This window comes from Eriocheir sinensis, chromosome 44 (assembly GCF_024679095.1).
Source record: "Eriocheir sinensis breed Jianghai 21 chromosome 44, ASM2467909v1, whole genome shotgun sequence".
Lineage (NCBI taxonomy): Eukaryota > Metazoa > Arthropoda > Malacostraca > Decapoda > Varunidae > Eriocheir > Eriocheir sinensis.
In genome coordinates, this window is record NC_066552.1 from 4267274 (window position 1) to 4411452 (window position 144179).

General features: G+C 42.0%; 5 protein-coding genes and 1 long non-coding RNA gene across 16 annotated transcripts; 2 read left to right on the forward strand and 4 right to left on the reverse strand.

The window, feature by feature from the left end:
• Positions 1-15171: 15171 nt before the first annotated feature.
• LOC126980306 (transmembrane 9 superfamily member 2-like) lies at positions 15172-25933 on the reverse strand. The gene is made up of 14 exons (XM_050830043.1): positions 25643-25933; positions 24681-24748; positions 23225-23321; positions 22975-23110; positions 22713-22834; positions 22443-22566; positions 22003-22142; positions 21519-21698; positions 20886-21030; positions 20421-20598; positions 19933-20092; positions 19295-19558; positions 18746-18917; positions 15172-18588 (listed from the first exon to the last, which is right to left on the reverse strand). Exons 1-14 carry the CDS (start codon positions 25763-25765, stop codon positions 18521-18523), a joined length of 1977 nt encoding a protein of 658 aa, XP_050686000.1. The 5' UTR covers positions 25766-25933; the 3' UTR covers positions 15172-18520.
• Positions 25934-28068: 2135 nt separating this feature from the next.
• LOC126980307 (phenylalanine--tRNA ligase beta subunit-like) lies at positions 28069-37261 on the reverse strand. Its single transcript, XM_050830044.1, has 10 exons — positions 37100-37261; positions 32291-32538; positions 31907-32036; positions 31645-31811; positions 31078-31296; positions 30589-30785; positions 29971-30172; positions 29540-29707; positions 28976-29183; positions 28069-28834 (listed from the first exon to the last, which is right to left on the reverse strand). Exons 1-10 carry the CDS (start codon positions 37155-37157, stop codon positions 28662-28664), a joined length of 1770 nt encoding a protein of 589 aa, XP_050686001.1. The 5' UTR covers positions 37158-37261; the 3' UTR covers positions 28069-28661.
• A 441-nt stretch (positions 37262-37702) lies between these two features.
• Positions 37703-41059, reverse strand: LOC126980308 (uncharacterized). 4 transcript variants are annotated; one of them, XR_007733065.1, is made up of 4 exons: positions 40895-41059; positions 40121-40282; positions 38666-39803; positions 37703-38565 (listed from the first exon to the last, which is right to left on the reverse strand). It is a non-coding gene; the product is annotated as an uncharacterized LOC126980308 (long non-coding RNA). The 4 variants fall into 4 exon arrangements; XR_007733063.1 differs by having other exon boundaries at positions 37703-38569; positions 38604-39803; XR_007733064.1 differs by having other exon boundaries at positions 37704-38469; positions 38604-39803.
• A 4810-nt stretch (positions 41060-45869) lies between these two features.
• LOC126980309 (guanine nucleotide-binding protein subunit alpha-14-like) lies at positions 45870-49136 on the forward strand. Its single transcript, XM_050830046.1, has 2 exons — positions 45870-46719; positions 46888-49136. The coding sequence occupies exon 2, from the start codon at positions 46955-46957 to the stop codon at positions 48071-48073; it is 1119 nt and encodes a 372-aa protein (XP_050686003.1). The 5' UTR covers positions 45870-46719; positions 46888-46954; the 3' UTR covers positions 48074-49136.
• Positions 49137-50469: 1333 nt separating this feature from the next.
• LOC126980310 (serine/threonine-protein kinase tousled-like 2) lies at positions 50470-109823 on the reverse strand. 8 transcript variants are annotated; one of them, XM_050830047.1, is made up of 18 exons: positions 109441-109823; positions 95357-95439; positions 68975-69084; positions 68608-68725; positions 67330-67622; positions 65910-66086; positions 65323-65570; positions 64912-65131; positions 64307-64428; positions 60547-60672; positions 58090-58131; positions 56848-56929; positions 56434-56525; positions 56157-56304; positions 55846-55957; positions 55444-55582; positions 55003-55222; positions 50470-53642 (listed from the first exon to the last, which is right to left on the reverse strand). In XM_050830047.1, the coding sequence occupies exons 1-18, from the start codon at positions 109497-109499 to the stop codon at positions 53400-53402; spliced, it is 2634 nt and encodes an 877-aa protein (XP_050686004.1). In that variant the 5' UTR covers positions 109500-109823; the 3' UTR covers positions 50470-53399. The 8 variants fall into 8 exon arrangements, with proteins under 8 accessions (XP_050686004.1, XP_050686005.1, XP_050686008.1 ...); XM_050830048.1 differs by lacking the exon at positions 109441-109823 and adding an exon at positions 106219-106511; XM_050830051.1 differs by lacking the exon at positions 95357-95439 and having other exon boundaries at positions 109441-109822.
• A 13869-nt stretch (positions 109824-123692) lies between these two features.
• On the forward strand, positions 123693-125734 carry LOC126980311 (capping protein inhibiting regulator of actin dynamics-like). The gene is made up of 2 exons (XM_050830056.1): positions 123693-124890; positions 124999-125734. Exons 1-2 carry the CDS (start codon positions 124121-124123, stop codon positions 125216-125218), a joined length of 990 nt encoding a protein of 329 aa, XP_050686013.1. The 5' UTR covers positions 123693-124120; the 3' UTR covers positions 125219-125734.
• The last annotated feature ends 18445 nt before the right edge of the window (positions 125735-144179 follow it).

The following is a 144179-nucleotide window of genomic DNA, read 5'->3' on the forward strand; positions in this document are numbered from 1 at the left end:
ATGCCTCAATATTTTCTTATTGTACATTTTTAAGCACAAAACATCAACTCCTAATGTATTTTCTTTGTTTTATACCAACAGTGGAAGACATGACGAAAACGCCAATGTTACCTAAAACAAAATATTAGAATATCATAAAACTCACAAATAACATTTAACCACAAAGGTAAAAAGATAAAAGTACTTTCTCTAGCTGTTGGATGATCTCTTATGGGCCCTAGTGTTTGATATTCTTTTTGAAATTATGTCTTGCAGGTTAATACAATGCTTGGTACATTTGTAGCAGAGGGATCAGGGGTAATAAGTGACCTCCATTAGCTGAAAATACAGCATAAATTAAATGGTATATGATTACCGAGCTTCATTTTTAGTAGTAATAGTAATATAGTAAGAGGAGCATCACTTGCCTCATAGGAAGTAAGGAAGACTGACCCTAGTGCGTCCTACCGTCCTGTGCAGGCGCTACAGGGCTACAGACTTAAAGCTTCACGCACGACTGCTAGGTAGACACTAATACAGACAGGGGTACTATGCCACTACATGAGTCCAATCCTTGGTAGCCACAATAAATTATAAATTGATATACATACATGACAGGTATAAATTCAACCAAATCCTCCCACTCTGTATGTCATGTGAAAACAAGGCTCAAGTTTACAGAGAAGGGAAAATGTAAAAAATAATGATAGTTACAAATAATCTAACACAGTGATCTGAATTGACAGTCAGAATCTACTGGTGCAGCTGCATGGCACCTGTTCATAAATATCAATGAATAAACAAATACAATTTTGCTGGGTTACAATCAGCTGTCTAGAATTTTAAATTTCAGATTCCCTGCTTGAAATCACTTGTGTTATAAGTACAGTAGTTGAAATTGTAAATCAAACATGGATTCATAAAAAGTGAGTTGTTAGTAAATGATAAAAGATTCACAAATACCTTACCATTGACTCAAGAGCCACATCCCTAGACTCGGCCACTGCCAGCCCTGCCAACAGGCCTGGCTGGGAAGCAATGAGAGGAGGGTAGGGACAGGGACGATCGGGGCCGCTTCCAGGGCATCCCGGGACTCCAGAGCAGTGTCGGTTCTAGCCTTCCAGGGCCTTAGCCAGGATTGTTATGAGGCTCCTAATTTATACCTCCTGTATTTTTTTACACATAGTAATTAGATATTAATTAATTATCTAAAATATTAGTAGATAATATTGGGGTGAATTTCAGGTGCCAACATACCGTTATCCAAAGCAATCACATGTATTGCTTGTGACCTAAAACCGACTCTGCTCCCGAGAAACATACAGGGACTCCCACAGGTGTGAAGTGGGTCCTTGAGGCACCACCGCCAGGGAAAGAAGCTCCTAAAGCAGCGGGCGGAGTCCAGAGAGCGCGGGAAATGGCAACATCCATAACATCAACATTCATTCGCCCCCAGCCTCGCCGTCTGCCGGAGTTCCCCAGATGCTGCTCCGCCTCCCTTGATGCCAGCTCCTCCCCTTCCCCCGTGCTGAGGCGTCCTGAGGTGTGGGCTTGGAAGAAGCTGAGGACCGTGGATGTGCGTCATGGGTAGCTGGCTTGTGGAGGGGCGGAGACAAGGAGGTGTGGTGTCCTGCAGCGGGATGTGGTGGAGGTGGTGACAGCATAGATGGGCGCCTCCTCCGGGGTGCGACTGCAGGGAGAACACACACACACACACACACACACACAGGTCAACTTTAATACAGGCACTGCAGGAGGAGAGGGAATGGAAGAGGGGGGAGGGAGGAATGAAGAGATAGAAAGCTAAAGGAGGATATGGATTAATATTTCACAGTATCACGGTCAGATCGAGAGAGAGAGAGAGAGAGAGAGAGAGAGAGAGAGAGAGAGAGAGGCTTCTGGGATACATAACATAATACATAATATCCTTTTAGACCCAAGAACATTGAATTCAAGGACGGCTTTTAAAACAGACCGACCAGACCCAAGGTACAAACTCAAGCCTTCAGGGTCAGACTACTTGTACTAGCCGTGACCTTCTTATCCTTGCTTGACTCCACGGCGAAGATGAGTCAGAAAGCAAAGGAATGGGTGTTGGAGTTGGCACCCACCCAAATAGTCTCTCTCTCTCTCTCTCTCTCTCTCTCTCTCTCTCTCTGTCGATCGATTGTTTAAAGTCGGTCAACGCTGGTGACTGGCGGAAGCAGAGAGTGGGAAGTGAGAGGGGAAAGGGGGGCAGGAATGTTAGTATGGAATTCCTTTACATCTATATTCCTGTCATAAGCAAAAGGAAAGAGAGAAACATCTGGATATGCTTACACAAGACACTCCGCTATCAAAGAACATAAACAAGAGTACTGTGGAAACAATGACTGATAGAGATATGTCCCTTAGCTTTACAAATGATAGGAAAGAAGCTATACATGGGTGATGCGTTGGTAACAGTGATTTACAGCAGTCAGTAAGGAAAGCAAGATACAGATGGAAAGAGTAAGGTTAGAAGAAAGGGAAAGGGAGAAAGGTTAGCAATATACATACGAATACACTCAATCAGAAAGGGAAAGATAAAGGTTAGCAATATAAACAGGAATAGCCTCAGAGCAATATTATTCTACAAGGAAAGGCAGAGAAGTCTAATATTGCCCACGTCGAAGGAATGGAAGGCGAGGATCTCATTGCAATTATAAAGACTGAAGAGGTTTTGGAGCGGCTGGATTGAAAGGATCTGCTGAAAGACTTGGCTTTGAAGAGTCTCAGGAAATGGAGTTTCAGATAAAAGAGATTGTTACACATTCGTTTGAAGGTGGAGAGTTAGGTGTGGAGTGTACACAAACTGAAGAAAATTATTGAATGGCGCCAGATTACAGAGAAAGGAAGAAAAAAAAGAATTATAACATCTATGAACGACGCAACTATTACACACACACACACACACACACACACACACACACACACACACACTACTACTACTACTACCACCACTACTGCTACTACTACTAATACTAATACTAATAATAATAATAATAATGACTACTAGGGAACAAGCGTTTATCATGACATGGCGCCCGGGTGAAGACCGCGGCACAGCGTTGTCATGGCGACCTCACCAAGCCGTGGGATGGGATGGCTGGTGATGATCTCTCTCTCTCTCTCTCTCTCTCTCTCTCTCTCTCTCTCTCTCGTTTCCCACTTCGCAGCGTCCACCACACAATTTCTTGATTAACCACATATATCCTATCTCTATCTATCCATATCTGTATCTATCTATATATATGAACAAGGCCAGTCCAAGAAAATAAACAAGTAATAGATACCAGAAACCAATCAAATCACACGAAACAAAGAGTCGAACGAAACCGAAACAATGATGGAGGTGAAAGATGAGGAGTCGGAGAAGGGAAAAAAAGTATAAACGAGGGAAAACTGGCGAAACACAGAATGGTTTGACGGCACGCGAGAAAGGAGGAGGAGAAAGCGGGTTGAGAAAGAAGGAAAGAAAGGAATCAGGGTAGGCGAGAGAGAATGGGTAGGTGGTGTGGAGAAGGGAGGGCAGTGTAGGAGGGAGATAATAATGCAGGGGAGATGAAGGAAAGAAGGGAGGGAAGGAGAGGAACGTGAAGACCACAAGAAGGCAGGAATGGAGGGAGAGGTGAAGGAAGGTAAGAGGAATGGGAGGGGGAAGACCCCCCCCCCCCCGTACCACAGGGGACGAATGGAGGGCGGGAGGAGGGAAACAACGGGCATGATTGGTCGTCCCGCGGGAAATTAAGACACGGTTTTCGAGCTCAAGTTATCCTCCCCTGGCAACAGTGGTAGTGGTAGTAGTAGTAAAATGAGTGAAGGAAAGATGATCAAGAACACACACAAACACACACACACACACACAGAAGGAAGAAATGAACAAAGAAACGAAAGACGAAAGGAACGAAGGAAATTTTAACAATGTGACGGACGAAGGAGCGAAACAACAAAGGAAGGAAGAAGGGAAGAAGCGAAAACAATAACAAAGGAAGATAGGGAGAAGAGAACAAAGGGAGGTAAAAGGAGTAAAAATAAAGTTAAACCACAAACACGTAAAAATAAAAGCCTCAACATGCACGCGAACAAAATTACCAAACAAAAGAAAGACACAATAAAGATATCTCGAGGAGGAAGAAGAGAAAGAGGACAAAAGGACTAGACACACTCGATGATGTCTTTCTCTCCACTTGAAGAAGAAAGAAGAGGATGAAGAGAGAGAGAGAGAGAGAGAGAGAGAGAGAGATATTACGCTGCATAATTATAGCCTGGTAAAAAGTAGCCTACCAGTGTCGAAAAGAAATTGAGGAAGTGGAAACAAATTGAACCAGGAGAAAGAGAAAAGCCAATTAAGTGACTTCAGAATGAAGGGTAAAGACAACGATGAAAAGGAAAATAACGTATGCAGAAAAACAAGAAAAAAGGGAGATAATAAGTAATTTTGATCGGATTAATTTGTATCAGTAAACATGACGCCGTGACAACCATCCAAGGCCACAACACTCCAGAAAAGAAAGAAAAGAACTATATTGGATGTTAAAATTCTTGAGAACCTGTGTGGCATTTATTTTGTCCATTCTATTCACACTAACTTAGCAGATAGGCCACTCCCCCTCCCCATAAAGTGGCTATCATTGATTACTCTACACGCAAGCCCCGCCCACCCTCCAACTCAAGACTGCATGTGACTGGGGGATGCTGGAAGGGGTGAGATCACATGGGTTGGGATGGGCGGGGCTTATCTGCCAAACAAACGTGAATATGATAACGGAAAATATAAAGTACTACAAAACCTTACCTGTATTTGAAAACCTTAACTTAGATTTGGTATTTTGAGAGGAAAAATAGCACAAGAAAAATGTACGTGTATTTGAAAACCATAACTTAGATTTGAGATTCTGAGAGAAGAAACACAGCACTGAACAAAACTTTACGTGAATTAAAAAAACTAACTTAGATTATAGAAAAAAGAAAAATAGCACAACAAAACTTAATCTATTGGAAAAAAAAAACTTAGATCAGAGACTTGGAGAGAAGAAAAACAGCACAGCAAAAATTTACGTGTATGAATTAAAAACTTGAGTGAGATTTTAGAGAGAAAGAAAAACTGTATAATGTTCGTGATGACAATGACGATGTTGAGTGTGAAGGATATAAGGATACAAGGAACCAAGGAAAACACAGCCTACCCTTTAGTGTGGGCATGGCGGGCGGGGCGGGGCGGGGCGGGGCATCGGGGCAGCTTAGGGCGAGGTGGCGGTGAAGGAGAGGTCAGAGTGGAGGGAGGTGACACTGCTCTTGGCCGGCAGCTTCTCCGCCTCACACAAGGTCTCCCGTTCGATGTCCCCGCGCTCAGCCCTCATGGACCGCCTACGGGAGAGTGGCGTTAGTGTGCGTTGGCGGGTGTGTATGTGTGTGTATTTAAGGGAGGGAAGGAGAGTATGCGAGGATGGGAGAGGGGAGGAGGAACGGGTGAGGTGCGCTAGCGTGCGAAAGCGTATGCGTGTGTGATAAAAGAAGACAGAGAGGATAAGTATGTGGAGATGGAAGGAGGAAGAAAGGGCAAGAAAAGGAGGGAGGAGGAAAGGGCAAGGAAAGGAAGGAGGAGGGAAGAAGAGGAAGCGTAAGGAAAAGGACAGGAAAGGAAAGAAAGGGGAGAAAAGGAATGGAGGGAAAAAATGAAAATAAAATAGAAGGAAAGGAAAAGAGAAGGAAAGGGAAAGGAAAGACAAGGGAAGGCAAGAAAGGAAAGGAAGGGAACGGAAAGGAAGGAAAGTAAAAAAGAGGAAAAGAAAGAAAGGGCAGAATGGAGGATGGAAATGAAACTGTAACGAAAAATGGGAAGAAAAGTACGTAGATTAAATGAGCGTTGAAAAAAAAAGGCATAGAAAGTGCATATTAGGAGGGAGTAAAGTGCGTGTGTGTGTGTGTGTGTGTGTGTGTGTGTGTGTGTGTGTGTGTGTGTGTGTGTGTGTGTCGAGTTTTAAAGAGGCATGTCCAGAGGGCGGCCTCTCGAAGTTAGCGAATTCCAAGCCCTGCTGTGTGTGCATGAAATTCCTCCCAGCACCGGGTCTGCCTGGGCACGAGACCCCAACCCTTATTTCCTGGACACGCGACTGAGGAACTCCCAGGAAAATAGGTAAGAGAAGAATCCAATAATAATAATAATAATAATAATAATAATAATAATAATAATAATAATAATAATAATAATAATAATAAAAGGGGATGCTGATCAGTCATTACATGCAAGATAATTCAACAAAGTATCCTAAGTTAGCATCAAAATCAAAGCAAGCATATAATAATTCAAAATAGTCATCCTTGAAAATGGAATAAAAACGTCCACTCTCATACTGCCTTTAAAATTAACCAATGAAAGAATACAGTATCCGTCAGGAGGAAGCAAAATCAGTTAATCTTCTCTTGATAAACCAACGAGGAACCTCAACATACAGGTAAAGGTTAAAAAAAAAAAAACTTACCTTTAGCGTGTAGTTCAGGTTTTATTAGCAAAGAGCGAGTGAATAACTAGCGTAAGAAAATTAGGATGAAAGGTAAAAAATGCGCAATAAATCAAAGGATAAACGATATAATATATTTCAGGCACTTCAATTAGAACAGCTGAAGGAGGTGGACATTTGTAAATTAGGAGATGAACCCAGGCACCTTAAATTCCACACTTGGAGGAAGTGAAAAGACGTAATGGAACTCCCCCCTCCATACACACCCACACACCCACATGCACACGCACACACACACACACACACACTCTCCCCTTCCGCCTCCCCCTCACACACACTTTCAATTCACTTTCTGCATGATACGTGGCTTATCAAAACTGCTGACAGGGAGGAAGTCATGAAGCACAGATAACACGTGAAAAATAAAACGTGAAAAAGAAAAAAAACCCGAGACCCGGAAGAGGAGACAGCCAGTTAATCAACACGCCCCGGCGAGCGACATCAGATTAAAAAAAAAAGCGAAAGGAAAAATCAAAAGCAAAGTCAATTAGAAGCTTGAAACTAGGCAGGTTAATTTAGTTTCCCTTTTTGTTAACGTGAATGTAGTTTGTATGAAGTTTATCTAGTGGCGTTATGTGTAAGGGGAGGAGGAAAGGGAAAGGGAATGGAAGGAAAGGAAGCGTGGGGGAAACAGGACAGAAAAAGAAAGTAAGAAAGGAAAGGAAAGGAAGGGAAAGGCAGGCTAAGGAAAGGATAAACAGGGAAAGAAAGGAAAGGAGAGGAAGGGTCAGGAAAGAAAGGGAAGAGAAAGAAAGGAGAGGAGAGAAAAGAAAAAGGAATGGGAATGAAAGGAAAGAAAATTAATGGAAAGTGAGGGAAAGGAAGGGAAGGGAAAGGAAAGGAAGGAACGGGAAAGTAAATTAATGAAAGAGAAATAAAGGAAAGGAAAGGAAAGGAAAAGAACGAAAAGGGTTGAGATGAAGTGGAGAGAGAGAGAGAGAGAGAGAGAGAGAGAGAGAGAGAGAGAGAGAGAGAGAGAGAGAGAGAGAGAGAGAGAGAGAGAGAATCCTGGAAATACAAAATGTCAAAAGTTGAATTCCTCCCTAACATGAAAAAAAAATAAAGTTCAAATGAAAAATAAAAAAAACGAATAAAAAAACATGAGTGACAAGTCTTATTTTGACGGACGATAAAAAGGGAATGACATTTTTATAACATTTTTTAACATTTATTTCATATTTGACCTTTTTAGAAGACCTTGTTTATCCGAGGTGAGTATTAACACGTATCATTATTGGATATCTGTTTTTTTACCCTCAATTACGAAACTCGGGTAAAAATAATGATCACTATACTATCACTTAATCTCTCTCTCTCTCTCTCTCTCTCTCTCTCTCTCTCTCTCTCGTTATGTAAATGAGGAGGTATATGAAGGCTGAAGCTGCTTCCTCGTGTCAAAAGCAAACAAGAAAGGCCGAGAAATTTGAATAATGCAGTGATGAGAGGTGACGAAGACAATGGCCGTGATGAAAGATGGACAGAGGAAAGGAAAAGGGGGGAGGGAGGTTAAGAGAGGGAAAGATGGGGAAGGGAGGGATGATGGAGAGAGGAAAGAAAACGGAGAGATGGAGGTTAAGAGAAGGAACGCGGAGGGTAAGGAAAGGAAAATGGGAAAAAGGCAAAATCAATGGGAGGGATGGAAGTTTAGAGGGAAAGAGGAATTGAAGGGAAGAAAATGGGAAGAAGAAAGGAAAAGGAAGGAGAGAGGACAGTAAAGGGAGACGGGGAGAGAAAGATAAAGGTAGGAAAGAAGACAAAGGGATAGAAGAGGGATGGAGGTTTAGAGGGAAAGCGAAATTGAAGGGAAGGAAATGGGAAGAGGAAAGCAAAAGAAGGCAGGGAGGTTAAGAGAGGAAAAGAGAAAAGGAAGAAGAGAGGACAGTAAAGGGAGACGGGGAGAGAAAGGTAAAGGCAGGAAAAAGGACAAAGGGATAGCGGAAACTTAAGCAAGAGAAAAAAGGGAGGCTAAGAGGGGAGAGAGGATTAAGGAGGGGGAACGTTATAAGGGAGAAGAAGGACGATTAATGAAAGAAAAAATGGAAACTAAGGGAGACTAAGAGAAGGAAAGCTATAGTTCAATATTTAAGGGAAGGATAAAGGAAGGGAAGCTCAGGGAAAGATCGAGAGTGAAGATAGTAAAAGGAGTGAAGTTAATGAAGGAAGGGAAGGAGCTAAATGGAGAGAGAGAGAGAGAGGGAGGTAAAGGAAAGGAAAGAGAGAGAAAGGCAAATGTGGAGCGCTGGACACGGAGAAAAAAGAAAGAAAAGAAAACATATGACTAATGAACACGTACGTCCCACGCCACCGGACAGAAAGAAAAAAGAAAGCTACAATTTACAACGCAGCTAGACAGAGAGGAAAATTTAATAAAAATTTGTGTGGGGAGGAAAAACACGAGAAAAACTGCACGGAAAACCACGGTAAAATATAACACAAAATCATACACAGGGATTACAAAGCGAAAGGTTGGAAGGTGACGCAGAAAGAGAGAAGAGAAACGGAAAGAGACGATGGAAAAGATGCAGATGGAAGAAAAAGGGCGAAAGAGTAACAAGGTGAAGAGAAAATACGGGGATAATAGAAAATTGTAAAGAATATGGGAATAGGAGCAAGAGGGACACATATATGGGGCGAGGGCAGAAGGGAGAGTGGAATATGGAGTTGGAAAAGAAAACGAGGAGAGGAAGTGAGGAGGACAGGAAGTTGTAAAGTATGAGAGGAGGAAGGAATGGGAAGAGAAAATATAAGAAAAAAACTGAAGGAGGAGGAAAAGGAGGAGGCGGAGGCTGGGAGGGGGTGATTGGTGATGCTGCAAATAAAAGGGATGGGAAAACGGAGGGAAGATAGAGTGACAGCTTGGTGGTGTAAACAAACGAAAGGAAAAGGAAGAAAACAGAGTGAGAAAGTGAGAGAGAACGAGTCTGTTAGTATGAAGATAAGGAAAACAAAGGAAAATACAGATTGAGGAGGTAATTAGGGAATGGGAAAGAATAGTGTAAGTGTGACAGCTTGATGGAATAAAAAAAAAACGAAAGGAAAATGAAGGAAACAAACGGAGTGCAGGAGTGAATTTGTTAGTATGAAGAAGAGGCACAGAAATTAAACAAAGGAAAATGACAGACTGAGGAGGTATGGGAATGGGTAAGTGTGAGGTTGTCAACTTACCACATGAGGTAGACGGAGATGAGGACGAAGACGAGGAAGGCCGAACCGATGGCCACAATGGCGTACATCCATATATTGGTCTCCTCTGCAAGAGGGGAGGAAAGAGGAGTGCGTGAGTCAGACTGGCAGGTTAGCTTGATTCTCTCTCTCTCTCTCTCTCTCTCTCTCTCTCTCTCTCTCTCTCTCATCATATTTATCTTTTGATCCATCTAAAGATCACATGCTGTCCTGAAGACCACCCATCAACCCGGACTTTAGAAGAAACCGTCCAAGTGAATCAAGGAGTTCCGGGGGGCAGCATGAGCCAAGAGAAGATGGTGCCACTATAAACACTTGCCTGCGCCATGACGGGCTGGGGCCGACTACCATCCAGGACCTCAAGAGAGCCTACCGGCACTATAGGCGTTCACTCACTCACACTCTCTCTCTCTCTCTCTCTCTCTCTCTCTCTCTCTCTCTCTCTCTCTCTCTCATACACTCTCACTCTCACTCTCACTCTCTCACATTCTCACATTCTCACACTTTCACACTCTCACACTCATATTCTCACACTCATATTCTCACACTCTCACATTCATTCTCACACTCTCACGTTCTCACACTCACATTCTCACATTCTCACACTCTCACACTCTCACATTCTCTCTCTCTCTCTCTCTCTCTCTCTCTCTCTCTCTCTCTCTCTCTCACTCACCGGGGAGGTACTGGATGTCCCGCAGACCGATGGGCTCCGGCATCGCCATGGTGGTGGAGGTGGAGGTGGTGGTGGATGCTGTTGCTGGAAGGAAAGAAACAGTAATTCGTAAAGGAAAGCATTTAGGTGACGTTTTTATACCGTAGAGGAATGCACACGATTTTTCCCTCATTAAACTGGAAAGAATAAAGATTGTTTTCAATATAAAACTAAAAATAAACTGTTGGTTCATTTATTCATTACGAAATGTATTTAGCTGAAGTGCTTATTTCTTACTGGAATGCACGCAAACCTGCCATTATTAAGCTCAGGGAATTTACCATTTTCCCTTTTATTAAACAAAAATGCATTGTGTCAGGAAATCCTGCAATTCGCAAAGGAATGCAGTAAGCTTAAGTTTTTGTCGTAATGAAATGCGCCAACTTTCCTTTATTAAACGGTAAAAGAATTTACTTTTCCTTCCTAATTGTAACGCACTGCAGCATGTTGCTGTCTTGGCTGGAAAAGTTAATGCACTTATTTACTGTAGGGAGATCATAAATTATATATATATATATATATATATATATATATATATATATATATATATATATATATATATATATATATATATATATATCAAAGTAACACAGACTATACGGTAAATAAATTAGTTAAATCATTAAATTACCAAAGAATGAATATGGTTGACATATATTATAATAATGCACTGATTTCCCAAACAATATAAGTATTTTTTCACATTAAAGTGGAAAGGAATGAACTTGGTTGACATTTTACATGTTTGGGTAATGCACGGGTTCCTATTACCAAATTCAAAAGAAAGGAAACTATCAAAACGAAAACATGTATATATAATTTCAGTGGCCCAATCTTTAAATAAAATGCATTCCTTTTAAAAAAAAATAATATAAAGAATTTTGATTATTTCCACTAACCTTTTAAAATAATTAGCATGCCACAGCACACTGTTTAAAAACAAACGGGTGCCGCTCAAACATATGTAAAAACTACAAAAAGTCACATTCGCGCGCCGGTGTGGATGGACTCATTTCGCAGCCACCCGCACGGACCCTTCTTTCTAATAACACGCCGAGAGGTTCATATCTGCCACTCTTTTCCTAGTGAAGGAGGACGAGGAGGAGAATGATGGTGGCTCTATATTAAACTTCAATGACGTGTGTGTGTGTGTGTGTGTGTGTGTGTGTGTGTGTGAGAGAGAGAGAGAGAGAGAGAGAGAGAGAGAGAGAGAGAGAGAGAGAGAGAGAGAGAGAGAGAGAGAGAGAGAGAGAGAGAGAGAGAGAGAGAGAGAGAGAGAGAGAGAGAGAGAGAGAGAGAGAGAGAGAGAGAGAGAGAGAGAGAGAGAGAGAATGGTTCGATACTTCTACTCTTTCTCTATAGGCTAATCCCCTCTCGACGACAATGGCTGTTCCAGAGTTTACTAACGAATGTGGTGAAAGAATTAGGATGCTGGTTCACTCTTGCATAAGGAAGTTAGACAGTATCATTGCAATACCTGCTTTTACCCCACAATTTCCCTGGTCTTCATAACCCTCCCACTACCAGGTGTTTTAAGTTTGTTGGAGAGGAGAGGAATAATATCTTGTCATATCACTTGTAGACTTGTAGACTTATTTCAATCACTCCCGTTCCCAGCCTCCTATGCCGTGGTCCCGTGGTAGAGTCTCGGCCTTGCGCTTCGGCGGGTTGCTAGGGCGTGGGTTCGAGACCTATCCCGTGCCATGGGGGTGGAAAGGTGGGCTCTTTCCGACACCCTCAGCCCCGTTGTTGGGCCTCCTCCTTGATTGATTGATTGATAGTTTATTGTTGCAAGTAAAACAACAAAGGAGAAGGGAGGAGCATGCCATCCCAGGCCTTGAAAGAATTGGGTATACTCTACCAGCCGTCTGGTTGCGCGGCATGCACCGCCTTCCTCCATTGGGGTATATCCCCGACGAAATAAAAAAATTAAAAAAAAAAGGCAACTATATAAAAATGGCAGTCGCATATTGAAAAATTGATGTAGAGAAAAACCTGGAAATCGCTGAAAAATAACTTAGGAAATTATTTTATGAGGGTGACGATATAGAAGTGTAGATGGTAGCGATGTGGTGAAAATGGTAAATCGTTCCCTCCTCGTCCCTTCCGCCACAAAGAAAGCACATCGTCAGCGCACTCGAGAACCACACAAAGGGCCTCTCCTTATCCTCCTCCTCCTCTTCTTCCTACGGCTCCTAAGTGGTTATCAATTCCTTAATGATGACTGTGGAGCAGGATAGCAAGGAGTAGGTGGAAGAGAAGGATGAAGACGTGGATGGATGGAAGGGCGAAAAAAAAAGATGCTGGATGGCTGGAATAATTTATGGCCTCTCCTTCCTCCTATTCTTCCTACGGCTCCCAAGTGGTTATCAAAGGCTTAATGATGATTGTGGAGCAGGATAGCAAGGAGTAGGTGGAAGAGAAGGATGAAAACGTGGATGGATGGAAGGGAGAAAAAAAATGCTGGATGGCTGGAATAATTTATGGCCTCTCCTTATTCTCCTCCTCATTCTTTTCTTTCTATGGCTCCAGAGTGGTCTTTATTAGGATTGTAAAGCAGGATAGCGAGGAGTAGGTGCTAGAATAGGAAGGAAACGTGGATAAATGGAGGATTAAAGGGAAGGAGAGCGGAGGAAATAGATGCTGGATGGATGGCATGATTTAAAGAGGGGAGAGGAGGCAAAAGAAAGACGTAGTGGATATTTAAACCATTACCCACGTGTTTTATCCGCACATTCAGACCTTTCAGAGCAGTAGGCATGATTCACGAACAAATACCATGTAAAAACACCAAAATACTTCAATAAAACCCAAAGCATAAGGCAAGCAAGGGAAAGAAAGATATCTCACCTTTTATGTCACCTTTCCGGGGCTGGAACGTCGAAACTCAACCTTCTGGCCGGCACGGAGCGGCTATTTCATGGGGTGAGTTTCGTCTTGCACCTCGTCTATAGCACAGGGTATCTCAACACAGTAAATCGTGAATGCCAGAAGGAAAATCAGTATATGTTCCTCCTTCAAGCTGAGCGGCGTGAGTGGAGAAACGCGAGATGGCAGTGGTGGTGGAGGTGCAATGTTACCAGCTCTCACTAGACAACCAAAAAACCCTTTCCTGCAACTATAACTGCATTTCTACACCCCATTATTGACTCACGGAGACAACTAATCTCACTCTATAACCCTGTAATATTAGATACGGCTCATAACCCTCAGATTTATTTTAAGAGAAGTGAATCAGTTTTAAGTTATCATCGACCCCTCGGATGCTTCGGGCACTAAGCTCATACACACAGTCACACACACGCACACGGGTACACACATACAAGCGCACACACCTTCAGAAATCGTTAGGGCTAGGCAGCGTATCACTCAGGTTTCATTAGCATTACGGCCCTCTCGATAAATTATGTTCATCACGTTTGCATCTTCAAGCGAGACCTGGAAGATGGTTGCTTGGTCTGCGCGCGCCGAGGAGGAGAGGATGATGAAGGGGAGGAGGAGGAGCTGTTATTTGCTATTTACTGAGCCATGCGAAGACGTCTTAAAGTTGCTTTGTTACTCCAAGTGATTACGATGTTTTAGTCCAGCTGTAATTTCTAATGCGTGGAAAATAGACCGAGCATGTATAAGAAAGGTTCAGAGAGAGGGGAGGAAGGGAGAGATCAGTTAGGATATTGAGGGAAGGTGGAAGGAGGGGAAGAATGAGAAGAGATTTAATAAGGGATGGGAGAGGAGGGAAAGGGTATAGAAGGAAGGAGAATGATAAGAAAGGGTGCAAAAGGAAAGACGAGATATGGAGCAAAAGAGGAGAGGTATGGAAGGAGGGTGGAAGGGAGAGGAATAAGAATGAACAAGAGTACGGAGGAACGATAGGGGGAGGGAGGAGGAAGATTAAAGTAGTAGTTGGAAGCTAAACTAATTACTTTATGCCGCTATCTCGTGTAATTAGTGCTCGTGAGCGGCGCGTTACACATCTGCCCACAATGGATGGCCCCCGGGCGCGGCGTGCAAGAGACCTGTTATACCTGCCGCTGTGATTACCCTCTGCTGCAATAGGAACAAGGGAGGGGGAGAGAGGGAGAGGAGGGATGGAAGGAGGGAGTAGGTACAGGCCGATTATGGTACTTCGACAGATCCCACGGAGCAATTCAAGACCATTACTTTAAACTTGAATGGAAGGTTGGCATGTTTATATATTTTCCACGTCTCCTAGATCATCATATCAAAATAATCCTTCAGAACAATGACAAGGAGGAAATGAGAGGGACAGAGAGGGGGTAGTACAGGCAGTTTATGGTACTTCGATAGTTCCCCTGGCGTAATTAATGGGAGAATTACTATGCACTTCATGACGTGAATGGAGTTTTGTCATGTTCATATATTCCCGAAGTTTTGCGCAACGTCTCCTTTAGAGTCCTTAATAACATCGTCACCCCTTGCTCAGCCCCCTCCAAGCAGCTGACAATAAAAAAAGCTTCAATAAATACAACAGCTTAAATTCGGTCACGTCATTTCTTTGGGCTTTGCTATGAGACGTTCTTGGGATACATTTTCGCCAAAAGATATAATTAATAATACCAGTTTCATCAATATGTTATAACCGATTGATAATAACCTAAAAACAACAAAACTGCCCACTTCATCTTTGCAGGTTAGAGATAAAAGCAGCAGTTGCATAACAAGATTGCCATCACTTCCACACCTCAATCTGATGGCCTCGAACTTTGCAGATTGCGTGGGATGAAACAACAATAACATAGAACCAGTAATATATTCAGTATCACTTGTTACAAAAATATTCGGAGAGTGGCCTCGTCAATCACACAAAATGCCAATAATGAGAAAAATTTGATCCACCTCTGGATAACTACTGACTAACCTGTCTAGATAATGCCCAAGCAATTACTCCTCAATATACACTGAAGTTCCAATACCGTGGGAACTCAAAAGTCTCAGCATCTAAAACAGAAACTCATAATCTGCCTAACCCAAGAAGATTTCAACATTCTGTAATCCAGCAGCAAACATAACAAAAAACTTTTTAATTATTGCCCCCAACACTTTTTTCAACCTATTTAAACAACACAAAGAGAACAATAAATTGCGCTGTATAAATGCAGTTAATAAGTAATTGCCATCCTCACATTACATATGAACAAGAACATTAGGTGCCAGTGAGCAATTGACTCATCCAGACACTCCACACATTTATCAGGACCTGCTCCACTGCTTTTTAATGAACATAAGAAACTAGTGAAAAATTATTATTATTATTACTGCAGAACTAAAGTTTAAAACTATCTTCTTGGACAGATAACTCTGACACTTTGAGAAACTCCTCCAAACTCAAATATAATCAATACATTAATTACCTTTGTTCCCTATTAGAATATTAACATGGGATGAAAATGTGTATGTTAGAAATTTAAGCATTGCACAAAAACACAATGCTAATTGACCCAAAACTTATGAAACTGATCTTTTGGATTAAATGGTACAAAAGAAATCAAGCATCTCCATATATGGATAACATAAGGCATGTTAAACATGTTACAATAGCTTTTGAAATGCCAAAACCTTGATATTTATGTGTATGCAATTTATTACAGCATAAGGCATAATCTGGCTACTAAACAATTTAATGTGATACTGTTATTACCTGAAGACTTTCTAGAAAGACCATAAAGTACAAAGAAAGGTGATCAAGTCTATGTTATTCATAGGGGAAAAAGTGCAAGAGCACACACACACCCAGACACACACACATGCACACACAAACACACACACTATCTTCAGCATCTCAAGACACCTGACACAATCATGGCCCAACACCCACCTGTAGCAACTGATCTGAACTGTGTTAGCATCAAAGGTTCAAATGAAGGTTCATGGCTGTCTGGCAATGCAGCAAGGTACTGAAGAGTCTCATTAAGAACCAAGGCCTGTGGGACTTATCTGTAAAATGTGCTCTGAATGTGAACATCCAAGAAAACTGATGAAAAAAAGAAAATGCAGTAGAAATCAGCAAACCACTCTTTAGAACTGGATTAAATAAATTACACCAATAGCCCTTATGCTAGCAAAATATCAAACTAGTCATATTAAACATACACCTCATGCTATCATATGATGAAAACTATGTACATAATCACACTGAAAACTAGACCAAACTGAATGTCACACTAGCTTAGGTAATGCAGTGGTCACAGCAACACGTCACACTTTAGCAAAAATCATTTACACACAGTGCTAACAGCAATGTACTGAATAACCCTTTTTCACTTTAATGCCATATCAATAAAACTTCATTAGGAAGAAAAGCTCAGTAATGTCATCTTATTTTGTGCACACTGAGCATCACATACACTTCTTACACTACCCCAAACTTTCATAGGATAGATTTTTTTAGGTATTATTAACACCTAAAAACTTTTCTGAACAAAACCAACAAAAGCTGGTTCTTTGTATTTACTTATGAGGTTAATATAAATATCTGCTCTTATGTCACACCAAACTGTTCCCAATGATTTTAAAAATAAATTAAAAGTGATAGCTAAAAGGTTTGAAATAAACATAGTTTTCTACAAAGGAGAATGAGTTAAAAATATTGTTTTCTGAATCACACTGCTAAAGAAAAATCAACCAGTTTCATATTAATAGCTGAGCAGTTACATTGCTGAATAGAAAATACCACGGAACAGTGGATTCAGTTGGTCTAATGATTAGAGATGTTTAAGAAAACATCATACATTTATATATTCTGGTGTACATTATCAATGCCAACTTCATATATATTTATAACTCTTACTTCACTATAAAACCTATTACTGTAATTTTATTTAATATTTACAGCAAAGATTCCTCATTTATATGCAATTTAACTGCTGCAGCAAATACCATCTCTAGTCCATGTGGAACATTTCCTTGCTTTCTTTAAACATTATTGTAATATTATGATCTGGGTAGAAAACATCACTGAAGGACTTCAAATCTGAACAAAGAAAAATAAATTGTTGATACTAAAAAACTATGTATTAAATTTAAATAACATTTCTGATAACGTAAATCTATTAAATATATAATTCCCTTCATATTATGACTGACACATAAATACTCTGTGTTAGCTGCAGGTAAATTTCTACTAGTTTTCAAAAGTAAACTATGTCTGCCAAAATGGCCCCAGGGCACCAGTGATGACAAAAATGGGCAGCATGCCTTACTAGTCTCCAAGTCCTTTTAGACATAGTTTAAATAGTACAATGTAAAAAAAATGCACTACAATCATATTCTATTTATTATCATTATCTATTTCTGCAAAAACTTCCACTGAGCCATGACTCTTGTTCACTTATGTACAAACAAGTATGATGAATGATGGGATGCAAAAACATGAAATATACATGGTAGGGGTTGGGCACTTTTGAGAATACTATGTGGAAGGGCAGGATTTCCAACACTCAAAAAGCCCCAGGAAGGATCTGACATAGGATCATAAGCAGAAAATGAATGTGATTACTTTCAAATGACTACTGCATGTGGATAATTAATCTATCTATGCACAATGTAGTTCATCTTTATGGAGAGAGATATATAAAAAGGTAGATAGACAAAGATAGATAGAAAGAGAGAGAAAATAATGATACTACTTTACTAACTTATAAAGCGGGATATAAAATTAATATCTGAATACTATCTAACCAATATATCAACCCAAAAAAGAATAAAACAAAACATAAGGAAATATTAATAACTATTAAAGACTATACCCTCCAAACTTTAAGTATGTTGATTTTGAATTATCTGCAAAGTATAATATAAAACAGCTACCAATGATATCTATAAAGTAACTTGATGTATGATGAAATCTTACTGTGTAGTTTTAACAAAATGCATATGTTAACACCAATATTCCAAGCCCTGCCAGTGCTTGCCTGCCAGGTTGCCACTATCCTTCAAAATGTGTGCTTCAGGGAGCTACTACTGTATTTAAGTGAGATAACCTCTGGGATGAATGTTCATTGCTGTATAAACCACTGTGGATTCCTTACCCAAGCCAGAGCAGGCTGGGACCTTGCATAACAACTTGAGTTTTTACAGGATGCTAATCCACCTTCACAACACTGTAGATCTTACGAACAAACCAGAAGCAAGCGATGAACCCAATGGTACCTGTGAGTGGGGGTTGTGGACTGTTAACCTCTCATTTAAATAATCAATAAAAATATCAACAAAGGATTGTAATTTAAGGCTAACTTACATACACAAAATATAATAATAGAAAATATTATATTTTGTCATAATTGCATCACACGAGCCAAATTCCTACCTGTGAGGACGAAGAAGAGGAAGACCATGATGAGGGTGTACCCAAAGTACAGCATAGTGGACACAACACCATGTATGCTCAACTTGCTGAAGAAGTAGTGGATGCAGTAGATGAACAGGTAGAAAGCTGTGCAGCCAGATGTGAGGAAGCTGCGCCACCACCAGTGGTAATCCTGAAGTTAAAAGTCTTATCATTCATGTGCACTCATTACAGCATTTTGAATATCTCTCAGACTTGATGCCTACTCTGCACTGTAAGGGTGCTACAACTACAAAGGATTGTTTCCATTCTATGGAGGAAAAATCTAAACTGAACTTTGTGCCATAATTCACTTGGAAATATGCTGAAATAAACAGAGCATTTATATAAAAATCACATTTATCTATCCATCTACATCACTCCTACTTCCCAAATTATTTATTAATTTATATATTATTATTATTATTATTATTTATTTATTTATTTATTTATTTTTTTTCAGAAAGCACAATCTGCTATTTTGCTGATGTCTTCCTACCAAATTCTTCATCAACTTTCATGTGTCATTACCTCAGCACACAGGTGGAAGTAACAGAGGAGCACAGTGGTCTCAGAGCAGGTGACCACCAAGATGAGGAACACCAGGAACAGGAAGCCAAACATGTAGTATGTCTGCGATGACCAGATGGAGTTGAGGATGAAGAACAGCTGGATGAAGATGCAGCCGAAGGGCAGCACCCCGCCCATGATGATGCCCGGCAGAGGTCGGGTGTACATACTCTGCTCAGGGATCTGCCTTGGGATCTGGTTTGTCCGCACTGGGTTCTCCAGACACTGAACCAGGTAAGGAAGAATGTGGTTAATATTTCTATCTAATCCTTAACCACTGTCATGAGACAAAGCAATTACACATGTGCAATAGGATATTAATAATACCCCAATAATCATATCTGCCTTACAGTAAGCTTCAATAATAATTTGACTCCTAATTGTTAAAAAAAAAAAAAAAAAAAAACGAAAAAAACTTTCATAGTAATAGTATTTTCATCTTCACAAATCAATTTGGACTGATACATAAGATACAAAAAGTGATCATGAGCTAAATGAGTGATATTTTACTAAAACATGAAACAAAAATAGAATTATACTTTTTTTTCTTCATTTGAATGAGTAAAGTACAGCACAATGCAGCCCCTCCTATCACCTACCCTCTTTCTGTATCCAAAGAAGGAGCCAACAAAGGTGAGTGGCACAGACACCAAGAACCAGAGGGACAGGAGGGCCAGCAGGGTGGTGAAGGGGATGGCAGCACTGGACCCTTTGTACCACAGCATCAGGTTCATGATGAAGAACAGGCCAAACACAACACTGAAACCAAAGCATCACCATAAAAAGCAGCAGAACACATTATTTTAAAAGAAGCAGCATTTCTTTAACGCATAATATACTGTTTTATTAGTTATGAAAAAAGTTCATTTATTATTATTACATCCCCATCAACAGTTCCTCCAACCTGACTGATATTGAGAAGTTTAATGTGTCCTATATGTGGTTTACCTGCTTCAATTTTCCATCTCTTTCTACATCAGAATTTCCTTTGTGTCTAATATATTTCGAGATACAACTTCATTCAGTACTAACTCTCTCAGCAATACCCCATCTCCCTAACTTGTCAGGAACACAGGTTGTCGCATACCCTGGGCAGAGCATTGATGTCAGCAGAACATTTGTCTTCCACTTTTCACCGCCAAAGCTCTTGTAGAGGCGGGCGGCAACATAGCCAGCCGGGAAGCCAAGACAGACGTACAGCACCATTGCACAGGTCATTAGGGCTCCACGGTTAGCCGGTGAGAGGAATCCAAGGCAGGCAAAGACTGTAAAGTGACTCCTTGTAAGAACATTTGCTCTCAGATGTGGATCACTCAGTTAATAAGCTGTGTCTTGTGGAAGGTGAAAGTAAAGGAATAGGAAAAAAAATCAGAAGTAAGATTGAAATACAGATGCACAAAATAACAATATCACTGTAAGCATTACCAATCATTCCATTGGATAACTATTGAACAAAAGCAGCATACACTTTTAGGAATTATTCAACAAAAATGAAAGTTCAAATTTAAACTCCCTATACTAAATAGGTGAGACTGCAGGCCGAGGCACCTACACAGTGTGATGAGCGTCATGATGAACACCTGGGTCCCGGAGCCCACCAGGACGGACAGCAGCATGCCTCGGCGTGGCGGCCTGAACACATCACCATGGACAAGCTTCCACCCGTACTCCTCATGAGCATCCTCCCCAGCGTCAATCTGTGGAACAAACACGTTACTGATATGTAGGTGCCAAGCAACAGACACAGGCTTAGTCTTGGCACAACAGACCCTGGACAGATACAGATTTACAGTTGTACATATAAACATGGGCACATGAGCATGTACTCAGACATACATGCACACATTTACAAATTTATAAATTAGAGCAAAATGGAAAAAGTAGATAATGAGGAGTTACTACTAAAAGAAGGAATAAACACCAGGAGCACAAGAGGACACAGTAAAAAATTGAGGAAAGGAAGATACCAGAGAGACATAAAGAAATATAGCTTCCCACAAAGATATATAGAGGTTTGGAACAGACTAAGTGAGGATGTAGTATCGGCGAAGAGTGTGCAAAACTTTAAGGAAAAGGTTGGACAAATACAGATACGGAGACAGGACCACACGAGCATAGGCCCAAGCCCTGTAAAACTACAACTAGGTAAATACAAAAGGGGGAATAAAAAAAAGGGATTTATCACCTGGTTGTATCGGGCAATATCCTTATGCAGTGTGCGAAGCATGATCATTGCCACCATTCCGGAGAGGAAGAGCACAATGACCAGTGAGTTGAGGATGCTGAACCACTGGATGTTGGTGTGAGGCATGGAGTCCAGGATGTAGTCCCAGCGAGAAGACCAGCGGATGTCAGTATTACTTTTCTGTGTGGAAGACAGGTGTTGCTACGTATTCAATAGCTCTCTCTTTCTCCCTCTTTCTCTCTCTCAACATTTTTAGCATTAATGAAGACATGAAAGCATTACAAATTTTACTAAAGAGGTAGTTTGTTTTGGCTTCTCCATAAATTTCCAATGCATCAATGAGTTTACAGCAATGCATAAAAATGACCCATGGGTTGAAGAATAATTACAACTTTGAATCTATATTAACAAATACCAACATCAGTAGAAAATATAAAACATGCACTGGGCAATGGGAGAAATTATGGCTAACTAGAAAACTTACAGAAAACATAACACTGTATGTGTATGTGACAGTAACGTCTTCTTTGAAATCACTGGGAATGCCCATGACCTCTTGGCTCTCGCAGGCCTCCTTGCCACCACCCTGGTTGTGCTTGATGCTCCTCAGGGTGACACGCACAGCTGCAAGGCAAGGAAGGAACTGAAGAATGTGAGGCAATAACTGAATTTTTCTGGAAATATTAACAACAATCAAAACAAACCTTCAAGACAGAAATGAAAATTAAGTCCTTGCTTTAGAAATAGGAAACATCAACCAGAGGGATAAGATCAGCTTTTGGAACCAACGTCATAGAAATTCACATATTTTTTAACCCTCTGAAGATTTGGGATAACTTTTAATGCAACAAGTCAACAGTGGAAATTTCCACCTCAGATATATAAGGCTATGTGTAGTGAAACAAGAAAGGACATTCTACTCACACAGAATACGTCCTCCGGCACCGCTGAAGGCATTGCCCCAATTCTCATTATCCCCACTGTGGTAGGTGATGTTCAGGTCCACGTGATTGAAGAGGTAGTATGTATTCCTCTCCTTGTATCGAGCCTGTGCAGTCGCCACGGAGAAATGATTGAAGAGTAATTAAAAGACAAGACAAAAGTAAAAATAGAAACCCTTTAATATTGACAAACCATCAAGTCAATTTTTATGATATGCATGCAAGAGATGGAAAAGGAAACTAGAATACACACATCCATGACACAAGCATCCTTGCGTCGGTAACCAGCGTCGACAAAACAGCCGACGGGATGACCAGTGGCACAGAAAACATTGCCGCCATCCACTTGGTAGCACCAAGTGACCGGCATGTTGTCTGGAAGTGAAGATCAAAAATGGTATAAGAGATACAACATGGTACTACTAACAGACCACAAAACTACCCAATCACTAAACCCCACAAAGACATCCATACCTCAGCCCACAAACACACCATAAAGTTGTTCTGTTACTGACCCACAATCCAGTGGTGATAGTAGTTGAGGTTCATTGCACGCTTCAGATCATTCAGCTTCTTCTTGTCCTCTTTGTCACTTGTTTTGTATGACTTGGAGCAAACTTTGACGCAGTTTTGATTTTTCATGAATTCAATCTGAAATGTGAAATGAAACAATGAGGGTGAAAAAAATCATAGGCAGTATTACCATTACATAGTTAGCAGGGCAGTTCACACTGTATCAAAACCACAATTATGATGGCAACTCACCGAGTACGGGGATGGCTGAATGCGCTCTCCAAAGACCACCTGGCCCAGGTTCTCCACTATTGTATCAGGTTTTTCAGTTGCTTGACAGAAATCAAAGCTGTTGGGGTAAAATGGTATTGCAGTGTATTGCTCATCGATCATAAAGAGATACTGCAACCCTGTAATGTAAAGGAATCTTACTCTGTTTCTCTTAAGTAATGTAAATATGTAAATAACACCATCAATACAGGTAACTCTCGATTTACGCGAGTTTGGTTTACGCGTTTTTGAAATAACGCGGGGTCCAAAATCCAAATAAATGTTTAATTTACACGTTTTTTTCTCTTATACGCGATATTTTATGGATTGGCCACCAGATGTCTCACGCAACTGGACTCACACGGCGCCGCGGCCACACAACTGAGCTTAGTTCTTTCCGCGCGCCACTTGAACAGCAATACAGTCCCCATGCTGCCATGCTACTCAACAATAGGGATGGGCAGGTACCAGTACCAGTACCAATACTAGCCAGTCACTCATGGTGTCCCTCATTTCTTCCTCACACGAGTGAGGCTGAGATTGAGTGCCTGAGTGGATATCTCGGTGATATGGATATTCTCTCTCTCTCTCTCTCTCTCTCTCTCTCTCTCTCTCTCTCTCTCTCTCTCTCTCTCTCTCTCTCCACTGAATGAAGTGAATATTTATTTTTCGATAAAAACCTACCTCTTGTTTGATTTACATTGTTTTTGATTTACGCAACCTCTTCAAGGAAACAATATTCGCGTAAATTGAGAGTTACCTGTATTATCATACCCTCTGGCATCTTTTTTTTATTATCAGCTAATATAAAAGAAAACTGATCACAATAAAATAAATTTATCACAAATGAGAGGTAAGGCAACACAAATTTTGGAAACAAAGATATAAGAAAAGCAGTGACCTGATAAGATAAACACAGTTCTAACGGAGTGTATTATCTTGGATCAGCACCTGCAATGTGAGAGCAACAAACAATGAACTAGAATAATAATCTTTGGGAGGCCAAAATTATTGATTTAAAGCATGAAAGTTGACGAGACAACACAGCAATAATGGATGCCAACATTGCCTTCAGACACAATGTAAACAAAATTTATAGTTATAGAAATTATAATTAATCAACAATGCATCAAATAAAAAATGCTTGAAACAAAATTAGAATGACTGGAAGAGAATGCAATTGAATAAGAGATGGAGAATCAGTGTCAATATATATATATATATATATATATATATATATATATATATATATATATATATATATATATATATATATATATATATATATAATTATTCTTACAGCACTATTCATTGGTATATTTATAAAATCATACATTTAAGGATAATGATTATGTGCCTCCTCTGGGGAGTTCCTGAAGGGAACATGGCATCAGAGTCACTGATCAATAATGCCAGTAACTGTCCCTGAGATACTCACTGGGCATACTCATAAGGGATGATAGACTCCTCGGAGTTCAGCCGATTCACGTAGAGTGGCACTGACGACTGTGAAAAGAAAACAGATTAACATTCCTTTATCTGAATTGACACATGAATTGTATAATTTAAACTCAGCTTTTTAAAGCTACATAATGACCACAATGTAGCTAATTTAGTTATTAATTTACTTTTGGCAACAAAATTCCTGGACAAGCATCCTGTGTCCCTACATGTTGAACGAGAACACTTAACGGTAAATATGGAGATTCACTATGCGCCTCCAATATTGCCCCCACGAGAATAATAACCTTTCCAAGGCCTCAGATACTGTTGTACTTCTCTAGTTTAACTGGCACATCATACATGTGGGGGGGGGGTCTAGGAGAGGGCTTGAGGGGGGCAAAACCCCTTATGTAAACTTCGGTTGGAGTAGTTTAAATATGCTCCCCCAACCAAAAAAAACGATTTCCCACAGGTCCCCCCGAGCTCATTAGGGGAAGGGGATTAAGCCTTTTTCTTTACTTTTGCCTTCATATTATGGTTGAGACATGTATTTCGTCCCTTAACTATAATAAAGAGGTGTAACATCGTATTTTAGAGGCGCGGAGTCAATCTCCACAATTACCCACTTAACTTGAAGCTGATACTATCCAAACCTTACAACTGCCCCAGCTATTGACTCCAAGGATTACATGACTGGCCTGACATTTATTCTTCTGTCCACCAAATTCATGCATGGAACACTTCACTCTAAAGGTGATACATTCTTGCAACGGTGGCTGCCCAAGCCGGTGCCCCCAAGGATGACATGACTGACCTGACACTTATGCTTGTCCACGCCTTTGAGACAGGTGACGTGGGAAGGGTGGAAGGCCCCTAAGCTACACCAAATTCCTGGACAAGCGCTCTAAGCTGATACCCCCAAGCAATTATTACTGCCCCAAGGAAGACATGACTGACCTGACACTTATTCTCGTCCATCACGCCTTTGAGACAGTAGTTGACGGGGGCCAGACCGGGGAGGTAGAAGGCCTGTGCAGCCCCTACCGCCAGGACGGCCGCCACCAACGCCACACGGTTCATGGCCTCAGCTTCCTGTAGGACACACGCGACTCAGGGCACCTCAGCAGGGCATTAATGGCTGGGGAAGGACTATTTGGCTGGCGTGTTGTCCTGGAGCGGCGGCGGCCAATGCCTGTGTTATCGGTGACACGTCTACGGGCGGCCGCTGGAGGGATGCACTGTTGCCACCACCCCGACACCTGCACACCCCTCGCACCTTTTTTTATCCTTTTTTTACGTTATACTCTTAAATCACGATATAATACCTGACTTTATGCGTCTTGTAGCTTATTCTAAATTTGTCTGGGTATGATAGGAATGTGAGGATAAGCGTGTATCGATGGGGTACCGTGATAACTGTATTGCACGTCAGCAAGCACATTTTTTCCCCCTATTTTGACGTAATAAACTTAAACCGCGATATAATACCTGACTTTATGCATCTTTTAGCTTATTTTAAATGTGTCTGGGTATGATAGGACTGTGAGGATAAGTGGGTTTTAATGGGGCACTGTTATATTTGTATTGCACACCAGGCACATCATTTTTTTCCCTATTTTGACGTAATAAACTTAAGCCGCGATATAATACCTAACTTTATGCATCTTTTAGCTTATTTTAAATGTGCCTGGGTATGATAGGACTGTGAGGATAAGTGGGTTTCAATGGGGTACTGTTATATTTGTATTGCACACCAGGCACATCGTTTTTCCCCTATTTTGACGTAATAAACTTAAACCGCGATACAATACTCGACTTTATGCCTCTTGTAGCTTGTTTTAGTTGTAATAAATTTGAAAGAACTATGAGAATAAGCGTGTATCAATGGGGTATAGTGTAATATTGGTGTCTTGAAGAAACTTAAACCGTAATATGATTCGTAACTTTATGGATTCTTAGCTTATCATATATTTGTCTGGGTATGAGAGGAATTTGAGGATAAGCGTGCGTTAATGAGGTTAAGTGGAATATTGCATGATTTAGCTCAATAATAACACTATGCAACGTGGGAGTTTTTTGTCCGATTCCCTTCATCCTTTATGCAGCAGCGACTATGTTTGTCATTTTCGTGCTTAAATCATTGAAGAACTTTAAATATCCCAACCAAAAGCAGTGTATTATGTTAATAAGTCTCGGCTCTATTACTCTCATAGCTCAGAAACGAATATCAGAGGTTGGTTATAACATGTGGAGTAATGTTTCGGAGGCCGCCCCACACGTCAACAAAATCTCGCACCTCTCGTGGTCCAGCAGGTGTGCCTCGTCAAATTACTCACACTTACTCACTAAAGACCTCCTTGACTACCCACGCACTACTATGATTATCGGCATATTCTATAATAAAACATGGTGCGATTATTCTTTCGTTGTAAGGGAGCGGAAACAGTTGTCCATATGATTATTCGCGACTTTTTCCTCACTGATTTCCACGTCTACTATGTTTTTTTTTTTATTAAGTTCATTTTAGTTGAGGCAAGGGCATTTCTAACCACTCTCAGCTTCCATTCTCTATTGCTAATTATGCCTAATCTGTTTTACCTTGCAAATGTTAAGTCCTTAAAATATTCTAACCATATGATCCCATCTAATAGCAGAAATGATAATGATAATAATAATGATAATAATAATAATATTAGGTAATGCTCCAAAGTGCCAATTCTTCCACAAAATCAATATTATGCCATTACTGTGAGGTCAATGACAGTGGCATAAACTTAACTCTCTTATCATCTATTGATTGATTGCTTATTGTTGCAGGTAAACAACAAGGGAGAAGGGAGGAACATGCCATCCCAACCCCCAGGCAGGACAGAGTGTGATTATACAACTATTAATACATGTGTAGGTAGCACCAGGAAACTAAAAAGATACAATGGTAGGGAGGAAAGCACAACACCCCTCTCAAGATCATATCGAAGAAAGTAAAGTTTGAAGTTTCCTTTCGAGTCATTCTACAGATTTCAGGTGTTCCATGGACAGTGGCATAAAGTTTGTTATACAGCCATGGATCCAAATCAGAACGTGACCTATCTGACAAATATGAATGCTGGGCTGTACCTGGCTCATTAAGAAGACACAGGTCATCCTCATAATGCATCATACCAGTGGATGATCTACCAGTTCAGCAAGATACCTTGGCTTGTCAAATTTGATAACCTTGAAAGTCATGAGACACAACTTCTATTTTTACCTCCACTGGCAGACCATGCAGTTCATCGTGATATGAAGTATACTTGGGTTCTTACTGAAATTTATGAAATAACGAAACAAACTCCTGCAGAATAAATCTTAATTATTTTCAAAGGCTTATAAAAATTACTTACTTTCATAAATACTTTATATATAAAACTTTCACACATTCAAGATTAAATAAATCTTACTTGCACATCATATACCCCAAAATAACTACATATAAATAACAATTATAAAATTTCTTTGGAAAATACTGAAATCAATTGTATAACACAATGTATATTAACACAAGCTATTACCAACAAATTACCTACTATATGTTCATGGCAAGTGATGACAAGGAAATCTTTTTCATGTTTTTCCCAATCTTGTGTAAATCAATGAAATATATCACCACTTCAGCTCCATTAAACTTCCATATCTTTTGGTCATTGAAATTTGGTCACCCTTCAAAGGTGTGATGGGGCTCTAATTGATTGAAATTAACCACTGAAATCTGATTTCTAGATTATTTACTAAACAGCTTTAATCACTGGAGAAACTTTCAAGATAAAATTTCAAGAAATAAGAAACTAAATTTTAATTATTCTGTTACTCAACTTTAATTTCAAGTTTTGAAATACTAACATAATGATAAGTAACAATTTTTCATTAAACGCCTATCACTCCATGATAGATAAGACTCAGGGAATGGAGATCAAGATTGCATCTAGTCCTCTCAATGTTAGTGGCCAAATTCCGTCAGTTCCATAACTTTTTGAAGGTCAATTTCCAGCACAGCAGCAGGGTTGTTGAGGTTGAAGTTGGTGATGACCTCTGGGTGGATAAGCCCCACACAACCCACATGCGTCCCATTCACCACCACCGCCCCACTGAAGCCAGGGAAGAAGCTGGGGTCTGCAATAGGTTAGGAACATCTTGTACTGTTTGTAAATGGCAATGTGCTGTGCCAAAACTATTCTCTTTCAAAGGATGCTGAATGAGGCAAGACATCAAAATAAACATAGACCAACTTCAAAGTAAAAGATATACACTCACAGTCTTTTCCTTCCAAGTAATACCCTTGGAGTGACCCCTCCTCTGTGAAAGGCACTTTGAGGGCTATCATGATGTTGTCCAGCAGTCCCTGAACCACCTCCATTCCAGCCCTCACGTTGTAGTTGATGGCACACAGATGGCGCTTGTTGCGTGCCCCGGTGCCCTGAGTGGCAATGGGGCAGCTGTCCTTTACTACCACATCAGCAACCTGCAAGTAACCTTCCTTAGTGACTCAGGGGTAAGCTATTAACAGATTTATGGGGATCAATGGTGCCTAATTGACTGGGTGATCATCCCTTTTCAGACCGAAATGTTCTTGCACTCCTTCTTGCTTGACATTTTCAACCTGCGCTATTAACAGATTTATGGGGATCAATGGTGCCTAATTGACTGGGTGATCATCCCTTTTCAGACCGAAATGTTCTTGCACTCCTTCTTGCTTGACATTTTCAACTTGCTTTTGACAAAGGCCATTTTGACTTGCCAACCCAACTATAGAAAATAGGGGCAAGATGATGATGATGATGAGGAGGAGGAGGAGGAGGATACAAATTTGCCAGTTACCTCAAACATGCGCAAGGGCAGCGAGATGTGCTTGTTGGCCGCCACCGTCTTCAGGATCCCCGGGAGAAGGCTGGTGCGCAGGGCTTCACACTCCATAGTTTTAGGGTTGCCGATTCTTACAAACTGCTCCTTTTCCAAATTGATTTTCATTTTCTCTCCCATGTCTGACTATAAATACATGAAAAAACAATGGATTTCAGTGTTACATTGAACTGCACTGAGATGTAGAGATTTGATATACAATGTCTATATGCCTGACATAATGATGACCTAAAAGAAAGTAAAGGCTGAAAACCACCTACCCAGAAACAAATTTATCCACCTACTCATGCAAGGTCTCACTTCCTCACTACCTCACATTTTTTTCTGGGTAACCAGTTCACCAGAAAATGTAGGCAATTGCATGGTAATGGTGCTATAACAAGTCTTACCTTGGAACACAAAGAAAATGTAGCAACCTCGATGTAATTATTCTGAGACAGCAATAACCTCATTTTATCACTGTGATAATTCAGCTCAAACTCTTGGCCAACAGTGTTGGTGGAGGGCATATGCATGTCATCCCTGAGGCGGTCGAACCCATAAGCCACAGCAAAATCCTCAGCTACATCGCAGGCGTGTAAAATGTCGTACCTGGGGAAAGAAGGCATGGATTTCAGATATATATAATCATGGAAATCAACATTAAGCATAGCTTTGAAAATTTGCTCTACAGTTAAGCATATGTGGTAAAAGTGTGGCAATAGTCCAAGGCAAGTACTGAATACTGAATATTGCCTGTTTGGTTAATGTCCTGGAACAGGTTGTGGCACCCGAACAGTAGCAATTCCTTCCTGGACTTTTGTGGTTCCCAGACTTGTGCTCCCACCCTACTAGTCTGGGAAACTGAGGGCCAAGTGTACTTTGTAATTGCTTATTTTAGATGATTTCCACTTAAATATGAAAAAAAAGCCCCCTTAAAAAAAATTTAAAAAATAAAAGTGGGTTGGGCTAAAAAAAAGTAAATAAATAAATAAAATAAATAAATAAATAAATGAGGGTTACCCCACCTTGTGGGAGGCACTTCAACCATGAGTGTGTCTGGTCCCGCTGGCTTGGCTGAGAGGCTCATGGACTTGAGGAGAGCAACCATGCTCTCTGCACTCTCCTCCACTCCTGTCAGTATATTGCAATAGGAAACTGAAGTCTCTTGTTGGCGGTACTGCAGGGTGGGGTACTGTATCTTCTCTCCATCAGGATATTCAACCTAAAACATTCATTGTATTAGACATTAAAGTCACTCACCTACAGTCTTCAAAGAAATTACCTTACTTCTATTGATGATGGCTCCTAGAGGCCCTATCAAGAGGATAACAGGCATAATTATATGGCATAGAATATATGAAACACAGATACATCACTTTTATGTACATCACTTGTAACATAATGTCTGCTTGAGTGTATAAATAATAGGGGATAGGCCTGTCAACTCCTGACACTGCTAATAAGGATTAAATAATTTTGAAAAACTTAGGCCTGTTAAAAGTATTAGAACATACCTGTACAGGTTCTGCTGTGAAGGGTTTCTCACAATAACCTGAGAACATGCAAATTAAGGTGTCCAACACAATCTGAGCCTTGTGGCGATCAGTAGCAGTGCATTCAATGAACACGTTGCGGGTGTTAAGGGTGATCTTGGAGTGGTTGCCGTTGATGATAGGAGGCAGCGAGAGGACAACACCTTTCTGGTCCAGGATCACCGGGTACACTGGCTTGTCCTGCACAGAAAAAAAAAAAAAAAAAAAAAAAAAAACATCAGTATAAATGCTCTTTACTTGTGCAGCTTCATGCATCCTCAAAAAAAGTGAGTTAAGTATGAGGAAGCCATACCTAAGTGTTATCATTACAAGTCTGTCAAGGTTTGTAAATACAGTAACTTGACAAACAGCATGGGGAAAAGTAAGATCATGACAGTACAAAAGAAATAACAGGTAAACTATAACTTTCAGAAGCCCCTGAAGTGACTGTATAATACATTTGTTATGTAAAAAAAAAAAAATTACTAATAGATTTTTTACATACTTTTTGGTTACAAAGAACATTCAGCCTTCTGGATGACACCCTACCTTAATGATGGGCACAAAATCCCTGAGGTGGAGGTCGTGTGAATACTTCTCCAGCAGAACATCAGACCGGAACACTTCAGTCTGATTCAGAGGCACAAAAGAGATGTCCTTGGGTGGCTGTGCATCATAAATGAATGGTCCAGTGATGGTGTCCAGGTCATGAGTGCCTACAGGAAAGGAAGGCAAAATGAACCATTACCTGAATGACTCTATATAAATAATGAAAATTACTTTGGGACCATATCTAAATTATGTAACTCACCAATAGCCACAAGAGTACGTTTCCGAGCTATGTTATGGTGTAGCTTGTCCTGGAGGTCGATGAAGGAATCATACACAGCTTGGGTGAACCTGATGTTGCGTAGGACAGCACCAACAACATACGGACGAACCTGAGAGTGTAGAGTATGCTGGTAATTACTACTTACCCATTTATTTTTGCTGACAAATGATAAGAATACATAAATAAAGAAACAGAAAATAGTAGCCCAGTCATTATTTTTTTCTATAATATCTTAATAAATAAATCTACAGCAAGCTCTGCAAATTACTAGTCAAAGCAGTAAAAATAAATATTCACGCATTTTCAACATGTAAAAATAATTATATTCAGAGTGATCTAGAAACAAATGCAAACAGTTTTAACCTGAGCAACTGCAGGCTTCACGATGAGCTTGTACTTCTCTGGTTCCTTGGCTGGCAACAACTGGTACCTCGGGGGAGACTCGAGGCCCAGATAAATGCGCAGACTGCGAGCGATTCCTTCAATACAGAGCAAGTCATAGCGATTGGCACCAACCTCTATCTTGAAGGACACCCCCGTCTCAGTGTCGTCCACTACATCATCAATCTCCAGGCCAAACTTGAAGCATAACTCATCGAACTCTTCATCAGCTGTGGAAAAAAAGGTGTATGTAAGGGTTGTATATTAAAACATTTCGTCGCCCAAGTTCACATATTTGACAAGGCTTTCGTAGGAGTTTCAGGCATTTCCAGGAGTGGTTTTATGACCCTGGTGATAATTTGACCCTTCCTCTGTACCATGAACCTAAAGAAACACTCATTAGAACCTGATTAACCCCCTCTTTGACCTTTAGAAATAGTTGATGTGAGAACTGAAAGTGTCTTATAATACCGACCTAAATATAATAACTTCTCTTCAGGCTTAATCTAAAAACTTCAATTGTGTTCAGCTAGATTTGGAGTATAAGGGGAAGGGGTTGCAGGCCCCACCCTAACCAATCCAAATCAAGTACTGGGCTTCCTGTGGGCCATGGGAAGGGACACAGAACCTTTCACATCAAAATATATCAGAAAAAAAAATTCATGTCCATCGTGTAGGCCATGGGGAGGGACACAGAACCCTTCACATCAAAATATATCAGAAAAAAAAAAAAAAGTTCATTGTGTAGGCCATAAGGAGAGACACAGAACCCTTCACATCAAATATATATATATATATATATATATATATATATATATATATATATATATATATATATATATATATATATATATATATATATATATATATATATATATATATATTATATATATTTATTATTATTTTTTTTTTTACAACAAAGGAGGCAGCTCAAGGGCACAAAAAAAGGGAACAATAATTAAAAAAAAGCCCGCTACTCGCTGCTCCTAAAAAAGAATCAAAAGAGGTGGCTGAAAGAGAGGTCAATTTCGGGAGGAGAGGTGTCCTGATACCCTTCTCTTGAAAGCATTCAAGTCGTAGGCTGGAGGAAATACAGATGAAGGAAGATTGTTCCAGAGTTTACCAGCATGAGGGATGAAAGAGTGAAGATGCTGGTTAACTCTTGCATAAGGGGTTTGGACAGTATAGGGATGAGCATGAGTAGAAAGTCGTGTGCAGCGGGGCCACGGGAGGGGGGGAGGCATGCAGTTAGCAAGTTCAGAAGAGCAGTCAGCGTGGAAATATCGATAGAAGATAGAAAGTGAGGCAACATCGTGACGGAATTTAAGAGGTAGAAGACTATCAGTAGGAGGAGAGCTGATGAGACGAAGAGCCTTAGACTCCACTCTGTCTAGAAGAGCTGTGTGAGTGGAGCCCCCCCACACGTGAGATGCATACTCCATACGAGGGCGGACAAGGCCCCTGTATATGGATAGCAAATGTGCGGGGGAGAAGAACTGGCGGAGACGATACAGAAAGCCCAACCTCAAGTAAGCTGATTTAGCAAGAGAGGAGATGTGAAGTTTCCAGTTGAGATTTTGAGTAAAGGATAGACCGAGGATGTTTAGCGTTGAAGATGGTGATAGCCGAGTGTTGTCGAAGAATAGGGGATAGGTGTTTGGAAGATTGTGTTGAGTGGATAGGTGGAGAAATTGAGTTTTTGAGGCATTGAAGGACACAAGGTTCCTTCTCCCTCAATCAGAAATGATAGCAAGGTCTGAGGTTAAGCGTTCTGCAGCCTCCAGTCTGGAGTCATGTACTTCCTGTTGAGAGGGTCTTCTACTGAAAGAAGTTGAATAATGCAGAGTGGAGTCGTCGGCATATGAGTGGACAGGACAGTTTGTTATGGAAGGATCATTGATAAATAACAGGAAGAGAGTGGATGATAGGACAGAGCCTTGTGGAACACCACTGTTGATAGGTTTAGGGGAAGAACAGTGACCGTCTACCACCGCAGAGATAGAACGGCCGGAAAGGAAACTGGAGATAAAGGAACAGAGAGAGGGATAGAATCTGGAAAGAGGCAGTTTAGAAGAAGACTTCAGCCAGACTCCTCTATTTTTTCTTTATATGTCTAGCGCACAAGAGAAAAGTTTCACAAACGGTTAAGAGAGGATGACCAAGAGTCAGTTAAGAGCAAGAGACGCCGCCAGTAACGCGCCTTGCGGAACCCAAAAGCTTCTTTCACTGAAAGGTAGGACTGAAAAAAAACCTTGATAGACAGGAAAAAGTAAAGCTAGGGCAGTAGTTTGGGAAGTTGGAACGGTCACCCTTCTTAGGCACAGGCTGTACAAAGGCATACTTCCAGCAGGAAGGAAAGGTAGATGTTGATAGGCAGAGACGAAAGAATTTGACCATGGCAGGGTGACAGCACGGAAGCACAGTTTCTAAGGACATTAGGAGGGACTCCATCAGGTCCATAAGCCTTCTCCGTGCTGAGGCCAGAGAGGGTATAGAAAACATCATTTGGAAGAATCTTACTAACAGGCATAAAGGCGTTAGAAGGGGGATGAGTAGGAGGAATATGCCCAGAATCATCCAAGGTGGAGTTCTTACAGAAAGTTTGAGCGAAAGTTAAGCCTTAGAGACAGATGAGACAGTGCTGCGTCAGGAGTTAAGGAGAGGAGGAGGGAAAGAGGAAGAAGGTGGAGAGAGATATTTGGCTAGATGCCAGAAGTCAGTGTTGACATTTTCTATTGATAAAAGAAGTATTGGTAAGATGGAGAATAGATTTGTACGATTCGGGCTGAAATGTAAAGGTCATAATTAGCGGGAAAGGCTGCTCTGGAACCTTTTTTTGCCTCCTCTCTATCTTTAATATAACAAACAAGCATATGATTAACCAAGTCTTTTTTGCATGAGAGAGAAAGAAGATGGGATGTATGCCTCCATTCCAGAGACAATCACCTCTGAGATGCACTGGGCACACACAGAGGGTCTCTCCTGGAAGCAGTAATCATTCCAAAAAAGGAAAAGTACATCCTCAGGTCGTCCCACCGAGCTGAAGCAAAATACCAGAAGCATTGCCTCTTTGGTGGGTCCAGAGGATATACAGGAGCGATAGGACAGGAAACAGAAATAAGGTTATGATCGGAGGAGCCCAACGGAGAGAACAGTTTGACATAGTAAGCAGAAGGATATATATATATATATATATATATATATATATATATATATATATATATATATATATATATATATATATATATATATATATATATATATATATATATATATATATATATATATATATATATATATATATATATATATATATACTGTATATATATATATACTTTGTTTACTTTGTTGAATCTCGTTGACTATGGACACAGCTGATCTGGATCTGGATCTGGATACATGATGCGCAGGGCACCCGTACAGGTGCATAACACGCATATTAGTTGGCTGTTGGGGGGACGGGGGAGCCGAGTGTGCAGGGGAGGGAGGTGAATCAAGAGTAATTCTGGATTCTGAGGTGGACCTCCGCTGCTTCCCACTGGCTCCTCTCCTCTTTTGCCTTGGAGACCATTTCCACTGCCACTGGGATAACCTGGCATTGGTGGCTGGTCAGGTACTGTTGACAGCCACTTGTCCAGGTGGTACTTAAAGGTGTCGGGTGCTACTGCAGTCAGGTTCCTTATGCTGGGAGGCACTGCATTGAACAGGCATGCTCCAGTGTGGGTGAAGCTGTTGTGCACGATGGTTTTCACTCTTGAGGACACAACTTCAGTCCTCTTGATGTAGCACAGCCTGCCGCGCCTTGGGTGGTGGTGCTCCTGGAGGCCGGCATTTGGTACCAGCTTCTCGAGAGTTTTCCACGCGTACATGATGGTGTACCTGTCTCGGTGCCGCTGTAATGAGTAGAGATGCAGGTGTTGTAGCCTTTCCCAGTAGTTGAGTTGCTCCAGACCCTTAATACGGCTGGTAAATGCTCTCTGCACTGCCTCTATCCTTGATATATCTCCCACTCTGTGTGGGGACCACAGCTGGCAACAGTACTCCAGCCTAGGGAGCACCAAGGATTTCCACAGTGTCAGCATACAGTCCTGTTTTCTGGTTCTGAAGGTAAGGAGTATCCAACCAGTGAGTCTTCGGGCTGTTGCTGTGATTTTGTCGTACTGCAATTTGAAGGTGGCGTCATCACTCACATACACTCCAAGATTCTTGATGTGGTGTTTGATTTTGATGGTTTGATGGTTGTAGATGTAACTTGTTGTGGTCTTCAGCTCCTGTAGTGGGCCATATCTAAGCGCCTCAAATTTGTCACTGTTTAGCAGCATGTTGTTCTCCTTAGCCCAAGCTATCACTCAGTCTAGGTCAGCTTGTAGCAAGGCAGTGTCACTGTGGGCTTGTACATGTTTAGGGATCCTCGTGTCGTCTGCGAAGGATGTGTGTGTGTGTGTGTGTGTGTGTGTGTATATATATATATATATATATATATATATATATATATATATATATATATATATATATATATATATATATATATATATATATATATATATATATATATATATTATATATAAAATCATACCCATCGTGTAGGCCATAAGGAGGGACACAAATCCTTCCACATCAAAATATATCAGTAAAAATAAAAAAAATTATGTCCATCATACGAGACCACGGGGGGCACCTGTCACCCGGGGCGGCCCTTGCGTCACCCAGCTGTCTGCACCTTCCTGTGGCTGTAATAGGGAAAGACTGGTAAATTAAGGTAAAAAGAAAACTCAGGGAACTTTAACTCACTGTAGGAGCGGCCGATCTTCTTGAAAAGGGCCTCCTTGTTGACGGACACAGTGGGCATGGTGGTGGAGGTGCGTCCGCGTGTCCCCGGCCAGATGTTGTGGTGGAGCTTGAACTTGAGCGTGTGGTGAGAGAGTCGCCCCGTGGATACTGTCACTGTAGGCTTTGGATTGGCGCTCTTCCTTACCTGTCACTTGATTGATTGAAGTTTATTGTTACAAAGAGAATTACAACAAGGGAGATGAGAAGTCATGCCATCCCATCCCCCAGACAAGACATTATAGGATGAAGGAAGAAGAGGAGGAGGAGGAGGAAATATAATGAAACCAGTACAAGAACATAATTATAGAGAAAATATATTACAACGTGGAAAAGGAAGAGAAGAATGGAAAAAAAAGAAGGAGAGGAGGGGGAAAGAAAACTAAAGGAAAGGAATAAAGAAAAAATACATATAAATACTCTATGTATACATTTCTAGTCACAGCCATCACAGGTCAACAGTTAAATAAATATATAAGGAGTAGCACTAATACTAGTAACCCATCAGTAAGAGGCTGCCACACACTGGATAAGTAGGGATGGGCAAAAGTGGGGTGGTCTTTAAGAATGGTTGGGAGAACATCTTTATTTTTCATTGATTGATTGATGGTTTATTGCTGCATAAGTACACAGTAATGAGATTAAGGGAGGAACATGCCATCCCAACCCCCAGGGAAAACATAATGTGATTTGCAATGATACAAGAAACATATCATTAAAACTTTGCTTGTAGGTTCTGATTTATTCTTTTGTAAGGTATTTATGAGTCAGTTGAGTGGGAGTATGAGCATGCTAACTGCACCCTTTGATGTAGCCTACTTTCTTTACTGCATCAATACATATTTTGAAACAAACTGAAAACTGCCTGTCTCTGTTTTTCACTGAATTGATCGGTATGATATATTTTTAATCACGGCTAAAAGACTAAAAACAAGATCAACGAAGAACATAAAACACGCACCAGCATACAAAATTAAAATGAAAATAATATGAGGCGAATATTATCTTTTCCAGTAGCTTATGTGGTATTTTTTTCTCACTGGCTTGATCGGTGTGATAGTCTTTGAACCACGGTTAAAAAAACACAATTAAGACCACACAGGTACATAAATCACGCGGCTGCATACAAAATTAGAATGAAAGTCTCGACAGCTATTTTAATCTGTATAGTTTATGTTGTATTTTTTTTCTCATAAAAATCTAGAATATGATTTCCTTCTACAAGACTTGATATCTAACTAGTACAATTTCAAGATCTACCTAGCCTATAAATTCCTTCTACAAGACTTAAAATCTACCTAACACAATTTCCTTCTACAAGACTAAATATCTACCTAACTCATAATTTCAAGATCTACCTAGCCCATAAATTCCTTCTATAAAACTCAATATCTACCTAGCACACAATTTCCTTCTACAAGACTCAAGATCTAGCTCACAGTTTCCTTCTACAAGACTAAATATCTACCTAACACATAATTTCAAGATCTACCTAGCCCATAAATTCCTTCTATAAAACTCAATATCTACCTAGCACACAATTTCCTTCTACAAGACTCAAGATCTAGCTCACAATTTCCTTCTACAGTCAAGTCTTTAAATACAACAGAAGAGAAAATGGACGTCGAGTTATCCTGACAGGGGCCTTCAAAACAGGTCAGGCCCCCGGAGGCTGCACAGCAGGATCTCCACGTGTCCCTCAGCAGGCCCGGGCCGAGTCAGGGACAAGACCAGCAGCCAACAGGGAAATGGTTTTATTGTGACCGACCGCTCGAGTTTCCCACTTACCGGCTCGGGAGGTGAATGAACCGGGAATATCATGAGCAGAGGTGCCTGGGTACAAGGATAGGCAGAGATGAGAGATGTTCACAATGTATGTTCACAGATGAGTACTCGATGTTGTTCATGGCTGTTCCGTCATTCCAGGATTTTCTATCTTAATTAACGACGATGAACACAGACCACCAGCCGTTGTTAACTTTTATTTGTTGCTATTTTACATTTTAGAAGATAGTTCAGTTTTATTTTGTGAGATTATAGTTGGTTATGTTGCTTTTTCTGCCTTAAAAGTAGGAAGGAGATGAGGCGATGTCCGAATGTAATAATAATAAAAATAATCATAATGAAAATAATAATAATAATAATAATAATAATAATAATAATAATAATAATAATAATAATAATAATAATAATAATAATAATAATAATAATATATAATAATAATAATAATAGTAATAATAATAATAATAATAAGAAGAAGAAGAAGAGGAAGCAGAAAAAAAGAGGAAGAATACAACAACAACAACAACAACAAATAAACAACCTCAGGAACACCAACGACTCAAAAAAAAAAAAAAAAAAAAAAGTTTACCAGTTTATCATAATCATGCGGCCGTCACGGGTAACTTCATCTACAAAGTCACCACACAAGCAGGAATTAAACCGCCTAAAAGGCACTTGATGCCACACGCGCGGTCACTCAAGCATCCTCTTTCAGGTCCTGGGATAAAGCAGTGTCGTGCACTCCCCTCCCTGGGCCCATGTGGGGGATGAGGGCAGGAGGAACGGGAGCAAAGGGAGGAACCACGGGGAGTGATGGATACTCTTCCTCCTCCTCCATCTCTTCCTTCCTCCTGTCATCGGTAAGCATCCACTCTCCTCCCCTAAGCTGAAAAACAGGGAACAAAGAGGAACATGTAAATACACTATTAAACGGGAAAATAAAGCATATAACACGGATAAAAGTGAGAGATAATATTATCCAGAAAACAACAACAAAAACACAGACCACAATGAAATAAAGATTAATCGGGTCCTATTGAGTGTGTTTTTAGGTTCATGGTACAGAAAAATCGTCGGACTCCAAGAAGGGTCATAAAACTACCCCTGAAAATACCTACAACTCCTATACGAAAGCCTTGCCACATATGTATGCTTGGGCCTGGAAATGTTTAAGAATATGACCCTATGTATAATCTTCTTTACCTTGGCCAATCTTGCAGCTTGAAGGTAACGCATTTCGTGAGGGGGAAAGAACATCTCCTTTATATGCTGGGGAGGGACGGCAGGCGGCGATGCTTCCTGTATATTCTCGTGTCCCCAGCAGAGCCCCGTCGCCCACGCCAGCACCAAAGCGACGCCCACCACCTGCAGGGAAGAGAAGCTAAAGGTTACGAGCCCAGCATCCCTCCCTCCATCACCTCTATATCCAGGTAACTCATCTCCGAGACTGGTTTTTCGTTTTAACTACTTTTTCCTGGTGTTCGTAGTTCATTGGTGGATAAAACTGGTTATATGACCTGTGATAGCTGCACTCGTCTAGATTACTGTTTTTTGGGGGTGGGGTGAGGTGGGGGTGGGGGGGATATTTCTCTCGTTGTAATGTGATTGATACGCGAGAACTTGTTACCGATGATAATTATGACAGATATAATTAGTTTTGTTTTTCCAATGTGGAATATTTCTTACTTTACTCTCTTTTTTAGAAGGAGGGGGTATATATAGGTGACTAACGTGTACATCTGAAGTTCTAATACTACTAGTTCATCTACTACTATACTACTACTACTACTACTACTACTACTACTACTACTATATAAACTGATGCCAATACTACTGATTTACTCTCCCTAATACCACTTTCCGTTACACCTGTCTAAATCGTCTCACATTGATTCACTACAAAATAATAATTGATTCTAAAGTTTCTCTAATAAAAAAGCATTAGTAAGCAAACATTAAACAGTCCAGCTGGCTTACGTGTGTGAAAGCCATGTGGGTTTTAGTTTTCCTCCCCAGCTCGCCAAAAAACAGCCACAGATCGAAGTAACCTGTTAATACCGGCTCACAAATGCAAGGAAGTGAGGGCATTCCCAGCCTTTTATACACCAGAGAGAGGGTGCGATGTCCACGTTGGCAACGCCGTCACGGTTTACGCCGCCCGTGACATGATATTACTAACGGGAAAATAATGTACGCGGCGCTTTATCGGGTCTGAAAGCTTACATGGGGCTAAATGTGATACAGAGGACACATAAAACCGAGCGTGTGTGTTGCTAAACCCCACGGCAGAGCTGGTTCTGTACACATATATTGGGAAATACGTGGAATGTGACCTTTTGGCGGCCCGCAACCCGGACTCAGCGTAACACGATACAGAGCACCTCGTTTCTTGTTTATTCCTCTACCTACTCGCGTACCGCCTCATTACCAGCATTATAAGTATTCCTCGCCCAGCATAGCTTCACCACGTTGCCATTGAAGCTCGCAGAAGGAAAGGATCATGCTTGTTTGTGGTATTAATCGTAGTATAGGTGTCACAGCAAGTCAGTCAGTCGGGGCGAAGTGGCACTGCGCGACACCTGATCCGGTTCCTCCCCCGCGAGGCAGCGTCCCGCCCATCATGCCCCGTGTGGATGACTTTGTTTGTTGGTCTTGTTCGCCGAGAGGAAAATATTTATCGCCCGTCTGTCGCAGAGGAGACTTTTGGGTCATATTCTTGAACCTCTCGGCGCCCAAGCACATAACACGGCTTTTGTAGGATTTGTGGGCATTTCCATGGGTAGTTTGATGACCCTGGTGGAAGTTTGACAAAGTTTCTGCACTATGAACGTAAAGAAACACTCAAGGGGATGATTTTAACATCTTTTTGGGCCTTTAAAAATGATTGACGTGAGAGAAAGGAGCGTCTGAGAATACCGACTTTTCAGCTTTCGATATTCAATGGTTGTTTTCTGAAGTGTGATTTAATTTCCATATTTTGACGGAGCTTTGATTATAAGGCGAAAAAAAGTTCATCGCTTGTCTTCCGCAAAACACACAAAACGCGAAAATATTTACCGCTCGCCTTGTTGCGGAATATACTTCAAGCTTTCGGTTTTCAATAAATGTTTTCTGAAGTTTGATTTAATTTCCATATTTGATGCAATTTTGATTAGACGACGGAAATATTGTATCGTTTTTCTTTTTCTTTGGTTAGATTATTTTTTTGACGTTGCTTTACATGTAACGTCGTCGATGAGTCTGTAGTAAAATTCGAAAGTGGTAGATTATTTCTCTTAGAGGACGAAAATTGGTTGTCGCTCGTCTAACACAAAACACGTTATAGTTTTTTTCTCTCTCTTTTGGTTTCATTTTTTTGATAAGTTGCTTAATATGGAACATCGATGAGTCTGTGAGAAAATTCGAAAGTAGTAGACGGTTTTTTTTTTCTTTTTTCTCATAAGTGTTTTCCTACTGTTTAATGACACACGGCTCAAACTCATTCATACCGGTTAATAGTGGTTACCAAGGCTGTGGCGATGACCCAAACTAAATTATGACCTCTGATTCGATGCACGTTTTCAGTCAACGCTAATGAAGGTAAAGTAGGCTATGGCGATGCGAGGGATTTTGAGGTGCACACGAGAATAGTAAGATGATTATAAGTAGTGGGTGTGACGGCGGTGGTGTTGTTGTTACTCTTTCTAAGGACGAAGGGGAAGCAAAGTGTGTGAATAGGCATTAGAGAAGTTCAAGAGGAGGAGGACCTATATATACGAAGCGATACAAAGCGATAGGCTACAGGTCAACAGGGAAAAAAAAAGACGTAGAAGAAGAAGAAGAAGAAGAAGAAGATAAAAAGGAAAGAGAGAGACAGAAAGGAAGAAGAAGAAGAACAAGAAGAAGAAGTGATGGTGAAGACGTTGGTGGTATATATGCATCAAATTCATCGAGGATAGCACATGAAAGTATCGAAACATATCCAATTAACGTCCTCTTAAAACCATATTCTTTAATTCAATATCAAAACAAAAACGCTATTCATTAGGTATATTCGCACATGAGGCAACTATTGTACGTAAAAAGATACACACTGCACAAGTCATATATAGATTCGTGTTAGTATTATCATGTCCTTGGAGCATCTTTCAAGGTGGCTGCATGGGCGGTGGTCATCGGGGACTCAAGGCAACGCTAACACGGCACATGCGATGGGATTTTTAGACGCTTCTATCTCTCACATCAACCATTCCCGAAGGCCAATAAGGAGATCAGTCGGTTTCTAATAAGTGGTATTTTGGGTTCATGGTACAGAAGTGTCAAACTACCACCGGGGCCATAAAACTACTCCTGGAAATGCCCAAAACTCCGAAGAAAGCCTTGTCAAATATGTGTTTCTTTAGGTTCATGGTACAGAAGAAGTCTCAAACTTCCACCGGGGCCATAAAACTACTCCTGGAAATGCCCAAAACTCCGACGAAAGCCTTGTCAAATATGTGTTTCTTTAGGTTCATGGTACAGAAGAAGTCTCAAACTACCACCGGGGCCATAAAACTACTCCTGGAAATGCCCAAAACTCCGACGAAAGCCTTGTCAAATATGTGTTTCTTTAGGTTCATGGTACAGAAGAAGTCTCAAACTACCACCGGGGCCATAAAACTACTCCTGGAAATGACCAAAACTCCGACGAAAGCTTTGTCAAATATGTGTTTCTTTAGGTTCATGGTACAGAAGAAGTCTCAAACTACCACCGGGGCCATAAAACTACTCCTGGAAATGACCAAAACTCCGACGAAGGCCTTGTCAAATATGTGTTTCTTTAGGTTCATGGTACAGAAGAAGTCTCAAACTACCACCGGGGCCATAAAACTACTCCTGGAAATGCCCAAAATGGCCGAAGTGATAGCTTTGTCAAATTCGCCGATGTCGCGGGTTTCTTCACGCTAGGTTCATGGTACAGGAGAAGTCTCAAACTACCATGCTGTCCTGAAGACCACCCATCAACCCGGACTCTAGAGGAAGCCGTCCAAGCGAATCAAGAACGAGTTCCGGGGGCAGAAGAAGCCAAACTGCAAGATGGCGCCACTATAAACACTCGCCTGCGCCAGAACGGGCTGGGCCGACCATCAGGCCCCACCTGGAAGAAGCCTTGGGCCGACCATCAGGCCCCACCAGGAAGATGCCTACCGGCGCAATAGGCAACAACGTAAAAAAAAAAAAAAAAAAAAAAAAAAACTTTGGCGCCGAAATGTTTAGGAATATGATCTCATGATTCTTCACTGTATATATGAGTCACGAGAAGATTATACTCAGGGTCACTATCTCTTCGCAAATAGATAACTAACAGAAGGCGGGTAAAGAGGGTTCCAAGAGGCTTCAAAACGGGTCGGGTCGTGAGAGTTTACTGAGTAAGAAAACAAACTGGGTCGCAGCGAGGGACCTTGAATCACACTGCGCTAACCTGCCGGATCCCACGTCCACACCAGACAGCAGTATTAGAACAGGGCCAGAGGGAGGATCACATGGGGCGCCGGTCCTTGCCTGCACCCGTTCCCTGCCACTGACCGTAAGACGTGTAAAGATCAACAGGATTTTACTTTTACATAAGCTGCGTGGATGTCACGTCGAATGGATGCGAGGGCTACTACCTTACCTAACACCCTGAAACTGCCCACTAGACATACAAACACGTGTAGAAAATTACCGTTATATAACAATCCATCAATAAAAGGCAATAATGGGTCACAAAGGTGGGATAAACGGGATAATTAACGACTTTCTCAACACCCAGGCGCTGTAACAAAAAGACATATACGGACTCTAGCAGATAATTATTAACGTTACATAACCATTCACTTGGGGTAATAAATAGCGGGTGATATTTCCATTTTAAGGTGACACCAAATGACCTTTTCTCATCGTGGAGTCAACAGTGTATGACCTTTTTTGACCTCTAAGAAGCCCCGTTAATCGGACGCTGCGTGACCCTTGCCCATCAGTGCCCACTAAAACCGTTAACCCTCACGATTGCCCGACATCACATCGACGACTCTTCACTAACAGATCACATGAAGGTTTTTAGTATCATTTCCAAGCACGAGTCAACAGCGAGCGGTGGTGGTGGTTGCTGGAGAGTCGAGGGGAGGAGGTGAAAGGGGAGTCAGCGGAGGAGGGAGCGGTGAAAGCTCTTAAAACATGTGTATTTAAAGAGAGGGCAAGGTGGAGGAGTGTACTGACATGCCGAGTGATGCAAAGATCAACACGTGTAGTAGCAGCAGCAGCAGCAGTAGTAGTAGTAGTTGTAGTTGTAGTAGTAGTAGTAGTAGTAGGTAGTAGTAGTAGTAGTAGGTAGTAGTAGTAGTAGTAGTAGTACCTCAACGTGGTTTCTATAGAGGAAGGAAAGAGGAAAAAGGAAAGGGAAGCGGAAGGAGAACTATTATCATCATCATTACTACTGCTACTGCTACTACTACCATTGTAATTTCTGCGGCTGGTGTGGTGGTGGTATATGTGACCAACACGAAGGGAGGCCAGCAAGATACCTGTGACCCAACTTATGCATAATAATAGAGAGTACCACAAGACCCTGAGCTCGTCCTTTGGCATCTGGGTGACATAATATACCAAGGCTTCTATATTTTGTGTCTATGAACTTTAATACTTTTTTTCCCTCGGGACTTACAGACGAAGGTAAATGTCACAGCCTCTTACGTGTACGAATACTAAGATGGTATTCGCGTTTGACATTTATTTGCACTGTGTTGGTCATTGGCTTCTTGAGGCCAAAACTAGTGTATACTGGCTTTGTTCTTTGGTTCTTCGTGCGTGAAGTGTGAAAATCATATTGCAAGGGGGTGGAATACACTCAGGGAAATCCAGTTCTTGCTATTGGTGGTTGCAGCATGACGTCACAACCCGGATACGTCATGATGGTTGGTCAACTCCCCGTGACGTCACTCCTCACATCCCCGGGACCATAATAAAAACAATCGCCTCAAGACACTGGCTGGCTATGTTCCTTGTGCTTGAGTGTTTCCTAGAGACAAAGATAGCGTCGTTCGGCTTAAGTCTCGCGCCTCGTTGCGTAAGGGTGACTAAGACGGGTGGAGCTGATGCTGTAGATCGCAAAGGTTGAACGGAACGACAAAAAGTTGTTTCTGTATTGTGACCAACAGCGTAGGACCAAGGACGTCGCGCAGGTGTTGTTGCGGGACTCAGGTGGACTCTCGAGGAGGATTTTTACGTCGCTGTACAGCGCCGCTGCAACCTGGCTCATTGCTCATCGTATTTGTGCCGTGTATGTCGTGCGCTAATTTCAACCCAGTAGCAAAAAATACAGTGATTAGTGTGCCCGAAGTTCCGTTGCCCACCTGCCCACCTGTCTAAATCACTGCAGCGTGAAATGTGGAACGAAAGAGGCTGGGAGGCCCTCGCCATCACCTCTGTAATGTCTTGACACCCAGCTTCATGCCCGAATGCAAGGGTGTGGGCAGGCTGGGCATTAATCCTCTGGGAAAGTGTTTGTATTGTGCCGAGGGCGGGATCATCATACATCTGGCAGGCGGCTGGGCGGACTGGTTGGTTTTGTCGCTAACCCGCGTCAGTGTGTGGCAAGACGGCCCCTCTCGCCGTAACTCTCACCGCCTCCTCCTGCTGCGTTATCACAGGTGCGGGCGTGGAGTGTGCTGGGGAGGGCGCCAGTGTGCCAGGCGAGTGATGTGACGCTGTGTCGGGGCCGTGGATTACTCGGTGCGCTGGAGTTGAAGTCCCAGCGTCTGGCGAGGCCCTCCATCTTGGGGAGCGTCTTGGGAGTGACGGTGAGGGTAAGTCTGAGGACGTGTGGCTCCGGTGGCCCCGCTGCCCCTCACACGCTGTCACACCCGTGGTTGCCTCGGCCGCCCATTGTTCATACTGTTTGTGATTACTGTTGTGTCCTAGAGTCAGCTTGTTCCTGTGATGTAATGGCTATGTTTGGTTGTCTTGTTTTTTAGGTTGAGGCACCCAGCCTGGTGTGAGGGAGTGTGGTGGAGTGTTGCAGCACTAGCCTTCACGCGAGCCATGACGTGCCCTCTCTCCTGTTACTGTGGACTTATGTGCCGCTGCGGGTGCATACCCTCGCCTGACGTGCCGTCCCTCACGTCAGGCGGCTCGCTGGGGCCCGAGACCCAACGCAGCCACACGGTCTATGTCCTCCTCCTGGGCGCCGCCGAGACGGGCAAGTCCACCATCATGAGGCAGATGAAAATCATTGACAGCGGTGGTATGTCGCCTGCCTCCCTGCGCTCCTACACGCGGCACGTGCTTGAAAACGTTCTCACGTGCGTCACGCGTCTGGCGGCAGCTGTGCAGGAGGCCGCCATACCCTGGGGCTCTCCGGAGGCCGCCCACGCCGCCACCATCCTGTCAGCCGTGACGCCCAAGGACTGGGGGTTGTCGGAGGAGGGGAACGCCCCTGCCTTGCTGCCAGCCGACCACGCCCAGCTGATCACCGTCCTGTGGGAAGATATGGCTGCCCAGGAGTGCTGGCTGAGGGCCAACGAGTTCAATCTGCCGGACAGCACAGACTACTATCTGTCCGCAGCGGATCGCCTCAGCCAGCAGCCCTACATGCCCACTCAAGAGGATGTGCTGCAGCTTCGCATCCCCACTCGCTCAGCCACCGTCTACGACTTCCATGACAGGAACTGGACCTTCCGCATCACGGACGTGGGAGGACAGCGAGGCGAGAGGCGCAGGTGGATTCGACTCTTCGATGAGGTCAACGCCATCATCTTTCTTGCGGCGCTGAGCGAGTACGACCAGACGTGGAGCAAAGAGGAGGAGGACGGCATGAACAGACTCGAGCTGTCGCTGCAGCTCTTCAAAGAGACCCTCAACTACCCCGGCTTCTCTAACACCAGCATCATCTTGTTCCTCAACAAAACTGACGTGCTACAGAAGAAGATCACGACGTCCGATCTGTGCAGATACTTTCCAGACTTCACGGGGCCGCGGGGAGACACGCGAGCAGCCACGGACTACATTCGTAACCGCTTCATGATGCACGCGAGGGACAGAGACTTCTTTTCCCACGAAACGTGTGCCACAGACACCAAGAAGACGAGGTTTGTCTTTGCCGCCGTGCGAGAAAGTATCTTGTGGAATAACATTAGACTGTTCATGGACCCATTTCACTGAGGGGCCCGTGGATGCCTTTCCCTTGTGTAAAGGTGTACACACGGGAAGAATCGCCTCAAGAAAACCTCAGACTCGCGTGAAGTTACCTCTATTGTATAGTTTAAAAGTACAAGTTAAGTTTATTCAACTGTGATAATATGTTCTGGTGTAGCGGGAATACTGTGCACAGAACTGGCCACGAGAGACGGTTAGGGAAGAGGACTGACGCGTGAAGAGGGTAGTACAACGTGCAAGGTCACGTCGACACAGTGGTGAAGCAGTGCATGGAAAACGTGCCGAACCAATCATTCCTCAGTGACTCAAATGTAACAAGTTGGGGCCAGGTTGTGTTGTCGGAGGGACGGACGGCCTATCCTTCACCTTCGCTCGCCAGCAAGTCTGTCAACACTCCATTGGTGGAAAAAAAAATATATATATAAAACATCTTTTTCGTGCGTTCTATGCCCAAGACATTTTAGGTGTACCAAGCCTGCAACCCTCCTGTGTGATCTGGACAATGGACCCATGCAGACAGGAAAATCTTCCCTAATACTACAAAGTGAAAGGTGGCGTGTGTGATGTGGAAGAGAGGGACAAGTATTTCGAATTGGAAAAAGTTCATTCAATGTATCCCAGTGGTGTGAATAGTCGTCGCCGCCCTCCAGGCAGTTTGGTGTTGGCGCGTTACGTGCGAGCACCCGCGCCGCGGGGGGCGGTGGGGGGTAGTTGTACGTGCTGGGAGCCAGTTTTTATAAATTGAATAGAACTGAACTGCTCTTACTCTTCGATTACAAGAGATTGGTATACGACTGTGACCTTGTAAGATTACAGTTATATTTTTTCACCTTTAAGGATTAATTTAATCTTAAATGCTCTCTCCGCACAAACTCGAATTGAAAAAAATCAAGGAAAACAAAGTTAAACTTTGCTTTCTTTGGCACAATTAATACTCAAGTCTTAGGTAGATTTATCCACTTATTTTCTCCGGCACATAATTAATGAGTATAATATATTTATAGATGTAACACTTCACAAAAAGTCGAACCTTGGATACTGCAGTTCAGACAATAAAAGAGAGACTTGATGTGAGAACTTCATTCCCCTCACCCTCACCACCACCACCAGCGGGGAGCGGAAGGCCTTCAAAGGCTTGGGCCCGCCAGCAATGCACCCGTCCACGGCAGCTACTGTACTCGGTGAAGATTCCATATACGTCCCATCCGATACATCCCAGTGATCAAGTAAATAACCTTTTCGCCTTTGACTTTCAAAATGGGTTCAGGAAAGCTGCAGTCCTCCCAGAAACTCAGTGGGTAAGCAATATATGAGGATATCAGATTTTACACTAACAGATTACTGGCGAGTGGCCGCGCCTTTGTGACTACTACACTAGCGTTGGGCGGATTAAGTGACTTGTCAGAAGGCCGAAAGATGTAAATATAGTGTACGTTGGAATTACCTTGTTAATTTTGCAAAGGTCTAAAATAATACTTTAAACTCAAGAAAAAGATAAATCTCTCTAAACTGAACCAACAAGATGAAGAATAACCTTATATTAGGAAGTGTGACCAAAGTATCCCCCCCCCTCCCCCCTCAAAAAATAAAAATAAATAAATAAATAAATAAATAAATAAAAAATAAAAAAATAAAAATGAATAAAAACTTTGAAATGCAGTAAGCAAAATAAACTCTAAGGAAGTGTTTTTTGCAATTTTGGAAATCTTCAAACTGCCTGACCCTACCAAGACATCTCTCACACCCAAACATTCACCACATAAACAAAAGTAACATTCAACTAACTCCCCTAGAGCATTGGACATACATATAAGCAATAAAATTTAAAGCAGGGTAGGTCAGAGCTTGAAATAATAGTTTCGTGCATTTATTTAAAGTTGCTTTGTTAACCATCATGTGATATGAAATTTACAATATTATTTACAAATTCAAGCTAGATAGCAAGTAGCTAAGTACCAGGAAGACCTCGATCAACTTAATTCACATTTTCACTTTTAATTCAGACTGATTACTGTCAACTCTTAGCATAACCAACAAAGTAATTAAATAAGGAACAAAAAATATCTAACCCTTCCGTACGAGTCCTCTCCTGACTATGACGGCCCTGCTGACTCCTGCTGAAAACTCTGAACCATACCTTGCAGTAAAAAAGAAAATGAACTGGTCAAGGAAAGAAACAAGTGCCATACAAATGAATATCCAAAAGGCTAAACATAGAACAGACAAATGTGACAACAAAAGATCCTAACAAGCATGATGTAAATTTATCTGCTGAAGAGGTTAACCTCACTTATGCTTGATGCTTGGGTGATGACAACGCATACAATGCAATCCTAAGCTATTCTTCGTAACATCAAGGATAAAGTTTCATGTTCAATTTTCTATGATTCAAATTGGCCGAGTTGCTTTATTAATTTATTTTATGCATTACATTTTACATAACATGATAGAATTTTACAAGTATAGAGCGATAACTATCACAATGGCCGGCAACAGACCAAATGGCGGTATTAATCTTTAACTGAAAGGGGGAAGAATAATGAGTGGTGAGAGCTGAGGAAACACAAGGGCAAAGTCAACTCAGTACATACCTCCCTGTTGACAATCTGAATTTTGGTCATTTTTACTGTACACATGACAAAGTTTCCGATGGCAAAACTCAAAAACTGTGACACAGTAGGAATTTTTAATCAGCCGGGACTTGAAAAAACATGCTTCCTTGCAGTTCATTTTAATAAGCACTGTTGTTTGTGGCTGTTCTTTGCACAGCAGCTTCGAGGCAGCTCGGTGAAGTCGTCTAAAATGGTGAAAGGAGTTTTGGAAATCCTTGTCAGCCACAACATGCCAAGCTATTTCCTGTGATACAAAGTAGCTAACAAGAGGAGTGGTCAGAGTCTTCAAACTCCTCAACAGTATGCTAAGATTACCTCCTACACATCTCCTCCAACTATACAATTGTACAAATTAAGTAAAAAATTCTAAATTTCATGATCCGTGTATCAGGCATTTCCAGTAGAAACTGCCACACCCTTAGCCTTTGACGGTGCAAGGCTGGCATAGAACACCCGACACCAAACTTGTGAACAACATGAAACACTGTCATCTAGGATAAGTCAAGGCATAATTAGGAACATAACACATTAGGATTAAAAGGCATAACTTTCAGATGACTGCCTTAAAATGTTTGAATTTTTCCTTCACTTTCATTGTCGTCAAAGCAGCACACTGGATCCTCTAACACTCAAATAAAAATGGAGGAAAACAACTGAATGAAAAAATTAACACATACATCATTTCTTGTATTACTGTCATTAACAGATTGTCAGACCAGGATGCGAACCAAAGATCCACTGCCACCATCTCCTCAGCTCTGCATGACTGTTAGCGAATTAGGTGTTCAGTTGGAAATTCTCCAACCTATGGTAATTTAAATTATAGCTGACCACCACAAAATCAAATTTGGAAATAAACAAGAGGGAGACAGAGGTACAGACATAGAGAAAGATCACATATGTATATAATGTATAAAGACAGAGAGAAAGATTTCATGGAGGACAACCAAATGAAGAGGGAAGAAAATCAACACATACAAAACTAGGTAGTATCTCACATGTCTAAAAATGACATTAAAATACATACAATATAATGAAGATAAAAAGCTGTGGTGATCTGCAGACTAATGTGTGGGTGGTGTGCCGCTCCTGCCACCACAAAACTGTCTCTCGTGTCCTGCATAAATACACGGCACTCGCAGCAGAAGAGAAATATCAGTAAACAATGTACATGAATAAGGTGGGAGCTATGTAATGCTTTGTGTATACAGCCTATTTCCACAGGAATGAATTCATGGATTTCCTCTTGGGTAACTCACTTCAGCTTCAGAAAATAAGACAAAATGAGTTTTCATTTTAGATTCTGTAGCACCAAACTTTATAAACAGTAGTACATACCTAAAAATTTTCTTCATTATTTCACAAAATTAATAATTCTTCAGGGAATAGTCAACACAGGCCTAAGATAAATTTAGACACAGGGATACTTCAGGATACAGTTTCAGTAATTTTCAAGTTTCAATTTTTTTGAAATTTCAGCTGCTATATTAAGGGCAACATTCATTAAACAATGCTTATCTGCTGATTAACACTCACTGTTCCTGAAAAGTCGTTTAGGTTAGCTCACTTTCTTAAAGTGCCACTAGATATATCACACACCTGGCTACCGGCCACTGTCGCGCCCACAACCCTCGCCGGAGACCCAGAGTTTCACAAACACGACTACACAATATCACATCACATCGGTCGGTGGCTCATAAACCTCACGTGCGCCACCCTACCCGTTGTCACCGCTTAGTGTGTGGAAGCAACACAACTGCTGTCCTCTGCAGGGCCACCACCTCACCCTCAGTGTCTTGCCACTGCAGAGATGAAGCACCACTCAAGTGTTCGTGTTCCCGTGCGCCACACTCAGCGGTCCTTGCGGCACTCTTTGCTGGTTTCTACTTCACTTACTGGTACGTATAATGTTTGACTCTTGGTATCAACTAAGTCACAGCTTTGGCTTGATAGACTTTAGTGTATATATGTATATATGCATAAATACATGTACCCACACATACATATATATACATATGCATACACTTTGAAACTATTCACAATGGAATACCTTCGAGCTGCTCACTGGCACCACTTCCTGGTCTGTCTCTGGTGTGCTCAGGACCTTGCCGCGGAGCACGACCCTCGGCGGGTGGTTGTGGCAGCGAGTAGGAACACTGAGAGTCTAGTGCGGTGTTGAGCCTCTGCCCCGCACCCCTGGTCACCCACCACTACTTCAACACCTTCCTCTATTCATCCCAGTGCCACACTTTGTTGTGAGGTTTTTCAGACTTTTCTGTTATACTCTGTACATGAATATGTTGGATAAGAAATAAACAAGTATCTAATGGTATCACTGCAGGATTAGTTAACACATTTTTCCTGATGACAACTTGCTCCTACTGAATACAAATTTTAAAGAAACAAAAACTTTATCCATTATGAATTCCACTGTAAAACACTGTCTTAAATTTACTGTCATGGCTAGTAAAAGCTGAGGAAATTGCCATATTTAATTTCCATCTGAGACAAGGTCAGACTAAATGTAATTACATGTTAAATACTGCCAACAACTGAAGCCCTCCCTGCATTCAGTATGGAGACCCTCAATACTGTAGCAACTAAGGGCATTGGGTTGCAGTGGGCAGGTGATGACCAGTGTAGAGGGCTGAGTGACACAGGGGGGAGCCAGGTAGGGGGTGTTGGGGCCTGACCTGCCCCCTACAGTGGGTGGCGTATCATTATGAGCTGGTGGAAGAGTGTATGTTGGCGAGACCCAGCAACCCCGTGGAAAATGGTTGCTGATATCCTGCTTGTTGCTGTGCCGCTGCAGCTGCAGAAGCTGCTGCTGCCGCCTGTTGCTGACTACTGGCTGACTGCCGGCCACTCTTTGGTAGTGGCGGGGAAAGGTAGGGGTTGGAAGACAGCGTCAACACGTCATTGCGGTCCTCCTTCCGGTAGGCTAAACAACACCGGATAAATTGCTGAAAGAGGTACCATTTGCTATTATAACCTGTAGGTAATCATCATCTCCCTCCCCACACCTGCATGATGGAGAGGTAGTCGCTGGAAACAAATCAGTCACAAACTGCAGGATGAAAGATGAAATAGCACAAATGAGCAAGATTCTCAAACCAAACGTTATGACTAGGAATGTTGCAAACTGTTAAAATATATGATTACTATAGTCTGTTCCACGACAGCTGGCTAAGATTTTCTTTCAGGGGTGGACTCGCGGGCTCGGCATCAATGCTTGAGTGGCGATGTCTGCGGCGCTCATTGGCTGTTGTTTACTAGGTCTAAGCTGCGGCAATTTCGTTTGTCATGACATAGCCTATTATCTCTCGCGCTCTGTTACCTCTTAAAATAAACACTATTTGTATATAAATGTAGTTATTCTTATAATCACTTTCCCTTATGACTATTTATTAGTTTACTACCCATAAATAATGGAAACATATTTCAGGATTAATGATAGGATAGACGATGAAAGAAAAGAGAAGGTTCTGGGCCAATGTTTATGTTATGGCTATGTGACATCACTACACATTATGACTAAGCCAGGCCTAAAAATATACCAAGAAATCTTACAATAAATGAGTTAATAAACAACTGACATTGTGTAGACTGTAGCCTAGTCCTTTGTGGTAGTAAAAGTATTAAAAAAAGTCTAGCCTCCACAGTTGCTTCAGTCACTGGATGTTGTCCGTTTACGTGCAGTTCCAACTTAAGTTTTGTTATGAATGTTGTTTTAGATTTAATTATAATTATAGTTCAAAAGGCACATACTTATATATATATATATATATATATATATATATATATATATATATATATATATATATATATATATATATATATATATATATATATATATATATATATATATATATATATATATATATATATATATATATATATATATATATATATATATATATATATATATATATATATATATATATATATATATATATATATATATATATATATATATATATATATATATATATATATATATATATATATATATATATATATATATATATATATATATATATATATATATATATATATATATATATATATATATATATATATATATATAAAAGCATTGGTTTTAATCAGTGCAATCTGTTACCTTACTGCTCAAAAAGGGTTTTGGTAGGAACACAAAGTCAATTTTATGCGCGTTGGAACAAGTTAAAAATTCGCCAATGAGCATGCAGTACCATCATCAAAGCAATGATGCCAAGTCCGTGAGTCCGCCTTGAAGGCTTAGGCCCGCCAGGTCTGGTGGAACCAACTATAGTTGACTTAAAGACAAACAGCATGAGTACTTACCTTGGCCTCATTGCTAACCACAGGTTTTGGTGGAAACTGTACATCAGTGGCTTTAAGGATGGTGTTTTCCTCAAGTATTGTGGCTTGGCTTTGGTTGTGGCCAAATGGCTTTTTTCCATATAGGCACTGATAGAAAATAACCCCCACAGACCACACATCCACTTTACTGGAGATCTTGGGTGGAGTCTTTCCTACTATGAAGCACTCAGGTGGAAGGTACCTGATGGAGACACAAAAGTGAAGGGAAGATCAGACAAAGGTAGACAGTTAAATTTCCTGTACTAACATGATTTAATAATTACAGTTCCTCCCAGCATTAGCATTAACTGTGAAACTAATAATGTCAATGACAAATCATGATGTCTCATCCCATCAAGAGGCAAGGGAACAGAGTCTGTTTCACTTTAGTGACAGTGAATCATTCATTTACTGCACACTTACCAGTATGTCCCAGCTCCCTGCGAGGTGAGGTCCATCCCATAGTCTGGGTGGTAACTGTCCTCATCCATGACCTTGCTCAAGCCAAAGTCAGTGATCTTCACTTCCCCCAAGATGTTGCCATCCGTGAGTAAGATATTACCTATAGGGAAGAAAAATTGAAGTAATCCCTTTTACAAAAACTGAAAAATTTTACTGGATTCCAGGATTACACTCAATTTGGGTTTATTTTTACATCACCATAAAAGCTTTTACTTACAAAAAAGTGAAGGTGAAACTTTGAAAATATAGCCATAAATTATGCATATGAATTACATAGCATAACCTGAAGGTAAGTTCTTAATTATGTATTTTACATTATGCATTATGAGTGCAGCTGAAACTGTCATGAGGACTGACTCCTACCTGGCTTGAGGTCGTAATGGATGATGGGAGGCTTGATCTCATTCAGGTACTTGAGTGCAGAGACAACCTGCATGATCACAGATCTCGCTTCTCGCTCTGGTATCGTCTTGTGCTGGAGGAGAATGCAAGACATTAACAACAGGAAGTAAAGGAACTGAATCACAAATCAGATCAACATGAATGAATGTTTGAAATCAAGTTACACCAGTTAATACACAAATGTAGTTAAAGAAGGAAAATTACATATTTACTACTTCAATATACAATCACAATGCTGTTCATAATCTGCCATCCTTTGGTTTCCCTCTCACCTGTTTTAAGTAGAAATCTAGGTCATGGCCATCACAGTATTCCAGGACAGTACAAAAGCTGTTGGCATCTATCTCAAACACGTCATACAGCCTCACAATTCTGGGGTGGTTCAGCTTCTTCTGTATGTTGTACTCTCTAATAGCATGTCTGAGGAAGCAGAAGCAATTGATTAAATAAATTATCATATTACCTAATTAAAAAATATATTAATAAAAAAATATTTCATACTGGATTGAGGCTTTCCTGTTAAATATGATGGTAAAAGTAATTACTTACTTGATATAATTGGCTTTTTTGTCATCCTTCCAGTCTTTGTTCAACTGATGAACTTTGCAAGCAACATAACGCTGCTCCTTTAAATCGAATGCCTGTTGGAAAAGTACCCGTTAGAAACTAATACAGCAATAACGCTTTTGTTTTCAGGGAGAAAGTTTTATAGTAAACCAAAAATTGTAAATACACATAATTACAATTTTGCATTTACAGTAAAACTAATAACAAAACACCAACAATGAAAAGTCCATACTAAAAATATTGATAGTCCAACAAATCAGTGAGGACAGACCAAGTGTGAAATTTTGTATTTAATATCAGCATCAATAATAGGACAAAATTTTGTGGAAAAATAGTTTTGTACGTATGAAAGCGAGTGAGTTAAGAGTTACATGCAAAGGACCAGTTGCTGCTCACCTTGTGCACCTCCGAGAAGCCGCCTTTCCCTAACAACATGAGCAACAGGTACCGGTCGTTTAGTACGGGGTGGTTGTTGAATCTGCAACACAACAAAAAAAGTCACCACTTTAGTTCATGAGCATCACTTGGAATTTTGTGGTGAGTCAGCTGCTGTAAGAAAGTTACCAATCATACATGCACATAAAAACCTATTTACATATAGTATTAATGTATTACAACTACATCATTCATTCATACCCGAGGCAACTGAACCTACCTACCCCTACAGCATATTAATCAATGTGGTGGTTATTACAATGTAAATACAACAAACTATGTATGGAATTGGTGGCTCAACACTCAGACTTTGGAGGAAGCATTTCTTATCCACTGTTTCAGATGACACAACTTGCACCATATTGTTTTAACCATCATATCAAGAAATAAACTTCTCCAAACAAATAACACACTCAAAACAGCCTCTTCTTTCTGAGATAACGAGACATTGCTGCCAACTGAATTATGATAATAATTCTTTATGTGCAAGACCAACACCAAAATCTCTTGGGTGAGAAAATGTACATAAAACTGCATCAGTATGAGTGTCTTAAATATGAAGCCCTTGTGTTGATTTCAGTATCCATAAACAGCTTAAGCAGGCAATTAGAAGCAAAAAACTTATCTTAGTATACAGTAAATATTGTGTACAGCAATGTATAAATCACACATTTTCCTTTCCCAACTCAATATATATATATATATATATATATATATATATATATATATATATATATATATATATATATATATATATATATATATATATATATATATATACGCAATAACAAACATTAGTTTCTACTGAATACTTAGGCTACTTGATAGGTCTTGCAGCTTCAAATTACAATACCACCCACCTAATACCAACATGTTACTCCCACTGGTTCCTTTCAACACCCTCCATCCCACAAAATACTGTAGAAAATTTTTCTCTGCTGTCGATGAAGTGCACACATCTAAACCCAACACTTCCTACACAACAATAAAGATCCATACTTTGAGGACTACACATCTACATACAACACTTCCTAAGCACTAATTCAGATCCATACGTTTCAAGTCCATTCTGTTTTCAACATGCCCCTCCTCATCACTCCTCACCGCTCCACCATAACTGCCCTAAGCTGTTCCCCAGGCCTACGAGTGCCTGTCCTTCTGAGTGAGTGTCCCACAGACTACCAGCCCCCAAGGACTACTCACATGTCATGAGGGTTGCGGGGTGAAGACTGGGATTGAAGGATTCTGTAAGGAACAGGCAGTACTTTAGGACAAAGCCCCACTTCGGGTCCCCAAAACACTGCCTACACTACAGGGGCATAAGCAGTTTCAAGTCTCCAAATTTTCAGAATGTATTTTCTCATGTTCCTTTTCTGAAATTATCTAATTATCCAAAAATAATATGCATTTCCATATGCCTTTCCTTCTTATGGGGGAAAAAATACTCCTGCCAATAACCTTCCATCTCTGAACAACATGTTTTCTAATGCTCTAGCTGGGAATGTTTCCTGCAACACACAAGCTTTCCTTTATTGTCTATTTCCTGTTCTAAACTGTTCCTGCCTTGTCTTTCCTCCACTTGATCTTTTGACTGCCAACATAGAATGCCATAACTTGGGCACTTAAAAAAAAAAAAAAAAAAAAAAAAAAAATTATCAGAAAATAAATATAAAAAACACAAAACCACAACTTTTAGACCTATTTCATAAATCAGGGACTAAAAGATTATATAATGTCACCATATTACTATTTACACTCAAATTTTCATTGCTAATTGATACTATAAAATTTTCATGAAGCACAATCTTGAGTTGTTTTAACAAAGCTGAGGGTGTAAGTTATTTTGTTCAGCCTGTATACTTATGGAAAAAGAAAAAAGAAAGACGAATATGTGTGTGAAATTTAAGGCATGCTCAAATATATTCCAATCTGCATCTTTTTTGCCAGGGAGACATCAACAAAGCTGACAAGACAGCCAAACACATCCATGACAGCCTCAACGTAAGGCAATCACATGTTGGTTTCCCTTACGGGGAGCACACAACACTACTGCCTAGCGTTGTACAGGAGTGGTGTCACCATAACACAATCAGCATGTGATGGGAACAGCAATTGCACAAACAACACCAAGAAAAATTTTGCTCTTGATTCTTTCCCACTCTATTGATGCACAAGCAACCTTTGCCAACACCTCAGTGAAAAGACTTGAGAAGCTTTGCTTCCCCTTACATATTGCTTTTACAAAAGTTCATGTGGAAATCTCTAGATGTATCTAACCATGACATTCTAAATTGTTTGATACACAAATAATAGACATTGGAGAAACAAAAAAAAAAAAAAAAAAAAAAAAAAATCTCCACTTCTACGAAGAAAAACAATTATAACATGCTTGCATTTACATGTCAGTGTTATGAAGCCTGTTAACAAAACAAACAAATGTGAAGCAATTACTTTTCTTGAGTAAGAAATATGAAATATTTTCACCTAAAGAAATTATGGAGCTGGTGAGCTGCCTGAAAATGTATGTAAAACTGCCAAACAACAGGCTTCAAGCTACAAGCTGAAAATGTTATGCACAACATAAGCCTCATGACCTGCACCGGAAAGGGACAGGGGTATTCACAGATTACAGAAACCAAGGACAAAGGTACAGCCAACAAAGGAAGGTGTAATGGGCCACAGCACCACTCTCTCGCCCGATTTTTCAAACGTCATAAAGCTTTTACTAACATTGTGTGGCCAGGTTAGATTTCTTTGATCATTTTGCGGCAGAGTTAGTATTAAGTTACGAATAAACTATGAAACAGTATTGGCAATGATAGGCAAGGGCAAGAATCCTTGGTAAAAGGTCACCCCTTCCTAACCAGAAACCCAATACTTTCCACGACTGTGTTATCAAAATTATAGAAAAAAAAATATTTAGTAAAATGAAAACAGTATGCATTGTATTTATGAAACTTTTTGGTATTTGGTAGCGTCCACATTCTGGTGAGTATAGAAATCCTCGTTCGTCAAACTACGTGCAGCATTCATCATCATCAGCAGCAGCAGCAGCTGTTTAATGTCAGATTTTTTCATAACCTCTTTTATGAAGAACCATCTTGGCATGCTAAGTGAAACATCTGTGTTTTATATGAGTGTGTGTGTGTGTGTGTGTGTGTGTGTGTGTGTGTGTGTGTGTGTGTTAGTAGTTAATAAATAAGTTATGTTGCTGTAATGTACTGGTATACTGGAGAGTTCTAGCACAGTCATTATCCAGTGTTTCATTCTAGTTCAATAACTCTTTTGCAGATAAGGTAAACAGTTATTTAAAACTTGGATTAGTTTAGAATGCCATCAGTGGGCCATGTTTTGCTAATTCAAGATATAATATGTTTCTATCCACTCATGGCTGCCAATCCATGCGAAGTGTGGCTGTCCCTTTCTCTCATGCTCGTGACCACATTTGGTGTCTAAAAACTTGTTTTGGGGTTAGGTCTGACTTTTTACCAACACGAGGTTTATTGTCAATTTTAACCAAAAAACGACGTTTAAAAAATCGGGTCTCTTACACCAACATTCATATTCATAGATACACACACACACACACACTCAGCAAAGGAACTTGTTTGCACATATGTGCCTGTCTAGACAAGCACAGGACCCACTTTTGACACAGACCTTTTTGGGAAAGAAGTGTGTCTGAATGTCAAGCCCAATCTTAACCTCCTGTTTCGTAGGAGCACATTAGGCTGCTTGCACAACACATTGTTGAACAATGGGGTCGCCATTTCCTGACATCCCCACCTAAAAGAAAAAAGGGTGGATGGGCATATGGATGGAAGGGAGTCAAGCATCCCGAGGGAAGGAAACGAGTGGTATGAGGGTGCTGCCTCTCTCAAAAGTCTTCCATATGCTGGGTGTGATCTTACGGCAACAAGCCAAGCATTGTACCACTGGGCCACCTGGCCCCAAGAATAGAACTGTCCTTTACATGAAAACCCTCCAACTTAAATTTAATATTCCTATGTGGTCTGTGACTAATAAAGCACTTATTGATAACAATGAACAAAATAACTTATTTCCTCATAAGTTTTCACAGATTAGTTACATAGTCAGTGAGCAATAATGATTTACTGTACATGTCCCTATATTCCCTTTGTGCAGCTAAAGGCATGGAGTCAGGTAGCAGTGCCTGTTGACCACCATTTAAAAGGTTGAAAGCAGCCTCACATGCTCCTATGGTACCGAGGTTGGGGCTGGGTACAGGAACATGACCCTTTCCTAACTTTTTTCCCTGAAAAGTGCAAGCTAGAGAAGCTGTGCCCTGTGCTGTGTCAGTCTGGGGCCCAGAGACACCCTGCATACAGGATACAGGGAAGTGACTGTCATTCACAAATACTGTAAACTTACAATGACCTTAAACTGAAGTGATTGGAAAAAATAAACAAAATGCATCACAAAACATAAATGAACACGTGTTAGATATGGCACCTCAACAGTCGGACAAAACAAAAACTTCTGAGCATTTGACTACAATCAAAACAAGCATACAAATTAATCTTTAAAGGTTTCAGCAGTTTTTATCATGCTCTTCAAAACCTAACACCTAAAACAGAACATAGTACATAAGTGGGTAGACAAACTCACTCGCATACACTTGCTACTACCTAGTGAAATGAAGTAGAGAAGTGAGAGGCATGTTGTTCCCTTACTTTAGTCCTCTCAACAACTTTTCCTGTCCCTAAACTGTGACATGCATCCCCATTCAATGCAACAATGCACCAAAAAGGAAATTCTATCATGTTTTCATGATTATCTTACAGTTACCTTTGCTGCAACTTCCTAAAATGCATCTAAACATGAACAATTAATGCAACGGTGCATTAAAAGAAAATTTGCACAGTTCATTCATTCTTATTCTAGTAATGTAAAAAAAAAAAAAAAAAAAAAAAAAAAAAAAAAAAAAAATTAAATTGTTGCAACAAAACACTGAACTATCATTTACCTCTTGCATTACACACAAGTAGCTGTGGATCAGAGAGAAACGCCATGCCTGCCGATATTGTTTTTTTTCCGTCCCAGTATAAACGCATCAGGCCTTCCTCTATAGTCTATAGGATGGCGTAAGATAGGGTCCTCTGGCTTAATACTAATACAATGAGGCTCAGAATCCTAAAATCACTAATCCAACTTTCAGCTGAAGACAATGAAGACATTTGGATCAGAAACGCACCACCAATAACATTTATCTCCACCTTGCACAACATGAACTAATGGCGCATAATGTTCACTGTCATGCCACAGCCCGGATGTTGAACAGGTTTTGACATTCTATGGGCACAACATAAATATTTTTCTATCTTTTGACCCATACCTTACATCCCATTTTTCCCTGCAGTGTGTCTTGAGGTTTACTAATTCAATGATGTCTAGTTACAATTTCTTTAATGATTTATTGATGACCCCGATGCCGAAACTTCTTGATAAAAGAAATGAAAACAACTTGGGCCAAAACAGAAACAAAAGAGGCAGACATTATTCAGGAAAGAAAGAAATTTGTTCTCACTCGAGGTGGTTGCTTCGTCATAGACAATGGGATAATGGCTTTTTTTAATTTCGAGAATTATGGAGATCAAAACAATGTGGATCTCATGCCTGTCAAGAGCAAGGGGTGGCCAGCATAAGATATGTGCATTGACCAAAATTGTAAGTTGGTGTTGAGACACCAGCATGTAGCGTCAGCCTTAAACTTCATGCTGTTTTTGCCCTGAAAACTCAAGATATATGTCCAAGCAATCATGGTGATTCATGTTAAGTGATTCCTGAGCAATTGCAATACACCCCAACATGCCAAGTGGGATAAATGTTGTGTGGCAATGGCAATGCCATTCAACACAAAAACAACACTAAAATGGAGAAGCCAATATCATGGTCTAAGGCCCCCTTTCCCAACCCTGGGATCGCGACCCCAAGCGCTTTTCCGGTGGTCGCCAAGACCTCAAAATATCAAACATGGTATTTTTATGTTACAATAACACATAAACAACTAAACTAGTGGGGTCACGGTCATGTCTAGAGGTGCATGATTGGGGTCACCTGAAAAAAGGTTGGGAACCACTGGTCTAAGGAGACAATCTTCACTCTCGCAAAAAGAGTACAGCCCAGGGCCAATCCCTTGCTTCCATTTTCCATTGTAGCGGTTTGTTTTTGAGTGAAGGGCTCACCTCACGTCTGGGTGGCTGGTTCTGCAGTGTGACCATCTGCCATGGGTGGGTGAGCAGAATGGTTTCTGGTTCAGGAAAAATTGCTCAGCCCAGGGCTATCACACTAGTGTATCAGTACCTTGCAAGGCCATACTGGGTGATGCTGACCTGGAACCATAGTGGGCTGGATGGTGGCTTTCAGGCAGGGATGCGGGAGAGAGGTGGCCTGGGCACTCGGTGAGCTACTTGCCACAGCCACTACTTAATTTACACTGTTTAATTCACTCATTTAAAATCTGAGCATAACAGGGGTTAATATTGATGGATGGGGGGGAAATCAGGGTCAAGGAGCCAAACTGAATCTAACTCATGTTATGATTGTTTCGCACAACCAAATTTCGCTTAGCAAACAATTTTTCAGAAAATTTTGAAATTAATAAAGTTTTCCATGGTTTTACTTGAAAACAGTTTTAGTAGATACACTTTTCATGTGCTGATTGCCTCAACTGAATACAGAAAGAAGTTAGTTGATGTTTCATCACCAAGCTTTACCATGGAATAACGATGCAATTATTGTTTCATGCGCAATTTTTATATCACATAACTATTTACACAATTCTTTGCTAGGAAATCCCAATTGATTGATGATTAGGACTGTTTCGTACTTCTCAAAAACTGACTGGAGGTAGTAATACTACCAGATGTATATTATCTGTACACACTGGATATCCAATGGCTCAATCGAGACGTCAGTGAAATTTTTCATTACATGTTAAGTCATTTACTTTTGGCGCTTTTGTCTCTCTGGTCCTCAGCTACTTGTATGTCTGTGCCTCCACTCTGAACACAATAAAGCATGAGCTAAACAAAAAAAGCCTTATATTATCATAGAAGCAAATGAACTGCAACTTAAAGATGCACCAATAAAGGAGGAATGTTCATATCACTAACAGTGATCTTATTCTTGCACATAAACAATTAAACATCTCACTGACAGAACTTCTAATAGCAGCTTTAGATGACTCAAACACTCACAAATGACATGTCAGCAGATGTGGAAGGATAGTTAGTAAGCTATCACCAATCAGGAACTTTTGTCAAACTAAAATGAAAGAAGTCACATCCCTACACTTACCTTGCTGTCTTCACTATCAATTCACTAGTGGTTCCTGAGGGTTAGTTTGCAGAGGACACAATTAAGAATATGTACAAAGAAGTTACAAGCAAACACTTACCTGGATTGGTCCTCATTATGAATTCTCTTGAGTTCCCTGATGTGTAAATTTCTCTCCCTCTCCAGTTTTTCCATTTCCTGCTGGAGGTCTGTGTCTTCTTTCTTTAGAGCCGTTTGCCGCAGCTGTCGGAGGGGTCAGGGCATTACTTTGGGGTTAGAGATGAATGATGGGCTAAAGGCTTGAAAATGCCTGGCTTGATAGTGGGTCAGGTGCATGAGGCCAGAGGGCAAGTAGTACAGTAACATACACATGCAAGCCTTGGAGCAATCACACCAAATACCTCGGTGCTACTATAAGATGAGTTTTATTGTAACTGAAGTTGATGCGATAATGATTCTTATGATTTTGGCTGAAAAAATTGATAGGAAGGCCTCAAATGGGAAAATAGGTGAAAACCCTGGAGTGGCAGCACCAATTAACTATAAATGTATAACCTCTCTTACTAATTATTGAATTTATGAATGATTAAAACTTATGCAATTGAAGTAATTCATTTGACTTTTCATTTAAATTTGGCCCTTTTATATGATTCTACTAATGCTTATATAAACAGGAAATGAGACTGCCACATTTCAATGCCAACACGAAGTGATATTAAGACCTACCTTTAGTATTTCTTCTGACTCGTAATACTCTTGGATGGTCAGGTCCCTGTGGTCATGGTCTCCCCCAAGCCCATTAGGTAAGTTTCCTCCTCCCTGCCCCTGGTTGCTGTTGGCTCCTCGTTTCCTGGAATTACTTCCTCCTTCAACTGGCTTGCGTTTCATTAGGAGCTTTCTTTGCCGATCTATTTCTTCTCTGTTTGCTTGGAGCTCCTCTTGCCGCCTGAAAGAACAAGGTATATGTAATGTCATGGAACAGGAAGAAACTAACAAGTGAAGGTAACTTCAGCAAATCTTCATGTTAGTATTTGAAGTCAGTTCCCCACTAATAGAGAAAGAATAGATATGCCCAATGACATTTATTGACAAGGAGTTTCATCCCTACTTCAAAACAGCAAAGAGAGCATTGCTTACTTTGTAATCTCCTGAAATGCATAGCCATCCTGCCAGTTCTCTTGGAAGGTGGCTCCCACTCGCTGAGTCACAAACTGACCCAACCTTAACCGGTTCTGCATGCACTTCTGCCGGGCTTCCTTTTTCTCTATATTAGATTTTTCGATTTGTAATTTTTTGACTACCTCAATACATTTATTAATTTGTAACTGCTTCTGCTCCAGCAGTTTACTTTGGGTCTGTAACTGTCGAGACAACTCGTCATTGGTCTGAAAAAGAGCATGAAAGAAATATTAATGAAGGTAAAACACAAACAGGTGATGGGATGACAGCCTAAACAGTCAAACTATAAAATCAAAATCCTTTCCATTTTGGCGATATAAAACTATTATTATTGTTATTATATGTTTTAATGCGCTCACTGAGACATCTGCATCTGTAACCAATATATCTTATGGAAGAAAGTTCTCCAATTTTTTTCAAATTCACTTTTAGCAATAAGTAAATTAAGGTAATAAATGAATAAATACAAATAACAGGGTGCAATGTTTACCATTAGGATATGAAATAAAAAGTTAAACATCAGAAAGTAGTTTAAGAACACTTACACACTGCAAGTTGTCAATTCTTGAATTTTTTGCCTCCATATCCATTGAGGCTCGACTCTCCATCTCGTCCACCTGCCGGAAGGTCATGTCACTCTGCGTGGAGCGCGTCGCCACTGGAACACCCCGAGGAGGTGGCATCAACCCAACCAGTGGATCGGTCGCACCTCCATGCCCGGTCTGCATTTGGAAGAATGAAAAATGTGAAAAAAATGTCTCTCAAATATCAAAAGAGCAAACAACAGGGCTCATTTCAATTAAAATTCTACAATGAGTTCACTGAATTCAATTTCATAGACCACTCCGGGGTATGGCTGATTCCGACTAATCTGAATTCATTAATAAGTCAATATAGTCGGGATCATGATGTGGCTGATGTAAATAGGGCAAAGCAGAAGTGGGTATGCAGGGGAGCATTCATCAAGAAGATACTTTTAACCCTTCCATTGCTAAACGCTCACAGCGAGCGTTAGGCGTATTTGCTGGTGGTGCTAAACGCTCGCTGCGACCTCCACCCGTACTCAAATCTCCCGCATATGAAAGTGTTCCAACACTAATTCTCACAACACAGGTTTGCCAATTGAGTGGGTTCTTCACTAAATTTGGTGGAAAATCATATCAGCTCAGCGCGGCAAATCTACGGACGAGTAACTGGTGGATGCTCTTGCCCAATATAGCGGCATTTTTGCATAGCTTCACCTATCACCTGACTGATTCTTTGACCAAATTGTTGTAAATATTGCAGTCGGCAATACTCCCTTGCCCGAATCTGAAGGAGAGATGTCCGCAGTTCTCTCAATATGGCTGATCATCCCGCATGCACCGACGTAAGTGTTAACATTCAACACTCCCTGAACGTGCATGTACGTTCGCAAGAGAGGCATACATAACCGACTCCTATAGATCTGGACCTCCTCTTTCCAATGGTGTTTTTGGTTTTTAGCTGTGATGAATAGTTTTTGAGATACAGAGGTTAAAATAGACCCCCCATTGGGCTGCCTGACTGCGCCTGAGGGGATAGTCGCGTCCCGTCCCGTGCGCAAGGAAAGGGTTAAAGGTGATTTTGGTTTAGTCTGCTAAATTTGCTGCACTTTAGTTCAGATTCAGTTTTCCTGTAAATCCCTTTGCAAGTGCCTTGCCATGCTAAGAACACCCAGAAAAAAATTGCAACGTACCCTAGAAAAATCATGCAAATGGACAAGGAGCAGGCTGAAGTACTTTAGTGGCACACAAAAGGCTGGCAGCAGTCATTATCATTTTTCTCTTTGAAGTGTCCTTGACTTAAGCTTTATATAGGCAGCTTTACGAAACCTTACCTCAGATGAAGCTAATTTTATCATTGTGAACCAATACTATGACATACAGAGGAGTAGGACTGAGGCTACACGTTAGTAAGGAAGGATGGGTTGACTCCCTCACTCACCATATGGGGATGCAGCACTTGTGGGGATGGACTCTTGGCACCCGTGTGTCTATGTGGGGAGTTAGTTTGCTGCTGCTGCTGCTGCTGCTGCTGTTGCTGTTGTTGATGCTGTTGCTTGAAATAGTCGTGAATTTTCTTGGTTTCCGTCGACCGGCTCATCTTCTGAAGGTTGCCCCCTCCCCCTTCATCGTTCTGGACACCCTGGGTTCCACTTTTCCTTTTCCGCTTTCTGTCAACCTGTGTGCGCTGCTGGGTTTTGTCTGGACTGGTGCTTTCCTCCCGGTCCGAGGAACCTGTGTGGTGGAGACAAGTCTTTAGTAAAACAGTTTCAGTTGTTATTCAATTATATTCATTCAAAACACATCTAATTCCAAGATCCTCATTCAAAATCCTAACCCTTCAAGGCCTATCATTTAGGGATGTACTGAACATTCATCCAACTATCCTCATTTGTGTGTGCTGCAAACATCTTACTTCTTTATGTACCAGTAACATTACACATTACCATGAAAGATTACACTCCTCTTATAAGCCACATTAGATGTCCCTACATTTAAAGGGAGACACCCTTCAATATAAATAATGGTAAAAGCCCCTTAAATTCATCCAATCAGTTATATTGCTGGCAACTGAGGTAGTGCCTGATCCATCTGCATGAAATGCCTGCACACACTCAAATCACTCATTAACAAGGTTGGTGTCCTCACACTTCTCAAACTTGCTTCTCTACAAATTATTCAATCAAACTTCACAAGGTTCAGGAGCCTAACTCATCCACTACACTTGTGTACCTACACGCATCAAGAAACAAATCAAACTTTTACAGATTTGCTTCATTTCTAGCAATCAGAAGTGAACTGAGTCATCCAATGTCCATTTAGCAGTGTCTTGACACATTTCTTTATGAACAAAAATGTTATGTACACCAGCATATTTCCGTATTATTTGATGCAAGATGCCTAAAAATCATGCCACTCAGTTTTTGCTCACCATTTTGTTCATCTAAATACTTTCTGTGGCTGAAATTATGACTATAAATAAGTGAGGATTCCAAAACTTTGACCAGTATTTCTTTCTACGTCAAAATACATCATTACTTTTAGCAATGCCACAATCCTAATTTCATTATCAAACTTCTATTTCAAAAAACATCCAAAAGCAAAACAGATCTGAACTGAAAACTCCTTCCAAGTGATAACTGAAGGATAATATCAATCTTTTCTTTCCTTTATCACTGGCTATTAATTTCTCTTTTGTAAACTTGGTATATCCACTAACCAGTGCTGAGATTGGAGTCTTGTCTCTCCAATAGGAAAGGCTGAGACCCAGAGCTTGACATGGAAGTGGGCGGCTGGGTGTTGGTGGGAGTGCTTGGGCTACTCCCTGTGAGGTGTGCCTGTAAGGGGGAACAGCCTGGTAAGAAATTCACCTGGCTGATATACATACATACATGAAGATGAGGACACTTTAAGTAAAGGGAAACAACTATGCTGATATCCATACAGTGCAGGGCCTTCTGAAGCAGACTACTGGAAGGTGAAATGAGGTTGGGTGAGAGATGAAACACAGATGCACCTGCTTGGTTACGATAAATCTTTCGGCATAATTTTATCTAAAGCATGAGAACAAAGGAAACTACACTTACCCTGCCACCTCCTCCTCCTCCTCCTCCTCCTCCAATTCTTGCTTCAAGGAGCTCTTGCTTGCGAGGATCCAGGACATTGAACTGCTCCATCTTAAAGCCTGTCACCGCTCCTGTAAGGCAAAAATAAAATCAGGATTAGAGCATGTTTCCAAAAACACATTACCAGTGTTAGTGTTCGGTAAGCAGCTACCGGTAATTCTCAATTGGAGAAAATCAGCAAGTTTTCTAATGGATAGAAACCAATGTCACAATAATTAAGTTTTCATGCTGAATATGTATGAAATGATTCAAAAGAAAATTACATCTTGTTTTAGAGAATGAATAAATACTGCCAGTTCTTGTTTAATACTATATAAACATCCTTTCTTCAGGGCTTATAAAATTAATAGATACTACGGTAGCTCACTACTACCATTACTAGAGCTACTTTTTCCTGTTTATATCCATTAGGTATTAATCCTTATCTAAATATCTGCTTGATAAGATGATCTAAATAACTAGTATATATAACCAATACCATATTTACAAGTATGTCACATTAGCTTCATAGACATACACAATCCAGTAAGTACGGCACATCTCTGATAAAACTTTCATTCTGACGCACACTAAGCAATGTACAGACTTATAACTCCATCAGCAATATTTGGCAGAAACAACATAACAGTATTCAATAATATGTGGTTAAACTGTGATTGTGGCAAACTAATAATTCTTCACAACACATACAACCTACCCATAGAGGTATTCATTACATGTAATTCAAGGAACCTCATACATAACACCACAACACAACAAAAAAATTCCCCTAATTTGAGCCTCACCAGTGCCTGTAGGAGCCCTGAACACACCCTCCCACACACAGGCCCATAGTGCCACCCGGGGAACCAGCCGTGAGGGGAAGGCATTGCATAATAACAGTTTTCACACACTTCAGGCCTCTACAGCAGGGCAATACAGCAGAAACAGGCTACAAAACGACTGGGAAAACGTATAACAAAGGAAGCACTCTTAGATCCAAGGGGGAAACGTCTCCAGGCAGAGGGCAGGGGAGGCGGGGTGAGGGCGGGACAGGTAAATTAATAGTAAATATGGATGACTGTTGACGTATTAGAATCGCTGAAAACACTAATTTCGGACAGGACGCATGCAATTCAGGCCGGTAGATGTGGAAATCGGTACAGTTTGGATGGATTGCAGGCCGCCACGGTGCAGGACGGGGAAGGATAGACTCACATTTCGGTAAATTTGGGTAAAGCTCCGAGGCGCCTCCATTACACCTTCCTGCCGAGCCTCAGCCTTACGCCATTTTACTCTCGAATTATAAACCGTCCGGGCGCTTCACACACTCGCCTCACCCACACATGGACTCCACGGCTCTCGAAAAACACTAATCACACGCCGGAAAAATTAAAAACACCGTCTCAGGGGGTAAAAATGTCCCCGAGGAGAGCGAATGTTTACCAACTTGCCACTCAACGCCATTTTATCCCCGAATTTTAAACCGTCCGCTGGCTTCACACACTTTTCTCCCACACACATCGACTCCACGGCTCTCGAAAAACAATAATCGCAGGGCAAAAAAATTAAAAACAACGTCTCAGGGGGTAAAAATGTCCCCGAGGAGAGCGAGTGTTTATCAACTTGCCACCGAACGCCATTTTATCTCCCGAATTTTACACCACACACTTTTCCCTAACACACATAGACTCCACGGCTCTCTAAAAACAATAATCGCACTCCAAAAAAAATAAAAACAACGTCTCAGGGGTCAAAAATGTCCTTCAGGAGACCGAATGTTTACCAACTCAGGCCCAGCCACCCATCGATTCGGGGAGTTATTTGTCGAATTTCCTACTTACCCAACGACATTTCGGCTTCGTGGCCTTCTCTTCCATTACTTCATGATAGTAGGTCCTAGCTGGTGTTATGGCGAGGCTGGGAGACACGCGGAACACATGTAAAATCGATGAAAATTGGAAAAGGCCGAGACTCCCTCCCTCCCTCGTCAACAATGAAGGGGATGAAACGCAGCCGCCGGCAAAACTATGGACAGAAAACGGGAACGGCCAATATATTCCCTTATTTTGCCTTATTTCTGCTATTTTCACGTGTGTTTGGGGGCTTTTTAAGGGTTCGGTGCGATGAGAGGTCTTCTGTTAAGGTGGTGAGGTTAGTTATGCGTGTTCGCCGGCAAAACTAATACGGGAACGGCCATTCTTCAGTCTGCTATTCACTTATTTGATTTTATTTCACTTATTTCTTCTGTTTTTACGTCTGTTTGGGTGTTATTTGAGGGTTAGGTTCAATGGGGAGTCTTCTGTTAAGGTGCTGAGGTTAGTTAAGGGTATTCGCCGGCAAAACTAATACGGGAACGGCCATTCTATTCCCTTAGTTTACTCACAGGTTTACTTTATTTCACTTATTTTGCTTTATTTCTGCTATTTTCACGTGTGTTTGGCTGTTATTTGAGGGTTAGGTTCAATGGGGAGTGTTCTGTTAAAGTGTTGAGGTTAATTAAGGGTGCTCGCCGGCATAACTGATACGGGAACGGCCATTCTATTCTTTTATTTTACTTTAATTCGCTTATTTTGCCCTATTTCTTCTATTTTCACGTGTGTTTGGCTTTATTTTAAGAGTTAAGGGACTAGGGAAATATTAGTAACTGTGTCCACCGGCAAAACTACGGAAACAGCCATTATATTCCTTTAATTTCACTTTATTTCACTTATTTTCCATTATTTTGCTTTATTTCACTTATATTGACGTTGATTTGGCTTTCTTTTACGAGTTTGAGGGTATAAGAATATATTTTTTTAGGTTATGATGTTAGTCAAAATGATTGTGTGACCGGTAAAAGTGTGGATAGAAAACGGGAACTCACACTATATTTCCTTATTTTACTTATTTCACTTATTTTGACGTGTATTTTCCTTCTATTAACGACTATGAGGCTATGGGAATATTTTCTAAGTAGGTGAAATGATTAATTAAGTGACGTACGCTATCAGGGGCATTAAAACAAGACATCATAATCTTATTCATGATACCCACTTCTAATTTTCGTTATGGTGTGTTTTGCCTCGATTTTCCTGATGTCTGGTTCTAAGAGTGCTATTTTTGGGACGTGAGGTCAGTAAATACCACAAATACATGAGCAGGTGTGTTTGTAATCAAGATCGCCCACCTGGTATACATTATCACTTCTATTCAAGTATGTTTATGTATCCCTGTTCATGGCTGACTATGGAAACTGACATGTATCCTTTTCCTTCTATATCTGACTGAGAAACAGACTAAAGAAACCTGCAATGGCTCACTAAGAGAATGAAATGTGTTGCTATGGGGTCACCTGTGCAACTTCTCATGTCTACCTCGATCGAATATAGAGAAAGATTCCCAAAAATAGTCCCAGAGGTATTTTAATCTCATCAAACATACCCTAATGCACCCAAATTACTGATAAGCCCAATAACATACACCACTGGGCTTTAAATACACACAAACACGACACGTAGCCACAAACACCCACCCACACAGGTAACACACATGCACACAGACACAAACAAACAGGTGACACCCAGCATCCCATGACGCCCCGAAAACCCAACCCAGCGAGCGACCCATCTATGGAATCCTTATATTTCGAGGACTGTGGTGTGGGAGGGAAGAGTCAACATGGCAGACAGGCGGAGAGACAAGCTCGGTGGGGTTGCGGAGTGGCAGACGAGGGAAGAGGAGGAGGTGAGAGCGAGCCCGCCTCCATCCCTAACCTACCCCACTTCGCCCTAACCATGAAAATACCTTCGGGAGACACAGGGACACAGGGCATTGGGGTTGATAAGGGAAATATGGGGCAGTGTGAGAAAGGTAAGGATTCAACATGGCGGAGGAGGAGGAGGAAGAAGAGGAGGGGAGGGGGTGGAGAGGTAGAGAGCGGGACACTACAAACCCGCTATACTGAGGTGGTCGCTCAGATGGGTGGTCGCTTGCTGGCGGGCGCGGCGGCCTCTCTCCCTCCCTTCCCTTCCCTCCCCCTCCCTTACTCTCTCTCTCTCTCTCTCTGGATAAAATTCCCTCCCCCCTCCATTAGTTTTTCGAAGGGGGGTCAGTGGTGGTAAAGTGGAGGTGAGGGAGGCCAGGTGGTGATGGTGGTGGTGCTGAGGACAGTCACCACCACTACCACCACCACCACCACCGCCACACACACCTTCAACAACCCTCCTTCCTCACCTTCCCGCTGCTGCTGTTCTGAAAGGTGGGATCTGGCAACGAACAGCAGGAAAGGAAGGCGAACTCTGTGTGTGTGTGTGTGTGTGTGTGTGTGTGTGAAAATGGCGAAGGAAGGGAGAGAGCAGAACAGGAAGGCACATCGCAACAAAACACACACACACACACACACACACACACAAGCAGAATCATTACCCATCTATCTTTATTTCTGTCTCCATGGAAGCCCCGCCGATAGGTTAGGATAAGCTTGGTCCTCTCCATTATTAATTACGGTTGCTATTCCTATTATTATTCGTCGATAGGATGGCAATGGCGGATCAAGAGAATGGTGTCCCGTGGAAACTATAGAGACGAGATGCAATGCTTGGTGCGTGACCTTTCCCCTCCTCCTCTTCTTCCTTCTCCTCCCGCATCCCTCCTCAGTCCTCCCTCCCTCTTCCCACACTTTCTTCTACACCTACTTATGTTACTCCTCTTCCTCTTACTACTACTACTACTACTACAACTACTACTACGAGTGCTACTGTTATTCCGTGTTCTCAAGCCTCTCTCGTCTCCTCTCCCTCCTCCTCCCTTCCCGTCCCATCCATTCCCAAGCGTCCATCATACAATGTCCACGCTCCCTCCTCCTCCTCCTCTCCCCCCCACAACTTCGCTTCCGGCACCCTCTCTTCACCTCTATGTTGGCACTCCCTTCACCACCACACATCCTCTTCACCACCACCACCACCTCCACCTCCACAATAGTGTTTCCACATCCCGTGCTTTCCTTATCTTCAATTCTTCCGATTCCTCTCTCTCTCTCTCTCTCTCTCTCTCTCTACCAACCCACACACACTCAACTCAAGAGGTTGTTTGCTGGTGTGTGTGTGTGTGTGTGTGTGTGTGTGTGTGTGTGTGTGTGTGTGTGTGTGTGTGTATAACCACATGTGATATACTGCTTAGAGTGAAATTTTGCATACATGAGAGAGAGAGAGAGAGAGAGAGAGAGAGAGAGAGAGAGAGAGAGAGAGAGAGAGAGAGAGAGAGAAAGAAAGAGAGAGAGAGAGAGAGAGAGAGAGAGAGAGAGAGAGAGAGAGAGAGAGAGAGAGAGAGAGAGAGATGACGTGTATTCTCTCTTCTTGATATCAGGGTTACACATGGCGGAATATTTGGTCACACACACACACACACACACACAGCCTGTACTCATATGCGTCGACGTGTCTCAGCGATTAAGATGTCCACGTAACTAAGTATTAATCGATTATGAATAACTCTGACCTTATCACACACACACACACACACACACACACACACACACACACACACACACACACACACACACACACACACACACGTTATGACAGGATGCATACGAACAGGGAAAATATCAGAGGAGTAAATATGAAGTATGGAGGAGTGGGAAAGGAGGGAAGGGGAATGAGTGAAGGGAGAGGAGGGAAAAGGGGATATGAGGGAAGGGGGAGGGGAGTAAGGGGAAGAGGATGAGAAAGCGGGGAAAAGGATAATGATTCGTTTGGATTTTCTAACAAGTGGGAAAGTTCCGTGGAAATCATGGTAGAGGGACTTTGAATGAATAGAGAATAATAATAATAATAATAATAATAATAATAATAATAATAATAATAATAATAATAACATAAGGAGGAGGAAGGAAGGGAAGGAAGGAGGATAGGAATGTACTGGTATTTCCTTCAGTTACACGAAAATTCCTTCACTGATGAAAGGAGGAAAGGAGCACACACACACACACACACACACACACACACACACACACACACACACACACACACACACACAGGCAAGACATCGATGCGGTGAGAAAACAGGTGTGAGTCGTAGTATACCAAACAGAAACATACATTAAAATCGTGTAGAGGAATGCTGAGGGAAGGAAAATCAATAAACAACGACGGAATGTGATAAAGAAAGAACCTCAATGTGTGTGTGTGTGTGTGTGTGTGTGTGTGTGTGTGTGTAAAGGGTCAAAGTCATTGTTCTCGAGTGTGTTGTGGTGTGAGAATGTTAAGTGCAGTGAAATCAATAAACGGAGCATGGGAATGTGTAACTAAGAGGTTCCAGTGAGTTGTTGTTTGTTCAGGATTCGTAAATAAGACACATCCTTAGTACTGAGTGTTTTGTGATACAGATGAAGTGAAATCAATGAACAACGAGAGAATAAACTATAAAAAAAAGTGATTCGAGTTAGTTATCTTCAGGTTTTCGTTAAATAAATGACACCTATTGTTACTTGAGGTGCTGTGTTGCAGAGGAATGTAGAAGAATGTGAAATTAAAAAAATGGAGTGAGAGAATGTACTAAAATTATTCCAGTTAGTTCTTTAAGATTCGTACAATGAATAAGAGACATCCATTGTACTAGTGTTTTGCAATGTGTGAGAATGTTAAGGAGGGTGAGATCAATAAACGGAATAAGAGAATAAACTACAAAAAAGTGAGACCAATAAATGGAAAAAACGGAAAGAATAAAAAAACGGAAAAAAAGAGGATAAAAAAAAACGGAAAGAATAAAAAGTGAGATTAATAAACGGAATAAGAGAATAAACTATAAAAAAGAGGTTCGAGTTAGTTATTTTCAGGTTTTCGTAAACGAATAGGAAACACGTCCATTGTTACTTGAGATGCTGAGTTGCAGAGGAATGTTGAAGAAGGTGAAATCGATGTGGAGTGAGAGAATGTACCAAAACAGCTTCTAGTTACTTATGTTCAGGCTTCGTAAACGAGTAGAGACACATTCATTGTTCTACTTGAGATGTTGAGTTGCAGAGGAACGTTGAAGGAGGTGAAATCGATAAGTGGAGTGAGAGAATGTACTAAAAATCTTATAGTTACTTATTTTCAGGCTTCGTAAATGAGAAGACACACATTCATTGTACTACTTGAGGTATCGTGTTGCAGAGGAATGTTGAAGAAATTGAGATTAATGAACGGAATATGGGAATGAACTAAAGGGATTCTAATTACGAAGTTCTTGTTAGGCTTTCGTCAAATAAACAGACACATCCTTTGCTACTTTTTTTTTTTTTACAGCAGAGGAGACAGTTCAAGGGCGTAAAAAAAAAAAAAAAAAAAAAAAAAACGCCCGCTTCTCACTCCTCCTGAATAAGAGTACAGAGGAGTGGCCAAAAAGAGTGAGTGATGTTGTGTTGCTGAGGAATTTTTAAGGAAGTGACCTCAATAAAAAAATAAAAAATAAAAATGAAGGGAAACACAACCATTGTACTCGTGCGTGTACTTGAGGAATGCCAAAGAAAGTGAGATCAATTTACCGCAGCGAGGGAATGTGAGAAAGAGGTTCCAGCCAGGCTTTTCTTTTTCCGACCTTCGTGAAACATACAAGAGACGGGAGTAAGTGTCTCGTAATCCCTTTAATGAGCCCGAGACACGACCTTTAAACATGCTAAGTAGGTAGGTGTCCCAAAGTGTGCGTGCGTGTGTGTGTGTGTGTGTGTGTGTGTGTGTGTGTGTGAGAGAGAGAGAGAGAGAGAGAGAGAGAGAGAGAGAGAGAGAGAGAGAGAGAGAGAGAGAGAGAGAGAGAGAGAGAGAGAGAGAGAGAGAGAGAGAGAGAGAGAGAGCTACCATCCGCCATGAAACACTAGCTCACTCCATCATCCAGGTAACCACACTCCCTTCCTACAGGTGTGAGCCAGGTAAAGGTATTCAGCTTATCGCTCAATGACCACCCTCGGACAGGTGTGATGGCTGGACGGGGTCTCACCTGCCCTTGAACCTGCGACGGGTGGTGGAAGTGGTCTAGGAGGGGAGGAGAGGGTGAGGCTGTGGAAGGGGTGGGGGTGGGGGGGTTGGGGAATGAGTGAAGCGGATCTTTCACACATGTCACCTAAGCTTGTCTCTAACTATACCGAGGCTTGTGTCTGGGCGAGGTCGTTGATGCAGTACCTTTATATATTAGATCATGTTCATCAATTCCTTCTTCATGTGGGTTAAAATGCTCTCAGGAAGGTAGTCTGGAGGGAACTCTGGAACTAAATCAGACGTTCTTATTTTCAGCATCGTCATCTGTCCTCCTGTTGATTATTATTGAGACGAATCAGACAGAGAGGGAGCCGTGCGGAGGAGTGGTGTGTTGCAAGCGTCTTTTCAGCCTTTTTTTAGGTCCTGGTTTGTCTCTCTGTACCCTGTTTTTCTAGTTGATATGTTAATTAAGCAGCTGGATTACTTTAACTTCCTCTTCTTCTTATTCTTATTCTTCTTCTTATTATTATTAATATTCAGGTAACTTCAGCTTCTTCCTCTTCAACTTCTTTTTCTTCTTCTTAGGGTTACTTGAACTTTTTCTTCTTCTTAGGGTTACTTGAACTTTTTCTTCTTCTTAGGGTTACTTGAACTTTTTCTTCTTCTTAGGGTTACTTCAACTTCTTCTTCTTCTTAGGGCTACTTCAAGTTCTTCTTCTTCTTCTTATTATTATTATTATTATCACCTTCCGTTAACACACTTTCCTGACCCGCCACACCTTTGCCCCGGCGGGATAGGTTTCACTTCAGGTATCAGCAGGTGAGCGGGAATACTCGACTACCTGTAACACCTTCATGACCCGCGTGCACACACACACACCTGTCACGACACCTGGATGGCTGCCGTGACCCTGAGGAGACCGCACGCCGCGACAACCACATAGCGGCAACGACAACGATAACAAGAACAACAACAATGACGACGACGACCCGAAGAAGAAGAAGAAGAAGAAATAATACCAAAACACCGATGATAACAACAACGGTGACGACGACGACCGGAAGAAGAAGAAGAAGAAGAAGAAGAAGAAGAAGAAACAATACTAAAACACCGATGATAACAACAACGATGACGAAGACGACCAGAGGAAGGTGAAGAAAAAGAAGAAGGGAAGAAAATATACAAAAACAATGACAAAAAAAACAAGAACATCGAAGAGGAGCACAGAAAAAAGAACAAGAACAAGAAATAGAACAACGATAAATAAAAAAATCAAGCCAAAACTAAACATAACAACTAAAACAACAAAGAAGAAGAAGAAGAGGAGCACATTATCATTCCTGTCACCTTCGATTCGCATGACGGTACATACATTTAACACCCACCACCGCAGCACGACACCGAGGCCTCAATGAGTTACGCAATGCCCGGCCTCTAGGAATTACTTATTGCTTAGTTACGTGGCTCGGGGTGTTAAAGTGTCCATGCAAAAGTGTTTACCGAGGGATTTAAAACGGCTTGCTGGATGTGGTATAGTTCTGACACACACAGAAAAGAAAAAAAAACATCCGCGGCGCTCCACTTGTGATGTTACGTAAGGTCAAAATAACTAAGTAAATAGATAAATAAATGAATAAATAAATCACTGGGTCTGTTTTTTTCTTATATAGGTCATTTTTTTCGTCTGAGTGGATGTGTCTGTGTGATTCGATATCGTTAGGGGTGTTTGTTTAGTTGGTAACATTGGGTGTCTGGTCTAGCCTTCCTTCAGCTGTCTTCCGTTCCCCCCTTTTCCGTTGATACCATTTTCTTTGTCTTTCATCAAATCCTGTAATCTTTTTCTATGGCTCTGATAAGATGACGATGATGATGATATAGTAAAGAGTATAATAATAATAGAAGACGTAGAAGAAGGAGAAAAAGGAGAAATATAAAAAAAAATACAAAATAAGAAAAAAAACGTCTGGAAAAAAGGAAACGAAAGAAAGAGAAAGAACGAAAGGAAGAAGAAGAAACAAAAGAAAAGGAAAAAAAAATACTCATGACATCAACAAATCCACAAAAAAAAGTACAACAAAACTTTGAAACTCCAAAATTCAACTCCAAGAAGCAACACAAACAAATAAATCAGTAAAAAAAATCTGATACAAAACAAAAACAAAAAATAAATAAAATCTATCCCAATGAAGACAGTACTCGACTCTTGCATAGGGAAGCTGGACAGACAGGCGGATGTGAGGACGCGCATCAAGCCCTGAGCGGCCAGACGACACACGTGAGCCGGTCCTGAGCCACCTGAGCGCACCGGAACCGCGGGGGCGAGGCGCCGTCACGCTCAGGTGGGTCTCAGGGGGCCAGACAGGTAAGCAGACTCTTCCTTCCTGCTTCCTGGGCCCGAGGCGACGAGAGACATATGGTGGAGTACTGTGGTGTCGAGAAAGAGTTTAGTGTGGCTAGCTCTTCTTCCTTGATCTTTCGTACTCTGGTTTTACGTAAGATTAATAGTTTTTTTATTGTTTCTTTTTTATATGTTACTTCCCTATACTACCACTATCATCCCATAAGAGCGTTTAGTCTGGCTAGTTCTTCCTCGTTGACTGCGTGTAACTTTGTGGTTTTGTGATGGATATTGTTGTTTATCTGTTTTATATTAATCTTTCACTTTTCTTGAGATCTGACATGTATAATACTACCTCTTGAAAGTGCTAAGCGGCTACTTCTTCAAACTCTTCCCGTTCTCTGTAGTTTTAGGACTGATTTTGTTTATCTTTACTACGTTTTCTTTTTAATATGCTACTTCGTTATGGTTGAGTACTGATGAATCTGAGAGCGCTTGGTGGCTACTTCTCCTTCCTCGTTGACTTAATCTATCCGTTCTGTGCTTTTATGACTGCTATTGTTCTTTATCTTGTTTTACTTCAATCTTTCCGTTCTCTTTTGATATGTTAATTTCTCAAGGTTGTATACGAGTAGCAATTAACGGCTCTTCTTGCTTCTTCCTCTTCGGCTGTTTATGGTACTCTGTGGGTTTATGAGTGATGTTGTTAGTCTCTTTTATGTTAACCTTCCCATTTTCCTTCTGGTGTTACGATCTGGTGTATTTCTTCCTTATGGGTTCTTGTTTCTTTATTTGTCTCCGTTACCTTCTTTTCGACGTTCGTTTTATGCTTTTTTTGTTGTCTGTTTAAAATTTCACATGTTACCTCGTACTTTTCATTTTTGTTTCGTTTTAATCTTCCCGTATCCATCATTTGTTTTGTCTATTTAATTTTGATTTCTATTCATTTATACTCTTAATTCCCATCTTCATCTTTCCGTCCTCTTTCATGCGTGCTGATGATAATTAAGTGACGTTCTTTATCCTGTCCATTTCCCGTTAAACTTTTACATATATCGTTCATTTCCTGTTTTTATCATGGTTTGTTAAGTATAATGTTTCCTTCCTTGCAGTTCTTTCCTTCTTCTTCTTCTTAATTCTTTCCTTCCTGTACCCTTATTTTAGGGGGAAGGGGGATTAACTTCTCTCTTTTAACATCCTTTCTATCCTGTTCTCTTCTCCTATAACACGAATATTTATCTTAGTCTTCTCACTTAAAGTCATCTCTCTCTTACAGCTCTTTCCTTCATTGCATCTACTTTTCTTTGGCGAGGGGGATTAACTGCTATCTTCTAATGTACTTTCTATCCTGTTCTCTTCTCCTTTAACATGTATATTTGTCTTAGTCTTCCCACTTATGGCATCTCTCCCTTATAATTCTTTCCTTCTTTGCATCTTCTACTTTTCTTTGGCGAGGGGGATTAACTCTTATCTTCTAATGTTCTTTCTATCCCGTTCTTTTCTCCTATAACACGAATTTTTATCTTAGTCTTCCCACTTATGGCATCTCTCCCTTCCCATTCTCTCCTTTGCATCTTTTATTTTCTTTGGGGAGGGGGGTTAACCTCGCTCTTCTAATCTCCTTATCTTTACACCATCGACATTAGTGCAATTTCAAGGGAATTTTAACCTCCCCGTCCGTCTAGTGGTGAGAATAAAAACAGTTCCTCAACGGGTGATAATAAATTGTTTTCCTTAATCACTCGACAGGAAAGTCAGCTAATGTGTTTGTTCGCAGGTGACGCAACGACAACAACACCTGGCTGACTGGTGTGTGTGTGTGTGTGTGTGTGTGTGTGTGTGTGTGTGTGTGTGTGTGTGTGTGTGTGTGTGTGTGTGTGTGTGTGTGTGTGTGTGTGTGTGTGTGTGTGTGTGTGTGTGTGTGTGTGTGTGTGTGTGTGTGTGTGTGTGTGTGTGTGTGTGTGTGTGTGTTGCAGCTGTAAATAATCTTCAGTGAGCGAAACGAGATGTATCGATGCACATTATAGTCAAATGGTGTATTTGTAGTTTAATTATGCATTTAAAGCAATTTTTTACACACGCACATACCTGAATATTATGAAAAGAAAGAAAATATTATTAATGGATCAAATACTAGGCTAATTTCCTGGTGATCGATTCTTATTCTCTCTCTCTCTCTCTCTCTCTCTCTCTCTCTCAACATATCTATCTTCCTATCTATCTGTCATTAACTTTTCCTTCCTTGTGGCTCATTTTTGTTTTCTCTTTATTCTCCTTCCCTATTCTTTTATTTTTCTCTATGTATACACGTTTCCTTCTTGTTCATACTTACTTACTTTCTTTCTTTCTTTCTTCCTTCCTCCTCCTCCTCCTCCTCTTTACACGCCTGCTGATCGAAGGGCAAGAGATGATAAGAGGGAGTTAAGCAGCACGGTATTTTGAAGCGGTCACGCGAGGCTGACTCCGTGTGTGTGTGTGTGTGTGTGTGTGTGTGTGTGTGACTCAACAGGGACGGCCAGTAGAGTTTATACCACCACGTAAAACTACCCATAAAAGAGAATTAAGCAAACAGGAATTTACGACATGAAAACATCACTGAAAGTCACTCAACGTTATTTTCCTCTTCACTCAAGCGTCGTCATCGCCCTCCTTTACCTCCCTCCTGGACGCGTTTTCATTCACAAGAGCACACACACGAATGCATGGACGCTAAAAGACCTGTTTCCGAAGTTTCCCCCCTCGCTCCACCTACCCCATCCCCCCCACGGTTCCCCTCATGTCAGTTTTGTGCTCTGGAGGGCTGGAGGTTTCGCATCTTATAGTTCAGTAGCTCTCGACTTCTTTATTTAGTAGTTGTTTGTTCATTAGTTACTTCCTGTATGCCTGTTTTCTATATGCCCCAGGGCGAAAAAACAATTATCCTTCTTCTTTTTCTTCTCCTATATTTTCTGTATTATCCTTCTTTTTCTTATTCTATATTTTCTGCATTATCCTTCTTCTTTTTCTTCTTCTATATTTTCTGTATGCCTGTTCTCTATATGCCCCAGAGCGAAAAAACACATTATCGTCTTCTTTTTCTTCTCCTATATTTTCTGTATTATCCTTCTTTTTCTTCTTCTATATTTTCTGCATTATCCTTCTTCTTTTACTTCTTCTATATTTTCTGTAAGCCTGTTCTCTATATGCCCCAGAGCGAAAAAACACATTATCCTTCTTCTTTTTCTTCTTATTATTATTATTATGTGCCACTTGAGGTCTGGTGTTGACGTATTCTTTCACCTAGAATATGAAAGTGGAATGCATGGTTTGTAATCCGCATTTTAAACTGAATCCTATTAATGTATCATAAGTTTTATATATGGGGATTTAAGTGGAAGTCTACTAAAGGTGGAGTACTGAGGCGTCGAGAAAGAGTTTAGTGTGGCTAGTTTTTCTTCCTTGATCTTTCGTACTTTGTGGTTTTACGTAAGATTAATAGTTTTTATTTTTTCTATTTGATGTTACTTCCCCTCCTACTATCATCCTTGTACTAAAATCCCATAAGAACTTTTAGTCTGGCTAGTTCTTCCTCGTTGACTGCGTGTAACTTTGTGGTTTATGATGGATATTGTTGTTCATCTGTTGTTTACCTGTATTTTACTGCGATGCTTTATACATTTTTTTCCATTCGCTTAAAAAAAAAAAAAAAAAAAAACATTATTCTGAGTGAGAAGTCCCCAAGTGTTTTAAGTCCCTAGTATTTAAAGAAAAACCCTAAAGATTTCCCTCGCGTACCCCAGATTGAAAACTACTGTATAATATAGTTCAATGAAAGTCAACAAGCGTACTAATCAACAAACATCCACTAATCAGGTACTTAAAACAACAGTGCATATCAATAGCATTATAAAAACAAGTCCTTTAATGTTTTTCTACCCAATTAACCGCGATTCCTCTCAGCCCAAAGCGATAATTTCACACTCAGCGTTTTATTATTATTTCCACTCCATCGACAGGCCGGCTTAATTATTATGCAGGGCGCTCGTGTAGTAATCCTTGTGTTACTGTGATTTGGGGGACGTCCGAGGCTATTATGATCACTGGTATTATCATTATCATTACTACTATCATTATTATTAGTGCTGGTATTATTATTATTGTTGTAGTTGTTATTGCTGTTGTTTGTTGGTGTTCCTGAATTCACACTTCGAAATATATATGCAAAATTTCATTGTTGCGTATTTCTGACATGTTATTTTCCCCTTTCATTGATTATTCTCATAGTTTGCGTAGTTTGCCCCCTCTCCCCCCCGCCCCCCCTACGAAAGTTTGCAGGATTATTACCATTATTATTATTACTGCTGATGTGATTGACGTCTGTCTGTGATAACTATTCATTACTCATGCTTCCTTTTATCATTTTGTCTATCAACTGTGTGTGTGTGTGTGTGTGTGTGTGTGTCAGAGCCTTCCCTTCACACCTACGAACATCACGTCAACTAAAGCCTCGTCTCGTCTCCACTCGTCTAGCCTTGCCTCGCCTCGTCTCGCCGGCTTCGAGTTCACGTTCCTCCGTAAGGGTGACACCACGTGCAGGAAAGGCCAGTTTTTGCGGCACACACGTACGCCAGGGGCTCTTTGTTCGTGCTGGGGGGAAGAAGGGGGACGGTGGGGGGCGTGGTGGGGCGGGGCGGGGCGGGGCGGGAAGGGGGGCGTGGGTGAGAAAGGCCGCTCCCGTGATGGTCTCCGTTTTTGCCAGCCAAGCTCCGTGACCTTTCCCGACCGTGCAGCAGAGCAATATGTCCTCCCAGGCTTTCTCTCTTCTCTTTCAGCTCTTCTTTTCTGCCTCCTCCTTCACCTCAGTTCCCCCCTTACGTGCATGAGACTCCTCGTTTTCTAAGGGCGAGGATGGTGCACTTGTCTAATCTCACCAACGGGCATCCACGCTATCGAAAAACAAAGACCGTATTGTTAGCGCATTTCAAGTGTGCTCATTTGGCTGGCTTTGTGCTCCTCCTCCTCTTCCTCCTCTTGCCGCTGGTCTGGTCGGTGCTTTCGTCACTCTTGCGTCACGCCGCCCGGATGTGACGTCACCCAATGCAGCGAAAGCCACCACGAGGACAGACTCAACTATCTCCTGGGTCGGCACTCAACGCTTCCACCTCACACATCAACCATTTTCAAAGGTCAAAAAGGAGAGTAATCGGGTTCTCATGAGTGTTTCTTTATATTCATGATACAGAAGAAGGGTCAAGCTACCACCGGGGCCATTAAACTACCCCTGGAAATGCCCAAAACTCCTACGAAAGCCTTGTCAAATATGTGTGCGAGAGGATTGAGAATATTGTCCCTGATCTCCCTCAACGTGTAACAGAGGACGCCGCGGACAGCTTCCCTCTTCGCCCTGACCCCTGAGGCCGCAGTAAAGCCGTGATCCACCCAACGAGGAAGTGAACAATAGGAAAAGCATAATGCCTCGAAGGATAAGAGATAGAAAACGTTATCTCTTCACTGGTGTACTATAGTAAATTTGAGGAGGGGGAGGGGAGGAAGGAGAGGTAGTTCTGGAAGGGGAATTTTCCAGCCATGACCAGAGGGCGGCGGTGGCGGCCCAGACGAGATGCAGAACCCCTCCCCCCCTTCACCACCACCACGCCTCACCACCACCACCACCGCTGCCATGCCAATCCCACAAAATCCAGGCAATCCCGCGATATGCCGCATATTTGATGTATATTCCGATTTTCCGGCGTTCTAGCTGTACGGTGTTTTTTGGTGCTCAGCTGCGATGCATGACAGGCGCGGGAGGCGGGGTCGCGGAGGGGCGGGACAATGCAGGCGAGAGGGAGGCGTCTGTATGCTTGCGTGTGCCGCGTAGGACCAGGAAAACATAAGAACATAAATACATAGGAAGACTGCAGTAGGCCGAATGACGAAGACGAGAAGTAGTGGGAAATGAATACCAAATCACGGAAGAATGAAAGAATGGAGATGTGTAGGCTGTCGAGATGATAACGCAGCCGACACAGAGAAATGAAAACTGAATAAAGAAATGAGGAATGGAGAAATAGGGGTTTTGAGTATGAGTAAACAAGAATGAGTACGAGAAATAGGGACAGAATGTAAGCTGAATGAAGAAACAATAGCGGGAAATGAATACCAAATGACGGAAGAATGAAAGAATGGAGATGTGAAGGCTGTCGGGGTGATAATGCAGCCGACACAGAGAGAAATTAAAACTGAATAAAGAAAAGAGGAATGGAGAAATAGGGGTTTTGAGAATGAGTAAACAGGCATAAGTACGAGAAATAGGGACAGAATGTAAGCTAAATGAAGAAACAATAGAGGAATGGTTAAGTAAAGGCTGACAGAGTGATAATCCAGCCAAAATATGGAGAAATGAGAACCAAATGAAGAATAGGGGGAATGGAGAAATTAGGGGTGTCGAGGGAATACTGCAACAAAAACTGAGGAAAAAATGATCAAAATGAAGGAAGAAAAGAGGAACAAAGAAGCAAGAACGAAAGAGAGATGAAAGACCCAAAATAGAAGCATGTACACGTGAGCAAACGGATAAATACCAAGAAAATACTGATAAAAAGAGAATCTGAGAAGGAAAACATGACTGCCGGGGAACAATGGATTCTCTGTCTGTGTGTAGGTATTACTAGATAAGGAAAAAGATAAGTGCTGAAGAAAATGCCGATAAAAGAAGGAATATTGATAATAGAATGGAGGGAGGGAGGGGGGGGGGGCAATGCATGTGTGTCAGTGTTGGGGTAGGTCAGTAGGGTGATAAATAATGAAGACAATTATAGATGGAAACTACAGAGAGAAAAATAGATGGTGGGGATCAATGCTGCCAAGTAAGAGAGAGAGAGAGAGAGAGAGAGAGAGAGAGAGAGAGAGAGAGAGAGAGAGAGAGAGAGAGAGTGTGTGTGTGTGTGTGTGTGTGACTAATCAATACCAAAAATGAAGGAAAAAAGAGGAAAGAATAGAGATGACGTGATGAAAATAATTCCAACTAAATGTTTTCTTTCTTTTCTTTTTCTTTCTTTCAAATACGGAAGTCAACAAGGAGAATTTTGTAGTTACGTCTAATGGGGGCTTCTAGAATCACACACACACACACACACACACACACACACACACACACACACACACACACACACATCAACAAAAACAAACACTAACAGTTATTTCCTCTCCCAAACAAAGACTTCTGAAACCATGCGACTCACTACTACTACTACTACTACTACTACTACTACTACTACGTCGCTGGTGCTGTAGGATGCTGGTGCAGGATTCGCATAGGAGTGGGTGAGGTCATCTACTTTTCCTTCCTATTGATTGGGAGGTATGGTTCCAGGCAAAGGGAGGAGGAGGAGGAGGAGGACACAGGGTTAGGGCGGAGTAGCAGGGATGTTGCTGGAAGAGCCGTGGAGAGGGAGGAGAATGGAAAAGGAAAAGAGAACTAAAGGGAAGACGAGGAAGAGAAGGAAGAGGACGAGGAGGAAGAGAAAGACAGGAGGGACGGGACAGAATAGGCATGGAGAGGAAGGAGAATTAAAGGAAAGAGGATGAAGAAAAGGAAGAGGAAAAAGAAGAGGAAGACAGACAGAGAAGTGATAGAAGAGGAATGAGAATAAGAGACGAAGATGGAAGAAAAAGAGAGGAAGGGATAGAACGAGGAAGAAAAGGAGGAGGAAGACAGAATGGAACGGAACAGAAGAGAAATGAGAACAAAAGATGAAGATGAAAGAAGAAAGGGAAGAATAGAGAAATACAAAAGAGGCCATATTAGAGAAAGAGAAGATGAAGGCCGGAGAGATAGAAAAAAGATAGAAATAGATAGGAATGGAAGGAAAGACAGGTGGAAGGAACGAAACGAAAATGGGAAAGGAAGGAAACTGTAGTGGACAAAGAGGGAGACGAGAGAGAGAGAATGAGACAAAGAGGAAAGCATGGAGAGAAGAAAGAGGGAGAAAGGAGAGAAAGAAGATGGAGACAAAGATATAGGTGGAATGACAAGAAGAAAAAGAGGAAGAATAAAAAAGGGAGAAAGCAGGGAGGAAAAAAATAGGAAGATGACGTTGAGAATACAGGGAGAAAACGAGAAAGGGAGAAAGGGGGGATTAAGGAGGGAGAAAAAAGGGAGGGTGAGTCATGGAAGAAAGAAAGGAAGGGAGGGAGATAAGATAAAGACGGGAGGAGACAAGTAAGGGAGAAGGGAGATAAAGTTAAACAGGATGACAAGAAGGAAAAGGATAACAGTTTGGAAGAGTAAAAGAAAGGAGGAAAGGAAGGGAGAAGAAAGACGGGAGAAAGGGAGAAAGGGTTAGAAAGGGTGAGAGTGAGAAAAGGATAAAAGTCAGGGAGAGTAAAAGAAAGGGTGTCATGGAGGGAAGGGAGAAAAATAAAGGGAGGAAAGAAGGGAGAATGGAGAGAAAGGGTTAAACAGGGTGACAGGAAAGGACAAAGGACAGGGAGAGTAAAGGAAGGAAAGGGAGGAAAGGAAGGGAGGGATGTAGAAGGCTCCCTGTCAGTGCCAAGCGGGAAGTTACTCACGCCCTCCCTTCCTCCCTCCCTGCCTACTTACATCCCTCCCTCCCTTCCTCACCCTCATCGTCCACGTCTAGCTGTCTGTCTACCTTCCTTCCTCCTTCTCTCCCTCCCTTCCTCCCCCCATTCCGTCCGTCTGTCTGGGTAAATCTTCCTCCTTCTCTCCTCTTCCTCTTCTCTTTCCCTCCTTTCCTCCCTCTCATTCTCACCATCTATTTCCTCCTTCCTTTTCTTCCCTCTTCCTCCTCCCCTTTCCGTCTGTCTGTCTGGGTAACTCTTCTTCTTCCTCCTCCTCCTCCTCCTATTTCTCTCTTTACCTCCTTCCTTTCATCCTTTCCTCTCTCTCATTCTCACCATCTATATCTTCCTTCCCTTTCTTCCCTCCTCCTCACCTCCCCCTCCACGTCTGTCTGTCTGGGTAACTCTTCTTCTTCCTCCTCCTCCTCCTCCTATTTCTCTCTTTACCTCCTTCCTTTCATCCTTTCCTCTCTCTCATTCTCACCATCTATATCTTCCTTCCCTTTCTTCCCTCCTCCTCACCTCCCCCTCCACGTCTGTCTGTCTGGGTAACTCTTCCTCTTCCTCCTCCTCCTATTTCTCTCTTTACCTCCTTCCTTCCATCCTTTCCTTTTTATTATTCTCACCATCTATTTCCTCCTTCCCTTTCTTCCCTCTCCCCCCCCCACCTCCCTTTCCGTCTGTCTGTCTGGGTAACTCTTCCTCCTCCTCCTCCCCCTCCTCCTCTTCCCTCCATCTTTTCCAACTGTCTTGCTATGAACTCCTCCTCCTCCTCCTCCCTGTCTGAGAACCTGCCACCCTCCTCCTCTTCCTCCTCCATAGTTACCTCCTTGACATCTTCCTCCTCCTTCTGCTTACCTCCCTCCCTCCCTCTCATTTTCTCTCCCTTTTTTACTTACTACTTCTCTCCTTCCCTCCCCCCCTCTCCCCCTCCCCCTTATTAGCTACTTTCTCCCCCTCCTCTATGTTTAAATAACTCCCCTCCTCTCCCCCTCTCCTCTCTCTCCCTTCTCCTCTACCTGTCTCTTAATTCATCTTCTACTTCCATTATCTTCTCTATCTTCTTCTCTCCTCTTCTCCCTTCCTAGCCTAACTGTTCACATTCCTCCTTCTAATTGCTCTCTCTCTCTCTCTCTCTCTCTCTCTCTCTCTCTCTCTCTCTCCACAAGCTTCTGTTCCCTATTTACCTTGCTCCTTTTTTTTCCTCATGACGTAATTATTTCTCTCTCTCTCTCTCTCTCTCTCTCTCTCTCCACAAGATTCTCCTGTTCCCTATTTACCTTGTTCCTTTTTTCCTCATGACGTAATTATTTTTTTTTTTCTCTCTCTCTCTCTCTCTCTCTCTCTCTCTCTCTCTCTCTTGCCTGCTATCCCTCCCTCCCCAAATCCTTCCCTCCCTCGGTCATCCTCTCTCCCTCCCTACCTCCCTTTCTCTCTCTCCCTTCCTCCCTGGATTGGTGGTCTGCTTACTTACCTGCCTCCCTTCCTACTTACCTCCTCCTCCCTCCCTGCATCTCCTGACGGGGGCGGTGCACTCGTGGCGGAGGAAGAAGAGGAGGAGGAGGAAGAGGAGCAAGAGGAGGAGGAGGAGGCACACCTACACTTCCTCAACTCCCTTGCAAACTCATCCCTAAGAGTCCTGGGCGTAAGGCCGGCGAGGGGCACCACCCTGTCCCTGGGCTAGGTCCCTCCTGACACCCTTCATTTTCATTTATTGATCTGGGGAGTTTCCCTTAGGCACTGTTCTGACGGGCCGGCAGCCTGGCGAGGAGGGAGCCAGGGAAACGCGGGGCGGGAGGACACGAGCCATGCAACGGGGTGTGGCTACTACTGGAAGGGAGGAGGAAAGGGGAGGAAAAAGAGGGAGGGACAGGACAGCCATGCAAAGGGAAGTGGTTGCGACTGGAAGGGAGGAAGAAAGGGGGAGGAAAAAGATGGAGGGACAGGACAGCCATGTAAAGGGAAGTGGTTGCGACTGGAAGGGAGGAAGAAAAGGAGGCAAAAAGGGACAGGGAAGGAAAGGCATGCAAAGGGAAGTGGTTGGTAGTGGAAGGAAAAAGTGAATGAAGGATGAAACAGAAGAAAACTGGATGGCAAGGCAGGACAGCTGTGCAAAGTGGAGTGGTTGCTAGCAGGAAGGAGAAAGAAAAATAGATAAGAGGGAGGATATAGCATGGAAGAGAAGAACCATGCAAAGGAAATGATAAAAAGGGGGAGAATAGAAATGGAGGAGGGAAGGCAGGGAAACGCGGGCTGGAGGACAAAAGGCATTCAAAAGGGTGTGGACGAAAGAAGAAAGGGGGGAGGTAGAAGGAATGGAGGATGAAGGAAGGGAACACTGACGAGGAAGAACAAGGTGAGTGGCTGGTAGTGAGAGGGAGAGAGAGCAGAGGGAAAAGAAGGAATGGAGGATGAAGGAAGGGGACGCTGACGAGGAAGAACAAGACAGCAATGCAAAGGGGAGTGGCTGGTGGAGGGAGGGAGGAAGAACAGAGGGAAAGGATGGAATGGAGGATGAAGCAAGGGACGTTGGATGACTGGGAGGATAGTCATGCAAAAGGAAATGGCTGCTGCTGGGAGGGAGGAAAAAAGTGAGGGGGAGGAAAGGAAGGGTTGGGGTGGGAATGCAGGATGGGGAGTGAGTGAGTAATAGAGGAGAAAAAGGAAAGGGAATGAGGGAAGACAAGGGAACTTAAAGAGGAAAAGGAGGAGAAAAGAGGGATGGAAAAGGAGAGGGAAATAAGAAGACTGAAGGAAAGAAGAAAATGGAAGGAAGGAGGGAAAGAGAAGAAAGGAGGTGAAGGGACTGGAGAGAAAAGGAGAGGATGGGAAATGAAGGATGTGGACTGGGTGAGCGATAGAAAGATTGAAGAGGAATAGGAAGAAAAAAGAGGAAAGGAAGAAAACTGAAGGAGAGAAGGAAATGGAAGGAAGGAGGGAAGAAAAAGAAAGGAGGCGAAGGGACTGGAGGGAAAAGAAGGAAGAGATGGGAAAGCAGGGAAAATGAAATAAGTGAAAGGAGAAGAGGAGAGGCAAAGGAGAAAGAAGGGAAGGGTAAGGGAAGGAAAGGAGGTAAGAAAGAAGAGTTAAGGAAAGGTAAGGAGAGGAAGGAAAGAAAGGGAAATACTTAAGGCATACATAGGTTAGGGAAAGTGGAAGAGGAGGAAAACGAGGAAAAGAAGTGAGGGAAGAAAAGGGAAAATAACGAAAAGAAAACGAAGGAAAAAGATAAAGGCAGGTAAGTGGTATTGATGGTGTTGATAGTATGCCAAGGAGTGGTGTTGCAGTGGTAAGTGGAGGTGGAACGTTGAAGCATGCAGTGGTGTTGAGCAGTAGTAACAGTGGTGGTGGTGGTGGTTAAGTGGAGTAAGTGGAGCAGGGGACTCATTTGTGGTAATACTTGTGGTTAGGGGTGGAGGTGGGGAGAGAGGGAGAGGGGTGAGGGAGGGAAGCTTTCAGTGGGGTGGTGGTGATGTCAGTGATGGTGTTGGGTGACAAACGGTGGTGGTGAAGGTGGTGGTGTTGGTGGTGTAGATTAATTGAGTGTAGATTCAAGGTGTCAAGTAGTAGTGGTGGTGGTAACACTGATTAGGGTGAGTGTGGGTGGGGTGGGGGAGAAAAACAAGAGACAGGTGTGTGTGTGTGTGTGTGTGTGTGTGTGTGTGTGTGTGTGTGTGTGTGTGTGTGTGTGTGTGTGTGTGTGTGTGTAAGGTGTCAGGTAGCTCTTGAGGTGTGAGGGTGTTGTTCTAGAGCAGGAGGTGGGAGGGGGCAAGGGGCAGGGGGGGGCGGGGGGGATGATTACAGGTGAGGGTGGCAAGGTGTCAGGTAACGACGACGATGATGATGTTGAAAAGTAATAGTAGTAGTAGTAGTAGTAGTAGTAGTAGTAGTAGTAGTAGTAGTAGTTGTAGTAGTAGTAGTAGTAGTAGTAGTAGTAGTAGTAGTAGTAGTAGTAGTAGTAGTAGTAGTAGTAGTAGTAGTAGTAGTAGTAGTAGTAGTAGTAGTAGTAGTAGTAAGAAGAAGCAGAGGAAGAAGAAAAAGAACAACAGCAACACAACATCAACTAAGCAAGAACAAGAAGAAAAAAAGAAGGAAAGACAAAGAAAGAAAAAAAGAAAGAAAGACCCCAAAAGAACAAGAAGAGAAAGGCGATGATGATAAGAATGGACAATAATAAAAAAAATAATAAAAATAATAAAAACAACAAAGAAACCATCAAAAACAACACCCACACTAACACTAAAACAACCCACCAAACATCACACAAAGACAAGAAAGGAGAAAAAAAAAGGAACATAAGATAGCGAGCAGGTGATGGCGGCGGCGACGACACACACACACACACACACACACACTCACACGTAACACCACCAGGCTTGCAACGTCATGGTGGTGGCGGTGACAAGTGCCAGAGGAATGAGTAGAAACAGACCCCAGTGTCAAGGTGGGAGCTAAGGAGAGGGGAGTTTAAAGGGAGGTAAGGGCATGGGGGGAGATTTGTGCTGCTGGGTAGAAGGGAGATGGGTAGGTAGGTAGTGTTGGTACGTTAGAGGAGAATATGAAAGGAGTGAGGTAGGTAAGGATAAGAGGAGAAAGAAAAGGAGGAGAAAGGAGAGGTAGACGTAGGAAGAAAGAATAGGTAAGAGGTAGGAAAGGAAGGGAAAGAATGGGGTGATGTAGGTAAAGATGAGTAAGACGAGAAAGGGAACGGAAGGGAAGAAAGTAGGGAAGGAGAGGTAAAGGAAGGAGGAAAGGGAAAGGGGTAAGGAAGAGGAGAAAGGAAGGGAAAAAGATAAGCGTGGAAAGAACAGATAAAGGGAAGAATTAGAAGTAAAGGAAGGAGGAAAGGGAAAGAGGTAAGAAAGAGGAGAAAGGAAAGGAAGGGAAAAAGGTAAGAATGAAAAAAAAATAGATAAAGGGAGGAGGAAATGGAAAGGGAAGATATAGGTAATGATAGAAAAGGAAGGGAAGAGCAAGGGAAATAAAAGTTGAGAAATGAGAAAGATAGGGAAGAGTAAGGGAAATAAAGGTAAAGAAAGGAGAAAGGGAAGAGTAAGGGAAATAAAAGTAAAGAAAGGAGAAAGAAAGGGAAGAAGAGTAAGGGAAATAAAGGTAAAGAAAGGAGAAAGGAAGGGAAGACTAAGGCAAATAAAAGTAAAGAAAGGAGAAAGAAAGGGAAGAAGAGTAAAGGAAATAAAAGGTAAAGAAAGGAGAAAGGAAGGGAAGACTAAGCAAATAAAAGCCAAGTTGAGAAATGAGAAAGTCAGGATACCAAGGAAAGGGGCGTGGCACTATAGGATAAGGACAAGGAAGGATGGAAGGGAGGGAGAGAGGGAGGGAGAGAGGGAGGGAGGGAGGGAGAAGAAACACAAAGACATATCACAAGCAACACTGTCTTCCTTCTTACTCCCTCAAGTTTTGTATTATGTATCTTCATTTGTGTTCTTCTTTATCTTTTTTTGTTATTTTTTGTCTTCTTTATTCTTCTTCTCTTTCGTATTGTTTCCCTTTTCCCTCTTTATCTTTTTTCTACTTTTTTTCCTTTCCTTCCTAAACTACTACTTCCTGCTTTTCTATTTCCATTTCTTCTTTATCTTTTTGTTAATTTTGTCTTCTTTATTCTTCTTCTCTTTCATATTGTTTTCCTTGTCTCTCTTAATCTTCTTTCTACTTTTTTCCCTTCCTTCCTCAAATACTTCCTCCTTTTCTATTTCAATTTCTTCTTCATCTTTTTTGTTGTTTTTGTCTTCTTTATTCTTCTTCCCTTCATATTGTTTTCTTTTTCCGTTTTCATCTTTCAACTTTTTTTTCCTTTTCTTCCAATACTTTTTCCTTCTTTTCCATTTCCTTTTTTCTTTCTTCCTTTTCCTTCGTCTACTTTTCATCATTTATCATACCTCTGTCTCGCCTTTTCTTATTATTTTGTTTTTCCGTTTTCACCTTTCTACTTTTTTTCCCTTCCTTCCTCTACTTCTTCCTTCTTTTCCATTTCCTTTTTTCTTTCTTCCTTTTCCTTCGTTTCCTTTTCATCATTTATCATACCTGTCTCACCTTTTCTTATTTTCCTTTTCCGTTTTCATCTTCTCTCCACTCTTTCCCTTCCTTCCTTTACTACTTCTTCCTTCTTTTCCATTTCCTTTTCCTTCTTTTCATCATTCACCATTCCTCTGTCTTACCTTTTCTTATTGTTTTCCTTTTTCTTTTTCATCTTTCTACATTTTTTCCCTCCCTTCCTTCCTCTACTACTACTTCCTTCCCTTCCATTTCCTTTATTTTCTTTTTTTCCTTCGCCTCCTAATCATCATTCTTCTGCCTCACCACTCTACATAACACGATACAGAGAGAGACGGAGAGGGAGAGACAGAGGGAAAAGCGAACCAGGAAGCAACAGAAAGCAACAGAAATACCCCACAACCTATTTTTTCTACTTCCAATTACTACCTACCTACTTACCTACCTAACTATCCACTTACCTTCGTTAACCTCCTTTCTTATCTCCACACCTGAGCACCAGAATAAAAAGGTGAGTCATAAAAGAAGGAAGTCTGCACGGAAAGGAAAAGAACTGGACAGGTAAAGAAGGATAAGGAGGCTAATTAGGTTGAGGATACAGGTGGCGGGAGGTGACGAAATGGCTGTGTGACGGGAAGAAAAGGAAGAAAAAAGAGAGTAGTGGAAAGTAATTAGGAGAGGAGAGCAAAGAAAAGGAAAGGAGAGCAAAGAGGAGAGGATATCAAAGAGGAGGAAAGAATATAAAAAAAAAGAGTTGAGGAGAGATCAAAGAGGATGAGAAGAGAGATAAGAGAGGAAATGGCTGTGATTGGGATAAAGGTTACAAAAGGAGAAAAAGGAGGAAAAGACAAACAAGAAAGAAAATAAGATAAGAGTTAAAATGAGGAAAGGAGACGAAAAGAAAGGAAAGAAAAGAGGAGTGAAGAAAGGGAGATGAGAGTAAAGAAGAAAAAGAAGAGCAACGAGGAAAGGAGAGGAGAGGAAGAGAAGAGAAAAAGAAGAGGAAATGCCTGTGACTGTGTGTAATGGGATAAAGGTTACAAAACAAGCAAAAGGAAGGAAAAGAAGAGAAAAGAGGATGAGTAAAAATAGAGAGAACACGAAAGGAAAGGAGAGGAGACGAGAGGAGGAGAAAAGAGGAGGGGAATGAAGAAACGAAAAGGGAGAAGAGAAAACGAAGAAATTGTGAGTAAAAATGAGGAGAGAACACGAAAGGAGAGGAGAGGAGACGAGAGGAGAGGAAGAGAAGAGAGAAAAGGAGGGGAAAGAAGAAACGAAAAGGGAAGAGAAGAGAAAACGAAGAAAGTAAGGTAGCAAGACTAATAAGATCACTACTACTACTACTACTACTACTACTACTACTACTACTACTACTACCACCACCACCACTACAACTCCTAACACAGCTAATCGTGGTAGTGGATGGATGTGGCAACAGTGGTTATAGTGATGAAAGTGCCGCCTTTCTCTCTCTCCATCCCTGTGACGTCAGCAAGTGTCCTGACGTGCGCCCCTACCTGAGTCAGCCCCTCCGCCACCTGACCGCCTCCTGACGCCGCCTCCTGACGAACAATGAACGTAGCTACAGGTGAAGTCATACCTGTGGAAGAGAGAGGTTGTGTTATTGTTGTTGCTGTTATTATTATTATTATTATTATTATTATTATTATTTTCGCTGTTGCTTATATATTGTTGCTGCATTCAGTATAGAAGATTAGAGAGTATAGAGGAAAGATGAGAAGAGAAAAGAAACGAGAAGAAGAAACGAAGGAAAAGAAGGAAAGAGAAATGGAAAATAAAGGAGAAGAAACGAAGGAAAAGAAAAAAAAAACGGGAAATGAAAAAGAAGGAAGTAGAAGTAGAGCAATGAAGGAAAAAAGTAGAAAAGAAAGAAAAAGGAATAGGAAAATCATTAAAAAAGGAAAGGGAACGAAGACAAAGACGAAAAAATAATGAAAAAAAAAAAATGAAGGTGCATAAAAACAAAATACAACCAAAACAAAACAACGAAAAACAAACCAAAACAAACACACGTACATACCCACCCCATAAAATAAACAACCTTAGCTACCTACCCGTTACCTGTATATCGCATTAAGCCCCAAAATTAATAAGAGCAAAGGTGAAAATCCCACGGCACCGTTTAGGCTCCAGTTGGAAAGCCTGCTTATGGTACGGCCCAAGGAGGGGAAAATAAACACGAAGCGATATACAGATTCTTATTACAACGTTACCGCTTGCTCGAGGAAAGGGGCGTTTAGAAAGTGTGGGAAGAAGAGGAGCTGGAGGAGGAGGAGCTGGAGGAGGAGGATGAAGAGGAGGCGCTGGAGGAGGATGAGGATGAGGAGGTGGAGCTGGAGGAGGAGAAAAAACAAATGAAAGAAGAAAGAAGAGGAACAAAGAAATAAAGGGAAAGCACGTGAAAGAAAAAGAGTAAGAGGAACGAAGATAAAAAAGAGGAAGAGGAGGAGGAGAAAAAAATATGAAAGAAGAAAGAAGAGGAACAAAGGAATAAAGGAAAAGCATGTGAAAGAGAGTAAGAGGAACGAAGATAAAAAGGAGGAAGATGTAGATGATAACAATGAAGAGAAAGAAGACAATGGGGATGAAGAAAGGAAGAGGAGGAGGAAGAGGAGGAGGAGGGGGGAAATTATGAAAGAAGAAAGAATAAGATAAGCACAAAAATAGTATGATAAAAAGGAGGAGGTGGAGGAAGATACTAATGATGAGGTGGAGGAGGAGGTGGAGGAGGAGAAAAATTAGGAAAGAATAAGAAAGATAAAAGAGAATAAGAAAAGAATAAAGACTAAGAAAAATGAGAGAAAGAATAAGAGGAACAAAGATGAGAAGACAAAATTTAGGAGGATAAAAAGATGGTGATGAGAAAGAGGAGGAGGAAGAAGAGGAGGAGGAGGAAGAGGAAAAAAGAGGCAAAGGGAAAATCATGAAGGAATAAGATAAACCGGACGAGGAGGAGGAAAAAAGAACAAAAAAGAACAAGAAGAAAAAGGAGAAGAAAGTTGATAATGATGATGAGTAGAAAAAGGAAGGAGAAAAGATTAGATGAAGAGAAGAGGAAAAAAAGAAAAAGAAAGGAGGGGAGAGAAGAATATAAAGACGAAAAGACCAAAAAGATGAAGTAAAAAAAAAAAAAATTAAGATCCATGTAACAAAAACACAAAGGAACACAAAGGAAGAGCAAACAACAGCAGACCTGCTGGTCCTTACGAGGCTGTTTGCGACAAGCTACACTAACTATCTAATCAAAGGTGGAAGATGAAGGACAGCAAAGGCGAAGGCTCCTCCCCACCCCCCCATCCCTCCAGCCAAAGCTGGCAGGAAAGGAAAAAGAACCATGCAGCATGGAAAAACTGCATGGAATTTATGTAGGAAAGAGGAAAGAACTACCATTACTGCTACCACTAACCGGGCGATAAAAGCGGACAAGGACACCAGTATTCGAAAGAACTTAACGTTATTATGACAATGAGTAATATCTTAGTTGCTGGTTGGATTCAAAACACTTGTCTAATCTATTCTTGAAGGCCGTAACTGTTGTACTATCAACGACATCACAGGGTAGAGAGTTCCAAACATTAACGACTCGATTGAAGAAGAAGTGTTTGGTTTCGTGCGACGAGAATCTTTTACCACTTATCTTCAAATTGTGATTTCTTCTTGTTCTATTTGATCGATCAATTGTAAAGTAATCTTCCGCATTAATATTACTGAATCCTTTAAACATTTGAACATTTTTAAACAGGAGGAGGAGGAGGAGAAGTAGCTAATTCATATCTTAAGTTGATACATTAGAACAACACAAGAGAGAGAGAGAGAGAGAGAGAGAGAGAGAGAGAGAGAGAGAGAGAGAGAGAGAGAGAGAGAGAGAGAGAGAGAGAGAGAGAGAGAGAGAGAGAGATAATTGACAACTAAAAAGAGGAAAATGAGCAACAAGAGAAACCGTTTGGAGGTTGAGGTCATGGGAAGGGAAAAAATCTCTCTCTCTCTCTCTCTCTCTCCTGATGGTGAAGTGTTGATGTAAATCTAATACTTTTTTTACTATATATTTTCCTTTCCTCCTCCTCCTCCTCCTCCTCCTCTTCCTCCTCCTCCACAACCTTTCTATAACGAAGCTCCATAACGTAAAACTGCTATATGGAAACACACACACGCACATACATACATAAATACATAACACACATTAGCAAATTCAACCATAGCTAAGCGCAACACACACACGTATACATAGATACATACATACATACATACATAGTACATACATACATACACACATACACAACACATATTGGTAGTTTCCACCATACACGTGTGACGCAGTGCCGTAATAAATAATGATAATTAGGCGTAGTATTGTTTGTGTTCGTGTTGTATGTTGTCCTGACCCCCTTGACCCCCCCCCCTTCTACCCCTACCCCGTCCGTCTGCCCCCCCCCCCTCCCTTGCCCCATGCACACACGTATGAACTGCATGATGTTTTGAATAACCTGATGTATGGCTGCCCCTTCCCTTCTCTATCCTACCTCTCCCTTCCCTTCCTTTATCTTTCCTCCCATTCCTCTCCTTCCCCTTCCATTATTTTTTCCTTCCCTTTCCATCCCCTTCCCTTTCTTGCCCTACCTTATACTTCCCTTCCTCTGCCTGTCCTATCTTACCTCTCCCTTCCCTTCCTTTACCTTTCCTTCCATTCCTCTCCCTCCCCTTTCCATCCTCTTCCCTTTCATGCCCTACCTTATACTTCCCTTCCTCTGCCTGCCCTATCCTACCTCTCCCATCCTTTCCTTTTCCTTTCCTCCATCTCTCTCTGCCCTGTTCTGCCTTTCCTTTCCTTCCTTTTCCCTCCCTTACCCTTCCTTTCTACTTTACCCTGCCCTTCCCTTTCCTGCTTTTTCCTCTTTTCTGTCATGCCCTAACCTCCTTCTTCCCTTTCCTTCTATTCAGTTTCCTACCCTTTCCTTTCCTGCTTTTCCCTTTTTTCCTGACATACCCTAACCTCCCCTTTCCGCTGAGATAGGAGAATTGAAAGAGAGAAGAATAGTGAGGAAGGAGAATAAAAAAGAGAAGGGAACATGAAGGAGGAAGAAAAATAAGAAGGGAGAGGAGGAGGAAGAGGAGGAAAAATTAAAAGGTGGGGAGAGGGAAGAGGAGGAAAAGGCGGAAGTGTTTATCAAATCCATCAAATTAATCGGAACATATAAAAATTTACGTCTTCCTTCATTACTACGTGTCTTAAGAGGATAATTCAAGCACTATTAGGTCAAACTATTACACAAACTTTATCACATACTGAACTTTCAATGTCCCTTCGTTAAAAACTATCACTTCCTCTCCTACGTCATTGCCCTTAATAACTAGGTATATGTCTTAATAGCTTGTTTTTGAACGTATATTTACATTTCTCGTGACAATCATAGGGTTTCTCTATATATAAGAACATAAGGAGTCTGTAAGAGGCAGGTAGGCATATACAAGGAAGCTCCTGTAAACCTAACCCCACCCAACTTCACTATCCATGAATTTATCCAACCAACGCGGACGTTTAGCAATACTCAAGCTGGGTGTTACCTTGGTCAGGGCTTATGATTCCTTTCCACATTTTAAGGATTTCTGGCCCATTTGTAACGAAACCTACATTAATTTTACCCTTCTCGTGGGAGCGGCGAGTAGCGGGCTTTTTTTTTGTACTTTTTTTGTTGCCCTTGAGCCCTATCCTTTGATGTAAAAAAAATAAATAAATAAAAAGCTGTTTCTACATATACACTTTTTTGGCAATATTCAAGCTGATTATGCACCTTCGTTAGACCTTATTTTTTATTTCCACATTTAAGAGTATTTTTTGTCTCATTTTAAACCTGTGACAAATATCGCGGAGACTTGAATATGTCCTTCACTGTGTATTTGAGGACATCTTCAAGACTAATAATAGAAAGCTTCCTTCCCTCCATCCTCTTCCCTTTCTTGCCTTACCTTATCCTTCCCTTCCTCTGCCTGTCCTATCCTACCTACTATCCTACTATCCTTCCATTCCTTTTCCTTTCCTCCATCTCTCTCTGCCCTGTTCTGCCTTTCCATTCCTTCCTTTTCCCTCCCTTACCCTTCCTTTCTATTTTACCCTTCTCCTGATCCTTTCTTTAGCATTCAGAGTACAAGAGCATTATGAGCATCACTTCCTCTTAGGTAACCATGCGTGTCGAAAGCCCGTGTTCTTTAAACCTATCGCCTGTTGGAAAAGCCTCTCGAACATATATAAAGAGGATAATTCAAGAACTTTTAGGTCAAACTATTACATAAACTTAATCACATACTTAAGTTTCAATGTCCCTTCGTTAAAGACTATCACTTCCTCTCCTTAATAACTAGGTATGTATTTTTTCTTGGATTTTCATGGACTGCTTTGTGATCCTGGTGATGGCTCTACACGACATCCACACCACGAACGGGAAAAATCACCCAAGAAAGCCAGGTGACTCTTCTCTGTGGGCTTGGGAAGTAGTCGTAATGGAAGTTCGATACGTTTAATGGATCAAGTATACGGGAAAAATCACCCAAGAAAGCCAGGTGACTCTTCTCTGTGGGCTTGGGAAATGGTCGTAATGGAAGTTCGATACGTTTAATGGATCAAGTATACGGGAAAAATCACCCAAGAAAACCAGGTGACTCTTCTCTGTGGGCTTGGGAAATGGTCGTTATGGGAGTAAGGGCCAGTTTCACAGTTCCCCATGACGGGTTAGTAAGCTCCCAAACCAATATCAGAGCCTTCGAAATTTCCTTGTATAGTGTCTGGTGTTTATATTTAAGTTCACAAATTTGATGAAACTATACAGGGAGAGTCTTGTGTATTTAGTGTAGCATCGAAGACCTCACCATTTTGGATTGTATGGGATTCTATAGTTTGGTTCGGGCTGTTACGAAGACACTGTGTTGGACTGTGAAATCGGCTCTAATATACGTTTAAGAATATGGACCAAGTATACGGAAAAAATCACCCATGAAAATCAGGTGGATCTTCTCTGAGGGCTTGGGAAATGGTCGTTATGAGAGTAAGATACGATTGAGAATATGAACCTAAGTATATATCAAAGCTCTCATCCCCTTTCGTAGACTTGCATTAGTTTTCCTTTAGTCTCCCTCTCTTCATCCCCCCCCCCCACCCCCACCCCCACACACACACACACACACACACCGACCACTACCAATACGGCTGAATTTGGCCAGTCATCTTGCCTCCTCCAGAATGGTTGTCTGTCTGTCTGGCATCAACCTATTCTTGGAGCGACACCACCGCTATCACCACCAACACCACCTCCAACCAACCTCACACACACACACACACACACACACACGTTTACACTCCTACAGAAACATAAACCCACACTCACATAAACACACCCACGCCACCTACACCATGATCTACACAAACCCTGACAAAACTAGAAGGCAACCGCACCAGTCAGTTCCTTCGATACTCAGAAAAAGAAAAAAAATTACATATATTTTACTGTTGGTCAACCGGTCGCTCTTTTAATCATAATCGGAAGTTTTTTTTACCTCTTTTTTTTTTACGAGCACTGGTCAGCAAAGAGGAAATAAAGTGGGTTTTGCGAATGTGTAGTCAAGACTCTTAACTGCATGTAACTCAGAAGCTTATATTCCTCGGCCATAAGTTTTCTTGCTCATTATAGAAACGTGACATGATTAAACATTTACATATTTGAAGTTTTTAACGTTGACAGATTGGATATTTATTTTTTCAACCATTAATATCACCACCACCGCCACCATCTTCACCACCACCACCATCCTCGTCACCTCCACCACAATCTCCACCATCATAGTCGCCAACGCCACCACCACCACCGTCACCACCACAATCTCCACCATCATAGTCGCCACCACCACCACCACCACCACAATATCCGCCATCATCGTCGCCTCCACCTCACCCTAGTCACCGCCACCACCACCACCACCTTCGTCGCCACGTCACCCCCTCCCCCCCCACTATCTTAGAGGAACCTGTTTGGGCTTAAACCTCCGGAACCCCTTCCCCCCTCCCCCCATGACTCGGAAACATGAAGGTTGAGGTGAACTTACGTAAAACACTTCTTATGTTTAGGCTTATAAGAGAGAGAGAGAGAGAGAGAGAGAGAGAGAGAGAGAGAGAGAGAGAGAGAGAGAGAGAGAGAGAGAGAGAAAAAAAATCTTGCGTAAACGTATCATTTCTGCCTTTTCTCACTGACTCTTCTATTGAGATGTCGACGTGTGTGTGTGTGTGTGTGTGTGTGTGTGTGTGTGTGTGTACAAGCATAAGAGGCTCTTTACATTGAATCGTGTGAGTGTGTGGGGGTGGGGGGTGAGGGGGGGGGGGATAGAAGGGAAAGACAAGGCAGTTACATATGTGTGTGTGTGTGTGTGTGTGTGTGTTCATTAGATCAATACTGTGTTCTCTTTCTCTGTCACACTACTGGCTAATTCTATACCCAGAGAGAAAAAAAAAGGAAATAGAAATGAGACAGAGGGAGATATAAAAATGGAGAAGAAAAGGAAGAGAAAACAATGAAAAAAAAGGGGAAAAAAGGATACGGTTGCTAAGGAAACATCAGGAGGAGGAGGAGGAGGAGGAGGCAAATGGGCGGGTCGTATGGAGCTAAAGAAGGATTTAAATGTCCACTAAGAGGAGAGAAGGAGGAGGAGGAGGATGAGAAAGGGGACAAAGGGGAAGAGAGAAGAGTGGAATGAGAGGACAAGGGATGGGATAGGGAAAGATGGGGAGAGGAAGGGAAGGAAAAGGAGGATGAGGAAAAGGGGAGAATAAGATAACGGAGAGAAACAGGAACTCTGGAGGGAATGCAAGTGAGGGGAGGGGAAGGGAAGGAGAGGGGAGGGAAGGGGAGGAGTACATGAAAGAGGAGACGAGGAGAGGGGAGGGGTGACGGGAGGCAAGCGGAGGGAAGATGAGGGAGGGGGAAGGGAAAGGAGTGTGGGAGGAATGGAATTTGAAGGGAGAAGAGGGAAGAAAATGGGGAGTGAGAGGAGAAAAGAGGTTGCAAGGAAGGGAGAGGAGGGAAGAAGTGATGGGAGGAGATAAATGAGAAGGGAGGGAACAGAGGGAAAGGGGAATGGAAGGAGGAAAGAGACAATGGATGGGGGAGAGGGGGGAAGAAAAGGAGAGAGAGGAGGGAAGAGGTAAATTGGAGGGAGGGGAAGGAAGGGGAGGAGCCATGGGGAGTATCTGAGGGAAGAGGAGAGGTAATGGGGGAGGGAGAGGTAGGTAGGTAGGAGGGGGGAAAGGAAAGTAGGGGAGGGGAAAGGAGGGGAGATGGAGGGGGGTGAGGAATGGGGGGAGGGGGTGGTTGACCTCTAGTATTCTCACACGGCACCGGGGGATAAGAAATGCACTAGTTTCTCTCTCTCTCTCTCTCTCTCTCTCTCTCTCTCTCTCTCTCTCTTCCTTATTCCTCTGTCTGTCTTTTCAATCAATGTTACTTTTTTTCTCTCTCTCTCTCTCTCTAACAGGAATTAAAGTGACCAGTCGAGAGAGAGAGAGAGAGAGAGAGAGAGAGAGAGAGAGAGAGAGAGAGACGCGGAGTGAGAAAAGAAAGGGGGCCAAAAGAAAGGGAGGGGGCCGAGGGTCACAAGAGAGAGGGGGGGAGGGGAGGAAGATACAGGAGGTCGACACCTTCTCTCTCTCTCAAAGATCAGGCGTTAGGAGAGAGAGAGAGAGAGAGAGAGAGAGAGAGAGAGAGAGAGAGAGAGAGAGAGAGAGAGAAGATTAAAGGAGTGGAAGGAGAGGGAAGATCAAAGAGGAAAGTGTGAATGGAGGGAAAAAGGAAAGAAGAGGAAAAAACGAAGAGGAAAAGGAAGAAAAAAGGGAGAAACAAAAGTAAAAGTTGGAAATTTTGTTAACTTAGAGAGAGAGAGAGAGAGAGAGAGAGAGAGAGAGAGAGAGAGAGAGAGAGAGAGATTCAGATAGCTACTCTTCGGCATTAGGTCATAATTATAAAACATCAACGAGGGTAATTTTCTCGACATTATGAAATAGAAATACCCAAACATTTTAGAGCCATAAATACGCTTTGAGAGAGAGAGAGAGAGAGAGAGAGAGAGAGAGAGAGAGAGAGAGAGAGAGTTAAAAAAGTGAAGTGCATCTTAAGACTATTGATCCTTCCTGGGACCTTCGTAGAGTAGCTGGCTTGACCCACACACACACACACAAAGCCATACTAAGAAGGGAAAAGAAATGTAACTACCAGGAAAAAAAGGTAGCGGAAAAAAGCATTGAAATTTACTATGAAAAATAACCGGTGAAAAAAACGTATCTATACGAACACGAACACTATTTTTAACACACACACACACACACACACACACACACACACACACACACACACACACACACACACTCGTTAGTCATTACTCTACACCACATATGTTTTGCGCACCTTTCCTATCAAATCATCACCCTTTACACACCAACATAACCCCACATACACACCACAGCTATCTACTCACTTCATCACCACCATGCAAAAGTCATCACCACCAACACCTACAGCTACACGTATCACCACCATCAACACCACTTCTGCCATCACCAATATACAACCCCACGATCACCTACATCGGTTTATATATAATCAGACATTTCGAATCAATCATAATACGAGAAAAAGTATAGTTTCCCCACTACAGACGCCATGGGGAGGCTTTACGAGGTTTTTATTAGTAAAGAAAACACACTTTGGTCCTTCTGACTAGTATTTCAGAATAGAATTAATATACAGACGCCTCCGCTGACTGCCTGTGGGGTCGGCCTGCCCAAACCCTGTCCCTTCTCACATCATTTTCAAAGGCCAAAAAGGAGATTAATCACGTTCTCATGAGTGTTTCTTCTCGTTCACGGTACAGAGGCTTTGTCAAACTACCACCAGGGGCATAAAGCTCTCCTTGGAAAGGCCCACAACTCCTACGAAAGTCTTGTCAAATGTGCGTATACGGGTGCCGAAATGTGTAAGAGGATCCCTGGAGTGCCCGCGTGTAGAAAACGGGCCCCTCTCCGGGGGTGACTTGGGGAACCTTTACCTGCCCTAACCTGCCCCGGAAATTAATCAACAGTTTACATTGTCCACCTGCTGATTAATTAGCGTTTCAGGTAATGACTTTCACTTTCAATCAACTGCCGTCATAAAGTATACATACACGTCAACTGTGCAATATTATATACGTGGAGTTCATGGTAAAAAAATAAAAATCCATTAGCATATTAGTTAAAAAAAAGAAATATCGTGTGTGGGAAAAACAGCGACAGCGGATGATAGTAAACAAAGACAACATAATACAATAAAAAAAAATAGATAAAAATAGGAGTGCGAATGACTTGTTTATATTACTGGATGAAAATAGTAAAAAAAAAAAGCAAAAATCTGAATGTAAAAAAAAGAGGTAAGATTTCTGGGGTGGTAATGATAAAGTGCGCGCGTGTGTGTGTGTGTGTGTGTGTGTGTGTGAGAGAGAGAGAGAGAGAGAGAGAGAGAGAGAGAGAGAGAGAGAGAGAGAGAGAGAGAGAGAGAGAGAATCACACCATGGCAACGATACTCTCTTGCATTTCTGACACCAGGTAACTGAGAACTGTCCTCTTCCTCAACACCCCTCCCCCTAACACCCCTTCCCTACCCCCAGCACCCCCCCTCCCCGGCCGTCGCCATGGTAACGCCCACACCCGCCTATAACCATTTGATCTTGTGGCTCCCGATGGAAACTTGCCTCCGAAACAGATCAATATTAACATAAACCCTCTAAAACAATACTTAACGATTAAAAACAAAATGTAGAATGGATAAAAACGCGAGTAAATGAAACAGGCTGACTCTGCTTGCAATCGTCGCTCTGCATGATAGGAAAAAAAATACAAATAATGAGAGTCGTGCGTCTGGCAAGGGGGAGGAGGGTCGGCGAGGGCAGCGAGGGAGGGAAAAAGTCATGTACCGGAGGCATCACCGACCCTCACCACCACCACCACCTTTGACCTTCTGCCTTGACAATCAATAGTCGCCACAAGCAAAATACACATGCTAATTTACACCAATACATCAGGCGAGGCGTGGTCTTGATGCGACGCGGACATGACAGGAAAGAGTGAGACGCAAAACGGCTTCTGAGCAACCGAACCTCCGTGCAGGAAGAAGGGAGGAGGAGGAGGAACGGGGGAGAGGGCAAGAAGGGATCACCTCACCCCATCCTCCTCCTCCTCCTGATCACTCGCCGAAGACCCCCATGTGTATACAGTCAAGGCCCTAGAAGAGGATTAACGCATGAAAGCAGGAAATGAAGGAAAACAGATAACAAAACGAAATATACACACGTCCGGCAGTCAGCGTTCATGTTTGTTTTGCTTGTCCGCGTCTTCGGCTCCCAGGGGTCGGCCGCCCGTGGACGAGGATAAGGACGAGTCTATTGGGTCTCCTTAGCAATGGTTCCTCCTCCACTGGCTGACGTGAGGCCTGTCAGCCATCTTGAGGCCCACATGCCTGGCTATGGGACTGACTCACCACACAACACTCACACCCTGACACCACACACCACACTGGCTGACTCAAGACTAACTAAATAGAGGACTCACTGGTTCGCCACACACCACACACACCCCGGCTGAGTCACCACACACCACACACCGGGGACTCAACCTGACTGACTGACTCACCAGACTCACAGCTACACCTGATTATTTCCTCACACACACACACACACACACACAGACATTCATTATATATACATACAGAGAGAGAGAGAGAGAGAGAGAGAGAGAGAGAGAGAGAGACTGGTATGGTTGTGGTGATACGGTGGTGTTGGCACCTGTGTGGTGTTATGTGGTGGTGTTGGTAGCAGTGGTGGTGATAATTTCTTGGATGTTGTTGTCGTCCTTGTTGGTGATGAGGCTGATGTGGTGACAGTGGTGGTGATGGGGGTTGGAGGGGGGGGAGGGTATGTAGCAGCAGTGGTGTTGAGGAAAACTTCTGTTGATGGCAGTGGTGATGATGGAAGGGTGGAAACGTGGAAGCATGGAAGAGAAGGCACCAGAAAGCATGTTGGATGAAAACGAGTTGTGTGCGAAGAGGCAGAGGACGCCGCACTCGCCTCCCCCCTCTCTTTGCCTCCCTCAAACACCGAAATTCCATCTCTCTCTCTCTCTCTCTCTCTCTCTCTCTCTTCACCTCGCGGCCTCATGGTCAGTACCCCTCCCAATCTTCTCTCCCTTTGTTACCGTTGCTCTCTCTCTCTCTCTCTCTCTCTCTCTCTCTCTCTCGTAAGGGGTGTTCCTTACCGACCCTCCCTCTCCCTCCTTGACTTCTTTCGCAATCGCATATCGTCTCTCTCTCTCTCTCTCTCTCTCTCTTAAATAGTCCTTCCTACAGAGCAACTCAATTTCTCTCCCATCCTTCCTTGGTCCTTCCTTTGTCTCTCTCTCTCTCTCTCTCTCTCTCTCTCTCTCTCTCTCTCTCAACGTCCCATCACACACTTCACTCCACGTCATCCTGTCCCATCTCTCCCTCACCCTCTCCCCCCCACCCCCATCCTCTCTCTCTCTCTCTCTCTCTCTCTCTCTCTCTCTCTCTCTCTCTCTTGTCACGCACTCACTTTCACTTTGCTTTTCCGTTATTTTGCCGGCTTCTCTTCCTTTTGCTTTTTGCCTCTTCCCATCTTCTTTACTTTTTTTTTCACCATAGCGTTACTACGTTGGCGCAATAATCGATCCAAGGGTTTCGAAACGCCTTCTTAAGATATGTGTCGCAGTAGTTAGTGTTCCTTTTTCAGTAGCCTTCGTGTTTTGTTCAGCCTACCATCTACGCAGTCCCTATCCTCTCTCTCTCTCTCTCTCTTGAAACCCTTGAATAATTAACACTTCCTCCTCTATTAATCTTAGCTCCCTACGTCTTCACCCTGCTCAGTTTACACCAAGATTTACACTAAGATGATATTATTCTCCAGACGTCCATTTAAATTACTCTCCCACTCTTATTCGCATCATCATCACGGCTGGCCAACCCTACACACACACACACACACAGACCAGGAAGAAGCTCCAGAGAATCCCAAGAATGCCGAAAATTACTTTAGTTTACATTTTTATCTTCGAGGAGTTACTTGTGTTTTTCTCTCCTAACCTATTCATTGTTTGCAAACGGAAATTCTACCATATTCCATCCACTACAAGGACGTTTATTAATATTCTACAAGTTTTCACCCACAAATGTATGGCATAAATAGGGTGACCAACTTTTTTTCTGTATGTTCCTTATAAGTGTGTAAGGAAGAGAAAGCGAGACAGAAGAGACAGAGAAGAGGAAGGAGAACCGAGGAATACAGATGAAGGGAAGAGGAGAAATAGCAAGTGGAAACAAGAACAAAGGTGGAGGAAGGGAGTGGAAGGTGAAAAGAGGGAGAGGAGGAAGTGGAAAGCAAAAATAAAAGATGGAGAACGAGGAAGATGGAGGGAGTGATCGGGATGGTGGTGAACAGGGGCCGAGAGGAGGAGGGAGGAAGCAGAACGAAGAGGAGGAGGAGAGGGAGCACAGAAATAAAGATGGAGGGAGGAGCGTGAGGAGGAGGATGGAGTGGGAACATGAACAAAGATGGAGGATGAACACGGCAGAGAACGGTGAAGAGGAGGAGGAGGAGGCAGAACAAACAGGAAAAGGAACGCAAACAAAGATAGGAGTGAAGAAAAACAACAAACAGACGGATAGGCTACATGGAGGAGGATAAACAAGCAAAACAGAAAGATAAGGAAAACAAACATGAAAGAGTAGAGAAATATGGAGGTAAAAGGAACAAGAACAGGGATGAAGAGATCGGGAGGATGAACAGGGAGGAGAACAGCTTGAAAGAGAGGCCAGAGGGAGCGGTAGGAGGAAAAAACAGTATACAGAGGAACTACGAAACCCTCTTGTATGGTGGTTGGTAAGGACGGATGAAGGATGAACCAAGGAAGAGGGTGTGGGAGAAACTCGGGAGGGGTGGGGGGAGGAGGGAGGAAGGGCGAGAGAGGAGGAGGAGGCCGAGAAGGAGGCGGAGAGGAGGAGGAGGTGGGGTTAAGGCCTTGGCCGAGGTGTAGATATGTGTCACACTTTTGTTGGGGATGAAACTACCCACTGAAACACTCACGGGCATGAAAACCACACTCAGGGGATGTATGGGGGACTAAACTAAACATGGGAATGGAGAAACACCCCTGTGGAAGTCTGGGGGAGGGTGGGAAGGATGGAAAACAAGGGGTGGTGGGGTGACGGGAGGGCGGTGAATGAGGCCGAATACAGCAGGCGTACCAACACAACGCCACCACCAAATCGCCACAACCACAACCACACGGGGCCGCTGCCAGCTACACGCCCTCGCATGAACACACCCCTGCGCCAGTCCTTCTAATGCTGCGAGGGGCGCCTATGCCACTTCGAAGAGGAATCATATGTAAATAAAGCAAAACAAACGACAAACAAAAAATTACTCCCCCGTCCCTGCCTCGTCCGTATGCGTGGGCCAGCTGGCGGGTCGCGCCGGGCCTCTGTCCCTGTGTTTTGCTACATACCTGACATGGTAGAAGGTGTTTGGGGTGGCCGGCGGTAGAGGCGGCTTGTTTTTACACATCACAGCGTAGAATCCATGGGTGCACGGCGTCAGAAAGTAAAACACGAGAGTAAAACCGTTCTGAGGGAGCGCTGGTGAAACGCCTCCCAGCCTGACACACTCACTTCACAGACCTTCTCATTTCAAAGGGATTTTCTCAACTATATTCCACTTTTAGGCATTTCCAGCCCACAGCGATCACAGTATAAGCCCCCTACAAGGAATTTCGGTGCAGAATAACGCCGGTGAGGCTGCGACAGCGGAGAATACAGGGCGAAAACTGTCTCCCTCCCGGCGGCCAGACCACCGAGGCTTACACAGATTCCGACGTGCTACTCTTTAACGCGGGGCCGGCTAGTCAGCGACCCCTACACGCACACACGCACACGCACTCACACACATACACACATACACAAGCAGTCCCGCTCTGACACACACATACACACACACACATGGAGTTGCACACGCACGTACACACCGAATTACACATAATAAAACACACACACACACACGTATGCTTCTCGGAACGGTTTGGACTTAGTCAGTGTATAATAAAGTGCGTTGCATATTTCTTTACTTAGTAGCCTTGGGAAAACAGCGATGTCACCCCCCAAAAAAAAAAACATATATATATATATATATATATATATATATATATATATATATATATATATATATATATATATATATATATATATATATATATATATATATATATATATATATATATATATATATATATATATATATATATATATATATATATATATATATATATATATATATATATATATACTAATGTGTGTGTGTGTGACTAAAACTTCCTACCCAAAATATAAAACTATCTAACATTCATACGAACGGAAGGGTTGACGGAGGAGAAAGAGAGAAGGGAGAGGGAGGAAGGGCGGAGAGGCGGACATAGCGGAGGGAATGAAGAGAAAGAAAGAGGGAAGGGAAGGGAAGAAAGGAGTGAAGGGAAGGGAAGAAAGGAGCGAAGGGAAGGGAAGAAAGGAAGAGAAGGGGGAACGAAGGATTGAATATCGGCAGAAAAACCCAAATACCCCTCAACCCCGCCACGACGCACTGATAGAAATGGCTTCGTCCACCCTTTAATGGCGACACGGAAAGGGAGAGAGAGAGAGAAAAAGAGAGAAAGTTTTATGCAGATTTTCCTCCACCTTTACGTCCACCAGAGAGAGAGAGAGAGAGAGAGAGAGAGAGAGAGAGAGAGAGAGAGAGAGAGAGAGAGAGAGAGAGAGAAGAAAGTAATTAGATGCAGAAAAATAAGTCAAGGTAAAACTATTCGTCCCTGAGATATTTTTATAATAAAAAAAATTCCGTTTTTTTATATAATTTTTCTCCCTCTCCTCGAATTTACTTGTCCTCCATACCCTCTGGTCTCTTCATCTCTTTCCCTCCCTCCCTCGCTCTCTTTCTCCCTCCTTACCTCCCTTCCGTACCTTCCTTCCTAGCTATTTACCTCTCCCTCCCTACCTCTACCCTTCCCCATCCTCTCTCTCTCTCTCTCTCTCTCTCTCTCTCTTCAAGCTTTCTTCTTCCCTTACTCCCCTTCCCTACTTCCTCTTCTTCCTCCTCTTCCAGTTCCCTCTATGGCTGTGACGCAGAATGACGCGGGAAATGATGAGGAAATCTATATGTATGTGTGTATGTGTGTATGTATAACCTACGTGACACCTGTAAGCTATCTTGTCACCTTGTGTATTTCTTGGTAACTGGTAATATTGATTCTGGTGACGATGGTATGGTAAGGTTATGTATGGGTGGTGATGGTGACTGTGGTATTTCTGGTGATGATCAAGATGGCCGTCGTAGCTGAAGTGATAGGCAGGTGATGGGCACGTGATGGTGGTGAGGGTGTGGTGGTGGTGGTGGTGGTGATGGTAGTGACGGTGCCAGTTCTTGTAAGGTATATCGACGGTTTAGGCAGTAGTGATGATGGTGACGACGCAGTTCTGGTAACAGTGATGGTGGTGGAGGAGTGGTGATGGCGAGTGACAGCAGTGGTGGTGAATATGGTAGATGTGGTGTCGCAGGCCTGCCAACAACAAACAAGATGGGGAAGGAAGAGGAGGAGGCGGAGGAGGAGGAAGGGGAGGGAGGGAAGGGCAGGGAGAAGGGAGGAAGGGAGGGAGGAAACCATACAAGGCAATAGGTATACACACAAACACCCACATACACACACACGTACACACAGATGGCGATTAATATACTAAACACAAGAACCGGAGCAAGAAGACCTCATCACTACTTCCTCCTGCACCAAGCAACAGAAGACATGGGGAGGTTAGGTTAGGTAGAGAGGGAAGGAGGAAAGGAGGAGAAAGAAGGGGAGAGGAATGGGGGAGGGGGTTCCTGTCTACTTAACATGCAAGGTGCTCTCTGTAACACTAGGGATAACTTGGATATATCATGAGCATGGGGACGAGGGGAGGAAATACGTGCACACATTTTCTATCTTCCCACTGTCACGGTTTCTATGGAGAGAGGAGTGTGAGGAAGAGAAGGGGCGGGATGAGGTGAGGTAGGGAGAGGTAAGCTTGACAATAGAAGTGGGTTGAGAAATAGAGGAAGGAGGGATGAAAAAGGGGGAGAAAAAGTAGTGTGAGCTCAAGAGGACGGTGGGTCATGTGAGCGGATAAAAAACACGCTTTCGTCATTCTCTCTCTCCCTCTTTCTCTTCTCCCTCAAGTGAAGCCTTTTTAGAGCCGCGACTTTACTGCTTGCGGGCTGTTTTTCGCACTTCCATCCTTCCTCAACTCACTTTTCCCAGGGGCAGGCTGAGGAAGAAGCGAGGAAGGGAAGGAGGAAGAAAAGATGGAAGAGGAGGAAGGAGGAGGAGGCGGGGGCGCAGTCAGAAGGCGTAGCGGTCATGCATGGGTTGGGTTGGGAAGAGGAGGAGGAGGAGGAGGTATGGTGGTGTTGGTGGCCTTGGTAACTGCGCCTAGAAAATCCTTAACAATGCCATCTTCTGACCCTTTAAATATGATAGAAGTAGCAATAGTAGTAGTAGTAGTAGTAGCATTAGTAGGAAGAGGACGAGGAGGTGAGGGAGTACACAAAATCTTTAATATTTTCTTATACACACTGTTGCCAAGTTCGAAGGCGAGATAAAACAACGATAATAGAGTAACAAAAAAGTGATATGGATAAAGATGGAATGAAAAACAACAGGTAACCGATCTAGGTGATAAGGAAGATTCTTTATCACTTATTATTTCAGTTAACCGATGACTGAAATCCTCTTTAATATAACACAATGAATTAAACTACAGCACTGTCTCATTAAATACGTACTCCATAAATAATATACACATTAACATATTTTATCGTCCACTGTCATTAAGTTTTCTCTCTATTCAAGCTAATATCCCAAAACAGACTTTTTACGAGGGGAAGTTTACCTCACTCAATCTTCTCTTTTCTGTGGGTCTTGCGTAAGGAAAAGTCAACCTCATATTTGCTATCCTTGTCGCAGTCAGGGCGCACAAACATACGCCAACACAGGAAAGGCATAACGTAAACACCTCACGAAGAATATACAAACACACGACATCGAGAGTGAGAACACAGAATAAATAAACATTGCAAACACGAATGGTAGAATTTCGCCTGGCGTTTACGCATACAAACCATAGCGACAAGAATGATACATGAAGTGACGTCATAGCAAACATGGATACTAACTATTACCTCGAACAAATAAACATCAACCGTATCTCTTAGCAACATATATCATAGGCATACAAAAACACACTTACGAAATCGAACATAGCATCGAAGCATCAATATTCCTCGCTGAAGTTACGTTGTACCTCCGTCTTGCGTATGAAAGAAGTCACATAAGAAACAATCGTAAGGCAAGAGGGACAGAGTTGAAGGAGACATTGATCTCTCTTGAAACAATAACAGAACTATTGGCGAAGCGATAAAGTGCGTTAGAGCGTGAAGCCATATTTTGTTTTGTCACTGTTACCGCCACGCGAGGCAAGTTTTCTTACGTTGTTTGTTTAATAGAATAAATAATTCACCAGGCAAATAGATAAACGGGTAAATAAGGTGAATAAATAAGTGATAGACGAATAACACAAATAAAAAGAGTAAATAAGATGAATAAGTGGATAAATGAATGCATAGACGAATAGTACGAATAAATTAACGAATAAATAGGGCTAATATATAGATAAATAAATGCATACTCACACCAATATACTAATCGTTTTATCCCTTTCAAAAGCAACATCAAAGGGATCTGTTTAAAACTAATTACATCATGAAAACACACAAAAAGGACCTAAATCAATAACTATGGCGAGTAATCACTGCATGAGAGAGAGAGAGAGAGAGAGAGAGAGAGAGAGAGAGAGAGAGAGAGAGAGACCACGAACCTATCTATAACCCAGTGACAGAAACAAGAATCAAGCATACTCCTTTACCATACACGAACAAACGTATCAGAGAGAGAGAGAGAGAGAGAGAGAGAGACCACGAACCTGTCTCTAACTCAACAAAAGAAACGAAATCAAACGTAACTCTATCATACACGAACAGACGTATGAGAGAGAGAGAGAGAGAGAGAGAGAGAGAGAGAGAGAGAGAGAGACAGCCAACCTTGCCGAGCTAGCTGCCATCACCTCCACCACGAGCACCGCCACAACACTCGCCTCGCCGCGCGCAACACCCCAACCTTATGAAACACTGATGGCTCGGGCGCGGACGAGGCGAGACCAGTCGAAAACTATAAAGAAAAGAGAGAGAGAGAGAGAGAGAGAGAGAGAGAGAGAGAGAGAGAGAGAGAGAGAGAGAGAGAGAGAGAGAGAATCCATCCGCTCACCACACACACACACACACACACACAGCAAGAGGAGGAAGGAATATTTATACTTTTCGTTAAGCATAATGCCGAAGAAAAACTGTTGATGTTCTTTATATATATGCATCTTACCTGGTCCAAGAAGGTGGTGTTTACTTAATACTGAAAAAAAAAAGAAGTTTGCTAATGAGTAATACAACAGCAAATATAACTTTAAATTGAAGATGAATGATTGTGTGAGTTATTATTGATGCTGCTGCTGTTGAGTCGTTCATTAATACACGTGACACCACATAAGGGCAGGTAACTAAAACATCCACGCAGGTAAGGAAATCATAAGGGCGGGTGAAACGCTGAAGTGAGTGTACTGATGAATAACTATGCATAAACTGAGTGCCTGGTTAATATATACAGCGAGACATAAGGAGAGGTAGCTAAGCAATGCACACAGGTAAGAGTTTCATGCTGGCAGGTGTAACGTAAAATGGAGCGAATACGGAGTGACTGACAGACATACAAGGGAATACATAAGAGGAGGTAGTCATCCAAGTCACACAGGTATCAAGGTAACCCCCAAAATACTATCCCTCAGGTGTAAATATCATTGGTTCCCACGATATTAAGTAATGCAAGGAAACGAACAAATTTTCCAGCTATTCATTGTTACCAGAAAAAAAAAAATCTTTCAATGCATAGATTTTATTAATACCGTGTAACTAATATATTTTGCTGATCGTGATGATGATAATGATGATGATGGTGATGATAATATAGGTCATGGCGGAAACGTGTTAGAAGAGGGGGGAAGGGGGAGGGAAGTGAGAGATAGAGAAGGGGAGGTGGGGGGAGTGTTAGAATGAAGGCTGCACCGTATTGATTATTCTTCATCTCTCTCTCTCTCTCTCTCTCTCTCTCTCTCTCTCTCTCATGGTCACTAACCCCTCCTGCAGCCTTTATTTCCTCCTGTTCTTTTTATTTTCATTTCATTTTAATTTCTTTTTAGTTCCCGGCTGGCTATTGAGTGGCTCCGTTTCTTGCTCAATTTTCCATCAGGGGAGTAATATTAGGCGCCCTCACCTGGATATCAGAGAGAGAGAGAGAGAGAGAGCATGGAGCAGAGCAGGAGCATTTTCTCGCTAGGAGGAGGCCCTCGAGAGGTTTGGCAACACTGCTCACCACCACGGCTGCCTCTCACCATACTGTTCATATATACATCCCCCTCCCCTCCTCCTCCCCTGGGCCATCATTCCCCCTCGTGTGCCTAATTAGCAATGAAAATTCCCCTACTCCCTTCCCCCTTTTCTCCCACCTTCCCCCCCCCCCCCCCCGACCCAGAGGAACACTTATGGAGGACACACGAGGAACACTTCAGGAGAGAGAGAGAGAGAGAGAGAGAGAGAGAGAGAGAGAGAGAGGAAGCCCACCACGGCCCGTTTGTTTACTCCGTGGTTTCGGACGAGTGTGTGTGTGTGTGTGTGTATGTTTCTGCGCACTAGGGTTAGCTTAGTTTACGAAATTAATAGTCACCTAACCTCGTTTTCGCCCGATAATGAGCCGCCTCCCTTGATACGAAAAATGGGGAAGGTGGAAGGAGGAGGAGACATGAAGTGGTGGAGGAGGAGGAGGAGGAGGAGGAGGAGACATGAAGTGGAGGAGGAGGAGGAGGAGGGCGAGTGTGAGATGTGGCTAATGAGAAAATCCACTCAGAGGGATCGAGTAAAAGGGAGAGAGATGGAGGGGAGGAGGAAGAGGAGGGTGGAGAAGACAGGTGGAGGGAAGACAGGTGCTGGAGAGAAACAGGTGGAGGGGAGGAGCAAGAAGAAGGTGGAGTGTAGAGAAGACAGATGAGGAGTTGCAGGTGGAGGGGATGAGGAAAAGGAGGGTGGAGGAGGAGAAGACAGGGAGAGGAAAACAGGTGGAGGGGAAGAGAAGGAGGAGGGTGGAGGAGAAGACAGGTGCTGGTGGAGGTGGAGTAAGATGCTACTAATAACGAAATCCACCCTGAGGTATAAATAAGGTGGAAGGTAAACAAGTAAAGATGGAAGTGATGGGGGATAAGAAAGGTGGAATGAGGATAAAACAGGAGGTGGAGGAGGTGGAAACTAGTGAAAAAGGTGGAGTGAGACGCAGCTTATAACGTAGTCGATCCTAAGGTATAAAGTGGAAGGGAAGGAGGTGGAGGTGATGATACAGTATAAGGAAAGTGGAATGAGGAGAAATCAAGATGTGGTCAGTGAAATATTAGGGTGTCAGTCAATGTTGCCAGTGAAATACGAAGGTGGAAGAGAAACAGGTGGAAGCGTAGTGGAGGTGATGGAGGTAAGGCTGGGGTGTCACGTGGTATAGCTGTGTCACGTGCATGTATACCTTCCAATCAGACGACCCCTCACACCTGCGGAAACCCGGACCAGGTGACCTCCACGTGGATATGAGACCCACGCACAATACAAGTGACGTCCGGTGAAGCCATTAAAAACTATCATTATTCAAAGGTCCCGGGAGCTGCTAATGAAGGGGACGCATCATTAGCCTCGCCAGCACAGCAATTAAGTAACTAAGCCTCTCGACGCAACAGTACTAAGAGGATTATTTTCATCAAGAGACGTATACTGGTGGTGGTGATGGTGGTGGTGATAGGCTGTCTGGATATTGATCGGTGCATTGGTGTGTGTGTGGTGTGGGTGTGTGGGGTGGGGGTGGGGGGGGTAGGAGGGGATGACTTCACTATTCGCCTTCAAATCTTCCTTATCATGCCTTCCTTCCTTGCTTGAAGTCACGTGTTCAAGGTAAAGGAAGAGGAGAAAGTCTATGCTTGCGAACATTTATACTCTCTCTCTCTCTCTCTCTCTCTGCAAATAACTACAAATCCTAAGGGGGTTGCCGCACGCCGCTTTTTCACATTTAATTGGCATTTTCCACTGGGCTGCGTGGTTGCGTCTCCCATGCATCATTTATACTACCAAGAAGAAGTTACTTAGTGCCTGGCTCACACAAAAAGTTGGCAACCTTCCTCCCTCACGCAAAAATCCAAAGTTCGCGTTTCTTAGTCTCACGGAATGAAAGTTGTAAGGTGAAGTTAATTACCTGGGGAATATATTTTTTTTCTTTTGTCTTCTGGGTTAAATGTCTACCGTGTGAAACTGGAAAAAAAAAAAGGTAATTCAATGGAGACGAAAAAGGGCGTAAAAAAATGCACACACACACACACACACACACACACACACACACACACACACACACGTAAAAAAGTGAAAAGACAAAAACATCGAAATTCTCTAGAAAACCTATTAACACACACACACACACACACACACACACACACACAAATTGAAAAGTAAAAATAGACAAAAAACATCAAAATATTTTAGAACACACACACACACACACACACACACACACATAGCATGATGCAGATTGCTGACAGTGTTGCCAGACAGACTCCCACCCTCGTCACCACCACCACCACCACCAAATTCTGGTCGCCATGACAACCTGCTTTTCCGGACACCCCAGTCGCTTCATTACCAACCTAAATATGGCCCATGGCGCAGCGGGGAACCTGGGCCGAGGAAGGACAAAGAGCAGAAGAACACGAAGGCTCTGGAGGAGGAGGAAGGCGTTTGAGGTGGCGAGAGAGGAAGTTTTAAGGTCCGGGGTTGAGGTAGGTCGAGTGTGAGTTGGTAATAGTGGCTGTGCACCTTGCCGCTGTCCCCCCGCCATATTGATTTTCTTCGATCAAGGCGAATTGGAGTCCCTGCCAGCTGGTGTCTAGTGCTTAGCGGCGGGGGGAGGGGGGCGGAGAGAGAGAGAGAGAGAGAGAGAGAGAGAGAGAGAGAGAGAGAGAGAGAGAGAGAGAGAGAGAAGCACACCACCACCTCCATCACCACCACCACCAGCAGCGCCACCCCACGGTCCACTCACACACATTAACATAACACACACCATTTAACAGGTCCAACACTCCTTCTCCCGCCTCATCTTTAATACTCATCATTGATATTAAAGCAACGCTGCTCCGCCCTCGTCTGCTGCTGCTGCTACTACTGATGCTGATGATGATACTCGCGGGGGCAACAGTAAATCATAATAATAATAATAATAATGATAATAATAATAATAATAATGGTAACAATAATAATGATAATAATGATAACACCGCAACTACTACTATTACTACTACTACTACCAAGATATTATTACTACTACTATATACTACTACTACTACTACTACTACTACTACTACTACTACTACTACTACTACTACTACCAAGATATTATTACTACTACTATATACTACTACTACTACAACTACTACTACTGCTTTCACTACTACTACTACTGCGACTATTACCATTACTATGAATATTGTTGTCGATATGATAAATAATGATCGAAAAATGTAAATACCTATCGAAGAGAAATGAACGTAACTTGATTATTCTTTTTGTCGTGTAAATTTTCATGAGATCGTGCAAGCGCGTGAAAAATGAAAACTGCGTGAAGCTGGAAATGCGTGTTGGTAATGATTTTGAAATACGAGCAGCCGGGAGTTTGGACACGCTTTTTTTTTTCCTTTTTTTGTGCCCGCCACGTCCCTGCCTTGTTTTGAGCCTAGCACGGGAAACTCTTCGTGTGATTCAGAGTTAATGTAAAAAAAAAGAGGATAATGAAAAAAAAAATAGTTGTAAAATGCAATGCGGATTTTTGTTACTATTTGAACCATCGTGTTAGGCTTATGAATTAGGGTCTTACGATGAATTAGAATTTAAATATAGATAAGATGCCGCTAAAAAAACATTAATGAGAGAGAGAGAGAGAGAGAGAGAGAATGTTGCGAATAAGATAAGTATACGATGAAATAGAATATAAAGAGAGAAAAAACATTAATTATTAGTGTTACTGAGAGAGAGAGAGAGAGAGAGAGAGAGAGAGAGAGAGAGAGAGAAGAATATATAGGTAATGATGACTCGGTAATTTGGTACACCGTTGATTGCACACCCTTAATGAGTTTGAAGCAGACATGTCGTTGCCAATTACCCCAAACAAGTGACCTTCAAACAGCCGCCTACCTTTACCTGTGTCTCCTCATTGTCACCTTGCTTCCCGTCACCTTGCCTCACTCCCCCCAACCCCCCTAATCCCCCTGTCACTGCCCCCCTCCTCCCTCTCCCCCCCTCCTAGATTCCTATCCGTCACTCTACCACCCTTGCGTCACCCTATCATCACCTTGAAACTCTCTCTCTCTCTCTCTCTCTGATCCTCTGTCTCGCCTTTATCCTTTCTCTCTTCTTTTGTCATACGAATCCAATGACGTGTGGCAGGAAACACACACACACACACACACACACACACACACACACACACACACACACACCATGTACACAAGATAAGAATACGGTCTCGGGTTTCCTTCTGATAATGAATTTCTAAGTCTTCATATGATGGTTTGTTACTTCTATTAATTCTTCGATTTGATACACACTGCTTCTTTATTTCCTTCCCTTACTGCGGCAGGAGAGAGAAGAAAAGTCGTGACGTAAGCACCCCACTGTGACGTCACACACACACAGAAGGTTAGTGGTGGCAAGATCATTCGTGTTTTCTTACAACTTCGGCTCCACAACACAAGGGTAACATCAGATTTCCACTCCTATTTAGTTATGTATTGTATCCATGCTTATCTCTCTTCACTATATACACCTAATTGTTAATGAATACAAGAGTGGGAAAGGTCAAAGGTTACTGCTACTACTACTAAAGGTGGTGTCTGTTCAGGGTAGTCTTTGTCATGTTTAACACACCCGGCCATCACTCTACATTCTCTTATCAAAACGTATTTATCACAGTACGTAAACAGGACACAAACACACACAAAAGTTAGCAAACGTGTCACAACCATCTATTCTTTCTCCGCGCATTTTTTCCTTATTCTTTCTTTATTACGTTTATACATTTTCTTTCTTTGTATTCGTTCGTTTTCTTATACAGACAAGGGGGGCGGGGAGGAAAGAGGAAGGGGAGAGGTGTAATTAGGGAAGGGAAGGGGGGGAGGAGGGGGGGCAATGCGTCTATTTTTGCCAGACTGAGTGATAAATAGTGAATAAATTAATGTCTGAAGTGCAAGAAGCTATCAACTTTAGCGAGTCGAAAATATGTTACAAGATTATTGGCTGAGTCTCGTTCTCGCCTCACCCTCTCCCTTGCCCTTCATTCATCTCTTTTTCCTTCCTGTCCACCCCTCCTCTCTCTCTCTCTCTCTCTCTCTTACCTAACCATCCACCTACTCGACCATTGCTCACTTCTATCTCACGGCCGCCATATTGCCTTGCCACACACACACACACACACACACCCTTGCCTCTTCATCCTCTAGCTAGGGGGTGTGGCTGCTGTGTGTGTGTGTGTGTGTGTGTGTGTGTGTGTGAAGCATAAAAAAGTGTATATTTTTTCCTCGTCATATGAATCTACACCACCACCACCACCACCACAAAACAACAAAAGCAACAACACGAATTAACTCATACATGGGACCAATCAATCAATCAATTATCCAACTAATGAACAAGCAATGCATTATCAATACAATTATCATCGTCAATATCATTACGAGAGAGAGAGAGAGAGAGAGAGAGAGAGAGAGAGAGAGAGAGAGAGAGAGAGGTGAATATGTATGTATGTATGTGTGTGTTCGTATGTATGTATGTGGAGTATGGATGCGGCTTGACCAAATACACCCCTGGCTCCCCCTCCCTCCATCACCACCACGGCTGTCTCTTCCTCCTCTCCTCCTCTTGCTCTTCCTCCTCCTGATACCAGCCTGGCAACTCTTCTTAATTTCCTTTCAGCCTATGCATACCCTCCTGCATAGGCTGAGGGTAGGCTGACAGCATACCTAGAGGAAGGGTGAGGGTGGAGGTGAGGGAGAGCTGCCTGGCGCTGGAGGAAAAGGGAGAGAAAGATATTAAAGTGAGGTGTAACGGGGTGGTGGGAGCAAGGGTGCGGCGGGGTCGGCTAGTCAGCGACACTCTGCCTGCCAACCCACCACCACCATCACCACCACCTCCACTTCCTACAGCACACAGACACACGCAGACCACTTATTTCTGGACTTATCCCCCTTTTTCCGGCCCTCACCTGAGCATACCCAAGTCCCAGATGGTCTGATTTACCTGCCCGGGTCATTAGCGAGGTGCGGGATGATACAGGAAAGGTGGAATATACAAAAATAACTGCTAGCTGGAAACTCCTGAAGATGATGATGTCAGAAGGCGACGAAAGGCATCTTATCTCTATTTTCCTCCCACACTCCCCCTCCTCCTCCCCCCATCACCCCAAACACCACCTCCTCCCCACCTCACCTTCGTATTGTCACCTGGTTCTGACACATCTCCTCTACGGATGCTCTCTCTCGTTCATTTCGTTGCTTTAGAGACGGCCAGTAATGCGGACCTCTGAGAAACAAAAAGTAAAAAAAGTAAAAAAAGTAATGGTGGGGTGGGAGAGAGAGAGAGAGGGAGAGAGTCTAGCGGGCGAGACGAAAACAAGTATGAATGAAATTGTTAAGTGCCGGATGGAGAGCTGTTTTTCTTTCTTCTTTTTCGCGGTTATGGTCCATTTTTTTTTTGAGTTGTGTTTTTTTGGTTGTGTGTTCATTTGAGGTGTGTGGTGTTGGGTGGTGGAGTGTGTGTGTGTGTGTGTGTGTGTGTGTGTGTGTGTGGAGAGAGAGAGAGAGAGAGAGAGAGAGAGAGAGAGAGAGAGAGAGAGAGAGAGAGAGAGAGAGAGAGAGAGTTTAAAGGAAGAAACCCAGAGGAGTGCACGGACACACACACACACACACTCACGCAAGGCCACCTCCACATCGTCACGTTAGCATAGAAAGCAACAATCATCCTACAATTCCTAAGTCATGTTTTCTCTAGCAACACACACACACACACACACACGACAAAAGCACTACGTAAGTAGCTTATTTGTGTGGGTGAACAAGGTAGATTATGGATAAGATAGCGTGGGTGATAATAATAATAATGATAATAATGATACAACTACTACTAATGATAATGATAATAATAATAATAATAATAATAATAATAATAATAATAATAATAATAATAATAATGATAAGGACAACAAAGACACGTTCAAAGCATGTATGAATAAACAAGAGAGAGAGAGAGAGAGAGAGAGAGAGAGAGAGAGAGAGAGAGAGAGAGAGAGAGAGAGAGAGAGAGAGAATACCTGTCCCCCCCTGAACACAGCCTTGAACATCGCTGCTGATCTGCTTCCTACGATAAGATAATGTTATCGGAGAAGCTTACAGTGACTTTAAATCTGATACAAGTGTGATAAGGAGGTCTAGGGAGGAGGGGAGGAGGAGGAGGAGAGGCGTTCTGTATGGAAGAAAGTCTCAAGTAATAGCTAAACTAGACTTATGGTTAGGTATATGCAAGTAAATGTGTTCTTTCCTAAATGGTATAGTTTGGGGTAGAATGGTCCTCGCGGGGTTGAGTTTAGCATAGTGTGCCGTTCATGTGACTCGTTTTCTTTCGGGTCAAGTAAGTGAAACGCAGCAGAAAACTTCCGTAGAGTTCACGCACGCAACGCCACTCGATGCTATATTTATTTATTTATTTAGCTTTTGTCTGACCTTCCCTCTGTCGCACTACTACTGTGTTCTATTTCTTATTTGTTTGCTTTGGTAAATAACTACAATACTAATTCTACTACTACTACTACTACTACTACTACTAACAATAAGTGTAAATAATAATAATAATAATAATAATAATAATAATAATAATAATAATAATAATAATAATAATAATAATTTGTTTTTTGCGTTTTACATTAAACACACACACACACACACACACACACGCACTACCTGGAATGAATTAAATCAAGTAGGTAATTTATAAGATGATCGCGAAGATAATCATCATAAAGTAAATCACCTGATACGAATACGCTGAAATATAACCACCACCACCACCACCAACAACAACAACAACACCACCAAACAATACCACCACGATCACCCCCCCGCTACCACAGTCCCGCACTATCTTCACCATCATATCCTTCTATACTGCCCCATCATTATCAGCATCAGCCCTTCCACCACCCCTTCAAACACCTTTAAACATAACAGGTGTATGGACAGGTATGCCGTAAGAGGCCATGACTTGCAGTAAGTGAGCCAGTGGTCGTAAACAAGCCCCGTCCCGTGAGTCTCCTGAAGTACCTGCGCCAATCGATAACTAAATAATGCACGTGCTCACCTGTTGCTTCTGGGATATCGATTAACAGTTGCCAGGAACACCATTTCGTGACGATTCAAAACACATTCAAGTACACCTGACATTCTTTTGGTGGTGTGGTGGTGTGGCTGGGTGCTGTGCGTTAGGTTGAGAGGGTGACTGTTGGTGTTTTAAAGGATGTGTGGTTGTAATGAGGGCGATGCACCTGTTCGGAATGAGATGGCGTCCTCTGCAGGGTGGAATGGGAACTGAGGCACATTCCTTATAGATGAAGAGAGGGAGAGAGAGAGAGGGATAGAGGCGAAGAGAGAGAGACCCATTCTGGTTAAGTATCCCGGCAGCTACACGCACGTTACAATACCTCTCTACCTTCTCTCAAGCCTGACGTAAAAAAATCAACTACTTAACAAATTACTGCAGTGGGCGTGTGTAGTGCAGAGTATAGTAAGGTGTGTTGGACGCAAAGTGGTGGAGGTGTTATTGTTGGTGGTGTGTGTTGCATAATCCCAAACGTAAACAACGACAAGGTAATCTGACTGGCAAACACCATGACTGACGACTTCTTTGACGACTACTATGAAAGTGTGGGTGTCGGTGGGGACATTGGGGCCTTTCTGAAGAGCGGCCAAGGTGACACAGGAACACAGCCGAGTGGACACGCTGAGGCCGATGACCTACATAAACCACCTCCCACGGGACACGCCAAGGATGCGAGTATCGACAAAGACACAACAACAGCACCGGGGGGATCCTACAGTGAATCCTTCGAGACAGAGAACACCAAGTCAGAATCCCTAAAAAAACAGACATCAGAAGAGGACTCAAATGAAGTTTCTGAGGATGTAAATGGTTCAGAGGAAGCTTCGTCCGCTGATGTTACGCAAGAGAATGATAGTGAAGGTTCAAATGATAGTGTTTCCCTTCAAGAGGAGTCAAAGAAAATGGAGAGTGAAGAGGAAGAAAGCGAGTCGAGTCATGGCAGGCTCTCCCAAAACACTTACAGCATAGATGAAGAAACTAAACGGACAGGAAGTGAGAGAGACCAGGAAACTGATGAAGAAAACGAAGAAAGAATAAGAGACGAAAAAGAGAAGCAAAAGAAGAGAAAGGTGATCAAAGACTGGATTGAAAGAAAGACAAGAGAAACACGCGACAAAAGAAAAGAGGAAGCGAGGAAGATGGAAGAGCTGGCCAGACAAGAAGAGGAAGAAGCGGAGAGGAAGAAGAAACAGGAGGAGAGGAGAAAACAGAGAACGGAGAAGGAACTGAAGGAATGGCTGCAAAGGAAAGCAAGAGAGGAAAAGGAGGCGATATTAAGGTAAGAACAAACATGAAAAAGTAAACAAAAACATCATAACAAGAGAGAGAGAGAGAGAGAGAGAGAGAGAGAGAGAGCACTAACCCCACCCCCCTCTACATACCACAGACAGCAAGAGGAAGCAGAGGAGATGAGGAAAATGAAGGCGGAGAGGGAGGCACGCAGCTTCCAGACATACCTCTCATGGCTCTCCCAAAACCCGCCCTCTGCCGCCCACCGCCACCACACCGCCCTCGCCTTCACCGGGAGCAGAGTCATCACCTACTACGATCGCTCCTGCCCCGCCCCTCCCGCCTTCAGGAACCAGGAGCCGTGGCGGAGGTGGTGACGGCAGGCTGGTTACTCATCTGGTGGAGAGAAGAGTAGCGTATTTTGAGGACATGTTTTTTTCTTTTTGTTTCCGAAGATTTAATAGGAATTGAAATGGTTTAGGTGAAGTTATTTGTTTTTCATTTATTTGTTCGGACTTGAAATCTCTTGGTCTAAGCGTTTTATTACATAGATCTGTCCGGAGTTTTCACATTTTAAGTTGTTTTTGTTTTTATAGATTTATCTAGGATTTAGATATTTGGGCGATCAGTTTCTATAAATTGAATAGGTAATGCAATGTTATGGGCCTAGTTAATGGTTCTACAGATCTAAATAAGAATTAGAGTTTACGTGTTACGGTGAAAAATAGATAAGAGCGATGGAATGTAAAATGTTTGTGATGTGAGAGTATATTTATATCAAAGACATATATACAAGATTATATTTTAATGTTCTCCGTAAAATCATACAGATAATAGTGACGATAGTTTTATGGTTCAAAGAATACTGTTCATGTTTACACGAATGATAAAGTCTAAAGAAATATTCACTTGGTTTTGTTCACTATTACTGTAGTTGGTGTTCCACCCTTAGAATAGATCCTCTTCTTTACAGACAACATAGAAAACGAAGATATCAGGGAGACTAATGGATAAATTTCATTCGTTACATATTATCAAACTACTACTACAACCGCCACTACTACTACTACTACTACTACTACTACTACTACTACTACTACTACTACTACTACTACTACTACTGCTGCTGCTGCTGCTTTTGATGCTTCTACTGCTACAAATACATCTACATCTACCCCCTACTGTCCAAGTAATTGCGCTCCCTTTTTCATGTCATTAACATAAAAATATAATGATATTTTTTATCATCATGATGATACTAAATTCACATCAACCATAACTATAATAAGACCAGGATGGAGCACGCTTCACTGTAGCCAGACCAGTTATAGTTCACTCAACCCAGACAGAGATTGCAGGAACGCGAAGGGACGAAACCTTTAACAACAACAACAACAACAGGAACCCCATTGACTGCTTCAGCCTGAGGGAACAACCCATATCACCTAAGTGTGTCGCGCGCCCCTCCCACCAATGTCTTGTTACCCCGCGACGCACAACGCTACTCTCTGGCCCACAGAAAACAGGCATCGGGGCCTGACTTGCACTTTGCACGCTCCGTTGGCAAGGAATTTCCATTTTTTCTGGTATGTTTTAATGTTTGCTGAAGAGGCGATGATGAGAAGGATTATATTATACGGCGTTAGTATTTTACAGCTACGAGAGAATATAACAATGATAATAATAATAATGTGATAATAACAATAATAATAATAATAATAATAATAATAATAATAATAATAATAATAATAATAAAAATAATAATAATAACAAAACTAGTAGAGAGTAATAATAATAACAATAATGACTAGAGAAATTTCAACGACTAACAATAATATTACCTTGAAAAACCTTAAGAAACAGCTATAAATATTTAAGATAACATTACCTGCTGGGAGTGGGTGAAGATGCGTTAGTGAAGAAAAAGAAATTACATACAACGGGTAGAGAAACTTTCACCACACACACACACACACACACACACACACACACACACACACACACACACTTACCCTCCCCTCCTACCCCCCATGGAAGGCAACAGAAGACGACCTACATTTGCTACCTAAAGAACGTCGATCATGCGCGTGTGAGGGAAAGATAGAGACCGATTGAGACCGATAGAGACCATGAACACTCACTCGCTGCCCCCCCCCCCCCTCCCCCACACACAGAACACTCCCTCGCCTCTCCCTCCCCCCCCCGGCCAGTCACTCCCATCAGGACGAGAGGCGTGGAGTATGCAAGGCAAGAAAACACTCCGAAAGGAAAAAGGGGAGAGGCATGACGAAGGTATAAGTGACAAAGAACAGCTCAAATATGGTCTTATGACGAAATATATCCACACCTCTTGCGAAGGTCAGTAATCGTGTGAACAAATAGCGAGGGTCTAGTGACGTGCTTCATGTTTTATTAGATACACATTTTATTTTCCTCGACTCGCCGCTTGGTATTTAAATTTTATTCCTCACCAAAATAAAGAGAAGTCGTGTTCGATCAATAGAGTTAAGTAGAAAAGTATATTGGAAAACTTATCGTCTGGGCAAATATTCCTTTCCATGTTTTCTATTTTCTCTTTCTTTCTTTTCCTTAAGTCACATTATATTTTTGTTTCATTGTATTGTTGCTACTTGTTGTTACTCTGAGGTTTATTTTTATTGAATAGGAAAACGATTATCATGACTAGGAAAAGAGGGAGGAGGAGGAGGAGAAAGAGGAGGAGGAGGAAAAATGCAAGTAGGAGGATGTGGAGGAGAGTAAAAAGAGAAGCGTTGAAAATAGGAGGAGGAAAGGCAAATAAAAGACAGGGAAGGGAAAGGAAGGAAAAGGTAGGAAGATGAAGGGAAAGGAGAATAAAATAAAAGAATATTACAGGAAAAAAAGACATACGAAAGGAGCGAAGGAAACGTTTGTAAGGAACGATGGAAGAGATAAATGAATGAATGAATGAATGAATGAATGGAATGAGAGAAGGAAAGAACGAAAGGAGGAAGGAAGAACTGAAAGGAGAGAAAGAAGGATAGAAGGTAAAAAAAAGGGAAGGAAGGAAGTAAGAAGAGGAAGGAAAGAGAGAAGGAAAGACAAAGAGAGTAGGAAAAATGAATGAAGAATGGAATGAGAAAAGGAAAGAACGCAAGTATGCAGGAAGAAAGAACGGAAAGGAAAGAAAGAAGGATAGAAGGTAAGAAAAAGGGAAGGAAGGAAGTAAGAAGAGGAAGGAAAGAGAGAAGGAAAGACAAAGATAGCAAGAAAAAGTTAAGTAAGTAAGTGTATAAGGAGGGAAGAAAGGAAGGATGGAAGGAAAAAAAAAAAGAGAAGAAAGGGAATGTGATATCTGATTCCCTTTCTGTTAGCGAACTTACACCTTTTGACCTGTGCCTTCACTCCACTACCTTCCTTTCCCGCCGCCTCCTCCTCCTCCTCTTCGCACGTGACGCACATTAGGACGACGTTTAATCTTCGTGTTGGACAGTGTTACGTCTTGCATCATAACCCCCCCCCCCCTCTCTCTCTCTCTCTCTCGTGTCGCTCCCCCCCTACTCACACACACAAAGGAAAGTATTCAAGTGTTTACATATTTTCAAAACACCTCCGAATATTACTGTTAAGGTATTTCCGCGAGTCTGCCTTGAATAAAATCTTAGGGCAAACAAAACGCAGTGTTACCAAGACCTTCCAAACAAACACCCACATTCTTCAACATCACGACGCCTAAAGGGACTATTACACTGGGCAAATTTTCCGTGGATCTTCAGTCAAACCACGATTTCCGCTGGCGTGGTTCTCATTTGTTTCTTGTTATTGCTGCTGCTGATGATGGTGAGTAATACCGTCGTCCTTCGGTGAAATCTACTGTAGCTTTGGAAGATCGTGGACACGTCAGAAAACCACGGAAATATGAGAACCACGCCAGCGGAAATCGTGGTTTGACTGAAGATCCACGGAAAATTTGCCCAGTGTAATAGCCCCTAAAGCACTCCCATTTGACAGGGCTTTCGTAGGAGCTTTAAGTATGTTCTTTAACATCACGACGCCTAAGCACTCCCATTTGACATGGCTTTCGTAGGAGCAATAAGTATATTCTTCAGCATTAAGACGCCTAAGCACTCCCATTTGACAGGGCTTTCGTAAGAGTTATAAGCATTTCCCAGGGTAGTTTTATATCCCTGCTGGTAGAGTAATGAAGCTTCTGTGTCGTGAACGTAGAAACACACTCACAAGAACCCGATTAATCCCTCTTGTGGCCTCTGGAACTGATGCGAGAGGTGGACGCGTCTCAGAATACCTAACTGGCTGTGTCTCGAGGGAGGAAGAAGACTCGGGTCATGCAATCACGCGCGGGCAGACACGAGAGAGAATGTAATATATAGGCAGGAGGGTCACAAGGTACGCGTATCTCAACGCGGTGTTTATATTGCTTTCCTGGCACATGGTGAGTCAATATAAGCTGTTGTGGGAGACCATTTTTTTTTACAGCTAAGGAGACAGTTCAAGGGCGTAAAAAAAAAAAGAGAGAAAAAAAGCCCGCTATTTATTGCTCCTGAATAGAGGTCAAAGGAGTGTCCAAAAAGAGAGGTCAATTTCGGTGTTTTTTGTATCTTTTAACAGCAGAACAAGGTAAAGTGGGTACAGTTATGAGGTAGAGTGGGTAAAGTAATAAAGGAAAGAGGTGAATGAATATGTAAAGTGATAATACGATCTAAAATAATGATAAAATAAGGGGAAAAAAAAAAGACAGGGTAATGTTTCTTCAAATCTTCGTCCACGGATTGCTGGAGGGATAAATCTCTCTCTCTCTCTCTCTCTCTCTCTCTCTCTCTCTCTCTCTCTCTCTCTCTCTCTCTCTCTCTCTCTCTCTCTCTCTCTCTCTCTCTCTCTCTCTCTCTCTCTCTCTCTCTCTCTCTCTCTCTCTCGTTGGTGTTTGTGTTGACTGGGTAAACACGGTGATGATTGTCAACATGGAGGCCGGAGGAGGAGGAGGAGGAGAGACGGAAGAAGGAGCACAAGAACAAGGATAAAGATGTGAAAAATTAAGTCCATGATGATAACAACAACAACAAAATGAACGTGACCCTAAAAATATTGGCAAATGAACGAGGAAGACAGACGAGGCAATCATCCCCTGAACGGCCATAAGGTAAGAAGCAATACAGGTAATGGTGAGGCTGATGAGGGAGACGCGGGGAGGCAGGTGGCAGGTAATGAGACACCTGGGGCCCGACACACCTGAGTTACACCTAGGACCAAGCATTCACCTGAGCGTACCTTCCATATATTCTTCCTCTTTATTGTTTTCTCTTTCATAATATCTAAAGGTTTCCAATTCTCTATTACCATTTATTATTCCTTTTTTTCATACTTTTTATCTATTTTCTCCCTTTTGTTTTTCTATTTCCATATACTATTATTTTTTGCATATCTTTTCTCTATTTTTATTCCTTCTTTTTCTATTTCCAAACACTATTCCATTTTGCACTTCTCTCTTTTTCTCTATTTCCATATACTCTTCCTTTTTTCATATCTTTTCTCTATTTTCTCCCAATTGTTTTTCTATTTCCATATACAATAAATTTTTTGGATATCTTTTCTTTATGTTTTTTTCTCTATTTTTTTCCTTCTTTTTCTATTTTCAAACACTATTCCTTTTTTTGCGTTTCTTTTCTCTGTTTCCATATACTCTTCCTCTTTTCATATCTTTTCTTTATTTTCTCCCTATTGTTTTTCTATTTCCATATACTATTAATTTTTGCATATCTTTTCTTTATATTTTTTCTCAATTTTTTTTCTTCTTTTTCTATTTCCAAACACTATTCCTTTTTGCACTTCTCTATTTTTTTCTCTATTTCCATATATTCCTCCTCTTTTCATATCTTTTCTCTATTTTTTCCCTATTGTTTTTCTATTTCCATATACTATTATTTTTTGCATATCTTTTCTTTATATTTTTTCTCTATTTTTTCCTTCTTTTTCTATTTCCAAACACTATTCCTTTTCGCATTTCTTTTCTCTATTTCCAAATACTCTTCCTCTTTGCATGTCTTTTCTTTCGATTCTCTGTTTAATTTCCATATACTATTAACTGTTGCATATCTTTTCTCTATATTTTTCTCTATTTTTTCCTTCTATTTCTATTTCCAAACACTATTCCTATTCGCATTTCTTTTCTCTACTTTTTTTCTCTATTTCCATATACTCTTCCTCTTTGCATGTCTTTTCTCTTAATTCTCTGTTTATTCTGTCCTTTCTCTCTCCTGTTTCCTAACCCGCGCACTTTCTCGACGCTACGTGCTTTTCTTCCCTGTTTTCTTCTTCGTCTTCTTTCATAACATTTACTTTCCCTTTCTCTATCCTATCCTTTCTTTTACCTTTACTCACCTTTGCACCTTATCTCCACCACCACCACCACCATCACCGCAAGCATCACCACCGTCATTACAACGCACCGCACGAACACACAACGGCCATTACCATTAGTCGATGCTATCAACATAAAAAAATAATTACATAAGTCGTTTGAGATGCCCCTTGCATGAAGATAATATATTCCTTTTGCCTTCACTAAAATAATAACACTTTCACAGCCCCTTTGCCTTCTTACTCTCTCTATCTTCTCTTCCTCTTCCTCCTCCTCTTCCTTCCTCTCTCCATATTTAGCGACTCCAGCACCCCTGACATTTATTTCTTACTTCTTTTTTTCACTTCCTTCAGCTCCTTCTTTGCCTTCTTCATCTCTTAACCTTCCTCTTCCTTCCACTTCTTCATTCTTCTTCTCTTCCTCTTCCCTCCTTCTTCCTCCCTCCATCTTTATCTCTTAACCTTCCTCTTCCTTCCACCTCTTCATTCTTCCTCTCTTCCTCTTCTTTCCTTCTTCCTCCCTCCATCTTCAACTCTAGCATCCCTGACATTTCTTTTCTACTTTTTTTTCTTTTTCCTCCTCCTCCTCCTTACCCTCCTCTACCTCCTACTCTACTATCTACATTATCATTCAACTTGTTCGTGATGACGCATGACACATAAGAACAAAATGCCATTCACAACCCATTAGCATCACACGTGCACAGTTACCAGAACCGAGCCGAATGCAAACCTTAACCCACATGTTTTTCGCTCAGCGTGGCCGGGAAACGCTAAATTACCATGTGGTGAGGTTTGTTTTCGTAAAATTAAAACCCCTCCCCCCTGGGGGGGCTTTTGCGTCACAGTCGGACATGCACGTCATAAGACGCTCATGTCAACATATGCGGTATCATTCGTATATATACGTAAAAATTGCATTAGAATATTTTATTTCTTCGTAAATTTTGTCATCTGTCATTCTCTCTCCTTAGCGCGGAGAGGCAGGGGAGGAAGAGAGGTGCCACCGCGCCAGTGCCAAGCGAGAGACAGACGGGAAGAGTATGTCGTACTTTTCTCTCCTCTCCAGCCAAAAAAACGTCTTTACAAATGATGTACAAGCGCAAGGCAACCAGAAAAAGAGTCACCAACATCAAGAGGGCTTATGGAGCGGCCAAACCTCAGAAAACAAGCAAGAGAGTAGCGTAGAAGCAAGGCACTCCAGCGAGGCACTTGCGCTACGCGGGAGTGCCGCGGGCCCAGATGTCCGATCATTCTCCAGTAAGTCAACAAGATATACACAATAATATGTGAAAATTTGATGCCAATCAAATAAATGCAAATGGCAAGACAGGAATGAAATGTAAAAAAAATCTTTAGGGGCCAATATCTCGAAAATGAGTTTTTTAAACTTAAAATAATTTCACAAAATCGGTAAAAAGTCTGATCGACTTTTGTTAGGTATCAGTTGAAACTACAACTAAAGGGCAATTTTTTGTTGGAAATAGATTTTCAATAATGTCAAAAGAAAACGGGACACAGAGAGGAGAAAATAATAATTGACAAAAGATTGTAATATTTTTTCTTCGAAGACAAAACAAAAAAATAAAAAAAGTTACTTCCAACAAAATGTAGATAGGTAAACAAAGTTTCTATGGTATTTTTTTTCAAACCGATTAACTGAAAAATAAAGCCTGTGAAACAAAAAAACGAAAAATACGCTTTGTTTGAGTCTCTCCTAAACTTCACCCGAATTTGATGAAATTCACAGAATAACATACCTTTACAGTAAAAAACAACATACTAAGATTTCAAAGCTATTGGACGTACCATATGCGCAGGAAGATCCCCCCGTAGTCGCCCCCCTTTTAAGCTATAAATAAGACTGGGAAAAATTTGGGTCGTCTGAGAATTTGATTTTACTGTATTGTTTCGAGTCTTATTTGTCATGCAGGGTTTGCCTCCACGTGTGTAAACAGTAAAAAAAAACCGTAAGTGTGTGTGTGAATGTGTGTGGAGGAAAAAAAATTGTTAGGACAAGTGTGTGTGTGAATGTTTCTTTTGGTGACATGCAAGAACGAGTCACATTTAAAACAGAAACTTTACATGTATTCGCACTACCCACAGCGGTTTCGAAAGATAAAGAAACGGAGGCGAAATCAATTATATATAAAAAACGGAAAAAATAAAACAGGATTTTCAAATCTATGACTTAAAGCAAATTTATTTATCTATTGTCCGTCTATCTGTTTATCTGTCTGTCTGCCTCGTCTCGTCTCTCTCGTCTCTCTCTCTCTCTCTCTCTCTCTCTCTCTCTCTCTCTCTCTCTCTCTCTCAAGGCTAAGGAGGTACGAGACTTGAGTGCTAAATTTCGTTTGCTTGAGTGATTAGCAAATTAATGATGTTCCAAGAGCCGAAATGGTGGTGGTGATTAGTACACAAACACACGCACATGAACACACACACACACACACACACACACACACACACACACACACACACACACACACACACACACACACACACATTTTTTTTAATCATGTGGTCGTTACTGCAATACCTGTACACCTTCCCACCGCTCATTAGTTTCAGGTATACTTAATTAGATGCATAACCTGGCCTGCATTCCCCCCTGCCCCCCCCTCCATCCCCCCCCCTCTCTCTCTCTCTCTCTCTCTCTCTCAGTATCCACATAAGGTGTGTTTGTGTGTGTGTGTGTGTGTGTGTGTGTGTGTGTGTGTGTGTGTGTGTGTGTGCGTGTGTGTGTGTGTGTACGTGTGCGTGTGTGTGTGTGTGTGTCAGGATAAACATGAGGTCACTTCTTTCAACATTTCTCTCATGTCGCAATCGTCCCTCCACCTCCCTCCCTTCATCCCTCCTTCCCTTCCTTCATCCCTCCCTCTCTCTCTCCCTTCTTCATCCTTACACTCCTCTAGTCCCTCTTTCACCCTTCTCTGTCTGTCCGTAATAATAATAATAGTAGTAGTAACATCAACAACAACAACAACAACAATAATAATAATAACATTAATAATAATAATAATAATAATAATAATAATAATAATAATAATAATAATAATAATAATAATAATAATAAATAAAGGTAGAATAATGCATGATATCTTTCCTGTGACTGCATCATAACTCAGGTGTATTGTGGCTACCTGGGCAAGCCTCACCTGTGTCTCACCTCCGCTTTCCCTTTCTTTTATTTTTTATCTGTCTTGGAAGGAGAGGAAAGGAAAGGAAAGGAGGTGAAGGAGGAGGAAAAGGAGAAGTAAAAGTAGGAGTAGGAGAAGGAGAGAAGGATGGAGGAGGAGAAAGAGGAAAAGGAGGAGGAGGAATAGCCAAGTAGGAGTTTCTTGAAGACTGTAGACTGAGAAATTAATATAGGAGGGAAGTTGGAAGGGAGACTAAGAAGAAACGAAGTGAGGTTACCAAGAGGAGAGGCTGGGAGAGGGAGAGGGAGAGAGGGAAAAGACAGTGAGGGGAAAGGGAGAGAGAGAAACGGCTGGCTATTTGCAGAAGATGAAAGGGAAAGGAAGGCTGCGAGGAATACCAAGTGTGTGAATTTAAATATAACCAAAGATAATTGAAAAGGAAATAGAAGGAAAAAAAAACGTAGAGGAATAGAAAGGGTAGAATTGAAGTTTATTAGGGAAATGTAAAAGAAGTGAATTGGGAAACATTTAGATACAACGAATGAAATGTAATGAAAAAAATGGCAATGTAAATAAAATAAGTATGAAAAAAGGATTGAATGGGAAAAAGAGAATACAAGAAAGATACGTAACTGAGGGAAATAAGAAAGAGAAATACGAAAGAAATGGGAAATATTTAGATACAACGAATTGAAGGAAAACAAGTCAATAAAAATAACGCATGTATGAAAACAGTATTGAATGAGGAAAACGAGAAAGAGAAAGAGAAGAAAAAGAAAGGTATACGAAAGAGAAATTGAAAATATTTATATACTCCGAATGAGATGTAAGGAAAAAGAAGTCAATAAAAATAAAGGAAGTATGAACATAGTATTGAATGAGAAAGGAAGAGAAAGAGAGAGAGAACGAAAGGAAAGGCAAGCGTAACTGAGGTACATGAGAAAACAAAGGATGAAAAAATGGAAAAAAACCCCAATAAAAATAAAAGAATGAGAATAATATTGAATGAGAAAAGAAAAAAAAGAAAGAAAAAATGAAAGGTAAAAGTAATTGAGGTAAATAAAAAAAACAAAGAATGGAAAAAAAAGAATAAAAAAGACATTAAAAAACAGGAAATATGAAAATAGCATTGAATGAGAAATAAAAGAAAGAGAGAGAGAAAGAGAGAAAAAGAAAGGTAAATAAAACTGAGGTAAATAAAACAAAGAAAGGAAAAAAGGAAAAAAAAAGGAAAAATAGGAAAAAATGAAAATAAAAATACAAAAAATATGAAAGTAACATTGAATAAGAAAGAAAGAAAAAAAAAGAAAAAGAGAAAAAGAGAAAGGTATAACTAACTGTGAAGTAAATAAGAAAAGAAAGAACAAGAAAAATACAAAGGACATTCAGCACCTCATGAATATATTTTACTTTATCTTGACAATGCTTTCCCTTTCTTCGCTCCTGTGTACGTGTGTTTGTGTGTAAGTATGTGTGTATGTATGTGTGTTTGGTGAAGCTGTTTCCTCTGTGTCTGTTTCTTAAGTTCCTCAGGTATAATGTTTGTGTATGTGTATGTGTTTGTGTTTGTGTATGTGTGTATGTATGTATGTGTGTTTGGTGAAGCTGTTTCCTCTGTGTCTGTTTTTTAAGTATCTCAGGCATAATGTTTGTGTGTATGTGTGTTTGGTGAAGCTGTTTCCTCAATGTCTGTTTCTTAAGTATCTCAGGCATAATGTTTGTGTGTATGTCTGTATGTATGTATGTGTGTTTGGTGAAGCTGTCTCCTCTGTGTCTGTTTCTTAAGTTCCTCAGGCATTATGTTTGTGTGTATGTGAAGCTGTCTCCTCTGTGTCTCTTTCTTCAGTTCGTCAGCATAATGTCTATATGTATCTCTTACTACAGGCATTATAATTATGTGCCCAGTTAAGATAATTTTACCTCTTGGCTTGTTGAGAGGTCCACTAATTTCTGTGTTGTCTTATTACGCAAAGGAACACCTGAAGAGCACTTGTTTCCCTCTTGACCCCCCTTGAAACGAACACAAGAATATAGTTAAATACTTTTTGGGGTCAACTGGATATGCGCTTGAGGTGACAACGTGTAAGAGGGGCATGAATTCAACTTGATATGGACAGATAGCCGGTAAACCTTTCCACTTCATAACCAACTCCTTATAATGATGATCTGTTTTGTATATTCAATCTGTTTTCTATATTCTGTTTTATATATTTACTCTTTTAACTGTCTTTTATTATCTATCTACTTGCTTTATATATCCTACCTGTTTTAAATATTCTACATATCTACTTGTTTCCTCTGTTTCGTTTCATATATTCAATCTTTTTACTTCTAACTATTTGTTCTTAGCCTTGCTTATAGGAAATCCTCCTTCTGATAAACTAATTTCTTGATATATAATAATGAAGCCAATGGGAGCAGATTTCTTTGTGATTACTATTTTGTCATTAAACTCTTATATTAAAACTTAAGACATCCCATTATGATTCCCCTCTCTCCATACCATTTGCTTAACCTCCTCTCCTCCTCATATGCCTCTCTCTTTCCCTTCTAATTTTTTCATACCGCTCCCTTTTCCTTTTCGTCGTAGTTCCCATATCATAAAACTAAGAAATCCCATTATGATTCCCAGTTCTCTTTACCCTTTGCTTAACCTCTTCTCCTCCTTCTCCTCTTTCACCTTTCCTTTTCCCTTCTAATTTTTCCTTACCGCCCTGTTTTCCATTTCCTCGCAGTTCCTTGTTATGAAAGTTAGAAATTCCATTATGATTCCTGACTCTCCGTACATTTGCTTAACCTCCTCCCCTTCTTCTCCTCTTTCACCTTTCCCTTTCCCTTCTAATTTTTTTCCTTGACGTTCTGTATTCCATTTCGTCGCACGCCCTTTCCTCCTGCCCATAAGCCATCGTTAGGGCGGGGCAGCAAGGGGTCGCGGGGTCGTGTTTGCCCCTGTACATAGAGACGTAAGGGTTCTTTGGGCACTAAACTCCCTTGACTGCAGGAGCTTGCGACACACGGACCGGTAAGTGCTATCTGTCTGTCTGTCTGTCTGTCTGTCTCTCTCTCTCTCTCTCTCTCTCTCTCTTAACGGTACTGTCATTAGATACGTCACTCACCGTCAGGGACCCACGTAATTGCCTCCCTAATGAGATGCGCAGACTTTTAATTGTGTACCTGAGTGGTGAGCCGCGGACGACACCCTGGGCAGCCCTGAGGTGTTCCGCGGAAGGGGGGGGAGGGGGGGGAGAATGGTCTGCCCCCCCCCAGTCCCTTCTCCCCAGCACCAAGGAGACTTATAGCAATGTGTCCGTGTGGTAATTTTTTTTTTTTTTTTTTTTTTTTTTTTTTTTTTTTAGGCCGGGCCTTGGTGATGGTCGGGGGCCTGCTTTCTGCCGGTGTCTTCTTCCTGATGGTCCTGTGGGCTGCGGCAGGGCTGTTTATAGTGGAGGCATCTTGCATTGGCCATGCTGCCCTGCCCTGGCTCAGCCATGAATCTAGAATCTAGGTAGATAGGTGGTGGTGGAGGTCTGGACTTCAGTCTGGTGGGTTTTTTTGGGCGGCGCGGCGGCTGAAAAAAACAGCTTGGTGGCACCGGGCGGGGATTGAACTCGCGTCCTCCTGAACGCGGTGGTGTTACTCTGTCGATTCAGCCACCGCCTCCCCTTCAATGTAATGAAGCCTTGCCTCGGACCCTCTCACCTGCCACTCCTTGAACCACCAGCACTTTTTTGTTTTTTTACGGTAAAGGAAGAAGCTCAAGGGCGAGAATAAAAACATCAACAACAACAAAAAGTAAAAGTAAAGAGGAGTAGCCATGAAAAGAGAGGTCAGTTTCGGATGGAAAGGTGTTTTGATTCTCATCTCTTGAACGTCTCCCTCCCTTTGCTGTGTTTTTTATTGCAGCTTCGGTGAGTCTGGGGCATGACAAAAGCTTATCCAGTCCTCAAGTATGAATGCAAGGCTGATGGAAGTACAGAAGAGTCCTCCAATCCACGGTTATCACTCTATACACGTAATAACTGGCATGGTTCCTTTCAGAGTAGTGCAATAAATAGGAGATAGTCAACATATTTAGCGTGTTTTCCATTCTATCAAGGTTCCACGGTAAACAGACACTATATCGTCACCCTCTTAAAATAATCGCCTAAGTCATTTTTCAGCGATTTCCAGGTTTTTCTCTACATCAACTTTTCAACATGTGACGCCCATTTTTGTATAGTTGCCTTGGTCATTCAGGGTTTGAGTGTTCTAGAATTGGCCTTTTCCTTTCTGCCTAAATCTTAAGCCAAATGAGATAATGACAGTTCTTTTTCTGATTTCTTGTAAAGTAGAAAATAATGACTTAGGCGCTTTGTTTACGAAGGTGACGATATGGAACAGTACGTTGGGGAAATAACTATATCATGTAACAAGGGAATGAAGCGCATGCCAGAAGGGTAAGGAAAAGATGCTCGTAGGTCAAGGGAACGTGCCCTAAACAGTACGTACCCACCAGCCTTTACTGTACTGTGACTCAACGGTGCCGCTGCCAGATACTATTCACGGGAACCGCCATAAACATAATCTCTACACGCGGGTCGGTGAGGGAATGTGCATCGCTTGGCGCACCCGAGGACTTGCCAGAACAACAAATTGCGACAACAAACAACAACAACAAAAAAATATGAATAAAGATTAAAGAATAATCGTTATCATCTGTACTTTCTTATATTGGATCAGTGATAAGCGGGCTTTTTTTTACATATATTCTGTGCTCTTGAGCTGCTTCCTTCACTGTAAATAAAAGTCATATTCACTCTGGTGAGGGCTGGGTTCATCCTGCAACACGCCATCTTCTTTCCCAGCTCTCAACACTAAAATGGTCAATGCTCTAATTTGAGGGGGGGGGGGGGCATCTGACATGTCTCTCCCGAGTTCCTCAGAGTAACCCTGAGTCACCTGCAGGTAAGAGAAAGAGTCATACATCACGGCGGCCACTATAAATAAGATTCGCCTGCTCCACTGACGGACTGGGGTCGTACAAGAGGCCCCTCAAGAGACCCTACCGACGCTATAGGCACCTAAAAATTAAAAGGCACGGTCATCATATACTCGAGGCAAAGAATGAACACAAAAGGCAAGGATTAGAGATGTAACGGGCACGCTTATGGAGGCAACAATAGACAGACAACAACAACTTAAATAATATATGCATCAAACGAAAGCAGCTCAAGGGCAAAAGAAAGATCGTGATCAATAAAACAAAGTCCACAAAAAAAAACAAATGTCCGTAAAAAAATAATACAAAAAGCAACAAAAAAGTCCACGAAAAACAAATAAGTCCGAAAAAAAACAAAAACAAAAAACAACAAAAACAGTCCACGAAAAACAAATAAGTCCGTAAAAATATAAAACAAAAAACATCTAAAAAACAGTCCACGAAAAACAAATAAGTCCGTAAAAAAATAAAACAAAAAACAACAACAAAAAAAAAACAAAGTCCACGAAAAACAAATAACTCCGTAAAAAATAAAACAAAAAACAACAACAAAAAAAAACAAAGTCCACGAAAAACAAATAACTCCGTAAAAAATAAAACAAAAAAGCAACAAAAAAACAGTCCACGAAAAACAAATAAGTCCGCAAAAAAATAAAACAAAAAGGAACAATTTAAATAACGCATCAAACTTTGGCCCGACATTCGCCGGTTTTGAACGTAATTGCCAAGCTGCAACACATGTCGTCCATTAACACTCACATAAACTCGACGCCCCATCAGGAAATAACTTTATGGTGTTTCCTGAGACCCAGAAAAAAAGGAAAAAAAAAACAAGACAAAACAAAACATCTCAATACACTTTGTGACATGACGTAAGAATGTTTGATGAAAGGCAAACTTTTTTTTTCTTTCAGTAACGCGAGCAACTCAAGGGCAAAAAAAAGACAGAAAACAAAAAAAAACACAAATATAAGTTCACAAAATAACAGTTAAGCCCGTAAAAAAATGCCCACAAAAAAACACTAAGGCCCACAAAAAATAAAAAAAGGAACAATAAGGCCAGAAAAAGAAGGAAAAGAAGAAGACAACGAATGATGATAATAATAATAATAATAATAAGAAAATAAAAAAGACGACGGCAACCAAGACGGAAAAGAAGAAGTAAAGAAGAATAAGAAGAAAAAACGACAACGAAGAAGGAAAAGGATGAAGAAAAAAATAAACACAAAAAAACAAGAAATAAAACAATTAAGCTCTGTAAAAAAAAAAAAAAAAAAAAAAAAAGCTCCCGTCGCGAGTGTGTTTTCTAGCGGCCCCTCGTCCCTCCTCCCGTTTTCCTTCGTGTCCTCGCCCGGAGAGGGTAAGAGAAAGTGTTCCAATGCTTACACAGGCAACACATCACATTCCGGCAGGGGGGGCGGGGGGTGGGGGGTGGGTGGGGGATGGGGAGGAGGGCTCTTCAAAGGGGGGAACAGCTCGGTATAACATTACCTTGTATAACTCGTCTCTATTAGCGTCAACCTTGTTCTGCTTTCCTTATTTTTTTCTTCCACTTGTTTTTATTTTATTTTTCTTTATCCTTCTTCTCTTTCTCTTCTTGTTCCTCTTCCTCCTCCTCGTCTTCCTTCTCCTATCATCATCTTATTATTTTACTTTTTAAAAATTTTCTTTTCTCTTTTTCCTTTTTTTTTTTTCTTCATCCTTCTGTTTCTTGATCTTGTTACTTTTCCTGTTCTACTTCGTCTTCTTCTTTTCTTCTTCGTTTTCGTCTTCTTTCTTCTTCTTGATCCTCCTCCTCCTCCTCCTCTTCCTCCTCCTCCTTCTCCTCCTACTCATTACCCTAACAACCCAATTCATCATCGAACCACCAAACCCCAAACCACATAACTAACGAAAAAGTCACCGTAGAAACATTATCCATCCAACACAAACACAAACACTTTACATAACCACAACCAAACAATCAAAACACAACCACAACCACATTACAACACTCCACTTCACAATCACAACCACTAACACCAAACAACGAGCGCGAAACACCTGTAAAAAACGGTAACCAGGTAGACGGAAACAGGTGAGGGAGGTTGGAGGTGGGGGGGGAAGGGAGCTGCCAGGTGAGGTATGCCAGGTAAGGTGTGAGCTCGGGGAAGTTCGTGGGTGATATGTAGCGGAGATGTGTTATCGTTGGAGGGGTGAGGAGGGGGAGGTGCCGACAGCATAATTCCCACCCTGACAAGTTGGTAATGTTGGAAGTTTATCATTTTGACCTCCCTTTACAAGCATTGCCTTTCTCCTTTCCTTCCTTGGCAGCCTCGCGTTTACTCTCTCTCTCTCTCTCTCTCTCTCTCTCTCTCTCTCTCTCTCTCTCTCTGGTAAGCTGTTATTCCTTTCACAGTTATCCCAAAACGAGTGCACTTAATTTTAATCTCTCTTTCATGACTCAGTTTCCTCGTTTTATTTTTTGTTCTGCTTTTCTCCTTTCCTTTTCCGGCTTTCCTCCTTTCGCTCTTTCTTTACTGCGATTACTGTTTTTTTCTTCTTCCTCTTTTCTCTTGTTCTTGATTTTGCTTTTCTGCCTTTCCTCGCTTCCTTTTTCCCTCCTACTAATGTTTCTTTTTTTCTCATTCTTCTTATTCTTTCTGCTTTTCTCTGTTCCTTTTCTGTCTTACTTTTTTTTTCTCCTGCTCCTCCTCCTACTACCACTATACCTGTTTTTTCTTCTACCTCTTTTCCTTATTCTTTATTTTCCCTCTCTAGTTTCCTCTTTTCCTTCTTCCTCTATTATAACTGCTTCTTTTCCTTCCTCTTCTTCCTCATTTTGTCTCATTTTTCTTCTTCCTCTATTTTTTATTTCTCTCTTTCCCCTTCTCCTCACTTTCCTCTTCCAGGGTTATTGTGGACTTGGGCAACACTTCCCGGCCTCGCCTCTTCCTATGCTAATGTCCACAACGAAAGGGAGGGTACGGAATGCCTCCTCCTCCTCCTCCTCCTCCTCCTCCTCCTCTTCCTTCATCACCAGCCCTCACCTCCTCCTGCTTCCCCTCCTTCCCCACCCCACGATTCCTCAGCACTTCAGCCTACCGACGTCTCTTTCGCTCTTTACACTAGCAATACCTCCTCCTCCTCCTCCTCCTCTTGCTCCTTCTCCTCTTTCTTCCCTTTCACTTTCCTCTCTCCTCCTCACATCCCCTCACGACCTCTCTACCTGTCATGCCCTTTACCTTTCTTTACGGTAACGCATGCTTATACCTGCCCACTGACTAATGAGAGATTCCCACACTTTTTACACCTGTGCTTTTTTTACCTTTTCATCTATACTCATTAGGGATTTAAATATATGGACGGGAAAGAAGGTATGAATGAATATATGAATGGGTGGTGAATAGGGGATGGTAGGGAACAAGACACGGAGAATGAGTGATAGTGTTTTTGGTGTTGTGTTGTTTGTTTTCCATTGAGTTGTTTGCACGAGTACTTTGTTTGTTTGTAAGACGTGTTGGCGAATAATCATCTCTTACTTGCCTTTCGTAGCCCCGGGTAAACAGGAGGGATGGTGTGTGTGTGTGTGTTTGTTTGTTTGTGTCTGTCAGTTTGGGTGAGTTATTGTTATCCTTATCTTTATTTTGTCGGTGAGTCGTGTACGTGTGTTTATATGTGTGTGTGTGTGTGTGTGTGTGTGTGTGTGTGTGTGTGTGTGTGTGTGTGTGTGTGTGTGTGTGTGTGTGTGTGTGTGTGTGTGTGTGTGTGTGTGTGTGTGTGTGTGTGTGTGTGTGTGTGTTTGGGTGAGTTATTGCTATTCTTATCTTTTAGTCCAGGAATTTTAGGTCAAAATTGGTCAATCGACCTAACAAATTAGCAGGAAGGCGAGACTTGGTACACTTGTAAAGTGAACCTTACTGATTAACATATTAAAAGTCCCACTAAATCCAACGTGTGCTCACGCCGCCATCTTGGAAAATGGTGGCCGATGATTTTTTTTTTTTTTAATAACTTTACAACCGTGTAAGATATCAAAATGTTTCAGGAAAGCAATATCATTTTACACATATATACAAACATTTCATTTTCCCAAGATCTTTTTGTACGATCAAAAATAAAAGCGTTATGCAAATTAAAGGTTTCTCATTTTACGAATCAATGCAAACACGACTTTCAAAATGGGTTTGTAGGTAAAACCAAGATCAACAAAATACACCAAGTCTGCCCACGCGCAGAATTTGACGTCAGCAGCAGTATGATAGAGAGCAGGCGGAGAATAATAAGGAAGAAGAAGAGGAGAAGGAGGACGAATTAAAAAAAAAAAAAAAAAAAAGATTCAAAAGATATATGCAGCATCAGGAGGCTTATCAGCGCGCACACACACACACACACACACACACACACACACTTCCCCCCTCCCTCCCCCCACACTCAGGGCATCGAGGTAGTGACTGAGAGCTTTCATGATTTTCCGGGACACAGGAGACAAATTATATGTAAGATTATAAGAGCTCCCGTAATCATTATTTCGTCCTGGAATTTTCAAGTTATACATTAAGAGGAACTTTCCCCCAGCAGCTTTGATATCTTCTTTACTGGCACCCTTTTGGTCAAATAGCACAAAAGAAATTAGATACATCTTTTCAACTAGCATCCCTACCTCCGCCCAGGAATGGTTAGTAAACTGCCTGTGTGTGTGTGTGTGTGTGTGTGTGTGTGTGTGTGTGTGTGTGTGTGTGTGTGTGTGTGTGTGTGTGTGTCTCATGTCTCTGTCTTTGTATGCTGATAAACCTCCTGATGTTGCATATAACTTTTGAGTCTGTTTTTTTTTATTCGTCCTCATTCTCCTCCTCCTTCTCTTCTTCTTCTTCTCCTCCTCCTCTT

What these genes read in the sequence shown, in the direction of transcription:
- LOC126980306 (XM_050830043.1), bottom strand. Translation starts at nt 25,765, where the DNA reads ATGAACCGTGTGGCGTTGGTGGCGGCCGTCCTGGCGGTAGGGGCTGCA. An exon ending in CTATCACCACTGGATTGTGG is followed by an intron (nt 22,835 to 22,974) that starts GTCAGTAACAGA and finishes CTTCACTTCCAG; the next exon opens with ACAACATGCCGGTCACTTGG. An exon ending in CATGACGCTCATCACACTGT is followed by an intron (nt 20,599 to 20,885) that starts GTAGGTGCCTCG and finishes GTCACTTTACAG; the next exon opens with TCTTTGCCTGCCTTGGATTC.
- LOC126980307 (XM_050830044.1), bottom strand. Translation starts at nt 37,157, where the DNA reads ATGCCCACTGTGTCCGTCAACAAGGAGGCCCTTTTCAAGAAGATCGGC. An exon ending in GAAGATCGGCCGCTCCTACA is followed by an intron (nt 32,539 to 37,099) that starts GTGAGTTAAAGT and finishes TTTTTTCCACAG; the next exon opens with CTGATGAAGAGTTCGATGAG. An exon ending in TTACTTGGAAGGAAAAGACT is followed by an intron (nt 28,835 to 28,975) that starts GTGAGTGTATAT and finishes AACCTATTGCAG; the next exon opens with ACCCCAGCTTCTTCCCTGGC.
- LOC126980309 (XM_050830046.1), top strand. Translation starts at nt 46,955, where the DNA reads ATGACGTGCCCTCTCTCCTGTTACTGTGGACTTATGTGCCGCTGCGGG.
- LOC126980310 (XM_050830047.1), bottom strand. Translation starts at nt 109,499, where the DNA reads ATGTGTAAAAACAAGCCGCCTCTACCGCCGGCCACCCCAAACACCTTC. An exon ending in CCATTACGACCTCAAGCCAG is followed by an intron (nt 55,583 to 55,845) that starts GTAGGAGTCAGT and finishes TCTTCCCTATAG; the next exon opens with GTAATATCTTACTCACGGAT. An exon ending in TGGTTAGCAATGAGGCCAAG is followed by an intron (nt 53,643 to 55,002) that starts GTAAGTACTCAT and finishes TACCTCTTTCAG; the next exon opens with CAATTTATCCGGTGTTGTTT.
- LOC126980311 (XM_050830056.1), top strand. Translation starts at nt 124,121, where the DNA reads ATGACTGACGACTTCTTTGACGACTACTATGAAAGTGTGGGTGTCGGT. An exon ending in GAAAAGGAGGCGATATTAAG is followed by an intron (nt 124,891 to 124,998) that starts GTAAGAACAAAC and finishes TACATACCACAG; the next exon opens with ACAGCAAGAGGAAGCAGAGG.